The following is a 133316-nucleotide window of genomic DNA, read 5'->3' as shown; positions in this document are numbered from 1 at the left end:
AGGATGGGGACAGCAAAGTGGCTTCAAAGTGCGTGCCGAAAGTGTTTTTCCAGGATTTTTTCGTGATTCCACTTCCTTTCGCTGGTTTGTTTTAGTTTTCTTGGGCCTGTTATGTTATAACATTGACTGACTTATCAATAATAAGATCGATGGAAATTCCATGTAAATTATTCGTTGTTAAAAATTTCAAGATTAATTTTCTAACAGTGTAGTTAGAATGCACTGAAGAAAAACAGCAGTGCGCTCTCAAACAAGTCTGACGTACTCAAAGACTTGTTTGAGAACTTTGTTATGCGTAAAAATATTTTTTTTTTTAAAGATGAATGGAAACGGTTGGAATAATTGCGGTGCGAAAATAATTCAAAAATTTGAATTTTTAGACGATGACGACTTTTCCACTCAATTAGGACCCCCAGAAAATAGGAAATGAATGTTTTCTCACTATATTCCTAGCTGAATTCACAGACCGAAAGAAAGCAATCCGAAAAATTTGTAATTGTTGCTTCAAAAAGCCTCTCAAAAACTGCAGAATGAAAACAAAACAGCAGACGCACTTAATAAAATGTTTCGCAACAAAAAGAAAGAGAATGAAAACAGTAAGCTGACGGAACAAAACATCTCCCTGCGCGTGTGGCGATTAATGTCACCCGGACAATTGGAGTGAGCAACGATTAAGCCAAATTACCCGACTTGCATTAGATTTTCACGCTTTTTAAAAATTCGAGAGACGCGACGCAAGAGGTGATAAGAATGGGAAACGCCAACGGCCACGGTTTAGTTCACGGATGAAGCCAACGGTGGAAAGACGTCGGACGTCTCTCCCATTTGTATCAATTAAAGCTCCCATTAAACGATGGCAAAGATAACGGTAAGAATATTCGTGTGCCTTATTGTGATCAGCACTGGAGTCATCGCTGAATCATCTACTGAGGATCATAATCCGCCGGTGAGCGAGGACGTGAGGGAGTTTGAGGAACTGTCGACATCATCCTCATCCTTATCATCATCATCATCCTTATTATCGCCAGTATCAACATCACCCTCACCCTCAACATCATCATCATTACTATCACCCTCAATACAGCGATCATCATCAACCTCAGAGAGGCCCCCCGACCAATCCCTGAGAGCGTCAAGTGCGGCCTTCAACCCAAGCGTCTACCTCGGAGAAATAGAAGAAATGAGTTCCCAGCCCCGAATATCGACATCAATTCCCTTCAACAACGTCCAGCACGTTCGATTCGAGGGATCAATCGGCCTAGATGGCGACACCGGAGGGATCTATCGACCGCACATCGATCACCATCACTACCATACCGATCATCGGCAAGAGGATTATCACTCGCCAGCTTACGCCGAGGGGTATCTGACTGTAGAGGTGCCTGCAACGCCGGTATACTACTCTCCCGACGAGCCGAATCATTACGTTAATGTTGAAGTTCAACCCCATCAGCCTGTTCATCAACATCTGCAGGCGATTCAACCTCACCAACACCTGCAGACCCTCGAGCCTCATCAGCAGGGCCATCAACCTGTTCATCAGCATCTCCAGACGCTTGAGCCTCATCATCAGGGCCATCAACCTGGACATCAGCATCTCCAGGCGCTTGAGCCTCATCATCATCATCAGCCTCATCAACCCCTTCATCAACTCCATCAACAACAGACGAAATACGAATTTGAACCGATGCACTATCAACACCTCCCGCCAGCAGCCAATTACTATCATTACAGCAGTCAACTTCCTCCTGTCCACCGGCCGGAAGTGACCCTGACGAAGCCGGAAACCCTCTTGTACCTGTCATCCCACCGTGAAACGCAGCTCATGAAGACTCGAAAGTCTCCGTACAAGTATTATCAGCCAAACGATGACACTCCGATCCATTACATCGAACAAGGACACGCTTTCCCAACCCAGCACATACGGTAAGCGCAATGGGTGAGGATTATTTCATGACGCCACTTGAATTTTTATGCTTTATTTCTGTTTTCTATGACGGCGGGGTGTCGTTGTGACGCTCACATTTTCTCGGCGCATTGTTTTTCAGAGTTTCTCCGTGGAAGAAGCTGATACATCTGCTCGGGACTTTTCTGCCGTTCGGACTGCTTCTGGCGGCACTCAGGCCGAATGTCAAGATTGATAATAACACTACGTGAGTTTGGGGTTTTGTACGATGGAGATTTTTATTTCGGCCATCATAATTTTCCAACGAATTGTGATGGCATTAAGGGGAGACTACTATGAGTTTTCAAAGTCGTGGGTTATTGGAGTGAGACGTTTCATACGTTGAACATCGATTATATAGATCTGAATACGAATAATTCGTGCAAAAAAAATGTTGTTTATTGTTCGTTTGTTCGAAAACGCTTAAAATGACAAAAACAGTACAGGGCCTCCAATTTTTGAGCTACGAAGGATTTTTTTTTTTCAAAATTTTCGGAAAAATATGTGGAATAACAATTACGAGCTATTTTTTTCAATTCGCCTCTTACATGGCGAAATTTGATTTTTTGTATTTTTTTACACAAATAGTGAATTTTTTTATATGAAAAAAAACGAAATCAGCTGTGTAGGAGTCGAATTCCAAAAAACTGGTAATTGTTGTTTTACACATTTTTCCGAAAATTTTGAAAAAAAAAAATCTTTTGCAGCTCAAAAATCGGAGGCCCTGGACTGTTTTTAGCATTTTAAGCGTTTTCGGGCAAATGAACAATAAAAAAATTTTTTCCTGCACTAATTATTCGTTTTCAGATCTATATAATCGATCTGCAACGTATGAAAAGTCTCACTCCAATAATCCACGACTTTTAAAGCTCATAGTAATCTCCCCTTAACATATGACGGGCATATTCCAATGAAATAGATCGTGGTCACTCTTCAATTTTGTGATACGGGATCGGCCGCGCGTGCTACGCACGCGTCTTATTTCCTTGGGTCTTCCGCATCTAGCGAGACTTCGGTTTCAGTCCTACGCTTACGCATATTCAAGAGTTTCGAGATATATCGAGATCGATTTCCTTCCGCCTTTTTACGATAGGCTACTAGCGCCACTAGCTACACGGACGAAAGAATCGAATTGAAATGAACAAATTTTTTAATCCATCTTTAAGATTTTTCTCTCTTCAAGGATGAAAAAATTTAATAGAAAAACCTAGTTAATTCGTTAGAAAATTCTGTTGGATTTCTATTGAACTTATATTGAAAATTTTTAATTGAATGATTATAAACGATTAATTGAGCAAAGGAACATCGAATCTGACATGAAAAAGGGCATAATGAAAGGGCATCAACACGCCAGTAGAGAAAAAAATCAATGTACACCACCGATGATAAACGTCACTTTATTCATGACACTAGAATGGAAGTAGCGCCTCCTAGTTAGACAACTACGAAGTGTGCGAAGTTGTGACGTTATTATTCCCTCCCGGCGAAAATTTTTGATATTTTTTATGAAACAAACAAAATAATAAAATTAGAAAATTTATTACCCATTTCACACGCTATTTTGATGCCCTTCAGACAGCCAAGTATAGTGCTGTCGAAGTGGAGGGGTATTGACCTGCCATTGGAGCACAAGCAAGACGTAGACGATACTTGTGAGGACAGATCGCTTTGCGAAATTATTCTCAGCGGAGGCGACAGCGATGCTGAGCTCATTCCCAGTATTCTCTGGAATTTCGCCATCAAGTGAGAATATTATTCAGTCAATTCCAGTAGAACATGACGAGAAAACTTCCATCGATCAAATCTGATAAATCATATTCTTTCAAGGTCAACGGATGAGGAAGCCCGTCGAAACGGTCTCTCCGAGATATTCACAAGTGTGAAGAAGAAAGACTGCAATTCGATAAGCTGCTGAATTTCCCCGGATTCCAGAGGAAAAATAAATGTATCATATCAAAACCCACGAACTGCGAAAATTTTCATTAATATCCTCATCCTCATCCCTATTCGTTGTAAATGAAATACGTTAAATTTTTTTTTTATTAAATGTTTGTTAATGAAAGATGATGTCGTGGAAAAATTTATAAAATTTACGCCGAGTAATTTCAATCGAATAATTTGGAGGAAAGAATTAAAATTGAAAAAGTTTTTTTTAAATGGAAGAATTCTGTAACGAATGCACAGAATTGCTGATTCAATTTTTCATACATGTCGGCATGAAGTTAACTCGACGGAAATTAATAGGCTTCGAGACTAGGAACAAGACAACTGAAATGCGGAAAAAAATTTGCGCCATGAATTCTCAGCCAAAAGGGGATGAAAAAACTGGAGGATAGCTTGAGAAATTTGTTCTTTTTCTAGGAACTGGGTGAAACGAGTTGAAGTTGATTCAAACAGGATAAATAATTTTAAAGAATGTTTAAAAATACGAGGTGGCAGTCGGGTGTGCGCGCCGCCATCTTGCGCGGATACCCGAAAACGGCGGCGCCACTACCGCGCATTTTCAAACGTTTCTTAATACTACTCGATAATTATTTACTCATTTCTTAAAATTATGTATTATCCTTTTCAGAATAGCTTTGACTATGTCTATATTTCTAAAAAAAAATCTAAGTCATCTTTCAGATTTTTGCATTCCATTTTGGTTCGGGATTCACAGCGCAGAGTTTTCCCTGCATTTATGCAATTTTTTATACTCTTCAATTTTTTTTTACATTTCGAAAAATACGATTCCGAATTTCTCTGAATTGCTGTATTCTCGGAGAGTGGGGCAAAATGAAACAGCTGAAAAACGACTATTCGACGCAATTCAAGCAAAAAAAAAATTTTCATCAACTTTCGTTTATTAACTTTTATTTATTATTGGGAGTACTGATGAGAATAATAATTTTCGATTCGTCTTATAATTCACTTGAATATAATTCAATAATTCTTTTTCCATTCGATCGAAATTCAGCATCACCTTTTCCTTTTTCCCCCTCTGGGTCTCCCCCTGGGCCTTGCTCTGAAAAAAAATTCAATAAAAAAATTGTTTACTTGAATTGCGTCAAACGGCCGTTTTTCGACTGTTTCACTTTCCCCCGTTCTCCCCTAGTTTTGGCAGAGTTAATTTTTTTTCTCAGAGCATCAAATTAGAAGAATCATTGTCTTTCAAAGTCAAAGTATGAAGAAATCGTCGTAAAGAGCGACTGCAACTCGGCAAGATACTAAATTATCCCGAATCCTCCAAGACATTTCTAATCCTCACTCTTCGCCGAGAAAAAAAATCACTCAATCACAAACATCGTGAGAAAGTATCATCTGTGGGAATGAAACTAAAAAGTGAAACAGGGGAAAAAAAGGGAAACCACAAGTCGACTAGATCTGGGGCCCTTTTGCATCACACATTTCTTCCATTCATTTTATTCATTTTCATGCCACCTCCCTCTCTCTCTCACCCTCCGACTCGCGCTTCCTCTTTCTCTCTCTATCACCTTATTCGTACAGCGTCGCTGAGGTACATACCAGTGAAAGTAGTCCGAAGTGGGTCAGACTTGTGTGCCAGTGGTGGCTTGAGAATTTCGTTCTCACTAGCCGAATGCCACACGATTATACCATCTTCAACATGACCTCCCATGGAGATGTGCGACACCGGAAGCCAATACCCTCTTCCTATCCTCAATTTTAATGAGTGATTGCAGGATTACCTGATCAATTGAGAGGAACTGCGGACGGTGCATCCAGCGGTTAAAACTATTCAATTTTTTTTATTCATGTAAACAATGTGTTAAAATTAATAATCTCACATATTTGTTTCAATGAAATCACATGGAATTAAATGAAGATTATTTTCAATATTTTTGAGGGGATGAAATTAATCATGAATTAATTGCGAATAGATTCTTTATGAGAGTCAAGTGAACGATTTATTTGTTGCGAGTAAATGAACAATCATTTGTTTTATAATTAATTAATTATTTAATTAGTGATGTTTATTGAGACGAACTGCGGGCGGTGCATCCGACGGTTAAAACTATTCATTTTCTGTTATTCGTTTGAACAATTTTTTTTCAATTGATAATCTCACATATTTGTTTCAATAAAATTAAATATGAAATTAACTGAAATTTATTTTTAATGGTTTTGAGGAGATGAAATTAATCATGAATTAATTGCGAAGAAATTCTTTATGAGAGTCCAGTGAACGATTTATTTGTTCCGAAAAAATAACCAAGGATTTCTTTTATAATTAGTAAATTGTTTAATTATTGATGTCTGCAAAAAAATATTCATTTCATGGGAATGAAAATCTATTTTAGGTTTTAATAACCGCTTCACTTCGAATTCTTTCGCAAAATGCACTTATTCAAGTCATTAATTTATTTAATTCAACGTGACTTGTCATCGAAATGTGCGACACCGGAAGCCAGTCCCCTCTTCCGACCCCCAATTTTAAAGAGTAATTGCAGGATTACCTGATCAATTAAGGAAAAAAAGTAAAAAAAGTGGGAAAATGCATACGGTGCATGCAGCGAATAAAACTCTTCATTTTTTTAAATTCATTTATTAAATATTCTTGTAACCCCAAGGGAAACCAACAAAAAATACATACATACATCACTACATAATTTTATTTTAATTAATAGACTCACGTATTTATTTCAATGAAAATGTTTTGAGTGTGTGAAATTAATAATGAATTGATTCCGAATAAATCTTCCATGAAAGGTATTGAAAAATGAAATAAAATTTGTAATGAATGGTACAAATCCCCAGCTACTGAGCGCCGAAAATTTAAAAAAAATGAAATTAAAAATATCATAAAAGTGAAAAAAACTAGTTTCTCGCACCCCTAAAAGTAGGAGAGGAGGAGCTGTAGGAGAAGAGCGAACACAGAGCAAAAAATGATGTATTTTGATCATATATCTTCGTGATAACTGAAACACAACGAACAACACGTTGGAAAGCGTTGCAAAGTCCCACTTTGGAGATAAATGAAAAAAGGATTTAAGGGGAGTGAAAAAGAATTGGAGTTATCGCTTGACCACGAACCGGTCCAATGCGATTAGCCGAGTGCAAGCTAAATTCCTAACGAGTTTTCATCCTTCAGGTGTTTTCACTCGAGTTTCAATGGTGTTTTCATTTGGTATTGGCTTTTTGGAGAGTTATGGCTTTGCGTAGAGAGTGATTCGTGGGAATTAAATTGGGTGATCTGTTATTTTAATTATTTTAGACGAGGTTATTAAGATTATTTATTTTACTTCCTCATTTATTCATGCTATTCACTGTATTGTTGGTCATATTTTTTTGATTTTTCATTAGGGCCCGGGTGTACTGTCTTTCGAAAGTTATCTCGATGTTTTTTTTCATCTTTCGTCATCTGAAATTGTCAATTAAGTCCTGCATCATGCAGAAGTTTTGAAAACTTATGAATGAATATTTTTAAACAAGTAGAAAAAATTCTTAATTTTTTCAAAGCGCATTTTTAATTGATATGCAGAATAAGTTGAATAACAAGAAATTGAAAAATGTATCAAATTTCTAGAGATTTGAAGAAAATTTAACGAAAGTTTTTAATGTCATCGATGAGAAATAAATAGAGTTTTCAACAGCATTCCAATGAAATTATAATAAAATAACAAGAAAAAAAATAAAGAAAAAATAATAGGAAAATAATTACAAAAATGATAAGAAAATAATTAATAAATGTTCGGGAATCCTTAAGCTAATTCATGACTAATTAAATACCACGAGTTAAAAATTCTACTCCTCAACGAAATTATCATTCTCAAATATTTGAAAAACCTGAAATTCCCCGAATGTCCTCATAAATTAGAAACTCCACGCGCAATAATTCGTTGCGAAGTGCCAAAGTGGTGGACTGAGATAACTCCAGGAAGAATCCCACATACGCCTTCATAATTATCCGACTTCACTCCTGACGAACTCCACCTCGCGCACGATTGGGGATAACCGCATTAAAAATCAGCACATCATTAAGAGTGCAGTTATGAAATGTCGAACCGAGGAAAGTTCAGTTTACGGAAACAAACTACTGTTAATTTCCTCCATAAAGATGAGCTGGATAAATACTAAAAATAAACCATACTTATGGGCACTTAAAGTCAAACTTTTTATTGTTTTACAACAGCAGTACTGATAGAGACAATTTCACCTTGAATTTTAAAGAAAAAAATATTTACAGAGCGTTGAAGGGGAATTAATTTTTCGTCAACTATCGTCAACAACTGATAATTAATCACTTATCATTAAAACAAATAATTGTAAACATAATCAGGCAACAATTGGTGAATTATTCATGCCTTATTATTTGTTGAACCCCTTAGGAATTGAAATTAATGGAGATATTTATAAAAAAACAGAGATATGAATAAATTGAAAAAAAAAACGGAAATTAAAAATAAAGTTGTGAAATTCTATTGGAATTCTAAAAAAAATTCTTGGACCTAAATTTCCTTTTTTTGGCAATCTTTTGAAAAAACTGGCAAATCTCAGTGAAATCGATTGAATTTTTTTAATGAGATGTCTATCACAGAATCGAAGAGAAAAATTTAATAATTTTCAATACAAATCGGCTTGAAAAATAAATAATAGGAACCTGTTCTGGGCGTTAATTTACGTTTTTTAATCTTTAATTTTTGCACGAGAATTAAAAAAAAAAATTAGGCGGAAACACTCGGAAATTACTTAGAAATTTACGTAAAATCGATCGCTTTGTTTTGATAAGATTGCATAGAAAAATAATTTCATTTTAAAATATATAATTTCTAATGAAAATTGGCCAAACAAATAACTAATAAAGGAATAAAATGAAATAAACAATGTTTCATCCATGAAAAATGAGAGAAAAATATCAACCGCTCACGAAGAAATCCTGCCATCACTATATTCCCTGACATTATGCATAAGAAAAATCACCATTCAATGGATAGAATGTCCTCACCATCCCACACACGTCTTTAATGGCTCCCCAAGGACATAAACACCTTTTGTCAGGCTATTGTTCAATTCCCAAGAAGTCGCGCGCGGTTTCCTTGACACATCGAGCATTCACCTAATTTTTCCAATCGAATGTTCACCGCGAACATATCAGATGACGAATTATTGAATGGATAGTTGTCCAGGTGATCCGGGAATCACGACTGTCAAGCACTAGTCGCACAAAAATATTTACTAGGAAAACCTTGCGAATTCGATAGAAAATTCTATTGGATTTTTATTGAGTTTTCGGCCGATTCTATTCGCGAATCCCGCAACTTCACTGCGTTTTTTCATTGGAAATGCCCAATAGAATTTTATGTTTCGATCCAGCTTTTTCTATTGAGATATTTACTATAGGAATTTCGCAACATGCGTTTTCTAGGATTTTTTCACTCGATTTTTCTTCGATTTTTATTGAAAATTGAATCAAAATAAATCTAAAAATCGGAGCCGAGGAATTTCTACAGACAATTTGGCAATAGAATGAAGGTATATTAATTTGGAATCTATCTATTCAACTTTTTCTATATGAATTCCTCGGCATGAATTTCTTAAATTTTTTCCTATTTTTCTTCTATTTTCATTGAAAAATCAAACAAAAACAATTAAAAAATAGAGCTGAGGAATTTCTATAGAAAATGTGTCAATGGAACGGAGGAATTCCTATAGAAAAAGTTGTATAGGAATTCCTTGACATGAATTTCCTAGGATTTTTCAACTTGATCTGTCTTCCATTTTCATTGAAATTTTTTTTTTAGCTGAGAAAATTTGAACCGAGAACTGTCTATAGGAAATATTTCAACAAAACCAATTGTACTGAAAGCCAAAATTCCATTAAGATTTTAAATATAATATTTTCGCGCCGAGAAACTGCGAAATTTTCCAGTAGAATCGGCCAAAAACGACTAGAAATTCCACCAAAAAAAACTATCAGAAAAATCCCAACAGAATTTTCTAGTGAATTGGCTAGATTTTTCTCGGAAATTTTTCCGTGCGTGAGAATGGCGTAATACTCATTACGTCCGTGAGCGCTAGAAGGCCCATTGGGAAATCTCGCATATCTTGCTACTGTGATTCCGTCAGTTCAGGTGTAACTCGATGATTAATTTGTTTCCAAAGCAAACAGAAGTTGATGGGGGCCTTTCTCACCGGAGCGTACCTCCCGGGCTACTCAAATATTAATACAGATCAGTAAAAAATGTGTTATTCGACCGTGACGATTATATACTAATGAAGACGAATGAGTCAAGTGGTGTGGAATCAACTAAAACGTCCGCAAGAATTTATTTGAAAAAAAATATTTGCTCTTCGTCGATTCCATAGAAAAATTCTGCAATTTCTGAAAAAATCTCATAAAAAATAATAATTTGGACCAACCGGTCTCGAGCTCCTTTCAATAAAAAAAAAAAAAATAAAATAATTGTCGGGATAATTAAACAAGATGAACAAGATATGAGAAATTTTCTCGATATGTCAAGCGTCTCCACTCCACTCCTACCTTCAGCGACCTTTTACACATCCATTACACGACTTTTTGGGAATTTCAAGCATTCCAATAAATCGAAAAAGCATTGGAATGGTTTGAAAAATGATCTCGGCCGCTCTCACTTTTCCACAGAAAAATGTCTCCACGAAATCTCAGTTTTTCTCTCTCTCTCTCTCTCTCTCTCTCTCTGATTCGTAGATACACTCGAATCTTATCGGTGAACCTTGGAGTGAGGTCAACTTATCTTGTTTTACCGCTTCGCACTCGCATTGTAAATGTCGCGTACCAACTCCTAATGTTGCTGCTCCCAATCGTTTCGGTTTGAGATAAACTTAATTGTTGAAGACATAGAAGGCAGATGATTATCGGGAGACTTCCTGGTAGGCAATGCTGGCTGACCTTCTGCTTCGCTGATATTCAGCAACTACGATTTTATTGAATAAGTACAACCAGAAAAAATTCATTCGAATCAAATAAAAATCTTTATTTGAAATTTTTCACTTGTTCCAAGAACGTCTTCATTAGAAATAAATAAACCTGTTGACTTGGGTCAAAAGAAAGGATTTAATAATATCAAATGAACAATTGATTAATTTCAAATAAAATGATTATTAAATTCAAGAAAATAATTTTCATTTCAAATAAAGAAACTTTCTTAATATAAGAAATTTTTTTTAACATTATTAACGAAGAATTTATTTGAATCAAATAGGGATTTGTTAATAACTCAAAAATCATTCATTTCATATAAACAGAATATCAAAAAAATTTTTTTCTCTTTGTGAATTTTTTGTCCATTTCTGATTTTTAAATTTAATTAATTGAAATTGTCTACAGAGAAATGAATTTTTTTTCTGCAAAATTTCTCATAGAAAATAAGTATTTAGTCCAAATGAATGATTTCTCTGGGCGTACGTCCACTTCCCCTGAACAATCATTCAGTTTCATTCTCCATTATTATTTTCATTGAATTGAGAGTAATTCTCCTAACGAAGAAACTAATTATACCGCAGAAAAGATTGTAACACCGTGACAAAGACAATTATTTACAATTCCAGAAACAATAAAAACCACAACATTCACCCACTGATCTGATTTGCTCAACTATCTGTTGATGATGATCGTGTTTTCTTTCGTCGAAATGAAAACGCTCTCTACATTTTTTTATTCGCTGCCCGCGGCACTCCCCATTCTCTTCTTCTGGTCGTTGATTCGAGAGATTGAAAAATGGGGAGAAAAAATCAGCAAAAATGCCGTGGGATTTTAAGCATCGCTGGACATTCGATTGAGGAAAAAATAAATGGAAATATCGTTTTTGGGATGATTAATTCAAGTTTATCATTTTAAACAGTAGAATTTCTTCAAATGAAGCAAGGAATTTCGGATTTTATATTTTTGTTTATTTAATAAAAACTATAATTATCATTTTTCCACCGTTTTTTGATTATTAAAAACACCACGAAATAATTCCATAGAAAAAACGAGCGAATTCAACAGAAAATGCTATTGGTTTTCATCCAGAAAAATAAGCTTTATTTTGAGACTTATGATTTTAAATATTTTCTTAAAGATTTTCCAGTCTCTAATTGAGATTTTCAAATGTTTCAAATTGAGACTTTGGAATATCTCGATTTCAGCGTCAAATTAGAATTCAAGCTTCACATTAAATTTTTTTTAATGCTGTTTTGAGACGTGTGAAATCTCAAAATAAGGTGTACTATTTTTTTGGGTGTTCCATCGATTGTCGATTAAAAAGTATGCATCATACGAGGGTCATATGGGGGTTGGCGAGAGGGGCGAGCAGGGGCCGTAGCCCCCCCCCCAGTTTCTATAGAAAATATCTCAATATAAAATATAAAAAAGAATATCTCAAATATTTCAATATAAAATATCTCAGAATAAGTTGTACAGAAAAATCGAATTCGAAACTGAAAAAAAATTGCCGAAATATCCCTACGAGAAAAAATCCCCACCCCCTTAATAACTATTGATAATTCACATGCCAAAAATTTTAATCACACCTTCAAAGACATTTCCACAGCTATCGAATATTTGCATCGACGTAACGGTCTACCCAACGCTCTCACTTTTTCCCATGCTTTCTTTTTACCTTCATTCACCAAAAGATATAACACATTCATAACTATTCCCATTATCATATTTTTCTTGATAAAAAAAATCGTCTGACAATAGGGCCCGGGGCTAATACGAAATATCGCGTGTTGGAGTCTTTCCCATATCGCCGGCAATCATCGGGTCACCAGCATCACAAGGCGCATCGGGACGAAAATCCCAAACTTTCACTTTAAGGTCTCTGAACCGCTCCCACCGCCGAACAGGTGTGTCTCGCACGCGCCACGGCCATGACAAGTGAACTTGATACAGCCGATGCAAAATGTAATTCAAAGAAATTGAGATAAAATCGGCACCAATTGATCGTCTAAATCGGAGGGCTTCGGTGAGACAAGTGGCAAGTGGGAGTGATTATGCTTGCGCGTGAATTATCAAATTAACCAGGGCCTGAACTTTCCCATTAATCAGATCAGAGAAATCGTTGGCATTGAACTCTGGGGTCTGGCAATTTTCACATTAAATTCATCACTTCCTTCCGCAATGATCGCACCCTGGGAATTTGTTGTTTTTCTTTACTGGAAGCAGATCTCTCTCGTATTTTCTATAATCGAATTATCCAGTCGGAGCTATTGATTATAGCTAACCCGCATGTTGGAATCAATCACTCACTTCAGGAATTTTACTTTTAGCAAACAAAATTTTTCAATATTTTAAACAAGTGGGAAATTGCTATTGTATTGTATATCGTATAATTATTTTTGATAATAAATTAACAATATGACATAATTTCCTTCTATCATGTATAATTCATTGTTTATTTTATTTTATTCAATTGAATAACATATTTTCTTAACTAATTTCGTCAGATTTTCAATTTAATTGAAAGTTGTCATCATCATTATTCTTATTATTCCTTTCTCCTATATTTTATTCTCCCCTCAGCTCTTCGATAAAAGGTTATTAGAAAAATGTAATTTATGGATAATTGAATGAATTTGAAACATCACATTTGAAGAAACCATCGTAAGGCTTTCAGTGAAATTCATGAAAAATTGGAAATTTTCAACAATCATCGTAAAAATCAAATCAATCAATTTTGGGATTGGACACAGAGTGTCCATAAAATGACGCTTTATTGACAGTCTGATGAAAAAAAATTGTACGATACAGTTATCTGATTTTCCATCTCTCTATATTATAAAAATCGAAATCGATTTTAACTACTCGAAATTAAGACTCCGAAATTAAGGGTCATGAGGATCAAAGTAAGGGTCATGAGGGTCAAAATAAAGGCCACAAGGGTCAGAATAAGGTTCACGGGGATCCTAATAAAGGTCACAAGGGTCAGATTAAGGCTTATGTGGGTCAGATTAAGGGTCACAAGATAAAAGGTTACAAGGGACAGATTAAGGGCCCCAATAAGGGTAACAAGGGTCAGTTAAACGTCTAATTAAGTGTCACCAGGATCGGAGTAAGGGTCACAAGGGTCAGAATAAGGATCCAAATAAGGGACATGGGGTTCAACAACCAAGGATCAGAAACTAAGAGTGACCAGGATCGAAATAAAGATCACGAGGGTCGTTAATGAGGGTTAGAATGAAGGTCACAAGGGTCAGATTAAGGCTTATGTGAGTCAGATTAAGGGTCAGAACATAAAAGGTCACAAGAGTCAAATTAAGGGCCCCAATAAGGGTAACAAGGGTCAGTTAAGGGTCTAAATAAGTGTCACCAGGATCTGAGTAAGGGTCACAAGGGTCAGCATAAGGGTCCAAATAAGGAACATGGGATTCAACAACCAAGGCTCAGAAACTAAGAGTGACCAGGGTCAAAATAAGGGTCACGAGGGCCGTTAATGAGGGTTCGAATGAGGGTCACAAGGGTCAGAATAAGGATCATGGGGATAATATGGGGGTTGGCGAGCGAGCATAACATAATTAAATAATTTCAATTCCACATTATGATTCTGTCAATTCCTGTCCGGCCTCTAATTGAATTACCAGTGAAACTTGAAATTTCATGATTTTTCCTCCCTTAAATCGCAATCAACGTCACTCTCCTAAAAATTCCTCGTCGACTGTCCAAAAAATTTCAATTTTTTTCTACGACTGTATCGGATTCATCTCACGCAATTTTAAGTGCAATTCCTCCGAAAGTATTGTCCCAAAAAAAAACACCTGCGTCCACGAAAAAAAGCCTCCCCGCAACAGCCGGAGCAGACGCTCTGGCATCGCGCGAGCCCCAGGACATTCACCCACCGTTCCCTCTCCCAGCCCCCCCCCGCCCCGGAATTCTTTTCACCTCGTGCACAAAACCCCCCGACAATGCATCCGAAAACATCACACAATGCACTCCAATGACCGTGAAACAACTAGACGAGGCTTGACATAAACCGCTGAATGACACAACATTGTCCCGGAAAATAAGTACAGCAAGTGTAACGGTTCTGTCATTGTTCCCCCCGCATATATTACACAATAATAAAAATGTCCATCCAACAAAATCATCCCCGATGCTATTATCTTTATTGTTAAATATCCTGGGTCATATCGGTGTAGCACAATTCAACGAGAGACAACTCTTGCGCGTTGGGAGGGCTCTGCAAGACATCAAAGTGGGTCAGTGAGAAATCCACTCGCCGGTGTGTGTGCGACATGAGGAGTCACCGGCGGTACCCGGCACCCGTCAGTCGTACGAGAATTGTCCGGGAGTCAACAGGTGCCCCAATCAGCCATTCAACGAATTTTTTTCATTTTTTTTTCACGAATTAAAATTAAATTAGACGAGTTCAAGTGTTTCGTTAAAATAATCTCTAAATACGTGCCATGATAGACGGGGCTGACCCCCTCAGCTACACGAGCCAATAAATAACAAATAATATTGCAAATAAATAAACGAGAGGAATTAAAAAATGAAGTTGAAGGTAATAGCACGAAGAATAGCGACTAATTGTGAAAATTTACTTCAATTTTGTGAAAATCCAGCGGAAAAGCCTAGATTGATGTTAATAGCTTCCCAATTACCCGTCACTATCGCGAAAATTATGTAGAGCGGAAATAGTGTGTAAATGTGCGTGATTATGCTATAACGATACGGTACAGGTTTATTTGTTTGTTACTCTCCTTTCATTTCGCCAAAAGTATATGAAACTATAATGCCAGCAGTTCGTTCTGATTTTTAAATTGACAACTGGTTTTCCGTGAGGCGAGAGAAAAAAGATAAAAGCGCAGATGTTGTTTCAATAAAATACACTTGATTAATTGGAGCGAATGATGAAAGTGGCGGGAATGACCGTTTGCGCTGAGAATTCCAATGATTTTCTTTTTTATGTACAAAATAAGATCACTCGTTTGGCAGTTAATGTCCATTGGGGATGCCTCCAATGGTAGAAAGTAAACCGACCAGCTGTTGAATTCACGACATTATTTTCTAATATTGATGGAAAAGGGGGGCGATGAGCGAAAATGTTCATAAATAACCCGGGAAAAAATTATCATTCAGATGGAAAAAAAACAAAATGGACTTGGTGAATAGCCAAGGGGGCCATTAAATTTCTCCGTGATCATCAGTTGTATGATTCTGCTATTTCATACTTCATTCATATTTTTATTACTGCCGTATTTCTTCCTCATTGCACATTGTAATTGAATGAATATAATCGTAAATGAGAAAATTCGTGCGGCTTGGACTATTTCGAAGACATCAATCGTGTCACTGTTTCCTCGCACCGTGAAATTTAAGTCGACTTGGCGGTGCCTGAGAGTCGAAAGCTCACATTGTTACGATTTTTTTTTAATGGTTCGCCCCGCTTCTACTTTGAATTTGTTAGGGACTTTGAATTTGTTTCGGACTGTTAACAAACGACTCTTTTGACTTTCGAGCTCTGACGGGCGATCCGACTTTCTTCGGATTTACTTCTGTCGCTGATATTTCGACACCTTAATGACAGACAAGCGTAACAGCGGGGAATTCATGGCACTTACGCGCGTCTGTCAGTCACCTGTCGATTTTTATCTGACGTACCAATTATGTGTCAACAAATATTTTTTTATATATTTTTTGGGATAATGGGTTTAATGGGAAATTCAAGTGGGGCGGGCGACCTTTGAAAGGGGTAAGAGGGTCAAATTTTCAGGTTTGATGTCCCGTTTTTTTCATCAAGAAAATGAAATTTCTTGACGAAATGAAATGGAAAATTTGAGTCAAGGAAATTCTGTAAAAAAAAATTCTTGATTTTTTCTATCCACTGTTATAATTTTTTTGAAAATTAAGCAATAGTTGTATTTGAATTCTCAATGTTGTGAATTTGGATTCAATTTGAGATCAAATCGTTCATGGAATCTCTCATTCGGTTTGGAAATTCAGGAGAATTGGTTTGCCATGTTAGATTATCAGTGATATTTCAATGACATCTAGAATTTTCAAGCTCATTGCCGAAATTCAATGGTTTGAAAATTCAGGGAAATTGTTGCCTGAATTTGAAAATTATTTAATAATTTTCATTATCACGTGCACCTGGAAATTGCAATTGCATTGAATACTCCAGAATTCAACAGATTTTTCAATAATAAAATACATGAAAATTTCGTATGAATGAGCGATTGTTAAAAATTTCAAGATTTTTCACTTGAAATTTCAGGAGTAATTTTCTAACGGTGTAGAATTTTTTCTAGTGAAAATTTCAATAGAATCGCCCAAAAACTAATAGAAAATTCAATAGAAGTTTAACAGAATTGTCTAGCGAATTGACTAGTTTTTTCTATTTAATTTTTTCGTACAAGAATTTTCAGAAGTGTCAAGAAATAAATTTTGAGAAGATTTTTCTCGTGATATTGGGTCAAAAAGGTCTCAATTTTATCTCATCTTCCTCATTAATCATTTTCGTAAGGGTCAGAAGGGTCAAAGTTTCAGATATATTTTTCTTTAATAATTTCCGTAAGCGTCAGAAGGATAAAGTTCCAGATCTCTATGAAATAGAATTAAAGTCCTGTTAGTGATATTCTTAAGGGTCCGAAGGGTCTGAATCTCAAAAGGGTCAACAAATTCGAAATCTGAAATATTTCTCATTAGTGGTTCTCGTAAGGGCCAGAAGGGTCAGAATTAAAATAACAATATTCATTACCTTAAAAACGATCAAATAATTCTCAAAAGACATTCCATCAAATCTAATACCATTAAAAAATTCTGAAGTTGAAAAAAATTCACCTCCGCAAATTTCCAAAAATGAAGAAATCCGCGCTAAACCCAAATACCCCAATTGGTCATTAAAACCACGTAAAGAATGTATCGGCGTCTCCATGCATATGCATTCAATCGAAAGTATGCAAATCCCCGAAGCCATTCACGTATAACCGACTAATTATCATAGAAACTCGACCGGAAAGGAAAGTCCGAAGGAACTTCACCTTGAGCCATATTTTATTCCAGATGATGTTGTTGGCGATGCTGGCCACGTGCCTGGTGATCCGGGCGGAGGTGCCGAAGCCGAGTTACGCCAGGACGATGTTGAAGGTCGGCAGAAGCCTTCCAGGAGAAACCCAGGAGCTGCAAGTCCGAACGAGTGAGGGAAACATTGCGACGCTGATCGTGAAACGTCGGGAAAAAGCCGACAGCTTCGATCACTCAAAGAACGTTTCAAAGTCTGCAGAGGACAGAAAAGCCGAGGACATGAAGAAGAACGAGCCGACGTTCTTCAGACTGAACACCCAGACGCCCTCTAGCGCTCAGAAGGCCGATCCTGACAGCTGGACACCCCTGAGGGACAGCAGTTCGTTGAACGTCCTAGAGCCGACGACGGAGTCCTACCTGAGCTGGAAGCCCCTGCCCTCGGACTCCACCAGAGCCACCACCGAGGAGCGGACGAATTACGGTTTGATCTTCGCCCGGAACTTTCAACAACGAAACGACAGGACCCTGGAGCCCCAGGACCAACGGAGGACTTACACGGTCCTCCCACACTCGCGCCCCCTCACCAGAACCAACATCGGCGCTAACCTCTCGAAGAACCGGGACGGCAAAAACGTCCCGCCAGAGGTGACCGTCCGCTCCGAGATCAACGTCAAAAGCTTCCCGAAGAGAACGCCGATGTCCATCGATGCTGACGGCATACCCGTGATCCAGGGAAAACGAGTGCCAGACGAACCCATCGATAAAATCGAGACGTGGAGAAATGCCCGGGTCATCAACAATAAATTAGTTTCGGACGCCGCCACGCCGGACGCCACCGGCAGCACCGGTGAGGCTGGCTCCGAGAAACGGAGATTCGAGAGGTTCTTTCAGGATGTCAATAGAAGGTGGGTTTCTAACTTTATGTAAAGAGAATTTCTCTTCATTGAAATTAACATCGAGGAACATTCTCGGGGAATCTCATGATAAAATTGATGATTTCTACGGAAATGTGTAATTCAGTAGATTTCATGTGAAATGACACAATGTTCCACAATATTTAATGGGAACAAATCGAGAGAAATTGCTTAATGTTGATGGATTAGTGGCTATTTTCTATGAATGACTGTTTTTTAATAATGTTATTAAAATTTTGTTGTGAGACGTGTGTGAGAAAATTGTGACATTTCATATTCATGAGATTGAAGTCCATTGGTTAAGAGACCTCTGGAGTGAAAAAACTACTGAAGTGCGGGGAAAACTTTGGGTTATGAATTCTCGGCCGAAAGGGGATGGAAAAATCGAAAAGCTTGCTTAAAAATTTGTTCATTTTATAGAAAACGGATGAAGTGAGTTAATAGTAATCTGAAGAAGATAGATAATTTTAGGAAAGGTTTGAAAGTGCGAGGTGGAGGCGTCAGCCATTTCGTGTTGTCGAACATTTCTCAGAATTATTTACTCTCTTCAGATCACCTTCAACTCATTTCACGCAGTTCCTAGAGAATAATAAATTCTATTAGTTTTTGGTCTCTTGGAAAATTCTGCAGCTTTACCATGCGTTTTTTATAGTAAATGTTTAATAGAAACTATTGTGTATCAAAAATTATTGAAATTTAATTTTTCTATACAACTTTTTCGGATGAGACATTGTCTATAGAAATTCCTCGACATGAATTTTCCTAGTTTCCTCCATTCCATTCTTCTTCTATCTTCTTTAAGGATATCCAAATTTTCTTTTACAGTTTAGTACAAACCATTTTCAATCATCAAACTTGCCAATTGAATTCCGTGAGAAAAGATTTTAAAAAATCATGAGTATTCAGCGTCATTCAAATTACATGTCGCACATAATTATTATTTTCTGTAAACATTCGTATTATTTAGAAATAAATAATTGAAATTTTCAGAAACCCTATTTTTTGAGGCATGAAATCAATTTCTGGTAAAATTCTGAATGTGAACAAATTTTTTACGATTCCAAACAAATGATTTTTATTTTGGAAAATTGATTGTTCATAAATTAATATAGATGAATATAGATAAATATATAAATGCTCATAATTTTCAAAAATCGCAATTTCTAAGTTATTTTATCACTCTTCCCCCAAAAGTAAACCTTGTAATTTTTTCAGATTTTTAAGATATTTTCTAACGATTCAATATCGAGATTCAAATTTAGACCTGCAAAGTTTAGATAATAACGTCATTATAAAATGTTCGGAAATTGATGCATTCCACTGAAGAAAAAATAGCTCAAATACTTGGATGTCCTTGAAGAAATCAAACAAAGACTTCAAAAACTTGAGCCAGACAATTTCTATAGAACAATTTTTTTTCTATAGAATATTCTCCATTGAAAACTTATATTTTTCGACCGAATCGGCCAAAAACTAGCAAAAAGTTCACTAGAAATGCAACAGAAACTGTATCCCTCAGATTTCGTCATCCTTTCGGCTGAAAATTAATGTCGCCGAGTTGTCCCCGCACTTCGCAATCTTTCAAAATTCTCACTACCGATAATTCAATGAAGAGAAATATGAAAATACCGTAAATAATCGAATCAATTACAAAGACAGACAGACAGACGTAAACCCTTATTTCAAACACAGCACCCACCAACAGGCGTTAACCCCGGAACTCTGGCTTCGCAGGTACGGCCGAAACTTCGACGAGGAGCCGCGCAACGTCTACTACGAGTGGGACCCCCGACGCCACCGAAACGTGGCCCTAAACGCCGATATCTACGAGACCGGTAACGAGCACTACCGTTCAAACATCCAAAAGCGGATGCTGCACCCAGAATCCACACAGACCTACCCAAACTCCCAGATGTACACGCCAGAGAGCCAGAAGATCGCTCCGCTGACGCTAAAGCCCGGAGCCCGCGCCCCAGTTCTCCAATACGCGCACCCAGAATTGGGTGTTCAGCCCGCAAAGATCTTGAAGATCGAGAAGAAACGGCCAGACAACTTCCCAGAGAACCAGAACTCCTTCACAGAGCAGAGACACAAGAAGAAGTACGTGCTGAATGACAAAAACGTCATCGACTCGTACAGCGCGAAGAACTACTATCCAAACCAGCAGTTCTACGGTCTGAAGCGGCCCTCGGAGCCGCCATTTTGGGTGAAGATATCCGAGAACCTGAAGAATCAGTTCTCGACGGGAGTTGAGAAGGTCTCCCAGTTCACAAAGCCTGTTTTTGATCCTCTGGTGGAGGCGACTCAGAAGATCTCCCAGAATCTGGGGCTCTCCAGAGGTCAAGAGGCGCAGAACAAGGTGGGAATGGTCCCCCCAGGGTCATCTATTCTGATCCCCGCTCTGGGTCTGGTGGCGTCTGGCGCTGCTCTGGGAATCGGTGCAGTTGCTGTCGGAAGGTTTCTGGACGTCGATGTGATGAGGCGATCTGACGAGAATGATGAATACAGCGAGGAAGTGGAGAACCGGAGGGCCCTTCAGGGGGCGTCTGACGGACTGAGATCGCGTCAGCTAGGGACTCTAAATGCTGCCGAGGAGGGCGACAGCCCAAGAAACGAAAGACGAAAGAGGAGTCTGGACGATCCTAATCTGTTCGTCCTTCCCACCGACGAAGACGACACCAGGAGCAGACGATTGAGGAGAACCGGGGCGGACAACCTGGTGGATATAATCGAGGTTGACATACCGGCCAGCAAGAACGACCTCCTTCTCCTCTTCGAGGACAACAGTCTTCCCGACGACGATCTGGCTGACGCAAGACGAAGTAGGAGAAGCCTGAGCGACAGAGAGCTGGGGGATGCCCTCCAGAATCTCCGCAACTCCGAGATATCCGATGCGCATGTCAATGGGGAGTGGACGCACACTCCCTGTGCCAAGAGAATATTCTGCGACGCCATGATTCAACATAGCGGCGACGCCTCGATGCTCATGGAAAAGAAGATGGAGTCGCTTCTTCGCCTGTAAGTTGTCCATTAGTGAAACCCCATGGCTCGAATGAAAAATGAATAGTCAATATCTAGTATTGATGATGACTAATGACTAACGAATGATGTGGCGGTTACTAATGGCCTCGACAACCTCTAACCCATCAATAAAAAAAGTGTCTGGGAGAAACGCTCGACTCGTGTCTCGCGTAAACAGTACAGCATTGATTATTTCCAATCGTCTGAATGAATGTCAGTGGCCGAAGGTGTGTGAGATTTATTTTTTTCCTTCAATAGTGTGGGTTATGGGTCTGACTGGGCACAACTGTACCACACGCGGATAACTTTCTTCTCCTGCTTTCGCCCGCACACCGCACGTCCCACTGACTGATTCAACTTTTACCTCTTAACACAGTTTCACTGTCCGTGTGTGGATGAATGATTGAGGAGGGCAAAACAAAAATTATTGGGGAATTAGACCTTTCACTGCTGGTGGTCTTTTATGGTTTCGGTGGATTTAGTGATTGGGTAATGCGTGATGGAGATTTTTGGAATTATGTCAGATAATGGGGTTTATTCGTGGTGAGAAAGTTGGAAAAACTGCGCATTAGGACTCAACAAGCGGTGAACAATTCTTTTTCCACTGAAGGCGGAAGTTTGTACAGCGTTCCGCGTCTTGTGACGTCACAGGATATTGTTGGATAGGATTTTGGGGGAGGTAGGAGGGGGCCAGAATGATTCTCGTTATTAGTTTACAGGAAAAATCTACTGAAAAATGGGTAGTCCAGACCGGGATTTGAACCCGAGACTTTCCGATTATGCGTCGGGTGCTCTCCTATTTTTTTGGTTTAACCAAATTTTTATTTAATAACAGTCATTATTTACAATATGTACACGTCGGGTGCTCTCCCAACTGAGCTACTCGGCTTCTAGCTACTTCTTCATTTCAAATTTTCTGTATATATCAAGCTCCGTCGTTTTTCACACGGCAATCATTTTTTTTCGTAGAAACATCTTTAATTTCAAGTTGAGAGCGATTCGCGGAGTTACCCAGACGGAAAAATTTATATTTTGAAAAATATTGTTATGTATTTGCCCTTCTCCTCCCTCTCAACTACCTTCATGTACGATCGTCTCTTTCTCGTTATTCTTTCATCTTGTTTTCTAGTCCGCGGACGCGTCAATCCTTTTTGTTCTTCTTTTTATTATTTATTTTGCTCCAAAATTCTTTTAATAAACATTTATTCTTATCAAATATCTCGTATTTTACAATATATTAAAAAATATTTCAATTTAGCCCAATTTATATAAAAAATATATAGTCTCTATATTTTTTTGATATATTCGTTATTAATTTGAACGATATAAAATGAATTAGCCCACAATATAATTTTTTAATGTATTTTTTTATGTGGGCACGTATGAAAAAACACTATAGAAAATTTCTAACGACTATAAATTCGACTTTTATCCTTGTCTTTGGATAGAATAAATAGAATAAATGAGAAAAATTAAGAATTGAAGACCAAAAATTTTATGCGACTATTATTATGTAATTTTAAGCTATAACTAAATTCATTTAAAGCACAGAATTGTTTCGCTGGGTTTTTCTAATAAATTTGTTCGTCTGTGTTATTTCTATTCGATTTTCATGAAATAGTCCCCCACTCTGCGTAATAATCCACATATCATAATCGCCCAAGAACCCACTACTCTCAACCATTAGTTACGCAACTATTTACATTGAGAGTAATTACCGACTTCGTAATACACCCTAATTGTTCCATTTTCATACACGGACGGCTCGACTCTCTCACCGCTTTCTAACGCCGTAATTTCGCCCCCCGTCGACTGTTCACCTTTTGTTTTGTCCGTAGGATTCAGCCTGGGGCGGCTGTTCAGGTGTCGAGTCACTTCCAGGAGGTCATGGAGGCCGTAAGAAGACACGACTGTTCGAGATTCCAGTGTCCACAGACACGTCCCACTGACGTCTTCTTCTAGGCTAGAAATATCTCCAGATCAGTATCGCGAGTGGTCAGCCACTGGAACAGAAGAAAATCATTCTATTATTTTTCTCGTGGAGACAAATGTTTTAATATCGGGGGGAATTTTCCACTGGGTTTGGAGATTATTGGAGAACCCGACGGATTTTGCACGAAAAGATTGCATTGAAAAATTTAACGAATTCGCTATACAATTCTATTCGATTTCCACTGAACTTTCTATTAGTTTTTCACCCATTCTGTTGAAAAAATCCACAAGTTATCGTGGAGTTATCGCATTCTTTTTCAATAGATTTGTCAAATCAAAAATATTCTATAGAAAAAGATTAATAAGAACCGATTTTTCTATGCAAGTTGTTCTATTGAGGTTTTGTTTGATTTTTTTAATGCAAAAGGAAGCCAGAGTGGAGAAAACTCGGAAAATTCATGTCGAGGAATTTCTACAGAAAATTGTATAGAAAGATGAAATTCTACTGATTTATTCTAGAAAACAGTTTCCATTGGATGAAAAACGGGTAGTAAAGGCTAATAGAATTCTCAGTAGAAGTTTAATTGAAATCCAACAGAATTTTCTGTCGAATGTTCTTCGACGAATTTTTTTCTTGCAATCGCTCGCCAGAAAAAAATGTATAGAAAATTTTACTGGATTTCTATTGAACTGTCTATTAGTCTGGCCCATTCTATTGAAAAATTTTGTGTCTTATCTGCGCATTTTTATCAATACAAATGTCCAATGGAAAGTAGAATAGAATAAATCACTATAATTCGATTTTTTCCTACAACGTATCCTATTTAGGTAATTTGTATAGAAATTCCTCGACTCAAGTTTTTTTGTTTCATTTTTTCAATGAAAGGGAAGAATTGGAGGTGGAAGAAATGTTTTTTCTATCGAATTCGCTAAGTTTTTTCATGAAACATCTTCTTGCGTGATGGAAATCCCTCGCACACCTGAATTTAGCGTAGTAACGTCAGACTGCAAAAACAATGTGCACATGTCGCTTATATTATTAGACATATGATATATTGTATTATTTAATCATTGTGAGAATGCCTGGTACACATGTATTTATTTCACCCTCGATTTACGTAGAAAACTAAGTTTTTAATTTAAATAATTTTAATTGTTCGTATTAATTCACGTGTATGAGTGCTAACAGGCTAGCTGTGGATGAAATAAACTAATTTTTTTAAAGAGAGAGTTATCATTCTTACAATTAACACTCAGCGGGAGTTTAATGTTAATCAGTTTTTCCTAATTATTCATTCTCCGAAAACAAAATTTCGAATCGATCTCGATTTCGTCGAAATTTACGATATAATATCTCCATGAACACTGAAAGACCAGCTTTCCCATCCATTCTTTCACTGTGAACAACATCGGAACCACGTATTCACTGGATTACGACTGGTTATCACCAGAATATTGATGTGAGAAACCAGGAATGAATTTTAAATAGTAAAACTGGAGTTCTTGTTTGGAAGATTGCTCCGTATCGAAAATTAATGTGTACTACCGGGCATGCGTGCTTCCTGCGAGGTATAAAATACCAGAGAGCATCAGTCGATGCTGAAGTTCAGCGCGATGACGAAGGCAGGGGGAAAATCACAAGTGAATGGATCTGTGTATGAGAATGAGGGTAAATGACATCGATCAAAACGTCTCTTCACATTTTAGTTTTTGTTGATCATCTCGGGATTGAAGGGAGATAACGAAACTCCTGCAGATACATTTTCTAATGCTTCTGTTTCGAAGATATTAATCAACAATTAATCCTCAATTCGATTGAACTTGACTCGTTCCACTGAAGTCAACAAAACATTAACTTTTATTTCTGTTCAGATTTTGTTTATTCATACGGATGGAATCGTGTCATGATGCACGCGATTGGGGGCTGGCCTGAGGACAATGACAACTTCTTTATGAGGAATCGAATATTTTTGAATGGCCTTGCACTTATGCTTTTTGTTATTCTACCGCAGTCAGCGAGTGCGGCTGTGTTTTGGGGAGATCTCAATGCTTTTATCGAGTGTTTTTCAGTGAATCTTGCGGTTAATCTGTCACTTCTGAAAATCGTCTGGCTCGGAGTTCAACGATCTAGTAAATACGATTTTTGCGTCGTTATGTTACCGTTTGGGCGAGAGGTTTTTCACTGGAGAAATCACCAAATCAGTGAGATGACCAATTTTATTTTGATTTATTTTGAAACGTATGGAAAACAATGAAAATTTATTATCGACATTTATAATTAATTTGCTACCACTTGACGTAATTTGAAATAATTTGAAATCATGAAATCGGGGCTAAAACCCTATGAAATCGCGAATAACCCCTCGCTTTTTGGAAATTGGGTGAAGAATAATTTCATTTATGATAAACAGCTGTTCAGAATCTACTGAAGCTGATGGCTGGTGACTGGTTGATGGAAAAAACACTTGAGGAGCACGAGGAAATGCTGAAGATGACTAAAATCATCAGACTTATTTCGTCACTCAGTTTTTACTGGACTCTCTGTCTCTTTGCAGCATACGTTTCTGTGCAGGTGAACTGCGTTGCGACAAACATTTTCAAAATTCAAAGGAAACTTTGACCTCTAATTATTGAATAATTTCAGATTCTCGTAGGATTCGAACTCAGAAATGATCCCAACGTCGACCCAAGACTATCAATTGGTTTTCTCTACACCTGTGTTTTCCCCTTCGATACTTCTCCACTAGCTGTTTTCATCCCCATCTGGATAGCCCAATTTCTCTGCACTTACTTGTCAATGGCTGGGTATTCTTCACCGGACAGCTTCTTAGGAATGTTTGTGTTTCATCAGTGTGGCCAACTGAAAGTGCTGCGTCGTAGATTAGAGAGAATTGTTGATGAAAAAACGATGGAAAATCCCCGGGTATTCTGGAAAAAACTCGGAGAAATTGTCGAGAGACACGAGCATCTGAATGAGTGAGGAAAACTGAAATATTGCCTCCTCTACTTTTACTCTCATCGAATAAAAATTTATAATTTTGCAGACGAGCATCAGAGATCGAGGAGAATTTCAATAAAATTTTTCTCGCTGCTACACTCGTTTGTATTTTTGCAACTTGCACTCAAGGATTCGCAGTTATAACGGTAATGAGTGATTGAAAATATTCATTCATTAAGGAGACTATTGATTTTTGGCTTGATTGTATATCTTCCCTGATTGTTCCAGTTGCTGCAAGAGACTGAGGGAGATTTTCCAGTGCTTCAGATGATATTTCTACTCGTCTTCACTACTTATGATTTGGGCCACTTTTTTGTATACTGTATGGCAGGAGATATATTGATGACTGAGGTCGATTAACCGCGTTTCAATCATGTCAACATTACACTGTAACATGTCAAATCTCATTTCAGAGCTCAAATTTTGGTGTCTCAATGTACAACAGTCAATGGTACAATTTAGCTCCCACCGATGCGAAATCAGTTCTCATCTTCACTAGTCGATGCATCATGCCACAACAGATAACGGGCGGAAAATTCACAGTTCTATCACTCCCCCTTTTTGCAAACGTGAGAACAATCGAAATAGTGTCATTATGAAAACTGATGGAGTTTAAGCGAGAATTACCTTTCAGGTCGTCAAAACCGCTGCCAGTTACCTATCAGTACTACTCGCCATGAAAGTGTGATGACACTTTAGTCACATTCAGACGGAAGAAGTATCCATATTCAAAACATTGTAGCAAAAAGTGTTTTTATTCAACAATTGTTGTAGCTGTATCAGATGACGAGAAACTGGATTCTCAGAATAATGTTTGCAAATTTCTACTCGATAAAATGAATGTTTTGACAGAGCGAATGACGATTGCAAGCTTGAAAAGTAACACTTGGATTATTATTTATCCTGACTTACCATTTAACGAAGGTCCCAACATTTGACATTTTTCAGGTCATAAATTGCTTCTGCACAGGTCATTTTCCAAAACTGATGACACCCTGATTCACAGAAAAATAAAAGTTGTTTTTAGGGACATCTCAGTAATTTTCAGGAATTTATTTTAGTCAATGAAATTGTTATAATTCAGTAGCGAAGTGGTAAAACGGTTCAAGTCGACTTATCTCCCAGTTGAGTTTTTGAAAAATATTTGCGAATCTAAGGAAGATAGCGAAATTATCATAAGTACATTTATTGTAGCTCTCAATCGGCTCTACAAAAAAGGTTGCAACAAAAATGTTGCTATCTTCCTTAGATTCCGAGATATTCGTTGAAAACTGGCCAATAATCGAAATGGACTTGAACCGTTTTACCACTTCACAACTGAATTTATTTTTTCAAATATCATTGGTTAAACTTAACTATAATTTTATGGATTATATATATTATATGTATTATTACATATATTATTATCAAAAAACGCTGACAAAGAAGTTACACGTTTTTTTTTGTAAAAGAGATCACTGAGCGCAAAATTCTGAAATTCGGTAATTTTGTCACCAATTCTTAGTGACATCGTATTTATATAATTTGAGATGTCCGCTTCGGAAATTCCACGCCCGAACAAATCTAATAGAAAAACCTGGGGCATTCTATTCGATTTCTATTGAACACTTCAATAGAACCGGCCAAAAACTACTAAAACGTTCAATAGAAACTCAATAGAGTTGTCCAGCGAATTCGCAACGTTTTTGTGTAAAATCTTTTTATACGTATGAAGAAAGACGATGAGATCATCCTGTTGCTATTTTTCATACGTGTATGAACAACTTCGGGAGCACAATGCACTGGCATCCATTTCCCCTTGAATATTGAAAACTCGAAGAATGAATATTAAATGATCGAATTGCAGTTCTTGTTTGAAAAATTGCTGCGTATCGAAAATTAATGTGTACTACCGGGCATGCGTGCTTCCTGCGAGGTTTAAAATATCAGAGAGCATCAGTCGATGATAAAGTTCAGCGCGATGACGAAGGCAGGGGGAAAATCACAAGTGAATGGATCTGTGTATGAGAATGAGGGTAAATGACATCGATCAAAACGTCTCTTCACATTTTAGTTTTTGTTGATCATCTCGGGATTGAAGGGAGATAACGAAACTCCTGCAGATACATTTTCTAATGCTTCTGTTTCGAAGATATTAATCAACAATTAATCCTCAATTCGATTGAACTTGACTCGTTCCACTGAAGTCAACAGAACATTAACTTTTATTTCTGTTCAGATTTTGTTTATTCATACGGATGGAATCGTGTCATGATGCACGCGATTGGGGGCTGGCCTGAGGACAATGACAACTTCTTCATGAGGAATCGAATATTCTTGAATGGGCTCGCTCTTTTTCTTTTTAATATTCTACCGCAGTCGGCTAGTGTACCAGTGTTTCGGGGAGATCTCAATGCTCTCATCGAGTGTTTGTCCGTGAATTTGGCTATAAGTCTTTCACTTCTGGAGCTAGTTTGGCTTGGCATTCAGCGACCCAGTAAGCATGCACGCACGAATGAATTCCATAGGAAAACAGCGAATTCGATAGAACATTCTATTGGATTTCTGGTGAAAATTCTGTCCATTTTTTGCGAGTTCTATTGCACTCAGGGAAAAAATTAGCGCTGTCGAAAAACTATATGGTCCATGTGAGACTATTTGGTGGAGTGGAACAGATTTCCTTGCCGCAAATGAATGAATTTGATAGAAGGAAATTTAATATCTTTAAAAAAATTAAATTTTTATCGTGATCATCAGAAATATCTCTAGAAGAATTTCAGCTGTTGTCAGGAAACAATATAATCTGCAGTACGACAATCATTTGAGAAGAATACATTGACGAGAAAGAAATATTTTTTTTCCAAAAAAAAATTGTCCCCTCGAAATTATTTAGTAATTTAGACATGGCTCTTCCAAGTTTTTAAAAATTTTCCTTTTCTCATCATTGCAAAAATTAAGTAACGAAACAGACAATTTGAGCCGAGAAAATTTTGCAAAAAAATTATCTCAATAGAACGAAAGAAGAGTTGTACGGAAAAATCGAATTTTAGTGATTTTTTCTATAGAATATTTTCCATTGAACAAGTTTACTGAAAAACAACGTGCAGACAACATTAATAAACATTCAATAGAAATCCAATAGAATTATTTAGCAAATTCACTATTTTTTTAATGAAATTATCTCGCACGGTGACATTTCCATTGCCGTTGTGTCGCTTATGTTATCACAAAAATTATTGGAGAATATTTTTTGCCGACGATCAACAGCTGTTCAGAAATTACTGAAGATGATGGCTGAAGATTGGTTGATGGAGAGAACAGTTGAGGAGCACGAGGAAATGATGAAGATGACGAAAATTATCAGATTGATTTCGTCCCTCAGTTTTTACGGGACTATTTGCCTCTTTATAGTATTCGTTTCTGTGCAGGTGAGCTATTCTCAGATATGACAGACCTTCGGGTGAACTACGGACGAAAAAAATTCATAGGAAAACCTAACGAATCCGACAGAAAATTCTATTGCATTTCCATTGAACTTCTTTTGTAATAAAAAATGTCCAATGGAAAGTATTTCATAGGAAAAATTAAAATTTCATCTCTCTATACACTGTTAAAAATTTTTGTATGCATTTTCCGTGCCAAATTTCGGAAATTTTTCTCGTTCTCAAGTTCCACAGAAATTTTAGCTACTTTATGGAACAATTCAGTAGCGAAGTGGTAAAACGTTATAAGTCTATTTTGACTATTGACCAGTTTTCAATAAATATCTCGGAATCTAAGGGAGATGGCAACATTTTTCTTATAACCTTTTTTATAGAGCCGATTGAGAGCTATAACAAATGTAATTACGAAAATTTCACTATGTCCATTAGATTCGGAAATATTCCTCAAAAACTCAACTGGGAGATAAGTCGACTTGAACCGGTTTACCACTTCGCTACTGAATTTAACTTTTTTGTGACATGAAATAATCATTTAGTGTGAAATAATATAATTCTAGCTGCAAAAAGTCATGTTAGAAACTTGACATCAAAGTATATGTTCCTTTGATTATTTACTGTTACTTTTATTATTTTTAAAAATAAATGAAAGGATAAAAAATACAATGCTAGCTTAAGTATGCGCGCGCGAGGGGCGCCTTCCTTTTCTAGTAAATCAAATACTTCATTGATTTTCTGTTCAAATGATCTAGAAATCAATAAAATATTTGATTTTTCAGTTCAATTATTCCGTGAAAATTCAGAAAAATCCGAAAAATTCAGGGAGAAATTGAAAATTCATGTCATTTTGTTTCTGAATATTCATGTTCCACTGAAAATTCATGAATTTCTGTAAGTTCTACTTGAAACTTGAAATTTCCTAGCCATTTTTGCCATAAACTCGATTCAATGTCACTCTCATGAGATTTACTATAATATTTTCCATGAAATTTCAAAAAATGTCAAACATTGTACAACTGTTTCTCTTTTTTCTTCTTCTTTCTCAGCAATTTCCCACTCGTTTTCATTCGCAATCCTAATCATTTAATCATTTCAGATACTAGCAGGATTGGCACTCAGAAATGATCCTAACGTCGATCCAAGATTATCAATTGGTTTTCTCTACAGTTGCGTTTTTCCTTTCGATACTTCATCACGGTCTGTTTTCATCCCGATCTGGATAGGCCAATTTTTCTGCACTTATATATCAATGGCTGGGTACTCTTCACCTGTTAGCTTCTTAGGAATGTTTGTATTCCATCAGTGTGGTCAACTGAAATTACTGCGTCTCAGATTAGAGGGAATTGTTGATAATGAAACTATGGGAAATCCCCGTGAATTCTGGAGAAGACTCGGGAAAATTGTCGAGAGACATGAGCAGCTCAATGAGTGAGGAAAAATGAAATATTGTCTTCTCGACATTAACTCTTATTCAATAAAAATTCATCATTTTACAGACGAACATCAGAGATCGAGGAGAACTTCAATAAAATTTTTCTCGCTGCCGCAATAGATTGCATTTTCGTCACATGTACTCAAGGTTTCGCGGTAATCACGGTAATGAGTAATGGGATATATCACGCACGAAAGAATTTAATAGAAAAACCTAGCAAATTCACTAAATAATTCTAATGCATTTCTACAGAACTTTTTTAAATTGTAATTCTACTAAACTTTCGATTAGTTTTTTGCCGATTTTATTGAAATGTTCTATACATAATATTTTATAGAATTAGTTTTTTCGATAAAATTTATTCTGTTGAGATATTTTCTATAGACTGTTCTCAGCTTAAATTTTCTACATTTTTTTGTTTGATTTTCTTGATGGAAAAAAATGAAAAATAGAATGAAAAAACCTTAGAAAATTTGAGCAGAGGAAATTCTACAGAAAATACCTCAATAGAATTGTCTAACGAATTTGCCATGGTTTTCTATTAAATTTTTTTGTGCGTGATCCATTGATAGGATGTATTTTTCCTGAACGTTTCAGGTGTTGCAAACTGAAGGAGATTTTCCAGTGTTCCAGATGATTTTTCTATTCGTCTTCACTACTTATGATTTGGGCCACTTTTTTGTATACTGTCTGGCAGGAGATATATTGATGACTGAGGTCAATTAACCACCCGTACGAAAATATTTCATAGAAAAACCGAGTGAATTCGCTAGTTTGAGCCGATCCTGTCTTCCATTTTTGTTGGCTTGCATATTTGATCTAAATTCTAAAAAATTTAGAAAATCCGCCGGTTTTGTCTGATTTTTTTTTTTCGTTTGAGACAAATTTAGAGAATTATTAATCTTTTGCAGAGCATTCTCGGAGTTTTAGAATAATTCAAGAAATTTGTTCACTTTTCTAAAAATTCGATTCATAACATTTCCTTCATTTTTCAGAAAAGTGAGAGAATTGATTAAAGATTCAAAATTATTCATTAATTGTTCGCTGTCGAATGACCAAAACTCAACCAGAATAGTTTCTATTAGGAATTTTTTATAAAAAAGAAACGCAATAGAGCTGCGGAATTCTGCAATAGAATCGGCCAAAACTAGCAGAATTTTTGATAGAAGTCCAATAGAAATCCAACAGAATATCCTACGGAATTCCCTAGCTTGTTCTATGAAATATTTACCGCGCGTGCGCGTTTCAATCACGGCAACATTATACTGTAACACGTAAAATCTCATTTCAGAGCTCAAATTTTGGTGTTTCTCTATACAACAGTCAATGGTACAAGCTGGCTCCTAACGAAGTGAAAGCAGTTCTCATCTTCACCAGTCGATGCATCCTGCCGCAAAAAATAACTGGGGGAAAATTCACAGCTCTGTCACTTCCCCTTTTTGCAAACGTGAGAAAAATCGAAATAATGTCATTACGAAAACTGCTGGAGTCTAACAGATAATGACCTTTCAGATCGTCAAAACAGCAGCCAGTTATCTATCAGTACTACTCGCCATGAAGGTGTAATGACATCTCTCTATGTCATGTTTTCAAATAAAAACTTTGTAGCACAAAACTGTTTCAAGAACAGCTGTTGTTCAATTAAATTTTCCCATACGTGACTGATTTCAATTCTCCATGCAATCAACGAATAATTATTCCATCTTACCTGTGATTTGTTTGCCTACTTCTGTGTGATTAATTAAAACTTCAGCACTAATACTTGAACTAATTTATGGTCTGGTTCATCTCCATTGACGTTAAACATCCAATAAATATCAAGGGATGTTGGAGAAAATGAAAACAACATTTATCTAAGTTTCATTTTGCGACGTTTCGCTAATTATTTTAGCTTCACCAGGCTCGTGACTCGATTAATGTTTAGTCCCGTTAATAATTGAACCAGTTATGTATGAAGCTGCATAGCTAACAGCATTAAATTAAACTCAAACAACAGAAAAGACGTGAATGTTAACAACCGAGTAGTATTTCCCCGGAGATGACAATAACAACTATTAAACTTTCTACTAGTTTTGGCCGATGCTTTAGAAAAATTCCGCAGCTTATCTGCCCGTTTTCAAGGGGAGACCGCCCTGAAATTTCAAAATCGCTGGTGGCTTCATTGTTATTGTGCACTGAACACCCCCGAAAGTCCAATGCTCTGGTTTCCGATCCCAGTTGAATATTGACATGAGAATTGGGGGAATGGGCATCAAGTGGTCAAATTGCACTTCTTGTTTGGAAAGTTGCTGCTCGTAGAAAGTTCATACGCACTAGCGGGCATGCTCCGCTATTTTCGGGGCCTGAAACACCAGAGCATCAGTTAATCGTAAAGTTCAGCACGATGACGAAAACAGAGGAAAAATCGCAAGTGGATAGAACTGTGTATGAGAATGAGGGTAAAGGACATTGATACAAATTTCTCTTTGCATTTTATTTTTTGGTGATTATCTCTGGATCGAAGGGAGATGGTGAAATAGTCACAGAAAGATTGTGACGAGAATTACTTCAGCTTCAGTAGATCCCGAGACATTTATCCGAGGGGCTCTGGTCACTCCTCAATCGGGTGGCTCAGATTTCCAGAATAGGATGAGTTCCTGTGATTTCATGGATTTCTGTGATTTTTCAATGAGAATTGGAAATCATGAGTTCTTTCGATTTCTCATGATTTCCATAATTTCTACTAGATTCTGGGAATCTTCTTGATTTCAAGAAATCACTCGAACAAATTATGATTTCGGGACTAAAGGGAGCAATTATCTGTCGATAATTGGTTCTCACTTTCATCGATGATTCATCGATGAAGGTGTAATTAGAAATCCCTGCGCTCACGTGTATGCAGAAACGATATTTATAGTCGAAACATTATAGTAAGAATGATAAAATCGAACATACATCACATGTCACTGTTGATTTTCTAATTTTCATTCATTCCAATACAACGGAAATCAATAAAATAATTTTGAAATTTTTCGGAAAACGAGAACTTGCGGAGAAAAAAAAATGTAGTGAAGAATATATTCCACAACAGTCTCACCTCCCCGCAGGAATGCTCCCCTCCAACTGATGCACCCCAGGTAAAAAATTCCCAACTTCTCAGAGTCTTTATGTAATTTGCATATGAAATGAGACGTGTAATTACACCAGAGCTATTAAATTATCCTATAATCGGAGAATATAGTTGGTGAAGTGCTCTTTTTAGTGACTCCCCGATTCGTCGCAGTGAGTTCACCATGAGCTATAGCCAAGGTGCTGTATTATAGCACAAATCAGAAGCACTTGTGAAGAAAAATTCACTCGATCACACGAACGAAGAGAATTTCACAGAAAAATTTGGCGAATTCGATAGGAAATTCTAGAGAATTTCTGTTGAACTGCTACGGAGAATTCTATTAGTTTTTGACTAATTCTACTGAAGAATTCCGCGGCTTCACTGTGCGTTTTTTTTTTATCGAAAATGTCCAATGACTATTTTATAAAAAAAATCAGTGGAATTTCATTTTTCTGTACAACTTCTTTTATTCTGAATTTCGACAGCAATTCCTCGACGTGAATTTTATGTTTTTTTCTATTTTTCTTCTCTTTTCATTCAAAAAAAAATTTAACGGAGAAAATGTGAGCTGAGAATTTTCTATAGAATATTTTCCATTGAACATTTCTATTGAAAAAAAAGCGCAAATAAGCTGCGCAATTTCTCAATAGAATCGATTGAAAATATTAAAATTTGGAATAGAAGTTCAATAGGATTATTTTTTCTATTAGTTTTTGGCCGATTCTATAGAATTCCACAGCTTTGCTGCGCAGTTTTTTAGTAAAAATGTCCACCAGAAATTAGTTCATAGGAAAATTCAGTAGAATTTTGTCTTTCTAGGCGATTTTTTTTATTGAGACATTTTTTATAGGAGTTCCGCGACACAAATTTGCCTCGACATGAATTTTCATTTTAAAAAAAGTAAATAAAAAAATATAGAAAATTTGAGGCCACAAGTTTCTATAGAAAATATCTCAATAGAATGAATTGTCCAGAAAAATCAAATTCTATTGATTTTTTCTATTGCACATTTCTATTGAAAAAAAATGCGCAGGTGAGCAGCGGCATTTTTCAATGGGCCGAAAGCTAATGGAAATCCAATAGAATTTTCTAGCTAATTGGCTAGGTGTGTCTGTGAAATTTTTTCGTACGTGCAGATTTCAATTATGCGATCGGTTGGAACCGCTTCAGCCTCGACGTCCTGGGCGCCTGGCCCAGACGCAATTCCGGAATAATCGGCCGCCAAAGATCATTGGTTTGTGCCCTCGGTATCATTATTCTCATCTACCTGCCGCAATCGGCTAGTGTCGTTGTCCACTGGGGCAATATGGACGCTGTGATCGAGTGTCTGTCCGTCAACGGTCCAGTATTCCTAGCCTTCGCTAAACTACTTCTCTTCCGATATCGCCGAAAAGGTTCATAGATTCAGAAATTTTGTGTTTCCCTGTAGTTGTTACGATTTTGAAGAAATTGTTTGTCGATTCCGTGAAGAAATTAGAATGCTTATTGATTTTATGAGTGATGACTGGAACACCCCGAGGAGCCTTGAAGAACGTGAGGCCATGCTGAGAACCGCCAAAATGAGCCGAGTGATATCACTTGGATCGGGGGTTATCACTCATACGTTATTCGTCGCCTACATTTTTTACAAGGTACATGTGAAGAAAAAGAAAAATTTATCAGGAAATATTCATCTTGAGATATTTTTCCGCAGATATATTTCGGGATAGAAGATATGAAACGCACGGACCTGGACCCACGCCTAGCCGTGGGTCTCCTGCACCCCGCACGGCTTCCATTCGACACTAGAAAAATTGAATACTTCATACCCATGTGGATTGGCCAGTGCTTCTGCACTTACTTCTCAATGACCATTTATGCAGTCTTCGACTGCATGATTTCAGCCGTGGTCCTCCACATTTGTGGACAGTTCTCAGTGATTGGACTTGCTCTGAGGAACCTAGCTGATGACCAAGTCGGCTGTCGTTCAGATTTGTTCAGAGAAAAATTGGCAGCGATCGTGAAACGGCACGAGAAATTGAATGACTCCATCGGAGTCATTGAAGACTCGTTCAGCTCGATTCTTCTACCTCAGATGCTCATTTGTACTTTCACCTTTTGTTTCCAAGGGTTCGCATTGATCACGGTGAGTCGAGAATTACATACCCCGGCAGGATTTTTTTAAATAAAATCAAGCCAATTTACTCCCGACGCGTCTGCGCATCCTACTGCGCGCGTCGCGCATGCGCAGTGCGTCGAGTGGTCAAGAATGGATAGAATGACCGTTTTAGAGAAAGGGATCTCGTACGAAAAAAATTCGATAGAAAATTCAAGTCGAAGGATTCCGCTGCTTTATTGCGCATTTTTTTTATGGAAAAACTCTAACAGAAATTCTTTCACAGAAAAATCAATAGAATTTCATGTTTCTGTACAAATTTTTCTATTGAGACATGGGAATATCAATTTTCTATAGAAATTCCTCGAAACGTATTTTTTATTTATTTTTTACTAAATTTTTCTTCTTTCTTCATTTGAAAAATGAAACTAAAAAACTTAAAAGAAATTTTCTGTAGAATATTTCCCATCAAACATTTCTATTGAAAAAAATGCACAGATAAGTTGCGGAATTTTTCAACAGAATCAATCGAAGAATAATAAAAAAATTCAATAGAAATTCAATGTAATTTTATGTAGAATTCCCTAAACTTTTTTATCAACTTCTTTCGAACGTGAATTCCTGCTGAACTCATATTAAATATTATTCAACGAATTAATCAAGTTAGCATTGGAATTAGAGTCTCTTGGGTTCTTCAACCGGAAAAATAACATTCCTGGAAACAGCATTTTCCGTCACTTACGTCTTCTACACAGTTTTACATCTCTTCGTCTACTGCTATATAGGAGATCAACTGCTCGTTGAGGTAATCCGAACGCTTTTGGTTGACATAAGATGACATTCTCCCCTTTGTCATTGATCCTCTCCTCTAGAGCTCATCAATCAGCTACTCGGTGTACGACAGCCATTGGTACAATCTCCCAGCGCGCCACGCGCGTTCTCTGCTGTTCGTGGGATACCGGTCTCTCCGACCACTGAAAATCACAGCTGGAAAATACTGCGGTTTCTCCAGAAACTTATTCATCATTGTGAGCTGATGATTTCAAACCGCAATTTCCTGGATCAACATATGAGTGAAAAATAATTTTTTTCCAGGTTCTGAAGACTTCGATGGGATATCTGTCAATGCTTCTGACCGTCAAACAACGAATGACTGATTAATTGAATAAAATTTGAATAACATTTAAAAATAGTAAATACTGAAATCACATATGATGAGGGAATAAAATAAGGCAATGATAGGAGATATTATAAATTTAGAATTATTAGTTCATTGACTAGCTGATCCCCCTGTTTCACGTACGAAGAAAAATTATAGAAAAATCTAAACCTAATTCGCTATAAAATTTCCATTGAAAACTATTTTATAGGAGACATTTTCTATAGGAATTCCTTGACACGAATTTTAAAAGTTTTTTGCCCTAAATTTTTGGTCTCTTTTCATTGAGAAAATCGTACAAAAAAGTATAGAAAATGCGAACCGAATTTTTATAGAAAAGTAGAGGGTTACGCCCCCTGCTCGTTCCGCTCGCCAACCCCCATTTGACCTACATAATCCTTATTCTGACCCTTATTTTGACCTTTCATCCGATCCTTATTTTGACCCTTAATCTAACCCTTATGGACCGTAATCTAAACCTTATAAACTTTAATCTGATCCTTATGACTCTTAATCTGACCCATGTGACCCTTAATCTGACCATGACTCTTAATCTGATCCTTATGGCCCTTAATCTGACCCTCCGAAAAATTACACCATTTATGTAAAATAGCCCGAAAATTTTTATTGCACACATTTTTTGAAAAATGTTCAAAAAATAAAAACCTCTGTAGCTCAAAAATTAGAGGCCCTCCACTATTTTAAACATTTTAAGCGTCTGCAGAGCAAACGAACAATAAACAATTAATTTTTTTGCACTAATTACTCGTTTTTAGACATATATAATAGATCTCCAATGCATGAGAAATCTCACTCCCCGCGACTTTTAAAACTTATAGTAGTCTCCCTTTAAACTGACATTTACAGTTCCCATTGATTTTTCCATGAAATTAGGAATTTTGAATAACAAAATCCCTCGAAATTTCAGTGGGAATGTTACTTGTTAGAAATTTTCAGGACCTACACAGGGAACCACAGGATTAGTATGACTTACTAGAAATTTCAGTGGAAAATTTATAACTGTGTACTTCTTAGAACCTTACGACATCCTTCAGAGCAACAACGCACAACACTCACAACATTCAACGCACAACACTCACAACATTCATGATCGCATTCTCAGAATATACCATAAACATGAAGAATATACAGACCTATAGAGTCTCTATTCTTCATGAATACAAAGTTTAATTCTGTATCCAAGATGTTACTTCACTGCATTACACTTCTCCCATGCAGCTGCATTTCTGTCTTGATAACCATCCTGTCACATAGGACGATGAATAAATGATCTGGAAATTCTACAAACTTTTTAATATTTCCCCATTACCATTTCCCACGAACTCTGAGAGTAGGGAAAAAAATCGATAGGACTGTAGAGTTTCCCCCAGTCTCAAAGCGTTCGTCCAAGTGATAACATCCCTAGGTAAAATTCGAGAGATCGAGAATAGAACCGGAAAATAAACGTCCAAAAATGAGAATAGATTTTGAATACACTTGCGGCTGGAACCGGGTCTTGATGGATTTCGCCGGTTTTTGGCCAAAGCCTCGATCAAGTTTTATCGGCAAGAACTGGCCGTTGATCCACGCCGTGATAGTGTTGATAGTTATAATTATCCCACGATTTGCGGCAATGTTCTTGTTCTGGAATGAAGTTGATGCAGTTGTTCAGTCTTTTGCGACGCAATTAATCTTCATAGTTGTATTTTTTAAACTAATAGTTCTACAATTTGGTAATAAAGGTAGGACATTATGATAATTTTGAATTTGTATGAGGCATTTCATGTCAAATCGGTCAATCCCTATCCCTGGTTGGCCGATTCGACCGAGATCCAACAAATATACGGATTGTGATAGTTCTAGTGGACTTATTGGTGACGATGGAAGATGACTTATCAACAGAACTGACCGAAGAGCAGTACACTCCAGTATTCAAAGCAGCCAAAATAGCCAGAACAATTTCCATGTTCCTAGGAATTGCCACCATTAGCATTCTCAGCACCGGCATTGTCTCCCTGGTAATGTACAGTTCGAAATGAATCTATTGGCAAATTGTTGGGACTTTATACATGACTGATACCAAATTATTGCGTAGAAATTGTATCATTTGGACAGCTTCTACATAAAGAATCCGGATCCTCGATTGTCGACGAATTTTTTTTTCGTCGCATATCTACCCTTCAACACAACATCGATAATCACCTACATGATGATACTTTCGATTCAATTTTATATTTCTGTGATATCCACTGGCATTCATCTCATACTTGACAGTTTCATTATGATGCTTGTGCTTCATATTTGCGGACAGCTTCAAGTCGTCCAAGAATCCCTCACGCAATTGGTGAAGGGTATATTAGGATTTGAGAAACTGAGTTTTCAGGTGGCTTTTAGAGCGGTTTTGATGAAGCATCAAGCGGTTTGTCGGTATGTACACTAAGAAGAAACGACCAAGTTCTTAAACAAGTCTTGCTTGGGCCAAAAAAAAGCAAGTTAAAAATTACTAAAGAAGAAATTGTTCGATTTGAACAGACCTCTTCATCTTGACAGTCACTAGATTATCGCCTATATATCGGTCTGCTCACCCCACATCGAAAATAATCATTTGAAAAGTTAGTTAAAGGTAAATTCCTCATTGTGACAATAAAAAAAAATCTTGTAACAATGTTAACCCTAGTTTGGTCACCATATGAGAACTTGCGACTTTGGTCACCTCCGCAGGGAATCGCCGCCGTATTATTTAGGCCCGAGCGTTGCCGAATTCACTCTATACTGTCCGGGCGCGTTTAGCGAGACTTCGGCAACGTCGCACAACGGGCGATTTCATTTAACATGGGAAAAAATTGCCCGTCTGTTAGACATAATTTTTTTTCTTTAGGAATTGTGGATATAAATAATTTTAAAAAATATTATAATTTTCTAGATACTTGAATTGACGCATTCCAATTTTTTAGGATTTTTCCGCTCAGCCAGTCAATGGTAAAAAAAAAAATCTTCTGCGGCGTTTCCCTCCTATGGTGAGCAAACTAGGGTTAAATAAGAGATTTTGACCTTTGGAGATTCTTGACGCCTGTGGCCTAGGAGTGGCCCCTGAGACCCTTATGACCTTGAAGGCCTCAAGGGTCCGCAGGGTCACAAAGCTCTACCCTTTAACCCCTCCTTGTAACATCGAATAGATTTATAAAAAAAGATGTGTGGAAATGCGTGATGTTCTAGGTTCACCAAGAATTTGGATGCATTATTCAATTTCATTTGGTTTCTTGAGCTGTTCAGTTGCACTTTGACATTGTGTTTCCAGGGTTATACTGTTCAAAAGGTGACATTGCCGGAGGATAATTTATCTGTACAATAGAGACATTTCCTGCAATTTTTTAATGAAGAAATTGATAGATTAATTTAGCGACAGCAGTGGTCCAAGCTAAGCAGTGTTTAGTCTGGTTAGTACTTGGATGGGTGTCCGCTTCGCCCAGTTTTCAATAAACACCTCGTTCTAAGGGAGATAGCAAAATTGTTCCCATGACCTTTTTTGTAGCCCCCAATTCGCTCTACGAAAAATGTAATTACAAAAATTTCGTTATCTCTCTTAGATTCGGAGATATTCTTCGAAAACTCAGCTAAGAGCTAAATCAACTTGAACCGTTTTGCCACTTCGCTGGGTTGTTCAACAAAAATTATCAAACATTTTCGTAGGGAGGGGACAATGTCACATCCCATCTGTAGCTCCTTAGACAGACTATCGGCGTAATGTGTAAGAAACGCGCAGAGAGTCGATCGCGAGGTCGGATTTCTACTAAAGTAATCAATCAAAAGAAGAAAAAAATTTCAGGAAATATCCCCATGAGAACACTAAAAAATTTTTTTTTTATTGCACGGATTCTTCAATTTTCATAAACAATATTTCCTCATAGCTTCTCCACAGCGATCAGTCCACTATATTTCAAATGGGCTTTCCACTGTGCTCAACTCTCGGTCTGGTGTCGCAATTTTTTCTCAACTGTTGGGCGGGTGAATATCTCATGTCAGAGGTGATTGGATGATGTTAAGAAATACTGTCATCGTGAGAATCAATTTCTACTTTGTTTTTCATCAAAGAGTGCAGAAATTGGCTTCGCGTACTACAGGAGTGAATGGTATACACTGGTCTCTTCTGACGCTCGTTCACTCATGATGATTGGCCATCAGGGATTACGACCCTTGACATTGACAACATGCAAGTTTTCAATATTGTCTCTCAGACTTTTTCTGCAGGTAGGATTGCCCTTCACATCTAGTGATGCCGACGATAATTCCAGTGTTTTTAATATCAGGTAATGAAGGCGTCGTTCAGCTATCTCTCCATGCTATTGGTCCTGACACACTCCTAATTGTACATCATTGTTAAAGAATGAACGGTTGCCGAATTACGAAGATGAGATCGTGAGATGAGTCGAAATAAATTTGGATTTTATGAGAAAAATAAACTAATATTAAAAATTTGTGTTCGATTAAAATTACTTTTCAATACGTAACAATTACGTTTCGATTCATAAAATGTCCGGAGCTGCAGGGGGAAAATTTATTCTTCGCTCCGAATTCTTTCCGCACCCAGAAAATTGGATCATTTGAATGAAGTAAACTTTATTCGAATCATATACAGTCGAGGTTTTATATTAGATACCTCGAGCTCAGAGCGCTCGAGACCCTACCCCCACTCTCGGCATTTATCGCCCCCCGAATGTTTAGTTCCGTGGGCTTCTTATAAGACACCTACGGCCTCGACCATTTTTCAACGGGAAAAGAGTGATTATAAGGATCAAACGGAGTTGAGGGTCAAATGGAAGGGACGAACGAAGTGATCTTAAGGGTCAAATGACCTTAAGGGTCAAAAGTTCAAACGTGAGAGTCAAGTGAAGTAATCAGAAGGGTTAAACGATCCCAAGGGTCACCTCTTTTCTTCGACGCTATAATTATTAAAATGATGATGCAGAATTATCTTAATAGAATAAAGCCTAATTGAAATTCAATTAATTTACGTACTTTCAATAATTTGTACTTCAGCTGTCCAGAAGTGATTATTCTCAAGTCCCCCAACATCAGCTGACATTCTATCACGCGGGGTTATGTTGAGAGAGAAAAGGGAGCGCGGACTATACAAATTCAAAACATTGAACTCGTATAAATTGATTAGTTATCAATATCCATTCAGTAAAAATGAATATTCCATAGAATTCGGGCGCAACGAGCGTGGTATCTTATTTCGCTGATCCCTATTTTTCTCCTTTCTATAAGCGCGCGTAGTGGGGGTATACGGATTCCCGGAATTCCACTCTCCTACTGTCCCTAAGGTATCTTATGTAAAGCCTTGACTGTAAATCCTTTATTAGATCCAAATAAAGTTTATGTAAATCAAATGAACCATTTTACGTAAAAATTCCCGAAATTCCCTCCTTACTTTTACGTTTTGTCATGTCATTTTTCCTGAAGTTTTTTCTCCCTGCATTTCCACTTCCATTATCCTACTAATATCTGCAGAATAGTTCCAACTCCCGAGGAAATTTACTTCAACTTACGAATTCCTTGCATGGCGAATCCCTCATGCAACTGCACTTCATTCTTAATCACTACCTCATCGCATAATGGGCGGTTACCGAGAAATCCCGTAATAAACTTTCTAATTTCCCTCATTATTATTGCAAGAGAATTACAAGAGCATGGAAAAAATCGATAACTCTCTCGGGCCCCTCACAGTCACAATCCACACGTTCAAGTGATAGCATCACTAAGAGCAAATTAAAAGCTGAAACACCCTCATGAACCATGAAAGTGGATTTTGCTTACAGTTGCGGTTGGAACCGATTTTTACTCAATTTGAGTGGATTCTGGCCAAAACGTCGATCGAGTTTTGTCGGAACCCACTGGCCGTTGATAAACGCTATTCTGGTTCTGGTTGTTATAATCATACCCCGATTTGCTGCCATGTGTTTATTCTGGAATGAAGTTGACGCATTCATTCAATTTTTCACTACTCAATTGGTATTTATCAATGTGTTTTTCAAGTTGATAGTGCTGCAACTGGGAAATGAAGGTAAATTATGCGGGAAAAATTTTTTATAGAAAAACCTAGCGCATTCGATAGAAAATTTTATTCAATTTCTGCTGGAAAAATTTCTCTGGGGAATCGATTGAATTTAATTTTTTTTTCTCAAATGTAGGTATTGCTGAGCCTTATTCATCCCCATTGAATTGAATTGAATTCATTTATTAATTTGTAGAATTTGCGATTTTGAATAAAATTGGTTGACCCACAATAACTCAAAAAAAATGTTCTGACTTCATTGAATGATCGGCCATAGTAACTGAGGGGTGATAATAACAATTGTTTATTTGATTTATAGAATAATTTTAAAAAATGCCGTATTTTTAAACAATGAGAATTTCAAAGATGAAATTTAATTAAAATTTAATCAATATATTAATTTGTAAAATTTGCGATTTTTTAAAAAATTGGTTGAACCACTAAAACTAAAAAAAAAATGATCTGATTTCATTGAATGATGGCATCAAAAATTATTTCAATATTCCTATGGCCGAGTTCAAAGATAAAAGTGATGGTAATAATCGTTGATTTGAATTATAGAATAATTTTCAAAATTTCGTATTTTAAAAAAATTAGAATTCTGGAGATATCTTTCGATATAATGCTTCAAGAGAATTCAATTATTGCGTTAAACATTTGTTTCAATGGCACCCCTGTGGGAGTTAGAGGATCATTACGTCCGCTATATCCGTTGATTGGATTTTCATGATGATTTTTGAAAAAGTTGTGAACAAAAATGAAATTCTACTGATTTTCTCTATAAAATAATTTCCATCGGACATTTTCTATAAGAAAAACACGGCCAAAGCTATTGTAATTTTCAATACAAGTTCGATAGATTTTCCTACACGGAGACAAATATTCAGCAAAAATTACGGAACTCACAACTCGCTCACCGATTACGGAATCGACTCAGAAAATTCAAGTGACGGTATGGTAATTTTTCACAGCAGATTCAGATAAAAATGACCGAACGCTCTGGAAAAATTCCGTGACAGTTCCGTAAAATTTCCTACAACCACATTTCGCTCCGGAATTACGGAAAAGATGCATAATTTTTATTTAATATTTCTCTCCGTGTATAAAATTCACTGTTTTTATAAATTAAGATTAAATTACTATTCCGTTCTCGAAATTCCGCCATGTCGATCCCAATTTGAGTTCGTGACAGTTCTGTTTAATTTGCGACATTGACAGTTCTAGTTGATTTATTATCAATGATGGAAGCGAACTTATCAGCGGACTTGACCAAGGAGCAGTATGCGCCAGTACTGAAGCTCGCTAAATTCGGGAGAACTATTTCAATAATTGTGGGCCTCAGCGCCGTTGGCGTCGTGATCACTGGCGTTGTCGCAATGGTAGTACTCCCCTCAATTCTCATACAATCGTATTCACTCACGGACTGATATCGAGTTATTTACCAGAAATTGTATCATTTGGACAGCCTCTACATAAAGAATCCCGATCCCCGATTGTCGGTTGACTTTTTTTTTGTAGCTTACTTACCGTTCGATGCGACACATATCATCAGCTACACGACGGTATTCGCCCTGCAACTCTATGTATCCGTCATCTCTACTATTATTAATCTCAACTTGGACAGTTTTGTGATGATGCTCATACTCCATATTTGCGGAGAAATGGAAGTTGTTGAAGTATTATTGTCACATTTAGGAGATGGTATTGAGGATCGACGAGGCGTTCAGCTAGAGCTGAAGAGGATTGTGAGGAAACATCAGATGGTTTGTCAGTATGTATTGAGGACTTGAAATTTGTTGGTGCACACGAAAAAAATGGGGAAAAAATGCTGCACTGTTGGAAAAATTTGACTGAATTTTCTGAAAAAGAACTATGAATTCGATGTAAGTACAAAAAGTCAGCGGAATTTCAAATTTCTCTGACAATTCAAGTGAAGTCCCATTTTTTTAGCGACAGGAAGACGAAAACTCCGCAATTCACATGAATTTTGAAGTGAAAATTACTGTTCACTACCAAATTTTCTGGAATTTTCAGGGAATTCTTCTAAGGGGAAACGGAACCCCTATGTTTGTATCAAGTTTTAGAATTGTGTTGTGTGTTGAAAAATTTGACTGAATTCTCCGACAAAAAGACCATAAATTCGATGTAAGAGGAAAAAGTCAAGGAAATTTCTAATTTCTCAGAAAATTCAAGTGAAGTCTCATTTTTTTAGCGGCAGAAACACGAAAATTCCGCAAATTCACATGAATTTCAATTTCAAGTGAAAATGAATATCACTACCAAATTTCCTTGACTTTTGAGGGAATTCTTTTAAAGGGAAACAGAACCCCTGGGTCTGTATCAAGTATAGAATTGTGTTTTCTCCTGCAATTATTATTTTTTATTTATGAAAATACTTCATTGACTCAATAATGCAATGATCCATTCGATAAAGAGTTTCAGGGATAAAAATTGATAATTGTAAAAGTTCATGTAGCAACAGGGGATCCGTTTCCCCTTAAGCAAAAGTAGAATATACTACACTGAGGAGAAAAAATTATTTTTATTGAGATGTTTCTTTCTTGGAGCAAGTATTATACACCTGAATCAATTTCAAATAACTAAGATCTTACGGTGAATATCAACTATTCCTTCTTGAGACACATTTATTTGAATCAAATAAAACAGTCCTCGGCGTCAAGTCACATGTATTCACCACAAACACGGAAAAGTTCAATTTTTCTAACCTAATATAATCACCAGTCGGGAAATTTTCTACTTTCATGAATTGATAAAAAATTCGTACCTAGGAGATGATTACATTGAGGAATGAATTGAATGTTGTATTCTCGAATGAAGCCGATGTTAAAATTGAGCTTTCCGTACATCACATTGAACGAAATTTGTGATATCCAAGTTTGTGTTGAATTGCCGTAATCCGTGATTCTGTTATTGTAGACTAATGCGATTTTTTTAGTCAAGAAATATAAACTTCTTTCAACTCAACGACATTTTACTACAATCTCAAAGCTTTTTCCGCGTAACAATAGTCATCCTGATTCGACATACGAAATGCTCACTTCAATTATAATTTACTTGGAACAATGTATGATCGTGTTGATTGAGATAACAACGTATTTAATCATGAGAATAATTTGGATTTTTGAGTAAAGCAACGAATTTCTGGAGTATAGCAAACTTTTGGCTAGAAAGAAATCAAATACTCTCATTATTGCGACAAATAAAAGGAACTTCAATTCTAGAGAAGTTCGATTTCTCCGAATCACATGTATCTCAAGAAGAGATGACTGGTATTCACTAAGAAATCATGTTTATTTGAAAATTGACAACCAAATGAGAGTTGGTTCAAATAAAATTCTCTCGATAAAATTAATTTTTTCTCAGTGTAATGAGAGGTGGATTTATACTCGTCATTTTTTTGCGTGCAATTTATTGGGAATAATCGAGTTGTTCACAGATATGTCAAGAACCTCGAAAAGTTATTCAGCATCCCGTGGTTCTTGGAGCTCACCAGTTGCACTCTGATATTTTGTTTTCAGGGGTACAACGTCCTGAAGGTGATTATTATTATTATATAATTCATGTGACTGAATTCTCTAGACATTGACTGCTCTGCCTTACAGCTAGTTCGTACCGACCAGTTCGGTGTCTTTCAAATAGGATTCATCATCTTTTCAACATCCGGTATACTCACGCAATTTTTCCTCAACTGCTGGGCTGGCGAGTGTCTTCTGTCACGGGTAATCGGACTAAATTATGCTTTTTGACATTTTACAAATGATTTTGTCGGGAAGTGATGTTGTCACGAATGAAAAAATTCAGTAGAAAGACCTAGCGAATTTCTTGGAAAATTGTACTGGATTTTTATTGAACTTTCTATTATTTTTTTGCCGATTCTATTGAAATGTTCAATAGAAAAAGTCAATAGAATTCGATTCTTCTATATATCTTATTTTATTGAGTTATTTTCTATAGAATTTCCTCGGCCCAAATTTTCCAAGTTGTTTTGTTTGATTTTCGACGAGAGGAAAAGAAAAATAGAATAAGAAGAACTTGGAAAATTTGAGGCGAGGAAATTCTATACAAAGCATCAGTTATATAGAAAAATCGACATCTATTGGCTTTTTCTATTAAATATTTTCTATTGAACATTTCAATAGAATCGGCCAAAAACTGATATAAAGTTCAATAGAAATCCAATAGAATTTTCTAACGAATTCGCTAGATTTTTATATTAAATTTTTTTCGTGCGTGATATTTTGTGAATCACAGAGTTCGAGAATTGGGTATTCGTTTTACCGCAGCAAATGGTATGAACTGCGCCCATCGGAAACTCGCCCGTTACTGATGATAGGTTTCCAAAAAACACGACCGTTGACGCTAACTGCGTGGAAATTCTCGATCCTATCCATCAGGCTTTTCCTTCAGGTAAAACTACACGCACGGAAAAATTTCATCGAAAAACCTAGCGAATTCGATAGAAAATTTCATTGAACTTCTATTTCTATTGAAAATGCTATTCGGTTTTAGTCAATTCTATTGAAAAATTCCGCGGTCTTAGAGTGCGTTTTTTAATAGAAAATGTCCAACAGAAATTATTTTATGCAAAAATTTACTAGAATTTCATCTTTCTATACTTTTTCTATAGGAATTCCTCGACATGAATTTTTCCAGTTTTTTGCGCTCTATTTTTCTTTTTACATATTTTTTTTTTAATTAGAAAATGTCAGCCGAAGAATTTCTATAGAAAATATCCTATATAACTTATTCTCAATAGGATAGTTATATAGGAAAATTGAATTCTATTAATTTTTTTAATAGAATATTTTCCCAAATAAAAAAAAGAATATTTTCCACTGAATAAATATTATTAAAAAAATTTTTTCTATGGAAAAAAATCGTCCAAAATTTGATATAAACCTCAATTAAAAAAATTCAATATATCATAATTTGTTATAAACAAACTGTTGTCAGAAAAATTTTGTACTAATTTGTGCCCTGTAACTGCCTGGCGCTGTTGGGTCTTGATGAAATAAAAAATAAAAACTAACGAATGATTATCATAAAAATGCATTTAATTTTATGCACAAAAATGCATAAAATTATCATAAGAATTTCCTTGCGAATTTGATAAGTTGTTCTATGAAATTTTTTCGTACGTGTATATTTTTGATTATGTTAGGGGATTATGTTAAGGAATGACGGAAACATGACTCTTTTCAATTTCAGCTGATAAAAACTTCGTTCAGTTATTTGTCTGTATTATTAGTGATGACTGATTTTCAAGATGAATAATAAAAAATGACCTGCTACAAATTCCAGCAACGAACACCTCATTTTCAAACAAATTGTAATGATCAAGGTCGAGAATTATGATGGATAATAAACGGAGGTGCCATATTAATATCATTATCGATATTTAACCTTAATACATATTAATAAGCCTTAGAAAGAGTAGCACTATATCAGAAAAAATTTGTAATTTTAATGACAGTCGACTAGTGATGTTTAGGGGAGAGACATTACATATGATTTAGGAGAGAAAAAATCATAAAATTTCAGATTGCGCTAAAAATAGAGTGAAATTCCAAATTTTTTCAATAGTAATGAGATGAAAATTCCCCGATCTATTTTAAATTTCAATGAAATCATGAATATTTAGTGGTGATTACGTGAAATTATGGTAGTCAACTGTCTCGTTGACTACCAATTTACAAGACAGTGACACCGAATGTGATTTGTTGGAAAAAAATAATGAAATTTCAGGTTTCACTAAAAATTCAGTAAAATTCCAGAATTTTAAGCGGCATGAAGAGGAGAATTCCTCAATTTATTTGAATTTTCAGTGAAATCTGAAATGCCATGATTTTTTTCTTCCTAAATCGCATTCACTGTCACTGTCCTGAAAATTCAAGAATATATTTACCAGAATTTTCTAGTTTTCCATTCATTTTCCGGGGAAAATGGAAGGCAAATTTACAGTTCTGTTTGTTTTCCCACGAAATTCCAAATTTTCAATAACAAGATCTCCTGAAATTTCAGTGGAAGTTGAACGCAATAAAAATTTCCGGAATTTGGCACGGAAAATTCAGACGAAAATTTTTAACAGTGCATTACAGACGAAAGTTAATCACAAACATAATTTTTTTACACTGGGAAAAAAATTGTTTTTATTTACTTACCACAAGTAAATGTATAATATACATACACTAAATGTATAATGTACAAATAAATGTATAATATATATATGTATAATATATATATTTATATTATACACATCTGCATAAGATATGTGTAAATTTTCTTGTAATTAGTAAAGAAAAACTAATTTCTTGACTTCTTGTCTTGTTTTTTTTCTTGTAAGTAATTTTTTTTCTCAGTTTAGTTGTCAAACTGGCGTTCTGAGGCAGCACAATTTAGACACTTATCTTCATCGTCATTTTTTCCTCCAGAAAATATACCACTTTCACACCCAAAACATGTCTCATCGCACCTGCATAATCCCTCAGATTAAAATGCCAATGAAACTTGTCGAAGCTTCAACTCCATTGCAAATCCCCCTCATTTCACTCCGCATAATTACCGTCCAAGCTGACGAGCTTTTACCCGGTATTCCGTAATAAACTTTTTAATTTCCCCCATTATTATTGCAAGATAACTACAAGAGGCTGGAAAAAAATCGATAATCCTCGCGGGGCCCCTCAGTCTGAACACCCACGTCCAAGTGATAGCACCACTAAGAACAAATTCAAGAGATCAACTAGAGTAACACTTGTAACATACTCTCATGAACTATGAGAATAGACTTCGACTATAGTTGTGGTTGGAACAAATTCTTACTGAATTTAGGGGGATTTTGGCCAAAACGTCAGTCGTCTTTTATCGGAAAGCACTGGCCGCTGATAAATGCTGCCTTGGTTTTCGTTGTCATAATTATCCCCCGATTCGCTGCTATGTCCTTATTCTGGAATGAAGTTGACGCATTCGTTCAATCTTTCACGACTCAACTGGCATTTATGTCCGTGTTCTTTAAATTAATAGTATTACAACTGGGAAATCAAGGTATGTCATCGTGATTACTTCACGATTTATGTCATCAATAACAAAACTTGAATATCTTTCAAAAAAATTTTTTTTCATATTTTACTGGAAAGAATTATTATTATTTCAAATAATCGATTTTTATATTTTCCACATTTTTTTTTGTTAATTATTATTGTCACATGTATATTTCAGTAGTGAAGTGGTCAAACGCTTCAAGTCAATTCCATTCTAGCGCCAGTTCTCGATGAATATCTCAAATTCTAAAGGAGTTGGCAAAAATTTTCTAAAAACCTTTTTTGTAAAGAAAAGTGAAGACTATCGAAAAAGATCTGACAAAAATTTCGGTATCTTTCTTAACTTCCGAGTTATTCAACAAAAACTCAACTGGGAGCTAAGTCGACTTAAACCGATTGACTCCTTCACTACTGATTTGTACACTTATTTTCTCATGGGCGCGATTGGTTAAAAGTTATAAGAAACTGTAGATTAGGAATATTATTGATGGGTCTTCAATGAATCGTTGTAATTCAAAACAAAACTATCGTGAATATTGACGCTCGACAAAACAGCAATCACGATGATCCATTCAAGATTTGCGAATTTCGTCGAATTCATTTTTTTTTTTCATCACCGCGTGCGGTCCACCCGTTAACGAAATTTTTTTTAATGCGTCAAAATTTTTATGTGCGCCAACAAGTAACGCACCGAGGGGACTATAACAGAATTAAAAATTATGTAAAAGAATAAATAATTTTAAACAATCAAAAATACAAGGCCATAGACAGATGCGGGCGCCGTCATCTTGCCTGAATAACTCCTCCCTCTGCCGCAAGGGGCTTTAAATATGGCGGAATCCCCACCTCGTATTTTTAAACATTTCTTAAAATTATGTCTCCCCTTCAAATCAGTTTCAACTCGCTTCATCTGGGTCTTATGAAACGAACAATTTTTTAAAGCCATCTTTCAGATTTTTCCATTCCCTTTTGGCTGAGAATTCCAGGCGTAAAGTTTCTCCTCGAGTTGTCCCCGCGGTTCAGTAATTTTTTATTTCATTCCCAACACCTCTCAAGACCTAAGCTATTCACAGACTGCGCTAGTTCTAGTTGATTTAACATCAATGATGGAAGCGAACTTATCAGTGGAATTAACAAAGCAGCAGTACGCTCCTGTATTCAAAGCTGCCAAATTCGGCAGGACTATTTCCACAATCGTGGCACTCAGTTTCGTCTGTGTCGTCATCACTGGTGTCATCTCACTGGTAGTATTCCCATCCACTCTCACTCATTCGTCAATTGTCTGGCCACTGGACTCATATCAACTTGTTCATCAGAAATTGTATCATTTGGACAGCCTCTACATAAAGAACCCCGATCCCCGGCTGTCAGTCGACTTTTTCTTCGTAGCTTACATGCCATTTGACACCACCAATATTGTCAGCTACGCCACAATATTCTTGTTGCAACTTTATGTGTCCGTCATGTCGACTGGGATTCATCTCATCCTAGACAGCTTTGTCGTAATGCTCATACTTCATGTTTGCGGACAACTGGAGCTCATCCAGCTGTCGCTAACCCAATTGGGGGGAAATGTGGCTCAAGATCGGAAGCGCTTTCAGGCAGTTCTGAAGAGCATTGTGAGAAAGCATCAATCCGTTTGTCAGTATGTATTCAGAGTTTGATGTTTCTGGGGCCCTATTCTCGAGTTTGAGGTGAACGGAAGTGGCTCCGTTCACGTATCGCATTGGGAAATGAAAGGTTTCGTAAACGAATCCTAGATCCACATGTGAATCAATTTCGTTGACGGTGTGCGAATTGAAAATGACTTCCGTGAACGAAATTAATTCACATGTGAATCTAGTATTCGTTCACGGAAACTTTCGTTCCCTACCGAAATGCGTGAACGGAGTCACTTCCGTTCACCTCAAACTCGAGAATAGGCCCCCTGCTGGTGATATCGGGGAATGATTGTTGAGTGGTTCTGCAGGTTTGTCAACGATCTCGAAAAATTATTCAATTTCCCGTGGTTCGTTGAGCTAGTCAGTTGTACTCTGATGTTTTGTTTTCAGGGGTATAATGTGTTGAAGGTAATTGCTATTGCTGTTCACTAGAACTGTCACTTGGTGAAAATTTCTAAGAACTGCACTGAAAATTTCTGAAGACTCTATCTTTCAGCTTCTGCATAATGACCAGTCCGGTGTCTTCCAAATAGGCTTCATAATTTTCTCAACATTTGGTATACTGACGCAGTTTCTACTCAACTGTTGGGCCGGCGAGTGTCTCATATCACAGGTAACCGAGGGAATCTACACTGGTACTCGAAATTAAGACTCCAGAATTAAGGATCACAAGGGTCAAAATGAGGTTTGCTAGGGTCAGAATAAGGGTCACGAGGATCAGAATAAGAGTCAAGAAATTACATTTCTTGCTTACACAGAGAATAAATTTTTTTTTTAAGACAAAATCTATTTTTGCAATAAAAATTTTCGATCTCGGCGTACGCTTCTCATGCTTGGCACAGAAAAATCCTTTTTTGATAATTTTCAGCAAACGATTTTTTTTACGCAAGCAAGCAAGACTTGTTCAAGAACTGTGCTGTTTTTCTCTCAATTATTGTTTCTTCATCAATGAAGATTGTTTCTTCCTGGTGCATCACAGAGTTCAAAAGTTGGATATGCATTCTACTGCAGTAAATGGTATGAATTACGCCCCTCCGAAGCTCGTTCACTGATGATAATGGGTTTTCAAAAAACACGACCATTGAAATTAAGTGCATGGAAATTTTCCACACTATCTGTCAAGCTTTTTCTCCAGGTGAAATCATACTTTCGATCATGTTAGACATTAGAATAATTGAAAGAAGACCTCTTCCGTTTTCTATTTCAGGTGATGAAAACCTCGTTCAGCTATCTGTCCGTGTTACTGGTAGTGACAGATTTTTAGGATGAGTAAATCACCGATGACCATGTACTATAAGAGAATATTGTGATAGCGAAACTAATGATTGCGATGACGAAATAAAATCGAGCAAAATTCAGTTTTAAAAATTCTGATGGAAAATCGCGATTGAATAAGTTGTATGTAAAATTCACCATCCGCCGCAGGTCATAATACTCAATCGAAACACAATTGTTTAGATAAATCGTGTGGGCACATCGAGAAAAAAATTGGAAAGCACTGTCAATTTCCTAATATCATGTCAAAGATTGTGCGTATTCTGAATTCAACAGTTATCAAATCCATTGACGAATTCCTTAAAGAATGTGAACTGAAAATATAACTAGGCCTAAGAATTTGCAACTTATATATTTATGCATATAATTTGAAAAAAAAGCATGTAAGTATATAGCTTTTAAATACTATTTAGCAGGTAACAGACCTCGTATTAAGGTCTCTAATACTTAAATAAAGAAAAAATTAGCCAAAAACTAATAAAAAGTTCAAAAGAAATCCAATAAAATTTCCTATCGCACTCGCTATAGTTTTCTATAAAATTTTTTCGTTCGTGCAACGGTCATCGAACAAAATGCACGTCACTATTTCTCCCATATCCTCCAAATGCATCATCTCACAACCGTTCTTCAACTCAACTCACTGAACTCCCACCACCGCCATCCGCGCTCTGATCATGCTCAGAATGTAAAATGCAGAACATCCATTACAAATAACGACACGAAATTGTTTAGAAATTGGTCTTTCAAATAACGAAGTCATTACTATTGCAAGAACATAGGGAAGAGATCAATAAACGGCGGACTTTCTCTCAGTCTTCAAGCATATGACACGAAGAGTGAAATCAGAACAAAACCCGAGAGAAAGATTATTTCCTCTGAGACAAATAAACCGTGACATTTATTTTCATGAACTATGAAAATAGATTTCGCGTACCTCTGTGGTTGGAACCAACTTGTTATGGATATGTGTGGATTTTGGCCCAAGCATCATTCAAATTTCATTCGCAAGAACTGGTACCTGATAACTGCTAGTGTGATCACGATTGTTATAATCATACCACGATTCGCTGCAATATCTTTATTCTGGAATGAGATCGATGCAGTCGTCCAATGCTTCTCGACTCAATTAGTATTCATCACCATGGTCTTTAAACTGTTGGTCCTGCATTTCCAAAATGAAGGTAAATAAGTTTTATCATGACTCAGGATGAACTAATTGAGCGGCCTCGAGACTAAAAACAACTACTGAAATGCGGAGGAATCTTTGCGCCACGAATTTTCAATCAGAAGGGAATGGGAAAATCTGGAAGAGGGCTTAAAAAATTTGTTCATTTTATAGAAATCGAATGAAGCGAGTTCAGAGTGATCTGAAATGAATGACGAATTTTAAGACATGTTTAAAAATACGAGGTGGGGGCGCCGCCATTTTTAAAGTTCCTTGCAGCCGAGAGAAGGATCCAAACAAGTTAGCGGTGCTCAGACCTGTCAACCACCTCGTATTATTGAACATTTCGTGAAATTATTAATCTTCTTCAGACAACATTCAACTCGTTAAATGCACAGCCCAGAAAAATGATCAATTTTTCGAATCATCTCTCGGATTTTTCATCCTTCTTCAACTGAGAATTCACGTCACAGATTTCCCGTAATTTTTCATGCATGTCTTAACACGAACTACTTGTATCGCGATAGTTCTAATTGAGTTGCTGACAACAATGGAAGAAGATTTTTCAAAAGAACTAACCAAGATACAGCACACAGCAGTACTTAGAACTGCGAAAATTGGCCGGATAATTTCCATTTTTTTAATCACCAGCAGCCTCTGTAATGTCATCGCTGGTGTCATCGCGATGGTAATACAAACTCCTTAAGACTGATTCATAGTAACTAATAATACATAATATCCAGAAATTGTATCATTTGGACAGTCTTTACCTAAAAAATCCTGATCCCCGGTTATCACTGGATTTTTTTTGGGTATCGTATTTTCCATTCAGTACGAAAAACATCATCATTTATATACTTGTAATGTCACTTCAATTTTTTGCGTCTGCAATCACTGGTTTCTACTTCATCTTCGATGGTTTCGTTGTAATGCTTATTCTCCATATTTGTGGACAACTTGAACTCATCCAAATATCGCTGAAATATTTGGATGAGGCTGTCACTGTGACTGAAGGGAGAAACTTACGGATAGCGTTTGCAAGTATTATGGAACAACATCAAAGAGCCCATCGGTATGCACGCACGATAGAATTTCATATTTAGAAAAGGAAATTATTAGATTTTGACCAATTCCAGAGAAAAATTCGGCAGATTTACTGCACGTTTTTTATATAAAAAATGTTCAATAGATAATATTTTAAAGAAAAAGTCAGTAAGCCATACTAATTCATTGTCGAATTGCGACGGTTCGATTGTAATTCAAGCTTCCTCAGGCTATGGAGACCAATCGAATAGAACCAATAAGTAAAATAATAATACCAATTTCATAAATATACACGAAAAAAACATACAAAATATTGAAAAATATCCATTCGATCTGGACAAAATTGATTAATTCAATAGAATTTCCTAATGAATTCGCTAGGTTTCTGTATGAAATTTTCACGTGCCCATGGTTTAAGAACTAGATCCTCCAAGAACTGCCTCAATTATTTTTGACAATCACTTTCACAGATTTGTCAACAATCTTGAACAATCGTTCAATTTGACGTGGTTTCTTGAACTGACCACCTGCACGCTGACCCTCTGCTTCCTGGGATACATAGTCCAAAAGGTGGATAGAACCTCCTCTTGTACTCATCCAAAAAACTGTTCCTTATTTATATTAATCTGCTATCACAGCTTCTGCATACAGACCAGTCAAGTATCTTCCAAATGGGTTTTCCAATCTGCGCGGTACTTAGTGTCCTGATGAAGTTTTTCCTCAACTGTTGGGCTGGCGAATACCTCATATCACAGGTAACTAACGATTGTTACAAAATAGTCTCTCTGAAAGAAACTGAAGATTCATGCTCTCCGATAGAGTTCGGAAATTGGATATGCATTCTATCAAGCTGAATGGTATAAACTATCGCCTGCTGATGCCCGCTTACTGATGATGTTTGGTCATAAGAAGACCCGCCCATTCGCACTGAGTACGGCAAAATTCTCAATTTTATCGCTCAGGCTCTTTGTCCAGGTAGAATATATTACAACCCCTGTTATGTTTTCATGGAGTTTTATTTAATGAATCGTTCTCTTTCCTGGATTGAAAAGTAAATTCTCTTTCTTTTTGACCTTAGGTATTGAAAACTTCGGCGAGCTATCTATCAATGCTGCTAGTAGTAGCGGATCAACCAGACAAATAGTTCAATGAATGTAGGAACTAATGATATAGCATCAAAAGCTCAAACAACTCAATACTCGAGAAGAAAAAAACTTGTGTTCATGATCAACTCATTTCTGTACCAAGCGTTTCCCCACTCTTCGGCATTTTATGGTCGTGCGCGCGCACCACCAGGCTTTCCTAACGATGCACTAACACACTGGGGCGCCCCCACTCTCTTCACACCGATACATTTCGTGATCTTGGCACTACAATGGATTGAGGAGGCAAATTTAAGCTAGCAGGAAAATATCAATAAAATCGTTCGGTGGCCAATGGTACTCCAACACCAAAGGCCCGTCCATTAAATTGGAATATACGTAATCAATAAATTTTTTATATATATTTTCTTTTTGTGACTCTTCACCAACTGCGTCCTCATCGTGAGTCCTGGGTAACACCAATAGAATTGATGAGGATGAGTTCGTGAGGATGAGGATTGAATTCTTCATCAACGTCTGATGGTTCCGTTAAGAATTTAGTCACCTCATTGAACAATGTTGACATCTTCACAATCATCTTCAGTGAACGCGAATTTTTATTGTTGTAAGAAGGTACTGAAATGGGGACCCATCAGACCCAGAAATGTCACCATTTCCAGGCGGAAATGAGAATGATTGTGCAGAAACATGAGGAGATTATTCGGTAACGGATGAAGCATTGAAATCTTGAAATCTTCACCAAATCGCAGGCTGAAAATTGAATAGCTTTTTCCTCTCAGATTAGCTGGCGACCTAGAAGACTCCGTCAATCTCGGACTATTCTTGGCGCTGATTGGCTGCACATTAACGTTTTGCTTCGAAGGCTATGCTTTGATAAGGGTGAAATTTTTCAATGATATTCTTCAATCACTTTATAGTGACATGTTTCAGTAGCTCTTGGACCGGGGCCAGCTGAACTTCTCCCAAGTTGGGTGTTCCATTACTGTTGCATCAGGTGCATTTTTGCACTTTTTCTTCTGTTGCTGGGCCGGAAACTTTCTGATGGCACAGGTGAGTGAGTCGGTTAAGAGGTGACGGCGCCTCTTGCATGGATTGAATTTTGGAATTTTCCTCTTGTCAATTCCAAACTTGATAACTACATTGAATAAATATCATACGATACCATACGGTCCTATATGATTTATGTTTTATAGTTTAAACAATTCGAGGTTTGCAAAAGGTCGAACACGGTTCGAAGTGCATCAATGTCTACGAATAGCTGAAATTTAAGGTACACATAGTTGAAATATGCAAAAAAATGAAGATGAATTTTGAAAAATGTTGGTTTTTTGTGTGAAGTTGTAAACAAATCTGAAAAAAATTCTACATCAAAATCCATCTTTTGTTTTTCTACGCATTTTTCAACAATGTCGTACTCAATTTTAAGCAATTGTGTGTTCATCATTTATTTTTTTAGAGTGCAGTCGTGGGAGAAGCCATTCACACAACTTACTTCATTCTGACGCTCGCACACTGACGCTCATTGGTTTCAAGACATTCAGACCATTAGAAATGACTGCTGGAAAGTTTGCAGCATTATCGCTGAATCTTTTTGTAAATGTAAATTAATCATACTTTTGCGAGACGAATTTTCGTCTATGATTTCTCATTAATTTCTCATTTTTACTCACCCGGTGGTGAAAACATTAATGAGTCATTTGTCAGTACTATTAGTAGTTGATGGTAGTAAATAAAGTGTATACATTAGTAAATTGTATGACTTGAGTTTCTTTGAAATAAAGTGAACTACACGATGTGACATTTTTCTTTCGTTGGACTTCGACTTTCTAGTTAAAGTCCAACATGATTCTGGAATGACTCACCTCTCGTCACTATGGACTCGCAACTTTGCCGCAGAGCGCATGTCTATAAATTCCACAATGCATCATGAATGAAAATTGTTCTGTGATCATGAACAATTTTCAGAATGATCGTCATTACGGACGGATAGGGAGTAAATCGATAATAAAATGGACAAATCGTCAGTCTTTCTTCGCTCTCTCGAGAGACAACATCGATGGGAACCAACTCAGGTATATGGAGATGAAGGAACTCTCATAAGATTTTTTTTATAATCTATTGTAATTAGATTTTGAATATGCTTGTGGTTGGAATAAACTCAACCTGACAATATTGGGAATGTGGCCCAAAAAAAATCTCACTGGTTTTCGAAGGTATCATGTCCTACTGAATGCTATTACGGTTTTTTTCCTACTCACACTTCCTCGATTGGCCGCACTCTATCTATTCTGGGGTGAAATTGATGCCATGATTCAATGTTTTTCCACGCACATGCCATTTGCAATTGGAATTGTAAAACTCGTCATTCTGTATCTACAACAACAAGGTAAATGAAAGATTCAGTAATAGGTAATCCGTTTTAGTAAGTCAACTAACTTAACCCTCAAGTGGTGTCGCGTCTTTCTAGCATCTCATTCGCTCTACAGTGGCGCCCCATAGGTGGTTGTGCGGGGATTCCCTCACGATACGACCACTTAAAGATATCCAAATACTTCATTTAAACTAACACTTTGTTTTCAAGCAAAATTTCAGTTTTGCCAAATATCTTGCCATTTCCATATTTTTTCGGATTTTTCATTGTTGAATACATTTCTTCGGGGATTTTTTTGATGAATATTATGAACAATATTTTATTCAATTTCACACTTGATTCTCGTTGATTTAACCTCTAATCTCGTAAATTCAGTCCGAGTAGTCACTTGAGCAGTCCGTTGCCAGAGGTCAGGAACGCGCAGATTCAAACGACACAATATGGCCGTCGTACCAATCAAGAAGCTTTTAACTTGATTGTTTGCAATTTATCCGGAAACTCATGTTTTTTAATCTCAAAAAAAACAAGAGGGTATAACGAACAAAGTCATATACAGTTATGTATACGAAAAAACACTTTAAGACTATGAACTACTGAGTTGAAGGGATATACAGCTCCTATACATGCAATGTGTTAAATTTCATTTTTTCAAAAATTCTTTTCTCGAAAAAATGTTCGTAAACTAAGGTTGATATAACGCCTAAAAAATACTCTTAGTCTATTCTATAAACTCTGACGAGGATTTCACCGAGAAAAATTTGCCCGAACTGCTTGGATATCCTGAAAGGTTAACGGTTAAAGCCTAACGAATTTGATAGAAAATTTCCAATAAAAACTATTTTATGGAAAAAAATACAATTGCACCGTTCTATAGACGTTTTTCTATCTAAACATTTTCTGTAAGAATTTCTCGACTTGAATTTTCTACTCTATTTTCTTGTGTCCTTATTAGAAAAATTGAATAAAAAAACTTGGAATATTGAGCCCAGCAATTGCTATAGAAAACATTTCAATAGAATAAGTTGCTATAGCATAATTTTCATTGAAGATTTCTACTGAAAAAAACTGTAAGAGTAAATTCATGATAATAGCCCTAGGTGAGTTCATGGAGAAAATGGAATGCGACTGGAAAAATCCCATTTCCAATGAGCAATACAGAACAATGATGAGAATGGCAAAAATTGGCCGGCAGATTTCCATTTTTTCTGGATTAACTGTATATTCTGGAAATAGTTTCGGTGTCGTAGTGCAAGTACTATTCCTTCTTGATACATTACATCACTTATACATATGAATGCTCAATAGCCTATTGATTTTCAACCAGAAATGGTACAATTTAGAAAGTTTCTACATACAACAACCGGATCCTCGATTGACGCTGAATCTCTTCTGGGTGGCTTATCTGCCTATCGATACGAGCAAAAATATCAATTTTGCAGTGTCACTGCTGCTCCAATTCTACACATCTTTCATAGGGTCCCTCGCTTACTTTGTTTTCGACAGCCTAATCGCAATGACGACTCTTCATGTCTGCGGACAGTTGGATTGCCTAAAACTGTCGTTCGCGCAATTGTGTGAAAATGAAAACACCGAAAAACCTTGGAAATTCCAGAAAGACTTGCGGAGAATTGTGCAAAGACACAGCGAGCTCATTCGATCAGTTGCCGAAAATCACTTTGTCCTTCTGTCGCATGTAAAATAGTGAAGCTGTCTTCAACTGGTTGCAGATTGGCCAAGAGTCTTGACAACTCCTTTAATTTTGTGCTCTTTCTATCATTCATCGGATGTACTTTGACATTCTGCTTCCAAGGATACGCCATAATAAGGGTGATTGTTCAGAATTTAAATCACATGAGAATTGGCGATATGATTCGTATTTGGTTTCCCAGCTTTTAGATACAGGAAAGTTGAATTTCTTCCAAGTTGCTTTCTCAGCAACTGTCACAATGGGTGCAATATCTCATTTCTTCATATGCTGTTGGATGGGCGATCTTCTGATAACTCAGGTGTTTAAAAAATGCAATAAATTGAAGGGAGAAATGTTTTTTTTTTTTCAACTGAGAATAATATTGTCTTCCACCTAGAGCACAGCCGTAGGACAAGCATATTACAAGAACGTGTGGTACAAATTGCCACATCAGCAAGCTCGTTCTCTGATGATCATTGGTTTCAAGAATTTCAGATCATTGCAATTAACGGCGGGTAAATTCGTCCCACTGTCATTGAATCTCTTTCTAAAGGTAAGATATGAACGCCACATACTGATGCCGCAAGAGAGCGTGGAAGTCGAGACAAGACGAGAAAAACTGCTCGAGAGACTAAAGACAAAAGATTCGAACTCATCTCCATCATTTATTAAATTTACAACAGATAAATATCCGATGTCTGTCCATGAAAACAGGAGTTAATCCACGATGAATTCTGTTTATAGCGATTTCTCAAAAAAATTAACGTTTTTCCCAAAGCCTTCTATAGCCCGTAGAGCAAAATGGGGCTCAATCCATAAAAACATCAAAATCTGACGAATCAAACCATTTTAAACTAGTATAATACAACGCCAAAGCATTTGTATTTTAGCTCTCCTTAAAGTTTACTCTTGCCTTGTCCTGTATTTCTCCATCACTAATCTCACAGTGAGTAAACTTCCGATTCATAACTTTTCCTGACTGTCGCATTACTGTCCTTCAGGTTATCAAATCATCCATGAGTTACTTATCAATGTTACTAGCGGTCCAAAGTAGGCAAGTATGATTGATTCCGAATTGTGTTGAGTGCTATTCTCTGCAATAAATTACTTGAAATAATTCAGCGAGTACTTGTTCGTTTTTCTCTCCTCGAAATCGTGTGAATCTGCTATTGAACGTAGACACTTCAGTCCATAATTATACAAATTGTCTTCACTGACTTTCAATCGAAGCTGTCATTCAGGTAGTGCTCGTCCAAGAGCATTCTGTTATACTGCTCGCGCATCACGTTTGCAGTCTTTACCATAGCGAATCCCCAAGTGCTCCATTACTTTTGAATTGAAATTGGTGGAAAATTGCCCTGAAATGAGGCATCATTGAAACTGAGGGCTGCTCTTCGATCGATCGACAACTAATATCCACGAGCTGTCAGTATTCCTTTGGTTGATCAGAACTAAACATCAATGGCGATCAGTCCAGGTAATAGAACACATGATTCTGATCATAGCAGCAATATTCTTGGTTGATGAAGATCATTTGCGGTCAGGTTTTGACTACGCCTGCGGTTGGAACAGGTTCAACTTCGATTTACTAGGAATTTGGCCGCGGAAAAATGCAACTGGTATTGCGAAATATCGTTCTCTGATAAATGCCAGTGTCATTTTTCTAATTCTCGTAATACCTCGGTCAATCGCACTGTATTTATTCTGGGGCCAGATAGATGCGATGATCCAATGTTTCTCGACCCATATGCCGCTTATAATTGGCATGGTGAAACTCATTATTCTATACTTTCAACAACAAGGTAATTCCTGCATGCATCTTGTGAGTTACTAAAGTCGGAATTCAAATTTCGAATGACAGTGTTGGGTGAGTTTTTGGAAGAAATGGAAGTTGATTGGAAAGTTGTCAAGCCCACGCTCCATCATGATACTATGATGAAAATGGCAAACATCAGTCGAGGGATTTCGATTGTTTCAAGCTCCATGGCTTATGCTGCAAATAGTTTTGGTGTAGTAGTTCAGGTATTCTGATCTTCTCAATCTGCAGAATATAATCAATAACGGATGTTTTGAAATCAGAAATTCTACAATCTGGAGAGTTTCCATCTGAAGGATCCCGACCCGCGTTTAACGATGAATCTATTCTGGGTTGTCTGTCTACCCTTCGATACAAGTACCAGCATCAATTTTTGGGTTGCCCTCCTGCTTCAGTTTTACGCGTCCTTCTCAGGTTCCCTTTCCTACTTCGCTTTTGACAGTCTCGTCGCAATGATGATCTTCCATCTTTGTGGACAATTGGATCTCGTCCGATTGTCCATATCTCAACTCGGTGAAGATAGTGAAACGCAGAGGGTTCGTGACATCCAGGCAATGGTGAGGAGTATTGTGAAGAAGCATGAGAAGCTTATCCAGTAAGTTGTTGGTAACGAGACGATTTGATCTACTAATGAACTTAAAAATCTAGTTCGTTCAATATTTTTCCTCAGATCAGCCAGAAATCTCGAGACTGCGTTCAATTTTGCGCTCCTCCTTCTAACAATTGGATGTGTGCTAACATTCTGCTTCCAGGGGTATGCAGTGATACGGGTGACTGTTAATGGTCAAATAATCCATTTGAAGAGCATCACATAATAGATTGTTCTAGCTTCTAGCTGTGAGACAATTGAATTTCTTCCAAGTTGGTTTTGCAGTGACTATCACATTGAGTGCAGTCTCTCATCTCTTCTTCTGCTGTTGGGCAGCTGATTGTCTCATAACAAAGGTCCTTGAACACGTGAATTGCTAAGAATTTTTTCTTGACGTCTCTGATTTTCTTGCAGAGCTCAGCAGTGGGCGACGCCATTTATCACAGTGGTTGGTACAAACTGCCTCATTCCAAAGCACATTTCTTTCTGTTGATTGGGTTCAAAAAATTTCGACCGTTGGAAATAACGAGTGGCAAATTTGCGGCACTGTCGCTTGATCTTTTCATGAAGGTAAGAACCTAGACTAATTTAAGCAAAGATCTCATTCGTAATGCGAGAATCTCAATCTATTAGGTAATCAAAATGTCTATGAGCTACATATCTATGCTGTTGGCTGTGCAGAGTAGAAGGACCTGATGACAACTATTTAATGTTTGAAACTTTGAATAAATTGTTTTTAGTGATTCGATGTCTACTATTTGTTACTCAATCCTTCCTGAAATTATGTGCCGTATTGAACTAAATTAGAATGAAGCAGTGGTCTAAAAGTTTAGCCGATTATTCACGGTGTATATCAATCATCAATTTTTTATGAAAAGTTTATCCAACAAATCACCTTAAGGTATCGTAATATAGTACCCAAAAATGTTCACTCCTGTATTAGAATTTTTCAATGGCACTACTGAGGTTCTTTGTTTATACGTCTGAAAGCGGTTCTTCGTTGCTTCAAGTCGCTTCTTTACTGTAGACGAGTTTCTCCTGTCGTAATACAAAACTCTCACCTCGTACTGAGAAACTAAATAAACAATAGTCGAAAATTGCGGCGTAATCATCGGTAATTTGCCTGCATTCGTAACGCCGCGAGGGAATATCGAATCGATCGATAACCTTAGAGACAAATCGTCAGTACTTCCTTGGCCTTTTGCAGAAAAACATCGATGGGGATCAATCCAGGTGAGTGGAGACTCATATCTGACAATATGATTCCGGTGATCTGGAGTGATTACGATCATCCGTACCTAGGTTTTCGATATGCGTGTGGCTGGAACAAATTCACCCTAGAAATTATGGGGCTATGGCCGAGAAGAAAAACGACATACTTTGGCAGAAATCGTGCCTTGATACACGCTTTTGTTATATTCGTAGTTATTACTATACCTCGACTAGTCGGAGCGTTCTTTTTTCGACATGAGATAGATGCTCTGATCCAATGCCTTGGAACTTATTTGCCATTTATAATTGGCATTGTCAAACTGATAACTTTACATTACCGCAGAGAAGGTATAGTGACCCGGCTTGAATTTAACGAACATAAAATAAAAAAACAGCACGACTAGTATTAGCTGAATTCTTGGAAACAATGGAGAGTGACTGGGCCGTGCCTCTTTCCGGAGAACGCTTGAAAGTAATGCTGGAAATGGCGATCATTGGTCGCAGAATTTCAATCTTCTCTGGGTCAATGGCTTACACTGCAAACAGTATTGGTATTGTAGTTCAGGTGATTACTATCTACCATGAAACTTTTCTCATGGAAACTTTCAGTTAATGATTCGACGGTTTTGTAGAAATGGTACAATCTCGAAGCACAGCAGATACAGGATCCCGATCCTCGTCTCGTGACAAATCTCTTCTGGATAGTGTGGTTGCCATATGATACAACGAACGGAATAAATTACGCAGTATCCTTCGTCCTTCAGCTATACAGTTCCGTCTATGCTGCACTTTTCTATTTCATTTTTGACAGTTTCATCGTGATGCTTGTACTTCACTTGTGCGGGCAGCTTGGTGGACTCCAGGTATCACTTCGACACTTGCATGAGACCGATGTTCATAAAGTCACCTTTCAAACTAAGCTGAGAAACATTGTCCGAAAGCACGAGAAGCTTGTTAGGTATTGGTAGAAAAGTAGATGCGGAAATAGATCATTGTCCAGGTCATTATTTCAGATTAGCTGGAGATCTCGAGGAGTCTTTCAATTTCGTTCTCCTCTTGCAGCTGTTGGGATGCACATTGATGTTTTGCTTTCAAGGATATGGAATAATTCGGGTACTACTTCCAAGTTACTGCTGTTTGATTCCAAAATTTTATATACATTTTTCCTCTAGCTCGTTACTCAGGGAACACTAAACCTCTTTCAAGTAGGCTTCGCAGTGACAGTGGTTTTCGCCACAGCAGTTCACTTTTTCTTCTGCTGTTGGGCGGGAGAATTTCTCGTGTCACAGGTTACCAAAATTCATAATAGCAGTACGTGGTGGTCATGAATACGAAGATATCAATTTTCAGAGTGTATCAGTAGGATACGCGGTGTACAATTGTGAGTGGTACAAACTACCGCATCTTGAGGCGCGTTCACTCATACTGATAGGTCTGAGCAAGCTCAGACCATTGGAGTTGACGGCTGGCAAATTTTCAGTATTATCATTCAATCTCTTCCTGAATGTGAGTGGTCTTCTATAAATTCGTCGTGGGGTATGTATTAGATTTTTTTTCACAGGTATTGAAGACGTCTATGAGCTACTTGTCAATGTTGTTGGCGGTTCAAGGTCGCGAATGATAGTTATTGATAGAAATCAGCAATTCGATGAAAAGATAATAAATATTCTTACCTTGTTATCCAATCTGTATCGTTGACTTACCCATCGTATTGTCTTGAAGAGCACTTCAGGAAGACCTGGTTGATGGCCACGACCTTACACAGCAAGCTGATCGGCTAGCTGGACTGCTATCTTATGTTTTTTTAGGAATGATGAAATAACATGATTTTCAAATCATAAAAATAACTTGTGGGGTGGGAAGTAAGTACATGGGTTGATATACACATATTGTTGCGTATAAGAAATTACGCTTTTTTCCACTCATCCATCGTAAAAACTGGAAAATCGCTCGATGGATGTGTTGACCAAAACTTAAGGTCTAAGTTACGTCAAGACCCATCGACTGCACTATTCAACAATTCGATCAAATTATCCATTTTTAAGAAAGCGTGAATCAAAATTTTGTTACATACATTCGTACACACACAAACACACATAAATGTTTTTGAAAATAGTCGAAAATCAATGGTGAAATCTTGAAATATCAACATCTGATCACAGGTCTAAAATGGATTTTCGGAGTGATTGCAATAATTTCTATTATCGGGAAGCTGAAAACAGAGAACATCGCAAAATTGTATGCGAAAAATTATCAATTGTGTACGATACATTTTATTGTTGTAAAAATGGAGAATAAATGATATTAATTGAAAATTCTAATGATTAAAACTACTCATCTCTGCTTATTTTACCCTTGAGCGTATTCTACGCTCGCTCCCGAAGGTGGGAGCGTTGATGCCGATGGGTTGAAGTGCGACGCATTGAAACTGCACGAAAATCTTCCCGATTCATCTATTCCGTATAAGAAATTACGCTGTTTTCGCTATTTCATCTTAAAAAACTGGAAAAAAAAGCTCGATGGATGTCGACCAGAACCTAATCAGCTCCAAGATACGTCAAGACTCATCGATTGCAACATTGGACAATTCGATCGCATTATCCATTTTTGAGAAAGTGTAAACCGTAATTTTGTGACATACATTCGTACACACACACACACACACACACGTTATTGAAAATGGCCGGAAATCAATAGTGAAATCTTGAAATCTCAACATCTGATGACAAATCGAAAATGGATTTTCGGAGTAATTGCGATAAGTTCTCATCGGGAAGCTAAAAACAAAAAATCGCAAATTTGTATGCGAAAAACCGTCAATTGTGTACAATACATTGTATTGTTGTAAAAATGGAGAATAAATGATATTAATTGAATATCCTAATGAATAAAACTACTTATCTCTGCTTATTCTATCCGTGAGAAGATTAGAAAATCGACTGATATCACGAAAAATTTGAATGTTCATGGATTGATGTAAAACTGTTATCGGAGATCGATTGATATCTGGTCAGTAGGCCATATCATCGACTAGAACCACTAAAGTAGAATGCAAAGTAAAGGATGATGAGCGCACGCGTTCGCGTCATCCCTACCTCGACAATCACGTCCCACCCTCAGGCTTTCCTGCTCATCGCATTCGTCAGCAGAACAGACAGCCACCCTCAATTCCTCCAATAGAAAAAAAAAGAAAATCAGGAATGTGAGGGGGTGCGACCAATGTACCCTGTCCCCATACTTTATGAATACAGAACCGTCTACTGAGGGTGACAAGACGCTGTAAAATCCGCAACCCATAATCAAGAGCATCGCTGAGGGTACAGAAAACTGTGAAACCCCGAAGTCTCATTATCTACACATTTTATCAAATTTCTACTGCAAAGGCGTCTCGATGTCTAGACAGTTGCAGACTGATAATACTCTCCACGTTTTTTCTGTCGCCGACAAATAATTGTATTGCTAGGTATTGTCGATGGAAAAATCCTTACAGACTATCATTTGGGAAAAAAACTTATCCTGTAAATTACTCTCCGAAAGACAGTGCATTTTATCCACAAAAAATCCTAGATTCAATCAATTCCGAAAACAAATGTTCTCTCTCAATCACCCGCAAACGTATGAACCTGATTATCTTAGCCGTAAAAAAATCCTGAAATAATTATTTTAGAGAATTTCATTGATTATGGAAAAAGCCCTGGAAAGCTCATCGCCAAATTTCGGAACGAGTACGAAAGAATTTCGGATAGGGTGAAGGGTAGGTAGGTCAGTAGACTAGAGCGTAGCATAACGACCCAAGCTCTAGCATCGCTCCTGTCAGTACGAAAGCTCCACCCGATGGGGAGGCTATAGCCTATCATGTGCAGGTATTCGTCTGCGCATGAATGATGCGACCTTCACGGTCCCCTCCCACTGACCTCAGAGGTGGTAGGGATCGGAGATCAACGACACCTTCTACAAGGGGAGCTTCAGGGTTAAAGTTTTATCGACCTTGGATAGGATCAAAGACCAGTGACCCTGACCACAAGAGGGGGAGAAAGACAAAGCTCGACAGTCTGTAATCATTGGTGCACGCTGTCGAGCTTTTCACGGCCATTTTCCATCAATTATTCAATGGAAACGGCGCCGATTCGTTGAAAAAGTTATCGAAAAATTCCACTTCTACCGAGGTTTTCCGAGAATCCAGACAGTACTCCAGGTACAGGGGTCGCAGACGTGTTATTTTCTACTTTGCTGAACAGCGAAGCGCGCACCTAACTTTTCTGGGCGCTCGTCGGGAGCAATCACGCATACATTTTTCATCAACTAGGTACCCTGGTAGAATCCTGGGAGGTCTCGAGGAAAAATTGATTGTTGATGCTCTCAGTGGAGGAGCGCAGTTCAGTTCGACTACATCGGAGAAACCCGGAGGACCTGCCTGACCAAGCGCTCTTAGCAGACGTCGCTTACGACTTGGAAAGATTCTACAACTCACGAGTCTCGTAGTAAGTGGAACTTAAACTTCAATCATTATCAGATAACCCATTCACGAGTGTTGCTCAATCCTTCACGCCTAAAACACAGTTTCGTCAGCAGTTTTTTTTTTTACTTTTGACTCATGTAATTAAGTCAACTCATACTTTTCTCTTCTTCTTAATGATGATGGCTCTCATCTAACTTATGGTAGGTTTCATGCTGCGATGCACTGATTGTTGGTAATTTATTTTATGCAAAGTAAAAGTGCGAGGCTTTCACCTTTTATTTCCGTCAGATACTCAAATTGACAGTTGAACAATATATCATTACGCGACACTTGTAACAATGGAGAAAAATAGAACATGATGACTGGAGAATTTCAACGTGGTTACACATGACTAATATTGCGATGCACTTTGACGAATCCACTGTCTTTATAAACGTCATCCAAAGCACGACACACGCAGTCTTCATTCAGCTACTTCACACTATAAGTCCGTCCTTTTCTTAATTTTTGACACAATTAGAATGAAGTTCGTCACCAGCATTACGATCTTTGGAATAATCATCAGTTCCGTGTCAGTGCAAAGTGGTGCAAATGTTGTTTTCGAGAAAGAAAATCAAGAAAAATCGGGATCCATTGTCGGTGAAATAACACAAGAGTTATTTAAAAAATCACGGAGCAATCAGGTACGTGAGCATGGTCTCAAGAGTCTTCACTTGCAACAATGATTTGCCCTTCAATTATTCTTTCAGATCGTCAATTTGAATTTGTCAGCTGTTCTTTTACTACTACTGCTGAAAGCAGCCGCACTCGGTGCAACATATATTGGAAATTCTGATCGCTACAGAGGTCGAAAATTCGGCGAAGGTAAAGATTTGAGACACATCATTCTGTGAAACATCTAATACTTGATATTTTAAATCTCCACAATCAAGCAGAAAATCTTGTATCAGCGGAGGAAATGACATTGGCCCTTGGCTACTTGATTGGGGACAATTGTTTGTATCGCGCGGCGTGTGAAGTGCCAGAAACTGCAAGAGAGTATCTCGCAACTATTGACATGATTGTGGAGGCTATGAAAATCATTCCACAGTAATTTTTTTTTTCCACTAAAAGAAAAATTTCAGTATAAAAACTGTAGGTTCTTTATGTGATTTCCGTTCAATTTTAGGGCATCACCCGTCGACAATAAATACGAGAAAAAAATAGCAGAATTCCGCAAGGCAATTGAATATGGAGAATTAAAACGCTGTCCGTCTGAGTATACTTGTAAAAAAGGGAGCATCAACTTCGCACTGCCTGAATAACAGTGACTGTTATCTTCATGACTTAATGAAAAACTTCACTAAAACTTTTAAAATTATTTTCAATACATAAATACACCCATATGATTCTTTTTCTCAGATGAATTGGTACCTCATTTCTTCCACTGCACTTAATTGAACATTTATTTGTGATACATACATTTCAGAGACAAATCGTCGATTAACTTAGACTAAGTATTGAGTTGCAAAATGTGACCAGAGTTAAAGGTCTAATTTCTACGCATCATCTTAATTATCATTTCTTATCGATACACGTCTTTCAGCAATCAGGGTATTCCCATTTTAATTCATTAAGACAACTTGAAAAACCTGGAATGAATGGATTAAATACTTATGTACATTGATTTGATGTATGTAAATGAACAATGAACACTGAAGTATTGCTAAAGCCAAGGATGCCAACTCCATGCGTACGAGGTATGAAAATTCCAGCATTGCCATAATGATTCAATTCATTCCGTAAAAATACTCTGAATAGGTCAGAGTATTACGCAATGAATGAAAAAAAATTTATAAAATATGTATACCATTAATACATAAAAAAATAACCCAAACAAAGCCTAAGTCTGCGGTAATTTATCAGAAATAATTAAATTGCAAAGCTTGCAACTGTGGTCTAATGCCATGGAGAATTTTTAAAATGTGGTCATATGTACTTGGTACGTGTGAGTGCACTGCCACCCTTAGTAGGATCCATCATTCTGTTCCAATTTGTCTGGCCCACCACAAATCCCACAGCTCGCATTTTTTCCTGCTCCTTTTGCTCCTCCAAATCAGCCCACCTAACCTACGATAAACATTTTTTAACATTTTTTTATGTTCATCAATTGATATTAAGCTGGAAACAGGTGATCTATGGGACAATCACTTACCCGTTTCTTTCCAGAGTTATCTTCCATATTGTAATAATCTGGGACTTGTAGGAAGTCTTCCATTGTTTGAGGTTTTCCATCATTCTTGCGTGTTAAACCGTCCAGTCGATCTGGAATTTATGTAGAATTAATTTAAGACCCTAGGGGTTAATCATCTGATCTATTCTTTCTCCAGAAAATCTACGGTATGTTTATGATTTAATTTTATTGAGGTGTTTATTCATCCTAGAGACCACACGACCGACTATTATCGTGAAAAATTCTATAAAAATATTCCGAATTCGATAAAGACCCTAGGGTTAATCGTCTGATTTCGTCGTTCCTCAAAAGGTTTTCCCCTTGAGTAATTTTTTACAGATGCTTCTAGGGATCTGTAATTTCTGTTGATGGGTTCTTAAAAAAAATGAACTAGCCCCAAGGAGAACCTACATTTGGGCAGAAACGCCGATGTGTTTACGATGCAATTCCATTAAGGAATTTACCCACCCTGGACCACAAAACCGACTATTATCGTGATAATCTCAATTGGTAAGAGCATCAAGCTCAGTAATCTGAAGGTTGTGAGTTCAAATCCCGCCTGACAAAAATTATAAAGAAAAAAATTACTACTGATGTTTCTGATAACAATGTACATACCCAGTTTGTCCTCTGCCTCCATTTTCTCCCATTTGCTAACGCCCTGAAATATAGAAACATAATTGATAAGTTTGTTCAGAAAATGTCTATAATATTTAAGGGTGTACGTCAAGAACCAGCTGAACTGGCCTGGGTTATGGAGGAGAGGGTTATATTTCTGACCCTCACCGTGGAAGTCGTGCCATCCTCTTGACTATCCTGACTGTCATCGTTTCCCTCCCCTTGCTTTTTCAACGATTGGGCTTCTTCCATCTGAACCTAAAATTTATCCCGAAATAAGGTATGAGGGAAACTAATAGGTGGTTAAGACAATGAGAATGTCTGATTCAACTGCATACAGGATTCAACAAAAGTTAGTGATTACTGAATATACCTCTTCAATTACGTCCTCCTGTAAAAGCGAGGAAACATCCAATTTCTGATGATAACTAGGTGTTGGCTCGAAGTAGTCGATAATCCTGTTTATCTCATCCTCCGTGCGGTTGTGAATGTTACGTTTCAAGCAGATAGCAACATCCATGTCCATTTCAACGACGAACACCTTAAAATTGACCCAAATCATAAATGAGCATATGAATTACCGTAAAAAACAAAGGAGAGCAATCGCTGAGACCCTGACGTCTTACCTTGAATCCTTTTGTCTTGGCAAAACTCCACAGCTCTTCATAATCCGATATTTTTTCATTAATGGCATCAAGAACGATGAAATTGAAGAAACCGTCGGTGATATTCTTCTTGAAAGCCTTGACTAGCGACGCCACATAGCTAGGCTCCATGGCTTCCTCATATTCATACACCATTTCCTATGAGATCCAATAGTATTTTAATCAATAATGCAAGTATATTCAGCCGATTAAGGTAATTATGACTGAGGAAGAATAAATGTACCTTATTTATCACCTTCTTTCCATTATCATCTGTAGTTTCCACATCCTTCTCAACAAGGAAATAATCATCTAGACTGAGAATCCGAGGCGCCGATCCACCCTGCTCCAATTCTTTGTCCTAATGTAGCATGGATGAGGATAATATATTGTAAAGTATGAGCCCGTTTAATAATAAAGAAACAGAGTTTATTAAATAAATTGGGGCGACAAGAAAAATAATGCAATGTTACAATAGAACTGACATGTTCCCTAAACAAGAACGAAGAATGATGGAATAATTAGAAAGAAAGAGACGATCGTACATGAAGGTGATTGAGAAGGAGGAAAAGAACAAGTACGCAACCATGTGAATTTTTGCAGATCGACATTTTTTTAGGTATTATTGCAAGTTTGGCGCAAGTACAGTTGTTTTCAAAATTTTTAGAAGGCAGGTATATATCGGGAGTGTCAAAACGAATCTGACCTATCCTAAGGGTAGCTGCGGGGGGGGAGGAAGTATTTGGAGACCAAAAATCTAATGAAATTTTTGTCTCCCACGCTTTGTGGACGAGTTATTAAGAAAAAAGAGCAGCCAATGACACGTTATTGCCCGATGGAGACATAATCTCCCCTTTCCCATTTAAGACGGAGGAATAATGGTGTTGAATAGCCAATCGATTTCAATCAATTTCAGATATGAATGGAGATATGAATTTATTACGTTGACTCTGATTTTTTAGGTCATATTGCGCTTAGAAACCAAATGACTTTGACGCAGCGTGAAATTCACGACGGGTTCATAATATATGAATTTCCAGAGGGTGATTAGCACTGAGACATTTGAATCCCCAAGGGTCAAACTTTTTGAAGACAAAATCGCAAACAATCGATAGAAATAAAAATCTGGCCCGACCCGTACACTGGAATCTAGAAGTGAGAAAAGGAGGAATGACCAAATGCCACTAACCTTGATGAGTTTTGCCGCAAATGATTTCCCACTGCCAGGTGGCCCCCTGAGGATGATTGCAATCTTAGGTGGTCGAGTTTGCCGCCCCGGACAGCACAATAACTCATCCACCATAGTATAATTCGGTGACTTCCCCAGCTCCAATGTCTTCGGTGGACTGTCATCTTGTTTGTCAGCTGATTGGCTGCAACAAAATTGTCAATCTATGAATATTATACCTTTATATAGCCTTGGACTATGCTTCACACGAATCTTAATAAATTAGGATGCTTAAAATGCATCAAATCTTCCGTAAAACTTGTCGCGAACTATTGTACTGTCGCTCGCATTGAATAAGTAAATGCGTGCGATGTGACGCACGGTGAAAAAAGGTTTCAGTTTGAGATTTTACAAACATCGAATATTGATATCATTCGACAATGCCACTGTCTCGAGAATCGAGTGGATCTCAGATAGCTCGACGGAAAAAAAGTTGAAACAGAAATAAGTAATGCGTAATTTATGAGACGTTGAAAATATCTTAACTAATTCCCAATCACACGAGGAATTGAAAGTGATAATAATGGAAGAGTACGATGTTTTTCGTACATCGTGGTATTTCAAAGCAGATATATCGCAAGAAAATTTCGTCTTGAGATATGTTACTATTCAAAAGTTTAAGAATTGCCGTAAGAATTAGTAGCTTGTTTGATACCGACTTTGCGCGCAACGCGCTGCAATGATTTGACGGTGTCGACTAATTTTTACAGTCATTCCCAACTAAAAATATGCTTTGAAAAAAGAATTTCATGTGTTGAAATCAGAAATACTGCTTCAACAATATAGAAATGCTGGTATTTGTTTCTTTAAAATCCATTTTCATGGAAAAATTCTTTCAACTGTTGGGAAAAATTTAACAATTAATTCATACCTGGCATCCTTCGGAGGAGACGATTCTTTGGAAGTCTTTGTTGTGTTCTCGTGCCGGCTTACATTTCCTTTAGATCTAGTAAAACCGATACACATTCATTCAGAGAGTTTCATGATGCTCAATTCTTGAAACGATTTTTCATTATTATAATTTTTTTTCAGCTCCACAAAATTTTACAACTTGATAAAAATTATGATGCGTAAAAATCGGAATTTTACGACATCAGTGAATAATAAAATCAGTAAAAAATGAGGAAGACTAAAAATATGAAACTCTGAAACAAATGTCATTTTTATATCTTATTACCTTTCATCATCATTGTTAAATTCAGAATCGATATCCATTCGAGATCTCTCGTATTTTTCACGTGTCCTGTCTGTTAGAAGTATGGAAAAAAAATAAACAGAATGAAATTAATATTCTCAAATGATTGAATTCATCAATACAAAAGTGTGAGCTACTCTCGTAGAATTCAAAGGAAGCAGGAATGCATCGTAGAAATTACCTTTGCTAACGCTTCTACGATTTCGATCTTCGCGACGATGCTCCACGTCTCTTTCCCAAGATCTTCCTCGACCTCGTTTATCCCAAGAGTCTCTCTTGTCCATATAGTCATCATAGTCACGGTGGTCCTTATAATCGGGGCCTCTTGGACCAGCACTCCTTCCCAAATCAGGTTTATCCCACGATGAATAGCGGCCACCTCCAAACTCCCTGTGATCCTCACGTTTCCACCGATCATCCATTCTCGGCTCCATCATTCTTGATTCATTCTGCCTCAACATCCGTGCATGTCTTTTCCGCGATTCGTAGGCCCTCATTCCCTCATCGTACTCGCGAAGATTATGATCATTCTCCACCCAGTGCTTGAAATCCAATTTCGGGAAAATCTCGTGATCCGGTGCTCTCAGCTTAAACTTACCGTGTGAATAATCAAAGCATTGCGCGGGTGTCGCGTAATCTTGTTGCACGGGTCGCCTGATGTGGCCGTAATCAATAACCTTTGATGGTACATAGTCATTAAACACCTGATCAGGGACACCGCCACCATGATTATAATTGAACTGCTTCTCCGCGCAAAATTCGCGGATGGGACCTTCACTACGATTACCCGGTTGAATCGGCTCCATGCGACGTGAAAAGGAATTGCGAGCACCGTCTGTTGCAGATTCGTCGAAGCCTTTTTGCACGGGTCCGAGAGGTGCTGGTCGCCCTGATGATGGTATGTCGTCAGGTCGATTGAACGGTTTGTCATCTCTGTTCAGAGGGCCCTTCGGGTCTTGAGGTTCACGATCCATTTCCGATCTTGTCAAGTTGGGTCGTCTATCCGAATCCCTGGGATTCAGCATAGATCCTCCGATAGGTGGCCTCAAGTCGTCCATAGGTTTGTCGAACGGTTGGTTCATCCCATCTCGGAACCGATCAAAAGGTCTGTCACGATCTATCCCACCCAGCATATTTCCTCTTGGCTGGTTCATTGGTCCATCCATATTTATTGATGACATTGGTCCTCGAGGGCCATTGTCACCTGGTCCAAACTTCGAATCAGGTCCTCCTCTAGGAGGCCCGAAAGCCTCGAAAGGTCGAGGCATAAAGTTGTCCGACCCGAATGGCCGATCACGCATATCATTTTGTCCGCGAGGCCCAAAATTATCAAGATCCCGAGGCCTGGGACCCATATTAGGCCCACGCGGGGCGAAACTGTCAGTGTCACCGGGCCGGAATGAATTATTACCCCCTCGGGGGCCAAAGTTGTCACCGTCTCGAGGACCGAATGGTAAGTTACGAGGACCGAAATCATCATCTCGAGGGCCGAATTGGGAATTTGGTCCGCGCGGACCAAAAACTTCGCGATCTCTTGGTCCAAATGGTTGAGGCCCGCGAGGGCCAAAATTATCCAAATCCCTGGGACCAGATTGTGAATTGGGTCCGCGACCGCCGAGATCGTCGTGTCCCCTCGGGGCAAATGGTGCATTTGCATTACGAGGGCCAAAACTATCATTGTCTCTAGGCCCAAATGGCAAATTGGAAGAACGAGGACCAAAATCTCCAGAATCGTTACGGAAACGGTCGTCCATACCGCCAGGCCCAAATGTCCCTGGATTTGGTCGCGGGGCGAAAGGACCGTCATGAGGAATCCGCGGAGAAAATTTCGGATCACCCATATTTCTCATACCAAAAGGAGGTTCATTGGGTCCTCGAAGGGGCCCATCGGGTCCTTGAGGTCCTCCTTGTCCGCTCATTCCTCGATTTCCGAAAAGACCTGGTCCATCAGGTCCTTGAGGCCCTCCTTGTCCGCCCATTCCTCGATTTCCGAAAGGACCTGGTCCATCAGGTCCTTGAGGCCCACCTTGTCCGCTCATTCCTCGATTTCCAAAAGGACCTGCCCCATCAGGTCCTTGAGGCCCTCCTTGTCCGCTCATTCCTCGATTTCCGAAAGGACCTGGCCCATCAGGTCCTTGAGGCCCTCCTTGTCCGCTCATTCCTCGATTTCCGAAAGGACCTGGTCCATCAGGTCCTTGAGGCCCTCCTGGTCCACTCATTCCTCGATTTCCGAAAGGTCCTGGCCCATCAGATCCTTGAGGCCCTCCTTGTCCGCTCAGTCCTCGATTTCCGAAAGGACCGGGCCCATCAGGTCCTTGAGGCCCTCCTTGTCCGCTCATTCCTCGATTTCCGAAAGGACCTGGTCCATTAGGTCCTTGAGGCCCTCCTTGTCCGCTTATTCCTCGATTTCCGAAAGGACCTGGTCCATCAGGTCCTTGAGGCCCTCCTTGTCCGCTCATTCCTCGATTTCCGAAAGGACCGAGTCCATCAGGTCCTTGAGACCCTCCTTGTCCGCTCATTCCTCGATTTCCGAAAGGACCGGGCCCATCAGGTCCTTGAGGCCCTCCTTGTCCGCTCATTCCTCGATTTCCGAAACGACCTGGCCCATCAGGGCCTTGAGGCCCTCCTTGTCCGCTCATTCCTCGATTTCCGGAACCACCTGGTCCATCAGGGCCTTGAGGCCCTCCTTGTCCGCTCATTCCTCGATTTCCGGAACCACCTGGACCGCCAAAAGGCCCATTGAAAAAGTTCCCAGGACGATCGAAAGAATTGCCAGACGATTTTGACTCTGATGGTACGTCATTAGCTATTTGATTGGTTTGTTTCACCGGGCCCAAATCTGGTAATTCTGGCGGAGGCTCCATGTTCAAATCTTCAGGCTTTGGATCATTTTCTCCCATGAATGGCAGTCCATCCGGTTTTTTCACCAGCGGTTCTGGAATCGGTGATGATTCTGCATTAGGATTCACAAAAGGTTCATCTTTTTCATCTGGATCATTGCGATTTGGAACATCAGGTGTCTTGTTCACGTCCCTGTTCCCATCAGTTGACTCCATGGGGCTTTCCATCATATTTGGGTCTATCCAAGGAGGTACTTCCAGGGGTGGTACTTTCTGCGGAGACGCATCCAACGGTGCTGGGGGTTCTCCTCGAGCTCCAAGATTACCTCCTCGTGGTCCAAGATCTCCTGGAGGGGGTCCCATTTCTCGTGAATCGAAGTCTCCCGGACGGGGTCCCATATCTCGCGAATCGAAGTCTCCAGCGCGAGGTCGGAAAGTGTCTCCACCTCGAGAACGGGAATCATCTCGGAACTTGTTATCTGGTCCGCTATCGAGTCCTCCGCTGAATAGTGGTGGTCTAGACGAAGAACTGTTATCCGGTCCGCTATTGGGTCCTCCGCTGAATAGTGGTGGTCTAGACGAAGAGCTGTTATCCGGTCCGCTACTTGGTCCTCCGCTGAATAGTGGTGGTCTAGACGAAGAATTGTTATCCGGTCCGCTATTGGGTCCTCCGCTGAGTAGTGGTGGTCTAGACGAAGAGCTGTTATCTGGTCCAATATTGGGTCCTCCAGAAAATGGGGGTCTAGATGAAGAAATCTGGTCCGGTCCACTCTTGGGTCCTCCACTAAAAGGCGCAGGTCTAGATGAGGGATCAGAGGGTTTAAACACATTCTGTGCTGTTCGTCTCTTTTCCAAAAGGGCTTTCAGCTCTGGTGACATCTCTAGAGGTGCATGATCTAGTCCACTATTGGGTCCTCCTCCGAATGGCCCAGGTCTAGATGAAGGACCATGATCTTGTCCACTATTGGGTCCTCCGCTGAATGGCCCAGGTCTAGAAGGACCATAATCTGGTCCACTATTGGGTCCTCCGCTGAATGGTCCAGGTCTAGAAGGACCACGGTCTGGTCCACTATTGGGTCCTGCGCCGAACAGGCCCGGTCGAGATGAAGGGCCATGATCTGGTCCACTATTGGGTCCTGCGCCGAACAGACCCGGTCTAGATGAAGGACCATGGTCTGGTCCACTATTGGGTCCTGCGCCGAACAGCCCCGGTCTAGATGAAGGACCGTGGTCTGGTCCACTATTGGGTCCTGCGCCGAATAGGCCCGGTCTAGATGAAGGACCATGATCTGGTCCACTGTTCGGTCCTCCGCCGAACGGCCCAGGTCTAGAGGGACCATGATCTGGTCCGCTATTGGGTCCTCCGCCGAATGGTCCAGATCTAGTTGAAGGCCCATGGTCAGGTCCACTATTGGGTCCTCCGCCGAATGGGCCAGATCTAGATGGAGGGCCAAGGTCCAGTCCACTACTAGGTCCTCCGCCGAACGGCCCAGGTCTTGGTAAAAGACCATGATCTGGCCCACTATTAGGTCCTCCGCTGAACGGTCCAGGTCTAGATGAAGGGCCATGAGGAGACATCCGACCATGATCTCCTGACCGATCCCTCGGTAGGAATGGTGCATCGCCGGTGATTTTCCTAAAGCTCTCGCCCAATGATCCAAAGGTACTTACACTCTTCTCGGAGCTCAAAAAAGTACCAGACGGTTTAAACACATTCTGTGCTGTTCGTCTCTTTTCCAGAAGGGCTTTCAGCTCTGGTGACATCTCTAGAGGTGCATCGAATCGATCATTTTTCCCAAAATTCCGTGAGTTAGACCCAAAATTATCCCTCCGATCATTCCCATCCGATGAATCAAATCGATTCATATTGGAACCGAATCGATCACCAGGCATCGATCGATCATCAGACATCGATCTATCCCCTCCAAATCGATCTTTGTTGTCATTAAAACGATTATTCCCGCTGTTGAATCGATCATTCCCACTATTAAAACGACCATCGCCCCCGAATCGATCCTGAGATCCACGATCGAAGTTCGAGCCGAAGGGACCTCTATTGAGGCCAAATCGATCTTGATCCTTCGATTTCTGATCATCATCGAAGCGATTATCACCGAAGCCTCTGTCATTGAATCGGTCTTTAGGAGCAAAGGAATCCGGTCGAAAATCGTTTCGTCCACCAGAGCCAAAGTCCCGTCCGTCTCTGCCAAAGCGATCATTCGGGAAATCCCCACGGCCATCGCCTTGATTCATTCCCCCTGAATTCATACCCCTCGGCCCATCACGATCGAACTGATCATGTCCTCGAAATTGATCATTGGGTCCTCGATCGTTGGGTCCTCGATCGTTAGGTCCTCGATCATTAGGTCCACGATCATTGGGTCCACGATCATTGAATCTATTCTGCTGATTTTGATCGTACGAGTCTCGCTTGAAGGGCATGTTCAGAGGTCCATCTTCACGCCTGCCTTGTCCACTTCCATCCCGAGCATTACTCTGATTCATCTGGGAGTTCATCCCAGAGAAGCCTGTGTTGAATCCTGGGGGCGGCTGCGAGAAGTTATTATCCGGATTTACTGAATTAGGTTGATTAAATCCTGGCATGGCTGATGGCATCGGTGGCGGATTATTCAAAGGCAGCATAGGCGGAGGTTGTGCAAAGTTTGCAAATCCTGGCATGGGCATATTGCCCATATTGTACTGTCCTGGCCACTGTTGCGCTGTCCAGGGATTCTGAGTCATGTCTGGTGCCATGGCGGGTAAAGGTGCTGTCTGCCCTTGCATCGCATTCGGCGCTAGTGTTACAGGTGCTGATCCAGCTGCTGGCATTGGAGCTTGAGATGATTGTTCTTCTGATTGTTCTTTACCTGTTAGTCCAAGAGTCTTTCCAATCCCCAAGAGGTTGTTCAGCAAGCCCTGATTCTCAGTGCTGGACAGGATATTTAGTATCTTGTCACCACCCGGCATGTTCTTCTTCTTCTCTGCCTCTATCTTCGCCTTTTGCGCTTCTCGCTTCTTCCGCATTTGATCACGACGCTCGATCAACTTCTCCCGCCATGCTGTCCACTTTGCTTCGTACTGCTTGTACTGGGCCTAAAAGAAATTACAACCGCTTTTTTTTCCTGTTTATTAGGTAACCAAATTTTTTGCATGGTCTGTTGCACCGAATGAAATGCTTTTTGCAAGTGACCAGAAAAATCTTGGAGTGCTAGACAAACGAAAGGATCACCCAAGTCGCAGGAACTTGGGCTAAAATAAAATCTCAACTTAAAATCTGAGTATGTAGTTTATAATTCCATGGCAAAAAATTTAGATTAACGTACCTTATCCGGATGATTAGCATTCTGTTGTTTCCACTTATTAAATTGTTCTTCCCACTGTTTAAATTGCGCGTCAAATGTTCTTTCAGCTTCAGTGAGTTCATCTTCTTCGTTTTTCAATTTTTTAGCACTATCTGTTACGATGTCAGTATTGGCGCTTCTCTTATTTCCCGAGGTTACTTCATTAGAATTGGCAGGCAATGGAGGTGGTGGACCGAGGGGTAACGGAGGATTCGCGGAATTTTTCGCTGGGAAAAGGGGTAAATTGTTCTGGTGAGGTGGTAGAGACCCGTTATTTGAGAAATTGTACGCGTTCACGGTATCCGGTGGCAAAGGGGGTTTCGTGTTTGTATTCTCCTTGGGAAGTGGAGGAGGCTGAATCACTGATGGAATTCCACCAACGCCTGTTGACATCTGCTTCATCGCGTCCTGATACTGGAAAAAAATTCATTCTTTTTGGTTTCAGCATTATCCCGTTATGTGAAATAGTTCCACCCGTGTTGGTTCCATTGGAGCTGGTATTTTTGGTCCAGAAACCACTCATCCAATAGATTTTTGTCCAAAAGGTACTTCTTCCACTATTATAAATGTCTGACAATGGCAAAATAAACGGAAACTCCTCGGCTCCAATTTTTCATGTTTTTTTTGTTCTTTTCATCAAGAAAATCTAACGCAAACACTTGGAAATTCTGAGGCGAGGAAATTCTATAGAAAATATCGCAATAAAATAAGTTATCTTAAATATAATAAATCTGTTGCCAATTCTTTCCCTGCGATTCACGCAAATACTACTGAAATGGATTTCAATTGTATTTTTACTATTATAGTTTCCCTATTATAGGATCCCTAATCGGTTTTAGGCGATATATTATTGCACTACAGTGCATTCACGGAAAATTCTACAGCTTTCTAAAACATTCCGGAACTTCTTGAAAAACTCTAGAATGTTCTCGAGTTTTCGAGAACATTTTTTAGATTTTTACAATGTTTGGGGATATTCTCGGGTTTTATAGCAAGTTCGAAAAAATCGTTTGGTTTTACAGAGAATTCGAAAAAAAGTCTTAAATTTTCTAGAAAAATCTCTGATTTTTTAGAAAATTCGAGCGAATTCTCAGCTTTTCTAGAAAATTCGAGAGAATTGTCAGCTTTTCTATAAAATTGGAGGATATTTTCGGGTTTCCTAGAAAATTCAATAATATTCTCCGTTTTCTAAAAAAAAAATTGTTTATTCTTATTCTGAGAAAATTGAATACTCAGATTTTGTCGAATCCCTGCAATAAAAAAAAATACCTCCCTGTTTTCGACTTTTCTAGAACACCCGAGAAATCTGAGAGAAATTTGAGGATTTTCCAAAGAAATTAAGAAAATTCTCGCGTGTTCTGTAAAAGTCGAAAACATTGAGGTGTTCTTTTTATTGTACACAGCTACTGTAGAAAAATCGAATTCTATTGATTTTTTTCTGTAGAATATTTTCCATTGAACATTTCAATAAAATCGGCCAAAATCTAATAGAGTTCCAGAGAAATTCAACATAATTGTCTAGCGAATTCGTTAGATTTTTCTATGAAATTTTTTCATGTGTTTATTCAGGCCCTCAACTTGTGGGTAAAAAATATATTTAAAAATCACGCAAGTTCACTCGAACAGAACGATGGTAGACCCACTACATATGAAGAAATTAAATTGAAAAACTGATCGAATTCGCTAGAAAATTCTGATGAAATTCTCAAGAAATTTTATGGGAATTCCATTAAAATTCCAGGGAATTCTCGTTAAAACAGTTTTTTCGCAGATTCTATTAGAGATTTAATAGGAAAAATTCAATAGATTTGAATTTTTCTATTTGAATTTTTCTCTTGAGATTTTTTCTATCAAAATTATTGGACACGGATTTTCTAAGTTTTTTCCGCTATATTTTGTTTTCCTTTCCATAACAGAATCCGAGTGAAAAAAACTTGGCAAATTCATGCCCAAGTATCTTATTTTTTAAAAATTGATGAGAATATTCATATCGAAAAATCGAAATCTATTGACTTTTTTCCATCAGATATCTCTCCTAGAATCACCGAAAAAAAAAAATTTTAACGAGAATTCCATAGAATTTTAATAGAATCCCAATAGAATTTTCTATCGAATTCGCTCAGTTTTGCTGTTAAATTTCTTCAAACATGATAAATTAGACAAAAAAATGGACGACAAAAAGGTGGAGGAATAGACAATACCAATGGACGACTAGTAACTGGACCAAAATCTACAGGACCAAAGAAAACTTGACGAAAAGTACGGGTGCGGCTCCATTTTCCGTACCTTAGCTCCATACTGAGCCTGCCACTGTTGATACTGTTGTTGCCACTGCTGCCATTGGGCCCAATTTTGCTGTTGAGCAGCTGACCATTGCTCAGGGGTATATCCACTCGGTGCCTATCATTTTTCATCTCATGTTAATACAACAAAAATTTCCTCAGGAATATCTTTAAAATTCATTCTTTGTTTTAAAAAAACCGGAAAATCTTCAATGCCTTATGAATAAAATCGTTAGAATTTAACACTTACTGGCTGATTATAATATTGCATGTATGCCTGCATTGTTGCCATGGGATCAGCCCCGGGAGCAGGATAACCGGGCCCTGCCGGTGTCTGTGGCATCGACCCGGTAACAGTAGTGGCAGTCGGTAACTGCCATGGATTCCAGTTTTGCATTGTATGATTTTTTTTTTCAGTTATATGTTATCTCTTTCGTTCAATTACATTTAAATCTTGAATTATAACCAGCAATGATCATTAGCTACGGCATGTTGAGGGTGTAATAGGGGCTCTCGGTTTCGTTCAGACGCTATTCAAGGTTCAAAGAAAATTCTTATTACTAAAATTTCGATATGGTAATCTTATCAATACTATTATAAACAATTATAAACAAAATTAACGAGTAGATATTGCTCATGTTGCAGGAATTGTTCAAATTTCCAGGTAAATTTCTAGTTCAAGTGAATCAATGGAGTCGCCAACAGTTCATAAATCATGAGCTGTGGAAATTTTAGATATTGCAAAATGCTTCCAGATGCAGCAGATTGGCCTTTGCTAACGAAAAGGACTGTGCATTGTAAACAAATAAAATGAATTATTTATTATTATAAAATAAATTATTTTAAAAATACCGTAAAGTATCGCAGCATCAGGTAATCGATAGCGGCTGTGTACTTTTTCTATTCAGTGAGATTAATCTCAGAACGAAAATGTAAAAAAAATTATCAGAGGTGAGTTGTGTTCAGTTGTACTGACAATAAGAAACAAAAACCGATAAAATAAATTATGTATTGTTTCGTTCGTGTTTCCTACCGTCGCGGAGTCAATAGGACAACCCCTGTGGGGTGTGACGGAGATGCCGAATGGCTGTGGCATTGATGAGGAGTAAAATTAAAAAACGCTCAGAAAAATCAATAAAAAAATTATAAATTGAGTCTGTACTCTGGTGCTTGCACTGAGCCAGATAAAATTAGTCGCCTCTTGAGATTGAATTTTTGTCGAAACTTGTGGAGAACGGAAAGTTGTTTAGGTTAAACCGTAATTTAGCGAAAGTTCAACATCAGAATCGAGTGATGCTCTCAACCATAAAATATTCACTGCAATTGTTGTATTTTTTTTACAAGTGAACGACGCCCCGAATACCATAACTGCATGGTTGTTTTTTCTTTGCGGTGAAAATGGAGTTTTTATGCTCAAACAAAATGGATGTCCTGCGTACTTACATTTAGACGGGGTAACTAAATCCTCAATGGGGAAACCGGGAGGGATGCGCGTTACGACGAGCAACTTAACGATCGAGACTAGTTATTCCGCGGCTTTTTTCCGATTAATAATGATGCTTCGACAAACACTTGGCCAGACATACGCATTAGCACTGAACAGCACTGAGTTTTTGCACGGGACTGGTGCGCCTGTGTGAAATGCCGTATGGGTGACGCTTGGGAAATGCCGCTTCTACCATCTGGGGGCGATGCCCCGCACTAGATCCACCAGAGAGGGTAAAGGTCGGTAAGAAGAATTTCCAGACAAAAAATATTTATTAATTTTCTTCACAACAATGAGACAACAAGATTTGATTTACAACATTCATAAAATTTCGCATAAATACACATGCATGAGATCATTAGAGTTAAAATAATTTACAATTTTAGGGGGGGGGGGAATGCACTTTTGTTTTCTGAATTTAATATTTATTTGTCGTTATTAAAATATTCTTCCTGTATTAGGAGAGTGGGGTAAAATGTATACTTTAAACTTTTGTGTTAATTACTCATAACTGAGAAACAAATTCATCAATTGAGCTCAGTTTAGGCTGATCACAAAGGGAAATTAGGATTTTAGGAATTAGGTTTAGGAAATTAGGATTTTCCCACCTTGTGTCGAATGACTTTTTCGTTCGTTGTTTTCAGAAGATAAACGAATAAGGTGTCGACAATCACAATTTTAGAATACAATGATAATTTCCACTGTTCTTATGCGATTAAAATATGTACAAAATTATGAGATTGCTAGTAATTGTCCTCTTTACCATCGAAAGGGGTTTTCACGAAGTAGGTTGTCAAGGTGCCTTTTCCTTTGACGTAGGTCGGCCCACGGCAGATGAGCTCGTAGCCCGCGTTTTTCAGTATTTTCGCGGTATCTTCGGTTACTTGGAGTCGTCCCATCTCACCGCAACTGTCCATTCTAGAGGCCACGTTGACAGTGTTCCCCCAGATATCGTATTGGGGCTTTTGGGCACCCACTACGCCGGCTATCACCGGGCCGTGGTTCAGGCCTGTTCATCAGAGCGGAATTGATTATTACGATGAGATACGATGACAGGATTTTTAATGGAGTGACTTGAATTTTGTTTTCCACACACGTAACATATTGACGAAAAAAATATTCAAGTTTTTTTTTCATTCCAATTTCTTAATTTTTTCGATTTTTTTTATTATTTAGCGGCTTTGAAAAATGAATGATCAAAAAATTAAAAAAAATTGTAGCTTATTCATGTGTCATGGCCTTCAATTTGCATCATGCTACGATATTAGCGTCTCTATCAATTCGGAACGAAAAACATTTTTAAATCGAAAAATTGGAATTTTCAAAAAACCTCACAGATTTTTTTTCGTCACTATATTATGTATGATAACCAAAATTCAAGGCAATCCATCAAAAATCTTGCCCATGAGATTATTTTGAAGCATTTTCGTCTGCACCCACATGTCGGCAAATGAAAAAATGAAAACCCATTTTTTTCTAATTTTTTTCTAACTCAATTTTTCTGCACTCACCCATTCTCAATTTAAACCGCTGAAAGGATTCTCTATTAATTTGATCGAGAATAGTCATGAGGGCGATGGCAAACTCCACGAGAACAATCACATTGTGTTCTTGCTGTTTCATCAGGTCCTAAATACAAACAGAATGGAATCGTTAGTATTCTCCCGATGAAAGCGACGAGCACCGACAAATCATCGCAATGAATGTAATTCAGTTAATGCCGATTTTACATTCGAAATTACATCCCCGGTATTTTGATGGGAATATATTATTGACCGCTCTGGAGCGTAATAGCAATTAATCGAGAGAACCACTTCACGAAAATCTCAGTAATGACAACGCGAAGGCTGTTTAGTGCAATTAATTCAATTTGAAATAATAATCGGAGATAATTAATTACAGAAAGCTTTGTTTTCTTTACTATCAAACAGATATTTAAAATAAATGAGATTTGTAATTCCGAAAAAATTTTGTAAAAAAACGTTGCGAATTTGCTAGACAATTCTATATTTATTTCTATAGAACTCTATTCTATTCTATAGTCTTACTCTTCAATAGAATTCGATTTTTCTATACAACTTATTCTATTGAGATATTTTCTGTAGAACTTCCTAGACTCATATTGTTTAAAGTTTTTTTTCATTGTATTTCTCTTTTTATCAAAAAAATTGAAGAAGAAAACTTGGAGAATTTGAGCCGAAGAATTCTATTGTATTCTATAGAATATTTTCTGTTAAATATTTCCATAGAAATCCAATAGAATTGTCTAGCGAATCCGTTAGGTTTTTCTATGAAAGTTTTTCCGCATGTGTCGCTTGCAGAGAAAAAATAAATTTCTTACAACTAAATCTATTTTCACAGTAAAAAAATTTTCTTGTCCAGACATTCTTCGAATGTTGAGCTCATGCGCAACATTTGAAGCAGAATGCTCATATTTTTTTATCAGTGAATGATGAATGATGTTTTTCGCTTTCGAATGGATGCGATTTTTTTCGATTCCCTAATTTTGCTTGGGAATGACTCAGGGTATCATGAAACGAGAAGAAATGATATTTACCTTCTCGTTTACATCTTCCTTTCCTGGACTCAACCCAGCAGCAAGCATGTACGTACTCCCAATAGTCTTAATCTTCTCGATTCCCGAGAATTTCGGCTTAAGCAGAAGCTTATCAAAATCACAAATAATCTCATTGAGTAGCCTCAGACACTCCAGCCCCTGTTTATTAATATCAGTCTCATCGTAAAATTCCTTGTAATTCGGTATCGACGCAAACATCACGGCGATACTGCTGTATCTCTCGTGGTACAAGTCCTGGGTGACCTGGGTGGAGAGGAAGTGGTCGGCCACGTGAGCCGGAAGGATATTCTCCAGTAGAATCTTATTTATACCACGCATTGTTTCCACTTCGTCTTGCTCTACTCTGAGCTTTGTCTTCCACAAAAAATCTGTTCTCGTTGTGAATTCAATTTGTCGGTCGAGTACGTGGAGGATAAGGGCGATGGTGCAGAGGAGGTAGCCAATTTGTATGAGATGATTTATTCCGGAGAATCTAGAGAATTGAAAAAGGAATGTGGAATGGATTCATTGAATTTTGCGAATGGAGAAAAAAATGAATAGATTATTGAATTGATTTATCGAGAGTTCGTTGTTGTTCATCATAAATTCTTGTTGTTGTTTTCCAATTTTAATATTGGGGGGCTTTGCTCAGGGATCTCAGGGGGGCTTTGCCCCCCCCCTCGATTATTGAACTGATTTATCGAGAGATTATTGTTGTGTATTATGAATTGTTGTTATTCTTCTTATATTTTTATATCCCGGGAGCTTTGCTCAGCAACCCCAGGGGGGCTTCGCCCCCCCTCGATTATTAAAGTGGTTTATCGAGAGATTTTTGGTGTGTATTCTTCTTCTTGGATTTTTATACTAGGAGGCTTCGCCTCCTGATCATCTCGCTCGTCAACTCCAGGAGGGGCTCCGCCCCCCTCGACTGTTTTTTTCCTCGGGAAGTACAACCATACATTTTCCATTCATCATTAATAAATGTTGAATATAATATTTTTATTAGCAAGGCTTTGGTTATCAACCCCAAGGGGGCTTAGCCCCCCCTCTCGATTGTTAAATTAATTTATTAAGAAAGCCTTGTTGTACATCATGAATTGTTATTATTCTCTTCATTTTTTCTATACTAACGGGCTTCTCCCATGCTTGTCTCACTTGCCAACCTCAAGAGGGGCTTCGCCCCCCCCCCTCGACTGATTTTCTTTTCTAGTGAAGTACCGTACAATATCTTCCATTCAACAACAATAAATGTTGAATATATATTTTCATTAAGGAGACTTTGCTTACCAACTCCAGGAGGGGCTCGGCCCCCCTCGAGTATCGAATTGACTTATCGAGAGATTATTGTTGTGTGTTATGAATTATTGTTATTCTCCTTGTATGTTATACTGAGGTACTTCACACCCTGCTTATCCCGCTCGCCAACTCGCGGGGGGGCTGCGCCCCCCTCGACAGTTTTTCTTTCCCAATGAAGTACAATCCTTAAATATTTTTCCTTCATCAATACCCTTATGACCCTCACCTTCAAGAGTCTTATCAAGCTTCTGACCCTCAAGATCTGTCCATCCACCCGGGGCCTGAATTTTTACCCTAATTTTTTTTATTACATGCATCATTTCACACATACTCTATCTTACAGAACCAAATATCAAAAATCCGGGATCAAAGAGAATTTATCAGCCAGAAACTCACTCGCTCTCGCCACCATAGTAGTCCCCAATCATCGGATTGTAGTGGAACACCGCAAGAACAGAGAATATGGAAAGAATCATGACGAAGAGCTTGAGGAGGAACCCAACTCTCAGATGAACCCATCCAATTATCAGCGCAAGGGTCGCCGAGTGCAAGTAGGCCTGCATCACATTTGTATATGTCATTTGAATAATACGAAGTAATGAAATTAACTGGGGCACTGAAATTGTTTTATAACAGGTGGAGAACTCACTGGTGCCACTCTTGAATTATTTACGTCGACATCGATGATACTAATTAGCCCCGAAGCCACAGCGAGCACTGCTGTGATCAGATAGACAGCTATTCTGATGCCACGACTCAGGACCATCGGATGACTTGTCTCTTCACAGCCAACAGATGTTCTCTCGGCGTACCAGGATATTCCAGTGAAGGAGAGCAGGGAAATTAGGCCGACTGAGAAGCATCCGTAGACGGTTATACTGCTGTGAGTTTCAAGGGTTAATTCATGGTGAGTGATTTATTGTCATTTAATAAATAATGGATCTATCAATGCAGTTCTGTCAGATTTTTTGGAAATTCTCATTTTTGATGGATATTTGATACCAAAAACTTCACGTACGAGAGAATTTCATAGGAAAAAAAAGAAATCACTGGAAAATTCTATTGAATCGGGATTTCGATTCTATTGAAAAATTTCGCAATTTTTCTGTGTTTTTTGTACTAGAAATGTTTTCTGGAAAATATTTTATAGAAAATTCTTGCGTTCAATTTTTTTATTTAAAAAATTTTTTTTATAAAAAGAGGAGAAAAACAATGGAAAAAACTTGGAAAATTTTGTAGAAAATGTCTTAATGAAAAGATGATATAGAAGAGAAAATTCTACTGATTATTTCTGTAAAATAGTTTCTATAAAAAAAACGCGCCGTAAAACTCCGGAAATCTTCAACAGAATTGCCCTAAAACTAATAGATTGTTAGTAGAAATCCAATAGAATTTTTACCGAATTCGTTAGGTTTGCAATTTCTATCGAATTAATTTATTTATTAAAACGGTTCAGGGTATTTTGACTATTGGTCAGTTTTCAATGAATATCTCAGGATCCAAGGGAGATAGTAAATTTTTTATTATAACGTTTTTTGTAAAGTGAGTTGCGAGCTACAAAAAAGGTTCTTATGAAAATTTCGCTATCTCCCTTAGATTCGAAAATATTCCTCGAAAACTCAGCTAAGAGCTAAGTTGGCGGAAACCGTTTTACCGCTTCCCTTTTTAAAATTTTTTTCTTATAATTTCTCCTAGAGGGATAGCCCTATCCATTAATTACAATTACTGCTGAATTACTAAGTTGTCAATTAGTTAATATTACTTTTAAATTTTAATTATCGAAATAATCATCAATTTAAATAGTCCAATTTTGAATTATTTATTAATCAGTAATTGATTTAGGAAGATTGACGATTATTTGGATAATGGGAAATCCCTTATAAGAAATTTAGTATTATCTACTTAATAGAAGATTTATAGTTCCATATTTTTAAATATATAATTCATCATCAACTGAAAATTTAGATTATCAGTTATTTTACTATTTTTATATTTCGATTAGTATATTTAAACCTTCATCAATATAAGTCCTTGATCAATAATTCTTCCAATATTGAAGAATTGGAAGATTAATGGCCATCCCAGTTCTCATAACAAAATTCAGACGCAAGAATTCTTTCAGAAAAAAAATCCAACAGAATAAATTCGTTCGAAAAATGCACATCAATAAAATTTCGTAGAAAACGTGAGAAACGTGAAAAGTTTTTCGATTGAAGTTCTTCGTACATGCAATCATCTCAGAATTGCAGAATGTAAAAATCCCACGACTGTCTCCCCTTAGTCAAGATGATGATGATTACCTCGGTAGATAGATAACTTGAATAATGAACATTGCGGAGTAGAGAACGGTGGATGCGACGACGTACCAGGGGTATTGCTCATCCCTCTGGTCTCTGTACTGGCTCTCCTGTGTTTTATCTTTGAACCAGTACGTGGTGGACGACATTCCCTCGTTACCCGTGCAACATTGTCTATCAGATGAGGTTTACCGTGTTAAATTGATCCAAGTTTTCAAAGTTAAGTAATTAGATTGGTAACTGTACCTACTTGATGTTTATGCAGTTGGAGTTATTTGCCAAGAGATTGGATTCGATCATTGCGATGCTCTGAAATTCATGGAAGTTTTGGTGAAACGAGTTGTCGTTATATTTAAAAATTGAGACAGAGTATTTTAAAAGAGAAGATTGATAAACTCTATTCATTTTTTTAAACTTCTGTGGGATGAATTTCAATTGAATAATTTCTAACAACATGAATTTTAATTTTTTTTTTCACTTCATTTTGATACTTCTCTCATAAATTACAAAATATTTCAACAGAATAATTTACAGAAAACAATTAATATTCATTCTTTATCGAACAGTTTTGAGTCAAGTATAAAATAGAAGGAAATTAACGCGTATAAAAAATTTCAGATAAAAATCTGGTGAATGCGTTAGAAAATTCCATTGGATTTCCATTGATCTTTCTATTATTTTTTTGCTAATTCTATTGAAAAATTCGACAGCTTATCTGTGCGTTTTTCAAATAGAAGTGTTCATTGGAAAATATTCTATAGAAAATATCCATAGAATTAAATTTTTCTGTACAACTTATCCTTCTGAGATATTTTCTACAGAAACTTCTCAGTTTAATTTTTTTAATTTTTGTTCTTTAATATTCTTTAATCCTGTGGAAAAAACTTGAAAAATTCATGTTGAGGAATTCCTATAGAAAATGTTTCAGTAAAAAAATTGTATAGAAAGATGAAATTCTTGATTTCTGATTCTTTCGATAAAATATTTTCTATTGGATATTTTTTGTGGACAAAAATGCGCAGTGAAGCTGCGGAATTCTTTTATATACGTCTTTTCATTCTTTAAAAAGAATAGAATTCTAAGAGAAATTATCATCAATTTGCTAGGTTTTTCAATGAAATTTTTCCGGGTATCAGCAGTAATAAAAAAGGACTGGAACTTGAATTTTAAATACGAAAGTAACGTACGGTTAAGCCAATATTTTTAGCTAATGTTGACTCGGCAATGTTGGCAAAGGGCTTGTCCGCCCCCCAGCACTCAACATATTTAGTCATTTTACTGCTGGGCCTTGACCTGGATGGCACTGGACCTGGCATTTTACCATTCTCCATTTCAACGTCTCCCTTAGTTTTCTGTGAAACAAAGAGACACAGTTGAAAATTTACTCAGTTAGTGAAGTAGAGAGCTTATTGCACCGTGAAATGTACTCGAGAGAAATATTTCAGTGGGCATTTGCTGGAGGGGGCATGAGCGAGGGTGGAAAATAAAGGGGAAAATCGTGGCAACTTGTTTTGTTGGAGAAAATTCACCTCTGGTGGTATTATGAGATAAGTTTCGATCTTGTGGTCGGCGAGATAAGTCTCACGGGAACCACCGTTTCCTGGCTCTACCTTGAAACGATCACCAAGTTGGTCCAGCGTTGCTGACGTTATGTGAACCCTCCTGTTGGGGATCAATAATAACGGTTGAGCGATTGTTTATAATTGAGTTATGTTAACTTGGGAAACTGTTCGGTTTATTCCAGGAAATGATTTTTATTGTAACTTGTTCGATTCGTTAATTTCATTATTGAGGGAATTAATTGGTGCCAGAGGGCCTCAGGGAGAGTATCACGATGGATATAGGGGAGTGTCGATAGGAATTAGATTTTTCTATTGAACTTATTTTATTCAGATATTTTCTATAGAAAGTCTTTGGTTCAAAATTTATATTTTTTTTTTGGAATTCCACGATTTTTTACAGATATTCGACACTACAAACTAGACGTCCGAGAGAATTTCATAGAAAAAAACTGCGAATTCGATTCTATTGAAAAATTTCTCTATTTTTCTGTGCGTTTTTTTTTACTAAAAATGTTTTGCGGAAAATATTCTATAGAAAAAATCAATAGAATTAGATTTTTCTATGTGGCTTATTTTATTGGAATATTTTCTGTAAAAAATTCTTGCGTTAAAATGTTTTGTGTATAAATTTTTTTTTATGAAAAGATTGATTTTTCATGAAAAGTTTGATTGTTGAATTTTTCTAGATTTTTTGACAAATGTTTGACCACTAGAGAATAATACCAAGTTATCATTACAATTGTGAGAAACTTTGTTATTCTCCACTCCGCTAGAAATATTTCTTAAAATCGAGTGAATAAAAGTGGAGACTAGTGGCGATTCCCCTTAATTAAATTTCTCCTCCCGTCGACGAAAATTCTATAAAAATGCACCCGAGAGGGAAAAATAGAGAGTAGATGTAACAAAATAAAAATGATAGAACAGGGAATAGATAGATCAAAGAGTGTCCAAGTGGTGTAATTAAAACTCACCCAGGTAATCCACCACTCTCCATATGATTGGCAAGAGTGACATCGTCACTCCAAACATCAAACTGCCACTTTCGGAGGCCAAGTACACCGCAGAGAACATTCCCAGTGTGTATTCCGATTCTCATGTCTACGTTGAATCCAGTTGCTTCTCTTACGAATCTTTAAACAGAATTAAAATTCCGTCTTAATGAAATAACACAGGAAAAAAAAATCATAGAAAAACCCAGTGCATTCGCTAGGAAATTCTGTGGAGTTTCTCTATTAGACTTCTGTTGAAAAATTCCGCAGCTGTTCTACGCGCTTATTGAAATAGAAATGTTCAAGAGAATTAATCAATTAATTTCGTTTTTTAAATTTATTTCTCAATAGATTTTATTTTCATATTGTTTTTATTGTTCAATAGAATTATATTGTTTTACACAATTAATATTATTGAGATTATTTCTATAGAAGTATAGAATTTCCTAGGATTAAATTTTTTAATTGTTTCAAAATTTACAAAAACTCATGAAATTTATGCGGAATTTTTATGGAAAAATTCCTCAATTGAATTAGATGAGTAAAAGAAGCGGAATCTATCAATTTTTTGTCTATAAAATATTTTTTATTACATTTCTTCATGTATTTCAGCTCATATTTCATTCTCATTTGTTAATTTCATAAAAAATGTATATGTATTTAATTGAGTTTCATTGCGTAAATGCATTCCGTTTATTCTCATTTAATAGAGAAAAGCGTAAATAAAATTTCAGCTGAGTAGCCTGATGATTTATTTTTTATTTCTCTATGTAAATCCTGGGGATATTGCAGTGGCGATGGGGGTATTCGTCAACTCCTGTTGTCGAGGATACCCCGGAGAGACTCATTAGGAAGTTGCTCAGTACGATATACGGGAGTTGGTATTGTGGCACCTGGTGTCACAAAAATGAAAATTAGGGAGAGGGATTTCCTTGTGAATGTTCCGAGGAAAGGAATTTCCAGAATTTTGATGAAATTGCTGGGTTTTGCGCATAATTTTCTTCTGACGAAGCAACTTTTCTTTCATCTTTTCTCGCATCTGAGGGAAGAGAAAACAATTTCCTTTGGCTGCATCTTTTGTAAGTAAGAACTACGAGAGAAAAAACGAGAATTTTTATAGTCCGAATTATTATTTTTCGCATTTCGCATTTTTTCAAAAATGGCCAATGAAGATAGAATAGAATAGAATTCTGGCAGAACCCAGGAGATCGAAACTCCCCAAGAGTTCTTATATACTAAAAAATGTTATGAAACCCCGAGGAAAAGTTGCATTGAATCGCGATATTCCCTCCCTGAAATCCACCCATCACAATTTCTCCAGAAATGTTCTCCTCCCTGAGAATCTCCTATTCTTATAACACAAGTTTAAAATGGGTCACGCATGTGCACTCTACCTCCTGACAGTTGACTTTAAATTTCACTTATCCCCACCGAGAACTTTGAAAATGGGGAAGAAAATTGGAGCCATTAATACAGAGTACGAACAAAGGAGTCTCATCAAACTTCGGGGTATTGGGTGTATTTTCCATGCATACCTGATAGTGTCTATCATCTGGAGGCCCATATTGACACAGTTGTAGGCATGATTAGGTCGTGATACGGGGAGGCCGGATACGCAGTAGTAGCAATCGCCCAGGATTTTTATCCTCATGCATTGATTGTCCTAGAAACATTTTTAAAAAGTGGACAATTGCGTTTTTCTATAAATTCTTACTGCACTATTCTCTTCTTCTATTTTTTCATGTCATAGTACTATCATCAATTTAAATGTCATCAAAATGTCATCAAAATTTTGCAAAAAAAAACAGAACAAAAAATTCACAAAAAAAACCGGAAGGCATTCAAGCGTTAAATTAAAGCAAGAATAGTGACGCTCTAAGGGACGCAACTGCTGGATAATTCAATAGGCCCCACGGACAATCAACTTAAATTCAACAATATCCCATCAGCGAGTCATGAAAACGCTGTTCAAACACTTTGAAATCTTCATCAAGTATTATCTCAACACTCCATTCTTATCTCACGAAAAACGGAATTGATAAGCTCCACGTGTTTGCTTTTTAATTATCCCCCCTGTCTTATCTTCAGGCAGGAGCATCCATTGACGCAGTTAATGAAGTAGGACCTGGGTGAAAGGGAAGATGTAACCATCGCCTGCCAATTTCTTGTTTACCACAAGGTGCTCTCCCTCTTAGACTCGCTTTCATCTTAGTTCTCAGGCTAATTAATACGAGTGGTGGAGGGTAGTGAGTCAATGGGAAAATGAAAGGTTGTGGCAGAGGGTAAGACACGCAATCAATCTGGGTTGGGGGAACTAAGAGTGCAGGTACGGAAATCTTTTCAATAGTTTAATGCAACACATTTTTTTGAATTATAAAGATTCTTTTGGCGCGGAAAATTATTCAGTTTTAGAAAATTCTAACGTTTAGAGTTTTTTTGCAATTTAAATTTTGCGGAGTTTGCAAATAAAATTAGACTTTTACGTCATCTTATAGGACTCGATTGTTTTCTATTTTCTAAATAGTTCAAGGGAATTCTGAAAGTGTAAAAAATAGAGAAAATTCTCCATTTTTTTTTGAAAATTTTTTTGTGCATCCTGAAAAATTTGAGAATACTTTCGTGTTTTTTGAAGAATTAATTCAATTGCTTTCTCTATTAATTCGACCGATGGGGGCACATGAAGGGGATTTTGCCAAATATAATTTTTTTTAATCTTTCTCAATACAAAAGAGAAAAATCTTTAATGAATTTCACCTGAGTGCTCAAACAAATTAATACGAGTGGTGACAGGTTGTGCCGAGGGTAAAACGCTCAATCAATCTTAGGCTGGAGTAACTAAGGGCGCAAGAACGGAGATTTTTTCCAGATTTGAATACAATGCAGACACATTTTTTTCTAAATTTTAAAGATTATTTTGTTGTGGAAAAATTTTAGTTTTATAAAATTTACATTTTTAGAATTTTTTTTCAATTGTAGGAATTTTGTAGTTTATAAATAACGTGAGATTTTTTTATTTTGTCTAAAAAAAGTCAATTCCTTTTTTCGCTTTTCTAAATAATTCAAGAGAATTCTGCAATTCAAGAAAAAAGAAAATTTTCAAATTTTTTTCAATTTTGAAAAAATTGTCGCCTTCTCTTAAGAATTGATTAAATAGCTTCTCTAATAATTCTTCTGAAAAAAAGTTTTGTGACAGGATTTTTCCAAAACTCCCTAAATACAAATTTAAAAATCCTACTCAACTCGAAAGAGAAAAAATTCTTAATGAATTTCGGGGAAGTAAGGCTGCAAGAACGGAGAATTTTTAAAGGTTTGAATACAACACAGAAGCATTTTTTCAAAATTGCAAAGATTTTTTAGTGTGGAAATTTCTTCAGTTTTCGAAAAACCATATTTTATTTTTTTTTAATTCTAGAAATTACGTGAAGTTTGGAAATGACGTGAATTTTTTTTATTCTCTTTAAAACAGATCAATTTCTCGTTTCGCTTTTCCGAAGAACTCCAGGGAATGCTAAAAAAAAGAGAAAATCTTTCTTTTGTTCTCACTTTAACAAAATTATCGCTCTTTCCAAAAAATTAATTCAGTAGCTTCTCTATTAATTTACTAGCCAGAAAGTCTTACGAAAACATTTTCCCAAAACATAAAATGAAAAAATCCTTCTCAACTTAAAACAGAAAGAATCCTCAATGAATGCACCCAGCCCTCCACCCGCAAAACATTGATATATTCGCCGGTAACTCCGGTATTTCACGTATTTTGGAAGGCTGACTGATGGCCCACAATTATTGCCATTTCCAACCAATGGAATTCAGCCTGTTTAAACCGAAGCTATTCCCCTTAGAATAGCTCCACGTCTGACGGTATTGATTATCGAAGCACTTTGATGTGCATTTCGATTGAGTATTTTCGAGAATTAAACATGCTAATGTCGATGGGATAAAGTACACAAATGAGGTGGATTAATCCCAGGTGTTGCATTTTGTCCATTAACGGTTGCACAATTTCATATTTATTTATGGTTATTACTGGAGGAAATAACGAGGTGTAGTGGGGTGATATATCATGAATTTCTATTGGATTAGCAGGGCTGTGGAAGCTTACGGTATGAATGGTATATTTTCAGGAGGTATTGGATTTATTATTGGAATATTGGGGGGTTGGAAAGTTTGCGGGAAAGAATGCCGTTGGATTTTGCAGTGCTTTCGGCTGTAATTGTCGTGGCAAGCTGTGGGAGTTTAATTTTTTATCGACGGTTGCAGAAAAATCATTTGAAAACAAAAATGCAAGGATGCAATATTAAGGTATATCCGTCGAGAACAGATTTATCTTATGATCTTCCACATGTTTTTCATGACAATATTTATAATATTCCTCAGCTATTGAAAAAAATGTTTACTAGCTTACTACACACTTTAGGAGATAATAAATCATTAACCCTCGATCACTCGCTCAAGCAGCGCGGCGCCGCCAGTTTTCGTTTTTTTAATACTTTAGTGTGTCTCTCGACGCTTAAAAATCCTGAAAAAATTAGAGTTCCTAGTTCAACCCTTTTATTAAGCGTTGGCGTTGTCCGTTTTTTTCTCGGGAAATTTGTTTAGCTTAAAAAAGAAAAGGAACGTTGAACGGATAGAAAAGCGGCCGGTGCGAGTGTGTCCCTGCCGACTCCTCGAGCGACAGTGTTGCTACATTCACTGCCGCACCTGAAATACGCGCATAGCGGCAAGCGCTAAGGTGGCAAGAGCGCGCGCGGTTTAACCCAGCGGCGCAGCGCATAACCGGGCGGCGGATGAAGGCTGACGGACGAGCGCGAGTGATCGGGGGTCAAATGCGGGCGACCAGCAAATTATTATTTAATCTTAACAAAAAATAGAAGGTGTACTTTAGATAAAGATTAATGAAATAATTTAAAAATTGCAATTTTTGAAAATTACCAACATTTTCTATGGATAATTTATGAACAATCAATTTTTCACCGTAAAAATCATTTGTTCGGAATCGTGACAAATTTATTAATATTCAGAGTTTACCAGAAATCGATTTCATGTCTAGAAGGATAAAACTTACGAAAGTTTAAACAGTTTCAAGCATTTATTTTCATAAATGAATTTTTGATTAACCAAATAATAGTCAATCTTCCAAATTGAATTAGTGATTGATAAAATATAATAATTCGGAATTTGAATGTCTAATTGATGATTAATTTCATAATTTAAAAATTGTTGAGAAATATTTGCCAATTCACTAACTCCAAATTTAACTTTATTTTTTGAACTTAATGATTATGCCGATGTCAGCAAAAATGTGGAGATTCTCTTTGGGAATTGGGATTATTCTGAATTGAGCGGTGGAGTGAAGAAATGAAATGAGTCAATTCCCATTCATGATGAGTTTTGAAGTTTTTTTGTATGAAAATGGGCAGAAATGGAGCTCGTGGAGATTTCCATCAAAATGTCAACTTGGAATTGAGTGAACTAATCTCATTTCAAAACAACACTTCGGCATGAAATCGAATTTTTAAATTCATAAACTGAGAATTGAACTGTTTATCTTTCCCGCAGTTTATTTCAAAACAAAAATTATTTTAAAATGTTTAATAAAAATACTGTATACAAAAATTAATAGATTTAATGTTTTCAAAGGATTTATTCTGCTTTAAATTTTCCAAGTTCATTTGCTCCAATTTGTTAATGAGAGTAATTCCTATTGAAAATATTTCAACAGAATAATCCAAATGAAAAAATTGAAAACTATCAATTTATATCTGAGATTTTTAAGACAAATATTCTCCGAACATCTCCGGAAACTTCTCAATTTATGTGAAACACCTCTAGAATAATTTCAAAATAAATATCGTGAGATGAACCTGAGATTTTCCTTCCCCTCGCCATAAAGCCCCCGATAAAAGTCTCTCGTATTCTATCTACAGAGTTCCTCAACGATATAGTTCTTCCCGGATTTTTCTTCACGTGTGCATTCTCATATAAATCAAGGTATCGAGATTCTTTTTCTCCTCAAGATGTTGAAATAGAACGACAATATTTCACTCTTTCTTTCCTCTGGGCTCTATGATCCCCGATCATGAGACTTTTGGTAACAAAACCCTCCGAAGCTCCTCATGCACGTAATACCCATGGGGTGAGTTACAGTGGGGGTATACGAATTCCCGAAATTCTAGTCTCCTACTGTCCCTAAGGTATCTTATATAAAGCCTTGACTGTAGTCAATATATTGTTACTCATAAATTAATAATTTGCTTTCGAATGAAATTTCTATGACCATGTATTTTAAATTGGATTGTATTCATTAAATTGAACATTCTCACAATGTTTCCAAAAACGTAACGAATTCGCTAAAAAATTCTATTGGATTTCATCAATAACAAAAACTTGCGATTAGTGTTCGGCCGATTCTGTTAAAATGTTCAACAGAAAATATTCTGTAGAAAAAATCCACAGAATTCGATTTTTCTATGCAACCGATTCTATTAAGATATTTTCTATAGAATTTCCTCGACTCAAATTTTCCAATTTGTTTCATTTTCTTGATGAAAAGGAAAGAAAAACAGAATTCAAAAAAACTTATAAATTTGTTATAAATTTGGTTACAAATTATTTGTTATATATATTTGTTATAAATTTGTCATAGGACGAGAAAAAAATTACGATCGTTTTCATATCTCTAGCCCGGACTCCACGTGAAATCGGTTTGAAAGGGGTCAATCGATTTGCGTCAGATTTTCGAAAAAAATTTCAGAAAATCACATCAAACTACTGAGTCATGATGTTGTACCAATAGCGAGGATTAAAGAAAGGGTTGCCACAAGCCCCGATAGCCTTCAGTTTTTCCACGAAACCGTTCCGAAGGGAGATAATTAATCATCAAGGGAGATAATTAATCATCTACATCAATCAGATTTCTCCCCCCTATATAGTAATGAAAACCCGGAGAATAAATTCTTCGAATTAAGATAAGAAAGTCCAGATAGCGAAGGGGCTGGGAACTTTCCAACTTTACGAAGCCCTGGATTTTTCAGATGAGGGGGATTTACATGGGTGATATTGTAGATTGAAAGTTAGATGGGATCCCGTGACAGTAATGACATCAGTATTTCGCATGAGACATCAGGATTCTCCGTCGACATTTTATTCGCGATGTTGAATGAGCGCGAGACAGCCCTGACGCTTCGACATGACCGATATAAAATATCTGGAATGAAATTTTCGAAAGGGATATTACACTGAGAAAAAACTTTAATTGTGCCAATCCAATTTATTTCAGACAAGTTGTTGTAGTAAAATTCTGTATGGAAATTACGGGCATTGGTTTATCAGAAATTTGATTCACGGAATTATATTTTTTTCTCAGTTTACGGGCAGCTCTTTATTGATACGCCTGATTGGGACTAATTTCTGATTGAATTAATTATGTTCCTCAGTAACGAATGGAGTTTCGCCACTTATTTTCCCTGTGAAAAATTCACCGGGAAATTTTTCTCCTGAAAATTTTTTTCCCGGGAAATTCTTCCTCTGGAAAATTTGTCCCTTGGAAACTTCAATTGAGAAAGTCAAATTTTTTGCTTTCGAATGGAAACGCATTCCTGGAGCCCCTGTGACATTATCAAAATTACTCTGAATGCAATGCTCCAGAAAAATCAGTAGTCATTTGAAATTCCATTCTGCGGAGACGATGGTTGAATTCTGTTGAGTGTCAGACGATCGAAAATCGATATTTCATTTGAAACTGGCTTCGGCACTTTAGGGGGGGAAAAACGCGTATCCTTTGTATCTTCACTCGATAATTCCATTTTGTCCTCATCTCGAGTGACTCGGTGTGAAACAGCTAAGAGAAACTCGGTTTATGAACACGCACAAAGGAAATCATTGAATGAGAGAAATTAAATTACGGTACATGTTCTTCAGTAGTAGAATCGAAATGATAGTTGTGTTGTAGAATTATGGAGCTAATGTTATTCTATTGAGATTCTATTTTCCCGAATTCTATGGAATATTCATTTTTACTGAAGGGATATTGATAATTATTTGAAACATTGGGACAATGTTCAATTTAATTAATACAATCCTATTTAAAATACATGGTCATAGAAATTCCATTCGAAAGCAAATTGCTAATTTATGAGTAATAATATATTGACTACAGTCAAGGCTTTATATAAGATACCTTAGGGACAGTAGGAGACTAGAATTTCGGGAATCCGTATACCCCCACTACGCGCGGTTATAGAGAGGAGAAAAATAGGGATCAGCGGTTTGAAATAAGATACCTCGCTCGTTGCGCCCGAATTCTATGGAATATTCATTTTTACTGAATGGATATTGATAACTAATTAATTTATACGAGTTTAATGTTTTGAATTCGTATAGCCCGCATTCCCTTTTCTCTCTAAACATAATCCTGCGTGATAGAATGGCAGCTGATGTTGGGGGATCGTTGGGGGACTTGAGAATAATCACTTCTGGACAGCTGAAGTACAAATTATTGAAAGTACGTAAATTAATTGAATTTTAATTAAGCTTTATTCTATTAAGATAATTCTGCGTCATCATTTTAATAATTATAGCGTCGAAGAAAAGAGGTGACCCTTGGGATCGTTTAACCCTTCTGATTACTTCACTTGACTCTCACGTTTGAACTCTTGACCCTTAAGGTCATTTGACCCTTATGATCACTTCGTTCGTCCCTCCCGTTTGACCCTTAACTCCGTTTGATCCTTATAATCACTCTTTTCCCGTTGAAAAATAATCAAGGCCGTAGGTATCTTATAAGAAGCCCACGGAACTCAACATTCGGGAGGCGATAAAAGTGCCGGGAGTGGGGGTAGGCCTCGAGCGCTCGGAGCTCGAGATATCTTATAGAGAGGTATCTTATATAAAGCCTCGACTGTATTATACAGTTCCAGTAGAAATTCTACACAATTTATCCGAGAAAACTTAAAGTTTCTCTACTGAATGTCCCCACGCCCTTCGCCTCGCAACTTCACTAAAAAATCCTTTCAATTTCTAAAAATTCATTTCTCACCTGTGCAATTTGATCAAACCTCCCAAAGAGTTGATTCAGAGTTTTAACGAGATCCGACGCCGACAATTGCTCCGAGAGCGGAGTAAAGTTGACGATGTCTGCGTAGAGAATACTGCAAGTACAAAAAAAAACATTATTTTCTTTGAAACACACGATCCTTTGTGCCAAGTCTCTCAGGCTCATTCATTCCTCTCCCTCGAAACTTCTAATTTCCCAAGAAACCCCGGCACTTCTATCACCATCTGACACAACTCACGCACACTGGCTTCGTATTGCGTGGCCCCGTAGGCGCCCTATCAGGCGTACGAATTAATTTGCGTAATGGTTAGTAATACCTGATATGCTCTCACCTGACGTTATTGTGTCGTTGAACGTACATCTCGTGGAAGCGCGTCTGTTTGTGCTTGCTCGCCTCCTGACAGGCATCAGCCATTTTCAGCATGATACTGCGCTTCACCTGTTCATCATTTCCATGCAAATTTCGTTAATCAAGTGGGTGAGATTACTCACGATCGTCAGTTAGTTCGGGTGCGAGGGCATTAGAGAAAAACATCATCTCATTTTCGGAAACGGTAAAAGATGATGAAGAAAAGTTCTTTATGGCTCGGAGGCGTTCGAGGACGGTCGTAAAAGTTATCACTTGGGGATGGTGGAAGATCCAGGTCGGGGTTTATTTGATTCTTGAAGATCGAGGGACCTTGGTTTAAGGTTTTCACGTATGGAAAAATTTAACGGGGAAATCTACTGCTTTGGGTGAGAGATTCGTTCCAAATTCTAGTAGAATTCTGTTACACTGAGAGAAAGCAAGTGGGAAATTGCATTTGGGTTGATGCGCAACAAAAACTATATGTTCTATGTGAGAATATTTCAGTTAGTGATGCCGCGAGACATTTCACGAGACATTTTCACGAGACAAGTGATAAAACGGTACAAGTCAATTTTGACTATTGATCAGAAATCTAAGGGAGATAGCAACATTTTTGTTATAACCTTTTTTGTAGAGCTGTTTGAGAGCTACGACAAATGTAGTTACGAAAATTTCGCTATCTCCCTTAGATTCCGAAATATTCCGCAAAAACTCAACTGGGAGATGAGTCGACTTAAACTGTTTTACTATTTTGCTACTGTTTCGATGGAGTGGGAGAGGTTTCCTTGACGGAAATTAACCAATTTGATAGGAGGAAATTTAATATTCTTCACCAAAATGTTTTCATCAAACTCTGTTTTTGGTAAAATCGGTAGTTGTTCGGATAAATGGGAAATGAATATTCAATTTTATTCGAATTGCTTGATTGTTGCACTTTGCGAAAGAATCAAGCAAAAATTTATATTTCCTACACACATTGTTAGAAAAAAACTGGAATTTCAGGTTTCACGGAAAATTAGGTAAAATTCCAGAATTTTTAGCAACATAAAGACGAGAATTCCTCAATTTATTTGAATTTCCATTCTAATATGAATATTTAGTGCCCAATTTCATGATTTTTCTCCCTAAATCGCATTCAGTGCCACTGACCTGAAAATTCAAAAATATATAATTCCGCTGATCGGAATTTTTTGGTTTTCAATTCATTTTCAGGGAAAAATGGAACTGGAATTTACAGTTCTCTTTGTTTTTTCCACGAAATTCTGAATTTTCAATGAGAAAATACCTTTAAATTTCAGTGGTAATTAAATTCGACAGACATTTCCCAAAAGTGAACCGGAAATTTCAGACAAAAATTTCTAACAATGCAAATTCACATTTAGTTTTCCATTAAAGAAAAATGTTGGCTGTGATTACTATCGTTTTTCTAAATAGTTTCCGACAAGCACTCCTTGACGAATCTATTTTCAACCCGGATGAAGGCAGAGCTTTACTCGCAGTTGTCAAGCTCAATCATTTCTTTTTCACATCTCGCTGCTGGTGTATGTGGAGATTACATTGTGTGGGAGGACGAGATGAGGGAAACTGATACGGGATTTCATCGTGACTAAGTGCCCGACAATCTCGGCTGTGGGGAGTGGTAATTAGAGATCTGGAAGGTAGTTTTTCACTTCTGCGGGGGATTGAGTTTCTTTTGTAGCTCAATGTTTTTTGTGGTGACGGGGGAGAGATCTGATGATAAAGAGCGTGGTCTTCGCGTATTGTGATCTGAACGTATGGATGAGGGGAGATAGAAGAGAAATTCTTGGGGATAAAATGGATCCCTAAAGGATTATATGCCCATATTCAATCTTCTTTGATTTTTTTTACCAAAAAAAAGACGATAGATTTTGAATTTTCCGTGTGACTTATTCTCTAGAGAAATTCTTTGACATGATCTTTAGAAGAATTTTCCTAAATTTCGTTTTATTTCGATTTACAAATTGAAAAAAAATTAATTCATGTCGATTCCTTTTTTTCGCGATACAGTCGAGGCTTCATATAAGATACCTCGAGTTCCGAGCGCTTGAGGCCTACCCCCACTCTCGGCAATTTTATCGCCTCCCGAATGTTTAGTTCCGTGGGGCTCTCATAAGATACCTATGGCCTCGATCATGTTTGAACGGGAAAAGAGTGATTATAAGGATCAAACGGCGTTAAGGGTCAAACGGGAGGGACGAACGAAGCGTTCATAAGGGTCAGATGACCTTAAGGGTGAAGAGCTCAAATGTGAGAGTCAAGTGAAGTAATCAGAAGGGTTAAACGATCCCAAGGGTCACCTCTTCTCTTCGACGCTATAATTATTAAAATGATGACGCAGAATTATGATTAGTTATCAATATCCCTTCAATAAAAATGAATATTCCATAGAATTCGGGCGCGACGAGCGAGGTATCTTATTTCAAACCGCTGATCCCTATTTTTCTGCTCTCTACAAGCGCGCGTAGTGGGGGTATGCGGATTCCTGGAGTTCCACTCTCCTACTGTCCCTAAGGACCCTAAGGTATGTTATATAAAGCCTTGACTGTATATTTATGAGAAAATCGTACGACAAAATTTTATAATTCTCAAATTGCATTACAGTTCTAAGAATTTATCTTAGAGTTGTAATAAATCGTCAGTAGAATTACAAAAAATCCGACTAGAAGTGCACACGCCTGAAATCATTTATGAGAACCGAGAACATGAATTTGTCTCGGGAAATTGATATCGCATGAATTAATCGCAATAGTACTCAAGTAAACCCCAGAAATGACAGCAGCAGTCAAATAAATAATTTATCCAATTCCCGAGTTTATGAGATTGCTTTCATAAATCACCTCTGCTGCTATGTAGGCTGGGATGACGCTGAGCAACAGTTGTTCCTGCTGCTCTCTCTCGCACTCTAGTTTCACACGTGATTTAATAACAGTTTTTGTACCCGAAAATGTCTGTCGGTGTGCTCTGCTTGTTAAATTTCTGTAGTGTATTCCAGCGATGATGGCCGACAGCATGAGCACTGCATCGCCCGTCACCTGCGTCAATTTTCATAAAAGTTTACTGTTTTTCACAACTCGTTGAATATTACATATGTTGAATTTTTATGTCTCGATTTTTGTAGGCAAATGGAAAAGGGAGACAATTTTTTGTGCAAATCCATGAATACTGCCAATTAAATTGATGCAGCTGAATAATTCTGCGACACTGCATCCAGTTTATTTGGACTAACAAACTACTTCAATGTATTTTATTTTTTTATCTACAACTGCAACTCAGAGTATATTCCTTGGAATCAAGCGAATCTGTTTAAAAAAGTTGTTAGGTGGAGAGAAAATTGAAGTAAAAAAATTATTAATCAACGAGTTAATATAATGAATAAATAATAAGTGGGCAATTACTTTTGCCTTCATACCGCAAAGCTAATTGTGCTAATGAATCAAAAATATACTTTCGAGTGGGCATTTTGCACTCGGAATTTCTTGTATAGAACAAATTAAAGAATGATGCTATCGACATTGTCCTGAAAATTGGCTAAAAAGGTATTAAAGGTATTAAAAATCACTGGATAGTTCACTTTCCAGGAAATTTTTGCAAAATTCGAAATTCTTTCCTTTTATTTCGTATTATTTTGATTACTGCCATGCAATCTATCTTGAATCTCATTTTATTCAGTACCGTTTCCCCATAATTTTCCATTTAGAGCGCCATTGTATTCTTCATTTCCTTTGTGTTATTTTTTTTGTATATGATGGACCCACCTTTCATAGGGATCTCACCCCTCGAAGACACTTGAATAAATAATAATGAAAAGAAAATCTTAAAAATAAAATAATAATAGACAAAATTCAATTTTTTATTTATTCAATTTGATGAATTTCATCAATTTTTCATAATCCCTTCAAATAATAAAAATAAGTGCGAAATATTCTTCACCAACTAAAAACCAATCACGAAAAAATGTCATGCGAAATCCCGATCGTGGAGATGCGGTCCCGATTTCGTTTTTAAGCGTTATTTATTCTCTTTTTAAATTATTTATAGTTATTTGATGGAATGAGGGATGTGGGTTACCTGGTGGAAGCTCGCATCTTCGTCCATTATGTACATAACAATTCCCCGTGCAATGTGGACAGCAGCAATAACGAGGCCAACCACCGTTGGTCGATGCTTCCTGATTCGGGGTAGTGTTGCGATTGTTGTCAGTATGCAGGCAAATATTGGTAATGGCCCGGCTAGCGCCAAAACCGCGGCCCCCAGGATTAGTGATGAAGTCAGACCAACGGATATTCTTGCTCGGTTGGAGGTCAGAGTCGATGGAAATTGGGCGATTGTTAGGAGGGTCAGGGATGATACCACCGTCAGGGCGAGGATCGATGCCTCAACAACGACATCTTTCAGGTCCTGTTGAATATAGATAGAAAAATTGAAATTGTAACATGAGATGGGGTTTTCCCTTCATGTCAATGCAATTTTCTGGATCTCGGGGCAAATAATACGGTCGACTCTCTTCAGTCTCGACGATCGGGGTTGGAGGTTCGAAGAACTGAGAGCTAGAGATTGCCCCTTCCCTACGCGCGAGGGGACTGTTTCGCAAGAGAGACACCGGCTATTCAAGCGAGAACGCTACAGCCATCGCCATGCGGCAGAGAACACTTCCCCTCGGGAATTAATCGAATGGTTTTTGGAGCCTTTTCACTCAATCAAGAAATAGTAATAGCAACCATATTGATTATGATATCAACTAATAAATAGGAATAATACCAACGGCCGTGGCTGTGTGCTTAGAATGTAGGATTGGCACGCAGGGTCCTGGGTTCGCTTCCCGGCTGCGTCGGGAAGTTTAGAAATTGAAGTTTAGAAATTGAAAAATTGAGGAAAATTTTTTCATGAATAATTTTTAGATGTAAATTTTTTTGAAGACAAATAAATAATATATTTTATATTTTCAAGACGAGGAATTATTATTAAAAAATCAGATAACATATATTTTCACATTTTATTCCATTGAATGTCAAGAATAAATTTTCCTGTTGATCTGAAAAAAATGTTCAAGGCAAAATATCAAAAAATCATTCGCATAAAATGTTGGCATAAAGTCATTCTGACATTTCCCTCGTGTCCATCATAAATTATCAACAAAATCAATGAAATATGAAGATCATGAATGCGATTATTGTTCCTTCATGTGCATTGTTAATACCCCTTTGATCTCCCCGCACAAAAGCGAAGTTATTTCCTGCCCCAGCCGATCTGAACTCACGTGACTCGTTATATTGTACTCTTGATATGAAGTGACTTTTAGTGACCGCGAACAGAACACCACGAGCAACCTTATACCGACCGTGTGGACACGTGAGCGACGGTATGAGAGATACAGCTAGCTGGATGCATTCAAAAGCCCGGGAGCGTAAATCGCGATCAGATGAGGATGAAGGACAATGGGGAACCAGAACTCTCCCGGAGAATAGCAAAACCTTTCCTTTTTATCGGTTTATACGGGGTTTCATGTGGCACTCAAGTGGTACATTCAGTTTTATTTTTTTTTCTGCTCTTAAGGTGTTTCGTCTTTATTTCTCCAGGGAGGGAAAATGGGAGGGAAGTCACATTCTAACTTATGAAATCTAACTTATAAAATCTAGAAAAATTCAGGAACTTATGTAGACGTACTTCTAAGCAATTTAAGCGATTTGAATTATCAACCACTAATTTTTGTCAATCTCTATATTATAAAAATCCAAATCGATTTCTAGTGATAAAAATTTGGAATTCGAAATTAAGGGTCAAAATAAGGGTCACGAGGGTCATGAGGGTCGAAATAAGGGTTGTGAGGGATAGAATAAGGGTCACGAGGATCATGAGGGTCAGAATAAGGGTCACGAGGGTCAAAATGAGGGTTACGAGGAGTACAATGAGGGTCAGAATGAGGGTCACAAGGGTCAGAATAAGGATCGTGAGGGTCATATGGGGGTTGGCGAGCGGAGCGAGCAGGAGGCGCAACCCCCTAGCAGTTCAATATTTTTCGGAAGATATCAAATTTTCTCTGATGGAGAATGAGATAACCTCGAGTTACAAAAATATTCAAATTTCAAATTTTTTTTTCTTGACATCAAGATCTGGAAAAAATTCCAAAAAATTCCAAATAATGTGGCAAACTCAGATATTTCTCCCCTGAATTTTACCCTTTTTTTCATTATTTTGACTTTCCACACGAAAGACCTTAACGCTCGTGTCGTCGGATGTTTCACCGGGAGGGACATCGTCAGGACTTCGAGTAGATCAAATAGGGAATAACTTGTCAATTGCTTCGGGCTGATGGCTGCCCTCCGGTGGGCTCCACGAAATCGAACGATAATGGGTTCAACAGCGTCGCATTAGGGAGTGAACGTTCAGGGAAGTGAAATATTTCCGGGGGGGTTGATTGAGGGCTGGGGGAATTAAGGGGTGGATTTTATTCAACGGGTTTTTGGTGACATGCCACTAATTTTTGAGTCGTAAGCATTCTCACGAGGAATTTAATCTAGGGGTTTTAACAGAGGACATAACTCTGACGCCTTTTCTCATGAAAACCTTTTTTTGCGGATGAATTTCTTGTCTGACATTATCATTTGTTGTTATTCTCATTAGATACTATAACATTATGAAGCATTAAAGAAAGGGTTTATTGAATAAATTGGAGAGAAAGAAATAATAAAAAGATACTAAAAGAAATGACACGTCAGCAGATTTAGAACAAAGATAGAAAAATGTCGAGAGAAATAGAGACGATCGTACATAAAAATGATTGAGAGGGAGGAACAGAACTAACATGTAACAATACTATGAATTGTGGAGAGCCCGAGGACGTTTAAACGATAACCGAACCGTAATAAATTGAGAGTGGAATAGCGTTGTTTACTCATTCCATGCCAAATAATCCATACCTAATTGATTAATTAACGTAGAAATGAAACACATCATTGAACAGTAAATATTATTGAATTCTCTGATTAATCGGAGAGAATTTCAGAAATTTATCCTGATTATCCTATTCTCAATTGTTTGCTGTTCACATTTGTTATAAAAAAATCATGTTTCAATATTCAGTGGAAAATAATTGAAACTCGTGCCGTTTTCAAAACTCCATCGCTCCGCAATTTCCATATTTCTCTCATTTCTCCGTAAATATGTGGATTCCACTTCATCCCCTTGAATTATTCCCCCCCAAAAAAGCTCCCTCGTTAATCTTCCTCCTTCCCATTCCTTTGAGGTTTGTCACATCTTCATAAGTTTGAAGATGACAAGGTACATTTTTTCCCCCAGCTTTGAAAAAGGGCGCTTGACATTTTTCTATAAAATTACTCTTTCATGAGATAAACTCGCATTCATCAAATATTGTGAGTTCAAATAAATTATCAATTGAATTGACAAGTTTTCGAAGATATTCAATCGCAATTCAATCTGAATGCGATGATACATTGAGAGGAAGTGACGTATTTTGCAATGATTATTGCGAAATTTTGGGAAATCATCCTGATCATGCCAACCAAAAAGATTTTATTAAATGTGCCATTATCCTCATGATAAATCAATAGCGAAGTAGTAAAAGGAGATACGTCAATTTTGACTATTGACCAGTTTTCAATCAATATCTCGGAATCTAAGGCAGATAACGAAATTTTCGTAATTACGTTTGTTGTAGCACTCAATCGGTTCCACAAAAAAGGTTATAACAAAAATTTCGCTATCTCCCTTAGATTCCGAGATATTCATTGAAAACTGGTCAATAATCAAAATTGACTTATCTCCTTTTACCACTTCGCTACTGAAATAATCTGGCTAAATCTCATGACCCTCATACTCCATCTAAATAGCAGTGACACTGTTAAACTACTCAAATTATGACCAAAAAAATATGACGTCACTTCCCTGATATATTATTATTATTATTTATTTACTGCATAAGAGTACAAAGACCCCATCGCAGGGATGTTAAAGTATACAAGAATAGATTTACAATCGAATTTCACTCATGGTTTCCGTTGTTTGGACAAATGATTTAATTTATCAGTTAGTATGGAGACATCATTACAAGTCAGTTACTTCATATTGCCTCTCAGGTAAGAATATCAAAAGAGTTGGACTGATTTGTTTTATTAAGGCTGACCTCGCTTAGACGTCTGAGAACTAGGCAATCCAATATAAATCTATATATACCCTTAATTTCCTTGTAATTCGCAGAGAACAATATTTCACTTAATGAGCGGCGGATAAAATTTTGAAAAGTCTAAGTAATTCTCTTTCAATTACAGTTAATTACAGTTAATGTGCAATTTAGACGGAAATGTTCAATTGTGTCTACTTCATTTAAGTACATCCCTGTCATATGACGATTATAAATTTGTTATGTGACGAAAAAAAATGACGGTCACATTCACATCCCTAATTTCCATTACCATCCTTTCGATTTTCACCTCCATAATTTTCATATTCCATTCATTTCTAAAAAAAGATGTGGACTTCACTTCATCCCCTTGAAGCCCCTGAATTGTCCCCCGAAAAAAATCCCCCATTAATCTTCCCCATCCCCATGACTAGACTTACATTAAAGTGAAGTACGCAGAGTGCAACAAGAGCAGTGAGCGAGGCAGCTCCGGCAACAGTGAGGGTACCGGTGTATAGTGATGCCGTTACTTTTCCCTCGTACCTGTCCCGCAGCTTCTGTAGCTCCTTGACGCTGCCATCATCGGCGGCGTTGTCACCGGGGCTCTCTGTTGGAAGGCAAAAAGAGAAAAAATAACATGGGTAGACACAATTCCGTGGAAGCTTAGCGCTCAACTTGTGGAATAACTTTTAACGTATTATGGAAGTCTACGTTGAAAGCATTGTAAGTCTCTGAATTTCCGTTGAACGGTTTCACAAGTAAAGGCTTTCCTCAACAATTTTATTCTCATTTTTTCCCAGAGACTCGAGGACTTTTTATCTCCTTCGATTTTTACAATTCGTCATGTTGGCTCTGCGTGTCTCAAGCGATACAAATCATTACATCGATCATTACGAGACAAGAGTTTTAATTTTATGAATATTTTAAACAATATATGAATTGTGTTCTTAAAAAATTCTAGGTATTTCATCAAATCTGTAGAGTTTTGTTAATGCGGGCAAACGTAGAAGCCATTTATCTTCATATTGAATAATTCAACCCAACCGTTCTGCCCTAATTCAATAATAAAGATGAGAGGAAAATTTTAATATCCAACGAATTCCTCAATTTTCTCTCACAATCTCTCCGCCGCGTGCTAATTCCGTTAGTTATCATTCCCAGTGTACTTTGAATAGCATGCGAGAATCCTCAGGTACAATTACCTCGTAAAAGCTTTCATTTCGAGTAAAGGTTTTTTAATTATTTTTTAATGTGCAGTTCTCCGTGTCGTTAGTGATTTCTCACGTACGAAAAATTTTATTCAAAAAACGAGCGAATTCGCTGGAAAATTCTGGTGGATTTCTATTGAACTTTCTATTAGTTTTTTATCGATTTTATTTAAAATTTCCGCAGCTTATCTGTGCATTTTTTAAATTGCTCTTAATGTTTTTTAAAATTGTTTTTAATGTTGTTTTTTAATTTTTTATGTTTTAATAAAAAGAGAGTGTACAAAATAGAAAATTCATATCAAGGAATTCTTATAGAAAATGTCCCAATAGAAAAAGTTGCCTAGAAAGATGAAATTCTATTGATTTTTTCTACAAAATACTTTCTATTAGATATTTTGTATAGAAAATGGCGCAAAATCTGCGGAATTTTATAGAATCGGCCAAAAATAAAATTTTCAATAAAAGTTCAACAGAAATCCAATAGAATGTCATGCGTAATGAATTAAAAATCAAGAGATAATCCTCTAAAAAATCATCCGACACGTACGAAAAATTTCATAAAACGCCTAGGGAATTCGCTATCAAATTCTATTGGATTTCTATTGAACTTTCCATTATTTGCCGATTGATTTTATTGAAAAATTTCGCAGCTTATCTGCGCGTTTTTTTTTCAATAGAAAACATCTATAGAAAAGAATCGATAGGATTAAGGTTATCTATGCAACTTATTCTATTAGGATATTTTCTATAGAAAATCCTCCGCTTCAATTTTATAAGTTTTATTGTTTAATTTTTTAACTGAAGAGAGAAGAAAAATAGAGTAGAAAAAGATCAGAAAATTCTTGTCAAGGAATTTCTACAGATAAATTTGTATAGAAAAATGGAATTCTACGGAATTTTTCAGGGAAATAATTTCTATTGGACATTTTCCATTACAAAAATACGGAATTCTTCAATAAGATCAACCAATAATGAATAGAATTTTCAATAGAATTTTATTAGAAATGCAATAGAATATGCTATCGAATTTGTTAGGTTTTTCACTGAAACATTTCGTACGTGACATTAAAATCGTAAGCTGCGATGCTCTCTGATTAATCAAACTGAATGACAAATAAGGGCTGAACCTGAATGCCAACACGTGCAGTAGAAAAACTCGATAAGCAGTCAGACATGCAGACCTCAGAGGCGACTGACAGTTTGTTCGGAGGTATCAATTGCAGATTCATCGGGATTAATCGAATTTTCATGGTCTTCTGGCTCCTCGAGTTAATCAAAGGTGCATTCGGTGAACTTTGGCGTTGTAGGGCTCCGGAATATTCACTGGGAACTCACGAGGGGACTAGGGTATAAGTGGATAATACAAAGTTAACGATGAGTTTCAAGGGAGATCACAAAGTTGATGTTTTGATGTAACGGAGATATGAGTTCGGGCGATGTTTCACTATTTACTTGGGGCGAACTTTGACTGAAGTATAAAGTCGAGTTTTTGTGAGAGAAGGCCATCAAAATGCAAAGTAATATCTATCGACTTTCTTATGTTTTCATTTGTTAAGAAATTGTAGGATAAACGCAACAGGAAAAAATAGAAGAAAAGAATAGTGAAATAGGTATTAAAGAAAGAGAACCCATTCGGAAGCCAATTAAAGAACATTAATTAATTAATTCAGTAGCGAAGTGGTAGAACGGTTTAAGTCAGTTTTGACTATTGACCAGTTTTCAATAAATATCTCGGAATCAAAGGGAAATAGCAAAATTTTTGTTATAACCTTTTTTGTAGAGCCGATTGAGAGCTACAATAAATGTCGTTACGAAAATTTCGCTATTTTCGTTAAATTCGGAAATATTCCTCAAAAACTCAATTGGGAGATAAGTCGACTTAAACCGGTTTACCACTTCGCTACTGAATTAATCAAATCACGAAGTTCTCTTCGCGTTAAATGGCGATGTTAACATCATTGTGGGCAGTCGTAATTGAGTTGAAACTAAAGTTGAATTGAATTAATTAATGATTATTTTGATTAATTAATTTTTTTACATTAAAGAAAAGAATTCATGTATTGCTAATTTATTATCAACAATTTAATTGAATTCAATAATACCATTTCATTCCACGTGGAAATAATCGTCGAAATCGTTTCCAGAAATATCAGCAATTAACTTCAGACAAGGTTTGTCCTAGAACAAGTAGCAGAGGTTGCTGCATTCGCATTAGATGCGTTATCTAAATTTTGGCAATGTTCCAGAAGCAACAGCTGTCACCTGTTATTCGCGAGACGAAGGAAAATTCACGTCCCCAATTGTACCGTAGGAACTGGGATTCTCTCGAAAGAATTTCTTTGAGGAATTTTCACCAGTGAAACGGGTGTAGACATTTTTTTTTTAAATCGAAAAATTGGAATTGATAAAAAACTCATTCATACATATTCATTCTGTCGATATATTTTGTGTGTGGAAACCAAAATTCAAGTCAATCCATCAAAAATCCGGGTACACTGAGAGAAAAAATTAGCTCGGTTGAACAGATTTACTTGAGAGAAATTAAGCAACTTGATAGAAGGGAATTTAATATCCTAAAATTAAATTTTTGTCGTGATCATCAGAAATATCCCTAGAAGAATTCCAACTGTTGGCAGGAAAAAATATAATCTGTTGTACGACAATCATTTGATCTGAGAGAACTCCGTAGGATTATACCATAGAAAGAATACATTGACGAGGAAAGAATATTTTTTTTCCAAAAAAAATTGTCCCCTCGAAATTATTTAGTTCTCCCAATAACACAGTTTTCGGCAAGAAAATTGTAGTTTCCTCTTCAAATTATCATTTGTTCCATGGAAATTATGACTGTTTCATTTGATGTGGGGGAATGTCATGTGATTGTAATGCAGGAAGAATATATTGACGTCAAAGAATTTCTACAGAAAATATCTCAATAGAATAAGTTGTATGGAAAAAAAAATTTCTATCGATTTTTGGGCAGAATATTTTCACATTGAACATTATTATTAAAAAAAAGCCCAGATAAGCTGCAGAATTTTTCAACAGAATTGAAAAAGGACAAAACAATTACGAACACAAAATTCAATAGAAATCACTGGAATTTTCTAACGAAATCGCCAGGTTTTTCTCTGTCATTTTTCGTACGTGACGCGATGGTTATAACCCAATGAATACATGTAATTAAATTCAAAGGACACTAAGGCCGGCGAGAGGAGAATGCGATCGACTCGATTATTTCAGCGTCACGGTGAATTAGGTGAAATCAAGCGGATATTGTCGATCTCATAAGCCAAATTGGATGCCTTCGATACTTGCGGATGAAACTCATCAAAGTGAATGTACACGAGTGTGCGGCTATTTGCCGTAGGGGGGAACAGAATTTTCCATGATAATGGATTTACGTGACAATTCAACGTGCACCATAATTGGAGGGTTTGCGCGATATAATACGGCTATCGCCGCACCAATGGAATATTTGGGTATAGTCAAATTGCGCCAAACGGGGTGAGGGGGTGAATTCAGACGGATGAAAGGTGAAAAGACGAGTGGAATGCGAAAGAAGAAGTGGGTGGAGATGACGGGGATTCTGTCACGCAGAGATTTTATAAATAGGTATGCCACGCCGAGAATAAAATCGTCGCCGGAGACCGACTTGAGAATGGGGGGAAATGATAATATTGGGGATTTGGCGGTACGATTTTCAGCGGAAAAATCAGGGTTAATGATTATTTGCTTGGGAAGTTATATATCAGGGGTTTATTATGCGATTTAATTTTATTACGCAGGTATTTTTATTTTTGAATTCAGTTTTTAATAATATTTTGTTGAATTGGGATTGCATTTATTATTATTGCTATTGTTATTATTTATTTTTCACTCGTTAATGAGAACGCTGAGCGTTCCTCGAGGGTTCCGACTTCATCTCGAAAAGGATATTGGTATTATTATTATTTATATGTCTGTGTCATAGGGAAGGACTCCCGGTGACAGAAGAGATTCCATTCATTCAATATAATAGACTAGGGGGCAACGGCCCCTGCTCGCTCTGCTCGCTAACCCCCCTATGACACCCATGACCCTTATTCTGACCCTTGTAACCCTTATTCTGACCCTCGTGGCCCTTATTTTGACCCTCATGATCCTTGTCGCCGTTATTTGACCCTCATGACCCTTATTCTGACTCTCATAACCCTTGAGGCATTATTATTATTTATGCTTGTGTCATAGGGAAGGACTCCCTGAGACAGGAGAGATTCCATTCATTTGATATAATATAATGGGGCTCGTTGCGCTCGCCAACCCCCATATGACACCCATGACCCTTATTCTGACCCTTGTAACCCTTGATCTGACCATCGTGAACCTCATTATACCCTTTGTGACCCATATTCTAACCCTCGTGCCCCTTTTTTTGACCCTCATGATCCTTGTGGTCCTTATTTCGACCCTGACGACCCTTATTTTGACCCTCGTACCCCTAATTCTGACCCTCCCCTTGATCTGACTCTCTTGACCCTCATTATACCCCTTGTGACCCTTACTTTGACCCTCATGATCCTTGTGGCCCTTATTTTTCCCCTTATGACCCTTATTCTGACCCTTATGACGCTTAATTTCAGAGTCTTCATTTCAAGTTTTTTTTCTGATAGTTTAATTTAACGCCATTTCCTTAAAAAAATGATATTAATCTCAATGACAGGTTGAAAAATAAATAACGCTCTCGGAGTACCGCCACGTGGTACCCCTCAAGGTCTCATTCGATAATTTTCGCCCAGTTTATTTGGAAATTCTATGGCTCACGTAAGTGTAGAGGATGTGGAGAACGGTAATATCCACGATTGTGGAACAGACACGGGGAATGTAACTTCCGGGGGAGGGCGTTTACGGAAACGAGAAGCTATCACAGACGATGTGGGCAAAAAAAGTGATTCCAAGCTGAGAGCGAACGGTGTGAGAGAGTGGTCTTGTAATGTTTTCATTTTCTCGTTGATGAGAAAAAGTTTGGTTTCAGAATTTTTAGTGCTTCGTTTTATTAGGTGGCGCGGGAAAATTGTTAGGGTGATGAAAAGAGGATTCGATATTTGCTGTATAACATACATTATGATCAGGGATATCTAATGGGTCAACGAATTTCATAGAAAAGCTGAGCGCTTTCTCCAGATAATTCTATTGAAAATTCTTTTCATTTTCGTTTTTTCGTAATTTCTTAGTAATGATTAATTTGGATGAAATGAATGGATTTATTAACAAATATTGTCACAATTTTTTTATTCACGTCTGTAGAAGGTTCTTTCAATATAAATAAGCGAGAAACTCGACGACATAATTACAACAGAATTCGTCGCAAGGACTGCCTTGGAAATCCATTCAAACCATATTCTCACAACTCGTCACACGACTTCATTTCGGTAAAACTAAAACTCCGATGCGTTTCTCTCCTCTCAAACAGCTGCATTACCGATAATTGCTCCGGTCTATTCTGCGATCATTCCAGATGTTACGAGCAAAGGTCACAACTCAATTGTTTCTAACTGTAGTTCAAGTTCGTTTGACTGTGCTACACGAGAGCTCCTGGCAATTCCCATATTTCTGTTCACATTTCGGTTTCAAATGCGAAATTATCACGAACGTGGAAATAGAAACAGTTGGGGATAGGGGCATTCCCAGAAAACGGGCATGATTATTTTCATGTGTTTATGAGGCTCGAGGTGAAGGGATTGTTCAGGGCTTTTGCGGACATAAATTTACGCGCGATGCTTTGTTTATCATTGTCAATCATGCCATGTCTATTCTAGCTAAAAATGGAAATGGAAGATGTGTTGAGGCAAAATGACAGGATTTGATTTCAACTCTTAATAATTTTCATCACGCACGATAAAAGTTAATAGAAAAACCTATCGAATTCGTTAGAAAATTCTATTAAATTTATATTAAACTTTCTATTAGTTTTTGGCTGATTCTATTGACATGTTCAATAGAAAACATTCAATAGAAAAAGTCAACAGAATTCGATGTTTCTATATAACTTATTCTTTTCATATATTTTCTATAGAATTTGCTCGACTCAAATTTTCTTAAGTTTTTTTCATTCTATTTTTCTTTTCTTCTCATCAAGAAAATCAAACGAAAAAACTTGGAAAATTTAAGCCGAGGAAATTCGATAGAAAATATCTCAATAGAATAAGTTATACAGAAAAATTGAATTCTATTGACTTTTTCCACTGAATATTTTCTATTGAACATTTTAATAGAATCGTCCGAAAACTAATAGAACAGTTCAACAGAAATTCAATAGAATTTTCTAACGAATTCGATAGGTTTTCCTATTAAATTTTTTCGTCCGTGATTTCATCTTTTTGTTATGGTAAACCATGAGTTTTCTTTACTGCCATTTTAATCATTAGTAATATTAGAAGACTAAAAATCTGTTGACTTTTTCCCTTAAATTGAATACAATTTCTTAGAAAAAATCGTGTCTTAGAGTCGATCCCTCGATGTAAACACTAAATTCCAATCCTGAAATAGTCAACACGGATACTCGTGATTACTTTAAAACTTTTCCTTTGTATTTCCCTTAGAGGAACCAATGAAGATACTACGACTACTAAACTTTTAGCATTGAGACATTGTCTGTAGGAATTTCTCGCCGCGAATTGTCAAAGTTTTTTCCATTTTATTTTTCTTCTCTTTTCATTAAAATAATTCGCTAAAAAACATTGTAGTTGAGGAATTTCTGCGGAAAATATCTCAATAAAATAAGTTGTGTAGAAAAAATCGAATTCCATCGATTTTTCCCCCATAATATTTATTAGAAAATCGCACGAAATAATTTAAACGATCAACTTTCAATTTAAATTGAATAGAATTTCTCAGAGAAAATGTATCTGAGAGTAGATCCCTCGACGTAAACAATGAATTTCCATTCTGAAATTGTCAACACGAATGCTCCTGAATACTATAATGCTTTTATCATTAAGGCATTATCTGTAGAAATTCGACACGCATTTTCAAAGTTTTTTCCGCTCTATTTTCCTTCATTTTTCATTATAAAAATCAAAATAAAAAATACAAAAAATATATCAATAGAATAAGCTATATAAAAAATTGAAAAAATTGAATTCTTAAAAACTAAAAGAACGTTCAATAGAAATCAAATAAAATTTTCTAGCGAGTTCACTAGATTTTTCTACGAAATTTTTTCTTACATCATTTCTTTTATTACTATTTCAATTATCAGTAATATAGAAAAATAAAAATCTGTTGATTTTTTCCCCAAATATTTATTAGGAAATCGCAAGTCATAATTTAATCGATTAATATTCAATCAGAATTGGATAGAATTTCTTCGGTAAAATCTGTATTAGCGTAGATCCCTCGCTCAAAACAATGAATGCCCACTCAGAAATAGCCAATACGAGTGCTCACGATTGACCCTCAGTCCCTCCATCACCGCCTCCTCCCCAAAGCAACAAAAACGATAAAAAATGCTGGGCAAGATGGTTATAGCCCTGGGGTTGTGCAATTTCCCTGATAATCATCCGACTGTCACCAGGGGGGAAATTCGACTTGTCATCCCTTACGACAGGCCAACGTTTTTCACGAGAGGCTGGTGTCACGCTTGGATGTGTCTTTGAATGTGGGACACGCGTGGACTTGATGAGTCGCACGTCACGAAGGAGAAGAGAATAAAACGGGAGTCCAAGCACGTGCTCATGTCATATTTCGACGATTGAATTATGAATGGGGTGCGGTACTCTGGGATTAGTAGCTATTTCTATTTTTTATACTGCCATCGAACAAATTGCGGACAATCACGTGCCCACAACATAAGAATTCAATACTAGCGGAAAATTTCTGTTGTCTTCATATAGCGCGACTATTTTTGCTGATAAATTAGCGATATGATTTCGATGGGTCATTTTGCACATTTTTTTCTTCTTCGATCCATTGTTTCCACAAAATATCTTCCCGTGAATATTCATTAAACCGATGAATCTCCAAAGGAATTCGTCGCTTTTGACTCTAATAATGTAATATTTGTAATATTTATATTGGAACGGACTCCACTCGTTCCGCATCATGCTGCAAAGCGCTATCCCCTTTCACCGAAGAAAGCCCCGCTGACGGCATTCGTCTGAAAACTTTAATCCATTCTCCCCCACGCGCATAAAAAAAACACAATACCAACGTTAATTACGAATCCCTTCGTCTAACGCAATTTCCCAACATAAATTACTTCTCCAGAATTAATCTCTTACCTTCTTCATCCATGTGAACTTGAACTTTTCAAACTTCCTGAATACCTCCTTCGAATTCCTCTCGCCCGTCCCTCAGTGTCTCCAACTTCCTTTAAACTCACCCACACCAGACACCACAAAACAACCCCATTTAATCAATTCAATTCCACTTTTAATTCCACTACCTGAATTCGTCTCTTCATCTAAAGTACTTTAACACGCGACGGACTGTTGACCGAGTTTTCTCGTCGCTCGAAATAAGCGAAGCTTCATAGAGTACCTCCGCAATCACAATCGTAATATCCTATCTCATATTTTTCCATTCTCACTCCAGGTAATTATCTTCCTTCTATTCGAATTAATTAAAAACCTCGCAAAGCATTATTCAGCTCTCAATGTTGTTTTCAACGCAAAAAAATACTGATATTTTTTTTTCTTTTAAATCATCCCCAAACGCTTTTAATTCGCTCCTTGAAGCTCATCCCGCCCGAAAATATCAAAATCTGAGCATTAGAATTTTCTTCTCTACGCGCGCGTGCTCTCGGCCGCACGGCGCCTGCAACTGGTGGCTGATACTGCGTGGAGCTTGCTCCGTTCAAGCTCAGCCATACTGCATTCACCGTAACTGATGGCAAAAATAAAAGAGGCTGTGGGGCGGGGGACGGGGGAGGGAGGGGGGGAGGGGGAGAGAGGAAGGGGTGGAAGAGATAGAGCAAAAAAAAATTGACGGGAAAATGTGGCCCCGAGGGTGTTAATGAAAATGAGCATGCACAGCATTATTTCCACTCAATTTATGTCGCACGTATGGTTAATGTTTTCAACCCCCTTTTTTAGTCATCTTCTTTGTTTCATTTATCGACTTTTGCGTCGCTTTATGACACGAGATATGCGTCGGGTGTCGTGGGTATTATTGCGCTACAGCTGGGGTAATTAATTAATTCATTAGTTGATTAATTGGGTGGGGAGAACAGATGGCGGGATCTAAGGTTGCAATTATTGGGCAGGTGTGGGGGTCTTTTTCGCGGTCTCTACGGATGTTCATTGGATTATTATTTTTTTTAATAAATTGGGAAGATTTTTTTTAGAGGAGAATAATTCGCTGGATTAAATTTGCCTGCGAAAGGTCCATCGGAATTTTTATTTGTGAGTGGATGAGAGGTTTTCGTTATTCTTCAGCATTGGCAGACAGATTAAAAATGGATCAATTTTTTTTTTCGATTGAAGAGAGTTCATTTAATTCAAATTAGCTATTTTATAAATTAGGGGACAAATGAGCGTTTCATTGATGAATGGAGATTTATTGGAATGAATGAACGAATGAAGAAAGTAAAATGTTTAGAGAAAAATGTCCATTTTTGAATTTTTATGGATCCTGCTATGAAATTAATAAATGACTGTAAATTATGTAATTATACTTGATTATTTTTTATTTAATCATTTGACCCTGTATTAACAATGATGATATCAAAGAAAAAAATTCCCCGCATTAGATTTTCTTGTGAACATTTCTCTCTCGAAGAGTTCTTTAATAACTCCTTTGGTATATTTAGATGACCCTTTAATAATTTTCATTAATTTTTAATTCTCTCGAAATTTTTATTTGTAAATTAATGGGAGTAAGAGGTCTTAATTATTCTTCAGCATAATCAGATGAATTAAAAGTAGATTAATAATTTTTTTAATTTGAATTAAATGAACTTTATTCAGTTAAAAAAATGTCAACTTTTGAATTTTGCTGATTTTGCTGTTGCCATGAATTTTGTAAATTATGTAATTGTATTTGATCATATCTTATGTAATAATTCGACTTTATAATTGGCTCAATGCTCTGGGGTATCAACATGCAATAAATAAATTAATTAATCAATTCCATAAATTAGGAGACACGTGTAATTTTTTTTGTAATCCATTTGTTCTTTATTCTCGTATGAAAAAGGAATATAAGATAAAATATGTTGTCGGAACTTTCGAGGTTCATGGACTGACAAATAGGTAATTGAAGGCTATCGTTGATTGAGTGAATAATGGGTATTTACAGTATCGGATGAAGGTATGTGTGCTTTGATTATTCCATTCAGAGGAACTCCATCTCACGCTCGATCCCGACGAACTTCAGCTGTTCGGTCGGTCCATATCTGCAATGGAAATTAGAATGGTTTTTCTACATGAAGTGTTTGAATAAGGAAATTGAAGTCAGCTTCTAGAGCCCGATATTTTTGTAGTAAAAGTCTAGGTCTCGTGCAAACTTCTCTAGCTTTTCACTCTTTCTCTGTTTTTCAAGCAATTCTCAGACTTTTGAGAAATGTGAAAATATATTACATTATAATTTGTAATTGTGTTATTTGGGAGTGGATTTTTTCATGAAAAATTCAAAAATTCAATTAGTTCAAATGCTAATTGTGAAGATAATTTAGTAAATTATAGAATTTCAGGTGCAGCATTTGATTCCTATCTCTAAATCTAAGATAAATACAGAAAATTCCATTAATTTTTTTGAATGTTTAGATGTCGACCTTTCATCAGAATCTTTCATAAATTATTGATAATAAAAGATATCATAGCGAGAATGTAGAGAATTCCCTCAACAAAAAATATATCTCGACATTTCGTTAGAATGGATTTATTCATTTTTCAAAGAAATTCTTGGAATTTTGAGAACTCTTAGAACCCATTTCACTATAATTTCTCATTATGTTATTCGGGAGTCGATTTTTTGTGAATTATTAATAACAGAAATTAGAGCGAGAATGTAGAGAATTTCCTCAGCAAAAAATACCTCTCGGCATTTCATCACTGTTAATTTTTCATTAAAATAAATTCAATGACCCCCTCCACTCCCCAAAAACTCTAAAATTCCAATCGATTAATTCTCTTCACCATTGAGCAGCTGATTAAATCCCCACGAAATTGAAATTCCCCAACAATGTCATTCAAATATCGTTTAAAACTCCAATTTACCCCAGAAATGACCAATCAACATGGAAAAAACACTCACCTGTAATCGAAAAACAACTCTTCGCCAGGCTGAATCGCCCGTTTGGCAAAAATGCCAATCCTGTGATCTCCATTAACCATCATTACCTTTGCATAGCAATTAGGATTGATCGAGTGATTGGCGAATCGTATTTTATTCCCCTTCCTCGTGGCATCAACGACAAAATCGTTATTAAGATTGAACAGAAAACTGCACATGTACTTGTCATAAACCTTTCCCCTCCTGTCAGCCTCGTCCTGACTGATGATTTCACCGCAGTACTCGGATATGAATTCATTCTTGGCAGCTGATTCCTTCAGGAAAATGCCCCATCCAGCGACGTCTGAGGGTGCCATGAGCAGGTGCTTGTGCAGTCCCCTCTGAACACTGACGTTTTTGCATGAAATTTTTGTTATATGAAACTGATCAGCCCCACAAGTTTGACACAAGTCTGGATCACACTCTCTGACAGCCAGATAACAGGGACATTGTTTTGTGTTGCATTGTGCCTTGCATCGACATCCAGGAAATCTATTCTGGCATTCGGTGCTGCATTGACAGAATTTTTCGCAGAAATTCTGGGCCTGAATGCAGGGACAAGAATTGTCACAAGCTCTGCCTGGGTGATCGCAGGGGGCGAAATTGTGAACGTGATTGGCACCTGAATCCTTCTTCAGTTGAATTTTTCTGCAGTGCATAGACCTGTAATTATATCAAATTCATGTCATAAAATATTTTTTTAAATATTCCTTTGAGGATATTTTTACTGGATTTGCATTGGAATTCGTCTGAATTTTGAAGAAGAAATATTGTCTAGAGGAAAACTGATTAATTTTCCTGATAAAAATTTCTTAAGATAAAATTCTCCATTAATTTTATTTTCTCAATGAAAAACTTAAGTGAAAGAAACTCACAATCAGGAAATTGAAGCCAAAAAATTATTGATTTTTTTAATTAAATCATTTCAAATTTAAATAATAAATTCCTAATTCTGCAACTTCATAATTAAAATTATTTTCTGTACTGCAAGTGATTATTTTTGTTAAATAATGGATATAAGTTTTGTTTTTAATTTTTTATCAACTTGATATCTAAAGAAAATTGACAGATCAAAGGGGAAATTAACAACGAATACAGTGAGATGCTTAAAAAAATTTACATACCAGAGACGATGCTTCTTCTTCTTCTTCCTGGGTGGAGTGAAGTCCTTCATGCTCTCGATTGCTGGAATGTCGTGCTCCTCCTTCTGAGCGAATTCGTACACCTCCTGGCAGGTTTTAGTCAGCATTATTTGCGCGAGGGCGCAGGGGTTACCTGGGAATGCTTTGTGGAGGATTCGGAAGAGGCTCTGTTCAGAGCCTGTCCAGGAGTATTCGCTCTCAGTTTTCACGCGTTTGTCGAGACCCAGGAGGGTAAAGGGACTCTGGTGATCAGGCTGGGCCTGCTCTTCCTCCATTTCCTCGGGTTTTGAGTCTTGATTCACGTTTTGTTTGAAGTCTAAAAGCAAAAATTAGAAACGATAATTCATTTAATCCACTTTTTATTTATAAAAAATTGGCAATATTCTTCCAAATAGCCATTTTATATTATTTAATTCAACTGAATTATATTTCTACTTTAATCTATTGTTAGATTTCTTCTGAAAATTCTTGTATAAATCAAATGAAAGAATAATGCTATCTAAATTATCTTGAAAACAAATTCGATTTTTGGAAAAATTCGAAAGTTCTAAAAATTAGTACTGAATTAAATTTTAATTGATGTTGACGAATAGAGCTCGATAATTGAAAAAAGATTATTTATAAATAATTTATAGAAAATGCTCGTATTTTAAAAAACTGCAATTATTTAATGATTTCATCAATCTTCCTGCAGATTTTTCCATTTTTATAATAGATTTTTTAAATGTTTTCTAAAGTCCGGATACTTAGGGTCAAATGGGGCTCAAATGAGAGCTCTGATGTTCAACTGCAAAAGTATAAAAACATTTCACTAGTGAGAGAATAGCCAAGTACTTGGATATCTTCAATTAAAAAATATTGAAACGTATTTTCACTTTGAGATTAAATATTTTTAATGATTTCTGGTCTTTACCTTGACAGCTACCACCCTGGCTGTACTTGTTGCTGTCATTGCTGTCCTCACTGCTCGCTTCATTACCAGAATCTACACTCGCTTGTTTACGAACTTTACGAGGGCGTTTATCATCCCCCTCCTCGTCCTTATTGTCAGCTGCCTGAGCTGCCAATTTCTCCTTCATTCCTTCCTGTAAATTCACGGAGTAATTCACTTCCTACGATGCACCAAATAATTTCTCATACATTAATATTCCTATCGAATAACCAGTTATACCATCCTTGATTTGATGGAAAAAATTGAAGTAATGAATTATAAGTATTGAATTAAAGTAGCTCTAACCTTACAGCTCGAGCCATTGAATGTTTCCACAAAAAAGAAATTCTAAAAATTGTTTTCATGTCTAAATTATTGAAATTAATTATAGAGGCCTTAAACATAAGAATTTTCTCATTCTTTAATTTTTTTCAACTAAAAGTATAAATGAAACAAGTGGCAATATTTGTCATTATTTCTTCACACTTTCAGCAAAAAATTCAGATTTTCAGCTTAATGATAAATTTTAAATAAAGTTAAATTTTGAATTAGTCAATTGATTGGTATTACTCAACAATTTTTTAATTATTAAATTAATTTCCGAATTATTTTATCAATCAATAATTGAGTTCGGAAGATTGACGATTATTTGACTAATCGAAGATCCTTTTATCAAGTTTAAAATTATTTACTAATTATTCAATTTTTTTCTTCAAATTTTAATGAAGATAAGTAAACCTTTATTATTTTAAGCTGGAACACTCTTAACATTAATAATATGATTGATGACGATCCCTGTCTTCAGGTAAGACCCTGGATTAAATAATGATTTTTAAACTTTTTTAATTATAAAAACGAAAATGACAATAAAACAGTGAAATAGTAAAAAAAATTACAATTCCGAATCTCCTCGAGTTTTCGGGTAATTGTTTGTAGTTTTTACAAATCTTTCAATTGAAAATCAACCCAATTTTTTTATTCTTCTGTGCTTGCTATTTTTGTGATGATGTATTGATTATTTTTATCTTCCACAGTTAATAAGGGGAATAAGGTTAATAAGGAACAGAATGTAAAGACCCGAGAGGGTATGAATGTGGCTGAATAAACTGAAAAACTTTCTTCTAAGGATAAAGCTACTTAAAAAAAGTGATGAAAAATACTGAAATGAGAGGACTATCACTCACCAGATGCATGTAACATTCAGTGCCGCAGGGATCCGAAAATGGTTTGAGATCAGGCCCCTTCCTCTTCTGCAGATTCGGCCCAGGATGACAAACTTGAAGCCCTGTGGAAATGAAATATCATTACACCGCTAGAAATATCCTTAAACGATAAATGAACGTTTCATGAACAGTCGATGGGACGATGAGTGATTTATGATTGTGGAGATGAATCCTTGATGACTCTGCGCTATAGAAAAAATAATTTGACATTTTTTAAGGCAATCTTTTACCTTGCGGTGACGTTCCCCTGGCTGCTTCATAAATCAAGAATCAGAATATTTTTACTGTTAATATGGGAGTACAGAGGGGATAGGCATTAACATTACAATTTTGGAATTTTTTTTGCTCGTATTTAATCGAATTCTTCAAGTAATGGATAGAATAATCTTGGAAGATAGAAAAGTTTCGATTGTGTGGAAATTCTGAGGATATCCTAGAGGATGTTGACACTTTTTGCTTTAAAAATCCCAAAAGATTTCAAAGTAATTCATTTTTATAAAATAGAAAAATGGAGGCATGTTTCAAAATTTGGTATTTTTTATCGGATTTTCTTGTAATAAATCTTGAGTAATAAAAAAATTACAATTTAGAAGACATTGCCAGATTCTTGTGAATTTTGATATTTATTCAATTAAAATCCCAAAAGTGTGTAATTTTAATGTTTAAAATTCAAGTTTTTCCATCAATTTATTGCATTTTTTAGAACAGAAAAACGAACAAACATTGAACTATCAAAATTTTTTTTGTTCATATTCAATCAAGAATTCCTCAAGAATTTGAAAGAATAAATTTTGAAGAATGGAGAAGTTTCAATTCTTCCAAAACTCCATTAAATTTGCATTAAAAATTCCAAAAGTGATAAATTTCAGTGTTTTACGTTTGATTAATTTATCCCAGAAATAGGGATATCCAAAATACCTCAACATCATAAAATCCAGAAAAAGAAGGAACTTACGATGCAGAAAACAGTCATATTTGAAGCATCTCCTGCAGAACAAAGTATGAAAAGAGTGCATCGTCTGTTCCCTGGGTACATTCTTAGCATTCACTCCGTCGATGTTTGGAGTGCACTCAGGAGGCAGTACATTGGGATCAGACCTCTCTGTTAGCTCGATGTACTTTTCGCGAAGCTCCTCTGGCCGCCCTTTGTCAGAGAACTGACTCGAGATGGCCTGAGAAATAAATCCAATAAGTTTCTATTCACCTGATTTACATCGAGGGTAGTGGACGTCTCTTCGGTGATATTTTTGTTACTCACATTGAAGACCTGCATGGAGGGGAAACGTGGAGTGTCTTTGTCATCCTTTCCCTCATCTGACTTTTCTGGCCTTACATCGGTCTCTTTCTTCTCCTTATCGTCCCTCGTTCTCCTCGGGGCTTCCTTCTCCTTGTCGTCTTTCTCGTATTTCACTAGCTCATTCACGAGATCGACGAACAATTGGTCATCCATAAAACCAGATTCTCTGTCTCCATGAACCTAGATTACAATTTTATTTCATTTCAATGATTTTACTTGTTACGCAAATTGATAAAATGATAGAATAAATAAATAGAATATAATGGTACTAAAATAAAATAATTAATAATATTTTATTTAATTAATAAAATGTTATTAATCATTTTATTTTATTTAAGTAACTAGTAAAATTGTTTTTAATAACTGCAAATGGCTGAAGAGTTGAAGTTCTTTTCATACAATTTTATTTTACAGTATAAAAATTCAATTGAGATGAGAATGAGTATAATTCCAAAATTTGAAGTTCAATCGATACTAGAAATTTTTTGGATATGAATTCTTATTTGAAACATTTATTTCGTGTATTTGAGTAGCGAATAGTTGAAATGGTAGACAAACAGCAATCTCATTGAATCATTCATAAAAATTTATAGAAGGAATATTCCTGTTTCCTCTTTGTTTTGCACGAACATTTTGAAATGAATTTGTGTCAGCCCTAAAAAATAAGCCAATTCAGCATGAGAATAGGTTTCGTAAACTGAAGCTAAAATTGTTTTGTATTTACTAACGGAATTTTTCATTTTTGTTCTTGCGTACGTTAATTCACTTTTTAAAAAATGCGAAATCTATGTATTTCCCACTGCCATAGGGCACAGTCCCTGAAAGACAGTTTATTGTAGCAAATAGAATGAAATAAAATAAATAAATATCAGTCATAAAGTGGAAACCGAATGAAAAACATTTCATTCGAAAAAACTGAGGGGAATATAAAATGATTCACTTCACCTTTCCATCGTAATTCTTAATGAGCTCCTCAATGAACGTCCCATCCTGATCCAGTATTTCATCTCCCATATACGGTATGTTATGCAGGACAGTCTCATCCTCGACCATGAAATTCTGCTGTATCGGTGCCCACGTGTACATCGTGGGAATTGGAGTGACAGCATTGATGATTTTTACAGGGAAGCTCTGGGCATCTCCGTCCGAGCTCGTGACCTCTCCCTTCTTCATGCAGGATACGTGGGCCGGAACATCCTGCATTGCCAGCCACATGGCCTTGCCGTCGGCCCATCGCTTTTGCTCGGTAACGAGAAGCTCTGCTTTCATAATTGATATCTTTTTTAATTACTATGCACAACGCATAATTTAATTTCTTTTCATTAAGTATAATTTAATTTATGAACAATCTTCTGTCAGGAATTCCAAAATAATTCTTGAACCTGAGTTTTCTGGGGGGGGGGCAGAGAGTATTCAAAAAATTGGAGAATTTATTCCTACAAATGCCAAAAACTCTCAAACGTCCCTTCAGAATATTCTTAAAGTAGTATAAAAATAACTAGAATTTTCAAGATTAAAATCTGAAATAAATTGTGAACGAATTTTAATATGAATAGAAACATTCTGGTTGAGTTTGAGCCCAATCAGCAGTCTAGTATTGACCATAATAATTAATCTAGAGGTGCGAAATCACGCAGTCTTATGAGAAAATGATTTGAACCATTAGAAAACATTTTAAAAATCTATTTAAAAAATTGCCATTTTTAAAATTACGATCATTTTTATAAATAATTTATAAAAAATCAATTTTCCACCATAAAAATTCCTCAGAATTTTACCAGAAATCCATTTCATACCTAAAAAAATTAAGTTCCGAAAGATGAAGCAATTTCAATGATTTATTTATACACAACGAATATTAAAAAAAGGAATATCTTTGTGCAAAATGTAATTTGAATGACGCTCAATATTCATGAGATTTCACGATTGAAAATGGCTGCATCTACGGTGTAGTCTTTACCAAAATGTAAATATACTAGGATACCTTTAAAAAAAACAATGAAATGATCGAACTGACCCGTCATAACTTTCCGGTTCTGGTTCCACGCGATTTTAACCTCATCCGCTCGCTTATCCCTCTTCTTCTCCCTCAACTTCACGTACTCCAATTTCACCCGCTTCTTCCACTCCGCTGGAACTTTAGCCTTCGACATTGTCACTCCCTGAGTCCTCGAAATCGACTCCAATAACAAAAAAATAACAAATTGGAGCAAATATCGTTAGACAAACAACAAACACTGATGAACGCCAGCCGCCATTTTGGTTGCGCTCAAGAAATCACTAGAAATCCCCCAGAATACTTTTTGGAGGCTTTGGACTAGGGATGGGCGATTGTTTGTTGATTAATCGAAAAACATCGATTTTTCATGCCCAAACATCGATGTTTTGAACGGCCGATTAATCGATTTTCGATATTTTTTTCCAAACATCGATGTTTCTGACCAAGGTAACAAAATTTTTTTTTTGTCGAAGAATAATGGTGATTGATTGAGAATAAACAAAACAATAATTTATCCGCAATCAGAAGTAATTATTTTCCACAGTGTGTATGTTATAAATAATAAGTCAACAGGTCCAGTCGTCTATTGGTTTTTTAAAGTAAATAAAAAATTTCCCTTTTTTTTCATTAAAATTTTTAACAATTATTGCAGCTAACGGAAAATATTCAATATATTTTTCTTCAATTAATCAGAAACCCTGTTTCGAGATTCAAAATTTAATTCTCCAGCAGTACTTATTAGTTATCATTGAAACGTAAGTTCCTCGAGAAGAAAAAAAATGATTAAAAAAAAAATTGTTTCTTCCCTTGTGTACGAAGTAAAACTTCAATTTTTTAAATAATCGGTATTTTTTCCTGAAAAATCGATTCACAACATCGATGTTTTTGAAAAACATCAATTCTTCCATAATCGATGTTTTTTAAAATACCGCCCATTCCTATTTTGGAAACGTTCTAGGGAAAATGGCGACAGTACGGAAGGCGGTACGACTCCCCACCCCAACCCAGTGAGCTTCCAATATCCTCGGATAGGGGGATTTGGGGGGATTCGACCATCAAAGGCGTCGGTGGAAATAATTCGCCAACTCCACGACAATTGTTGTTTAAAAAATATCTCGAGGCGTTGAGCCCGAGGTTTCGATGAACGCGAAATACAGAAGTGTCTGCTGTCATTTAAAAAAGTGTCTCGACTAATTTCTGTTGCCCAGTGACAAAATGAGGCACTGAGGCGTGAGGAAAGTGTTTTGGTTATGTCTACAGCTCTAGAGACAACGTTCGGAGCGAAAACAAATTGTTGAGCCAGTGTTGAGTGAATAAAACTTGAGCAACAATTGACGATTGACAGGTTTGAGTAGATGAGATGGACTGAGGGATTCATTGACTCAAATCCGTGGAATAAAATGTCGATCGACAAGCGACAATAAATCGTGCGTGAAATATTGATCAAGGCGTCAGTAGGAAAAATTCGCCAACTCCACGACAATTGTTATTTAAAAAATATCTCGAGGCGGTGAGCCCGAGGTTTCGATAAACGCGAAAAACAGAAGTGTCTGCTGTCATTTAAAAAAGTGTCTCGACTAATTTCTGTTGCCCAGTGGCTGAAAATGAGGCACTGAGGCGTGAGGAAAGTGTTTTGGTTATGTCTCCAGCTCTAGAGACAACGTTCGGAGCGAAAACAAATTGGTGAGCCAGTGTTGAGTGAATGAAATGCGAGCAACAATTGATGATTGAGAGGTTCGAGTGCAATAATTCGAATTCATTGCCATTTTGTGGAATTAAGTGTTGATGGATGGGAACAATGTGATCGAGTATTTCAATTGAAGAGAATATTCGTGATTAGGTGTTGATAAACACAATGTCTGAGACGCCTAAGATGGGGGTGCTTGGCTCCAAGGAAGAAGACAAGAGTGTTGAGGTGAGCAAGGAGGACTCCCCGGAGCGGTACGTGCCGTACAGTGTTGACAGGAACGCTGAGACCTATGACACTGAGGCACTGAGTATCATGGATATCAATGATATCATTGGAGTGCAGACCGAACCGGTTGGGGACTCGACCCTGGAGGGAGAGATGGCCGCACTCTCGGCGATGATTACAGAGGCGAAGAGTGAAGATGATGGGGAAGTGCAGGATGAGTCGGTGCAAGATGCACCGAAGGAGGGAAATCAGGGGGCTGAGGAAAGACTCGGGGATTCCGGAGATTCGAAAGAAAGTAAGAATTTTTTTCTAGAGAATTAGTGTTGCCGAATTTTTCCATTTTTTTCTCAGAATTTGTAGAGACAATGGAATTTTGGTAGGGTAGAGATTGAAAGATGTGACACACCAGTTAACTACAATTTATTCTTTTGATCCGTTTGTTATTTTTTTTTAATTGTAGTTTATTCTGTTCTTTTTTTTTCATAATACTATCATCAATTGAAATGTCAGCAAAATTTTAGGTATTATTTCGTTCTGTCAAATAATTCTACATTCAGACCCTCTCAAGACTAGAATTCGTTTTCAGTCCGGATTTAATCAAGGTTCAATCAAGGTTTAATCAGTGTATAGCCGGGATTGAATCAGGGTTTATTCAGGATTTAGCCAGAGTTTAACCCAGGTTCTGTCAGAAATTAGTCGGGACCATGAATAAATATGTATAAGTATTCAACATAATAGACTGGTATCTGAGTTTAATGGAGATAGACATTTTTATATAAAAAGCTCATGACGGTATTGTGTAACTTGATAAGCAAT

At 37.1% G+C, this 133316-nt stretch overlaps 16 protein-coding genes across 21 annotated transcripts; 13 read left to right on the top strand and 3 right to left on the bottom strand.

The window, feature by feature from the left end:
* Positions 1–853: 853 nt before the first annotated feature.
* LOC107046805 lies at positions 854–3860 on the top strand. The gene is made up of 4 exons (XM_015269513.1): positions 854–1926; positions 2049–2153; positions 3521–3688; positions 3773–3860. The coding sequence occupies exons 1-4, from the start codon at positions 854–856 to the stop codon at positions 3858–3860; spliced, it is 1434 nt and encodes a 477-aa protein (XP_015124999.1).
* A 13925-nt stretch (positions 3861–17785) lies between these two features.
* On the top strand, positions 17786–24275 carry LOC107046804. Its single transcript, XM_015269512.1, has 4 exons — positions 17786–17801; positions 17851–18775; positions 20477–21802; positions 23644–24275. Exons 1-4 carry the CDS (start codon positions 17786–17788, stop codon positions 23765–23767), a joined length of 2391 nt encoding a protein of 796 aa, XP_015124998.1. The 3' UTR covers positions 23768–24275.
* Positions 24276–25347: 1072 nt separating this feature from the next.
* Positions 25348–27514, top strand: LOC107046811 (odorant receptor 13a). 2 transcript variants are annotated; one of them, XM_015269523.1, is made up of 8 exons: positions 25348–25406; positions 25610–25867; positions 26149–26309; positions 26382–26713; positions 26782–26881; positions 26964–27086; positions 27149–27304; positions 27370–27514. In XM_015269523.1, exons 1-8 carry the CDS (start codon positions 25352–25354, stop codon positions 27421–27423), a joined length of 1239 nt encoding a protein of 412 aa, XP_015125009.1. In that variant the 5' UTR covers positions 25348–25351; the 3' UTR covers positions 27424–27514. The 2 variants fall into 2 exon arrangements, with proteins under 2 accessions (XP_015125009.1, XP_028982543.1); XM_029126710.1 differs by having other exon boundaries at positions 26782–26888; positions 26974–27086.
* A 1167-nt stretch (positions 27515–28681) lies between these two features.
* LOC107046812 (odorant receptor 13a) lies at positions 28682–33152 on the top strand. Its single transcript, XM_015269524.1, has 8 exons — positions 28682–28750; positions 28954–29211; positions 29982–30142; positions 31251–31582; positions 31651–31750; positions 32184–32303; positions 32878–33033; positions 33099–33152. The coding sequence occupies exons 1-8, from the start codon at positions 28696–28698 to the stop codon at positions 33150–33152; spliced, it is 1236 nt and encodes a 411-aa protein (XP_015125010.1). The 5' UTR covers positions 28682–28695.
* Positions 33153–33969: 817 nt separating this feature from the next.
* On the top strand, positions 33970–38009 carry LOC107046803 (odorant receptor 22c-like). Its single transcript, XM_015269511.2, has 7 exons — positions 33970–34024; positions 35814–36071; positions 36148–36308; positions 36371–36802; positions 37452–37577; positions 37645–37800; positions 37868–38009. Exons 1-7 carry the CDS (start codon positions 33970–33972, stop codon positions 37931–37933), a joined length of 1254 nt encoding a protein of 417 aa, XP_015124997.1. The 3' UTR covers positions 37934–38009.
* Positions 38010–39405: 1396 nt separating this feature from the next.
* LOC107046801 (odorant receptor 4) lies at positions 39406–42295 on the top strand. Its single transcript, XM_015269510.1, has 7 exons — positions 39406–39673; positions 39789–39949; positions 40027–40358; positions 41148–41247; positions 41840–41956; positions 42024–42179; positions 42239–42295. The coding sequence occupies exons 1-7, from the start codon at positions 39406–39408 to the stop codon at positions 42293–42295; spliced, it is 1191 nt and encodes a 396-aa protein (XP_015124996.1).
* A 1432-nt stretch (positions 42296–43727) lies between these two features.
* On the top strand, positions 43728–49281 carry LOC107046799 (odorant receptor 4). The gene is made up of 7 exons (XM_015269508.2): positions 43728–43995; positions 45205–45365; positions 45432–45757; positions 47444–47543; positions 47610–47726; positions 48259–48414; positions 49216–49281. Exons 1-7 carry the CDS (start codon positions 43728–43730, stop codon positions 49279–49281), a joined length of 1194 nt encoding a protein of 397 aa, XP_015124994.2.
* A 1424-nt stretch (positions 49282–50705) lies between these two features.
* LOC107046813 (odorant receptor 13a) lies at positions 50706–54320 on the top strand. Its single transcript, XM_015269525.1, has 7 exons — positions 50706–51048; positions 52128–52288; positions 52361–52689; positions 53014–53113; positions 53202–53318; positions 53685–53840; positions 53913–54320. Exons 1-7 carry the CDS (start codon positions 50781–50783, stop codon positions 53967–53969), a joined length of 1188 nt encoding a protein of 395 aa, XP_015125011.1. The 5' UTR covers positions 50706–50780; the 3' UTR covers positions 53970–54320.
* A 573-nt stretch (positions 54321–54893) lies between these two features.
* On the top strand, positions 54894–57333 carry LOC107046798 (odorant receptor 22c-like). The gene is made up of 7 exons (XM_015269507.1): positions 54894–55161; positions 55673–55833; positions 55889–56217; positions 56660–56759; positions 56828–56944; positions 57009–57164; positions 57268–57333. The coding sequence occupies exons 1-7, from the start codon at positions 54894–54896 to the stop codon at positions 57331–57333; spliced, it is 1197 nt and encodes a 398-aa protein (XP_015124993.1).
* Positions 57334–59431: 2098 nt separating this feature from the next.
* On the top strand, positions 59432–62414 carry LOC114841655 (odorant receptor Or2-like). The gene is made up of 7 exons (XM_029126713.1): positions 59432–59678; positions 60755–60915; positions 60988–61341; positions 61401–61496; positions 61553–61669; positions 61748–61903; positions 62352–62414. Exons 1-7 carry the CDS (start codon positions 59471–59473, stop codon positions 62412–62414), a joined length of 1155 nt encoding a protein of 384 aa, XP_028982546.1. The 5' UTR covers positions 59432–59470.
* Positions 62415–62839: 425 nt separating this feature from the next.
* Positions 62840–64451, top strand: LOC114841653 (odorant receptor 33b-like). The gene is made up of 7 exons (XM_029126711.1): positions 62840–63152; positions 63212–63366; positions 63430–63761; positions 63837–63949; positions 64002–64111; positions 64170–64325; positions 64389–64451. Exons 1-7 carry the CDS (start codon positions 62840–62842, stop codon positions 64449–64451), a joined length of 1242 nt encoding a protein of 413 aa, XP_028982544.1.
* Positions 64452–65014: 563 nt separating this feature from the next.
* On the top strand, positions 65015–66588 carry LOC114841654 (putative odorant receptor 85e). Its single transcript, XM_029126712.1, has 7 exons — positions 65015–65315; positions 65372–65532; positions 65600–65925; positions 65981–66080; positions 66140–66256; positions 66318–66473; positions 66529–66588. The coding sequence occupies exons 1-7, from the start codon at positions 65015–65017 to the stop codon at positions 66586–66588; spliced, it is 1221 nt and encodes a 406-aa protein (XP_028982545.1).
* A 3359-nt stretch (positions 66589–69947) lies between these two features.
* Positions 69948–70730, top strand: LOC107046797. The gene is made up of 4 exons (XM_015269506.1): positions 69948–70109; positions 70176–70290; positions 70359–70515; positions 70595–70730. The coding sequence occupies exons 1-4, from the start codon at positions 69948–69950 to the stop codon at positions 70728–70730; spliced, it is 570 nt and encodes a 189-aa protein (XP_015124992.1).
* An 82-nt stretch (positions 70731–70812) lies between these two features.
* On the bottom strand, positions 70813–84183 carry LOC107046808. Of its 2 annotated transcripts, XM_015269520.1 has the most exons (15): positions 84037–84183; positions 83791–83904; positions 81487–81918; positions 75505–81256; positions 75306–75375; positions 75000–75074; positions 74090–74273; positions 73145–73261; positions 72883–73059; positions 72630–72797; positions 72425–72514; positions 72257–72299; positions 71621–71730; positions 71405–71535; positions 70813–71057 (listed from the first exon to the last, which is right to left on the bottom strand). In XM_015269520.1, exons 1-15 carry the CDS (start codon positions 84181–84183, stop codon positions 71039–71041), a joined length of 7629 nt encoding a protein of 2542 aa, XP_015125006.1. In that variant the 3' UTR covers positions 70813–71038. The 2 variants fall into 2 exon arrangements, with proteins under 2 accessions (XP_015125006.1, XP_015125007.1); XM_015269521.1 differs by lacking the exon at positions 70813–71057 and having other exon boundaries at positions 71438–71530.
* Positions 84184–85525: 1342 nt separating this feature from the next.
* LOC107046806 (adenylate cyclase type 2) lies at positions 85526–121569 on the bottom strand. The gene is made up of 17 exons (XM_015269515.2): positions 121002–121569; positions 111973–112139; positions 107464–107793; positions 106233–106427; positions 103358–103464; positions 103008–103119; positions 95509–95636; positions 93956–94114; positions 92952–93084; positions 92610–92774; positions 91673–91731; positions 91426–91596; positions 89775–90006; positions 89522–89682; positions 87830–88322; positions 86784–86901; positions 85526–86281 (listed from the first exon to the last, which is right to left on the bottom strand). Exons 1-17 carry the CDS (start codon positions 121012–121014, stop codon positions 86016–86018), a joined length of 3009 nt encoding a protein of 1002 aa, XP_015125001.1. The 5' UTR covers positions 121015–121569; the 3' UTR covers positions 85526–86015.
* A 1311-nt stretch (positions 121570–122880) lies between these two features.
* On the bottom strand, positions 122881–130843 carry LOC107046807 (histone-lysine N-methyltransferase E(z)). 4 transcript variants are annotated; one of them, XM_015269516.1, is made up of 10 exons: positions 130604–130843; positions 129532–129845; positions 128548–128766; positions 128245–128461; positions 127520–127543; positions 127251–127351; positions 126049–126220; positions 125118–125451; positions 123976–124656; positions 122881–123115 (listed from the first exon to the last, which is right to left on the bottom strand). In XM_015269516.1, exons 1-10 carry the CDS (start codon positions 130737–130739, stop codon positions 123055–123057), a joined length of 2259 nt encoding a protein of 752 aa, XP_015125002.1. In that variant the 5' UTR covers positions 130740–130843; the 3' UTR covers positions 122881–123054. The 4 variants fall into 4 exon arrangements, with proteins under 4 accessions (XP_015125002.1, XP_015125003.1, XP_015125004.1 ...); XM_015269517.1 differs by having other exon boundaries at positions 127251–127342; XM_015269518.1 differs by lacking the exon at positions 127520–127543.
* Between the last annotated feature and the right edge of the window lie 2473 nt (positions 130844–133316).

Source organism: Diachasma alloeum, unplaced genomic scaffold (genome assembly GCF_001412515.2).
Source record: "Diachasma alloeum isolate Michigan unplaced genomic scaffold, Dall2.0 Dall_scaffold_02004, whole genome shotgun sequence".
In the NCBI taxonomy this organism is placed as follows: Eukaryota; Metazoa; Arthropoda; class Insecta; order Hymenoptera; family Braconidae; genus Diachasma; species Diachasma alloeum.
This window is presented reverse-complemented; position numbering and strand designations above follow the sequence as displayed.

Bases quoted from the DNA above. Each gene is read 5' to 3' on its own strand.
- LOC107046805 (XM_015269513.1), top strand. From the start codon at position 854: ATGGCAAAGATAACGGTAAGAATATTCGTGTGCCTTATTGTGATCAGC. The intron at 1,927-2,048 runs GTAAGCGCAATG...ATTGTTTTTCAG, and splicing joins TTCCCAACCCAGCACATACG to AGTTTCTCCGTGGAAGAAGC. The intron at 3,689-3,772 runs GTGAGAATATTA...TATTCTTTCAAG, and splicing joins CTCTGGAATTTCGCCATCAA to GTCAACGGATGAGGAAGCCC.
- LOC107046804 (XM_015269512.1), top strand. The intron at 18,776-20,476 runs GTGGGTTTCTAA...TTTCAAACACAG, and splicing joins TTTCAGGATGTCAATAGAAG to CACCCACCAACAGGCGTTAA. The intron at 21,803-23,643 runs GTAAGTTGTCCA...TTTTGTCCGTAG, and splicing joins ATGGAGTCGCTTCTTCGCCT to GATTCAGCCTGGGGCGGCTG.
- LOC107046811 (XM_015269523.1), top strand. From the start codon at position 25,352: ATGACGAAGGCAGGGGGAAAATCACAAGTGAATGGATCTGTGTATGAG. The intron at 25,407-25,609 runs GTAAATGACATC...ATTTCTGTTCAG, and splicing joins ATCTGTGTATGAGAATGAGG to ATTTTGTTTATTCATACGGA. The intron at 26,714-26,781 runs GTGAGGAAAACT...ATAATTTTGCAG, and splicing joins AGACACGAGCATCTGAATGA to ACGAGCATCAGAGATCGAGG.
- LOC107046812 (XM_015269524.1), top strand. From the start codon at position 28,696: ATGACGAAGGCAGGGGGAAAATCACAAGTGAATGGATCTGTGTATGAG. The intron at 30,143-31,250 runs GTGAGCTATTCT...TAATCATTTCAG, and splicing joins TAGTATTCGTTTCTGTGCAG to ATACTAGCAGGATTGGCACT. The intron at 33,034-33,098 runs GTGAGAAAAATC...ATGACCTTTCAG, and splicing joins CACTTCCCCTTTTTGCAAAC to ATCGTCAAAACAGCAGCCAG.
- LOC107046803 (XM_015269511.2), top strand. From the start codon at position 33,970: ATGACGAAAACAGAGGAAAAATCGCAAGTGGATAGAACTGTGTATGAG. The intron at 34,025-35,813 runs GTAAAGGACATT...TCGTACGTGCAG, and splicing joins AACTGTGTATGAGAATGAGG to ATTTCAATTATGCGATCGGT. The intron at 36,803-37,451 runs GTGAGTCGAGAA...CATTGGAATTAG, and splicing joins AAGGGTTCGCATTGATCACG to AGTCTCTTGGGTTCTTCAAC.
- LOC107046801 (XM_015269510.1), top strand. From the start codon at position 39,406: ATGAGAATAGATTTTGAATACACTTGCGGCTGGAACCGGGTCTTGATG. The intron at 41,248-41,839 runs GTGACATTGCCG...ATTTCCTCATAG, and splicing joins AGGGTTATACTGTTCAAAAG to CTTCTCCACAGCGATCAGTC. The intron at 42,180-42,238 runs GTAGGATTGCCC...TTTTAATATCAG, and splicing joins CTCTCAGACTTTTTCTGCAG to GTAATGAAGGCGTCGTTCAG.
- LOC107046799 (XM_015269508.2), top strand. From the start codon at position 43,728: ATGAAAGTGGATTTTGCTTACAGTTGCGGTTGGAACCGATTTTTACTC. The intron at 43,996-45,204 runs GTAAATTATGCG...CGACATTGACAG, and splicing joins GCTGCAACTGGGAAATGAAG to TTCTAGTTGATTTATTATCA. The intron at 47,544-47,609 runs GTGATTATTATT...TCTGCCTTACAG, and splicing joins AGGGGTACAACGTCCTGAAG to CTAGTTCGTACCGACCAGTT.
- LOC107046813 (XM_015269525.1), top strand. From the start codon at position 50,781: ATGAGAATAGACTTCGACTATAGTTGTGGTTGGAACAAATTCTTACTG. The intron at 51,049-52,127 runs GTATGTCATCGT...AGACTGCGCTAG, and splicing joins ATTACAACTGGGAAATCAAG to TTCTAGTTGATTTAACATCA. The intron at 52,690-53,013 runs GTATGTATTCAG...GTGGTTCTGCAG, and splicing joins AAGCATCAATCCGTTTGTCA to GTTTGTCAACGATCTCGAAA.
- LOC107046798 (XM_015269507.1), top strand. From the start codon at position 54,894: ATGAAAATAGATTTCGCGTACCTCTGTGGTTGGAACCAACTTGTTATG. The intron at 55,834-55,888 runs GTAATACAAACT...CATAATATCCAG, and splicing joins TCGCTGGTGTCATCGCGATG to AAATTGTATCATTTGGACAG. The intron at 56,760-56,827 runs GTGGATAGAACC...CTGCTATCACAG, and splicing joins TGGGATACATAGTCCAAAAG to CTTCTGCATACAGACCAGTC.
- LOC114841655 (XM_029126713.1), top strand. From the start codon at position 59,471: ATGTGGCCCAAAAAAAATCTCACTGGTTTTCGAAGGTATCATGTCCTA. The intron at 60,916-60,987 runs GTACTATTCCTT...ATTTTCAACCAG, and splicing joins GTTTCGGTGTCGTAGTGCAA to AAATGGTACAATTTAGAAAG. The intron at 61,497-61,552 runs GTTCAGAATTTA...TTGGTTTCCCAG, and splicing joins ACGCCATAATAAGGGTGATT to CTTTTAGATACAGGAAAGTT.
- LOC114841653 (XM_029126711.1), top strand. From the start codon at position 62,840: ATGATTCTGATCATAGCAGCAATATTCTTGGTTGATGAAGATCATTTG. The intron at 63,950-64,001 runs GTCAAATAATCC...TCTAGCTTCTAG, and splicing joins GATACGGGTGACTGTTAATG to CTGTGAGACAATTGAATTTC. The intron at 64,112-64,169 runs GTCCTTGAACAC...ATTTTCTTGCAG, and splicing joins CTGATTGTCTCATAACAAAG to AGCTCAGCAGTGGGCGACGC.
- LOC114841654 (XM_029126712.1), top strand. From the start codon at position 65,015: ATGATTCCGGTGATCTGGAGTGATTACGATCATCCGTACCTAGGTTTT. The intron at 66,257-66,317 runs GTTACCAAAATT...ATCAATTTTCAG, and splicing joins GAGAATTTCTCGTGTCACAG to AGTGTATCAGTAGGATACGC. The intron at 66,474-66,528 runs GTGAGTGGTCTT...TTTTTTTCACAG, and splicing joins CATTCAATCTCTTCCTGAAT to GTATTGAAGACGTCTATGAG.
- LOC107046797 (XM_015269506.1), top strand. From the start codon at position 69,948: ATGAAGTTCGTCACCAGCATTACGATCTTTGGAATAATCATCAGTTCC. The intron at 70,110-70,175 runs GTACGTGAGCAT...TTATTCTTTCAG, and splicing joins AAAAATCACGGAGCAATCAG to ATCGTCAATTTGAATTTGTC. The intron at 70,291-70,358 runs GTAAAGATTTGA...TCCACAATCAAG, and splicing joins AGGTCGAAAATTCGGCGAAG to CAGAAAATCTTGTATCAGCG.
- LOC107046808 (XM_015269520.1), bottom strand. From the start codon at position 84,183: ATGCAAAACTGGAATCCATGGCAGTTACCGACTGCCACTACTGTTACC. The intron at 75,075-75,305 runs GTAATAAGATAT...CGGTTTTACTAG, and splicing joins TTTAACAATGATGATGAAAG to ATCTAAAGGAAATGTAAGCC. The intron at 73,060-73,144 runs GTACATTTATTC...TGGATCTCATAG, and splicing joins GAAAGAAGGTGATAAATAAG to GAAATGGTGTATGAATATGA.
- LOC107046806 (XM_015269515.2), bottom strand. The intron at 106,428-107,463 runs GTAACCCACATC...AAATTGACGCAG, and splicing joins AAGATGCGAGCTTCCACCAG to GTGACGGGCGATGCAGTGCT. The intron at 91,732-92,609 runs GTACGTTACTTT...CATGAATTTCAG, and splicing joins CTAAAAATATTGGCTTAACC to AGCATCGCAATGATCGAATC.
- LOC107046807 (XM_015269516.1), bottom strand. From the start codon at position 130,739: ATGTCGAAGGCTAAAGTTCCAGCGGAGTGGAAGAAGCGGGTGAAATTG. The intron at 128,767-129,531 runs GTGAAGTGAATC...ATTGTAATCTAG, and splicing joins TTAAGAATTACGATGGAAAG to GTTCATGGAGACAGAGAATC. The intron at 124,657-125,117 runs GTATGTAAATTT...ATATAATTACAG, and splicing joins AAGAAGAAGCATCGTCTCTG to GTCTATGCACTGCAGAAAAA.